Raw genomic sequence first — 103,159 nt, 5'->3', positions numbered from 1 at the left:
CCACGTGGGGAGAGTGTCAGTTGGGAGTTTCTTACCAACAGATACCTGAGTCAAGAGGGCACTCAAAAATGACAGCATCCATTCCAAACTGGACAGCAGTGAACATCCTGGCATTTGTCTTCCTTGGAAAAGAATTTTATAATTGCCAATCAAAATGGACCTGAGACCTACTGTCCAGGAAAAGTTGGTGCCTTTTGGCATAAGTACACTTGCTCTACTCTTGCTTTTGGGTTCCCTTGAGTCGACTGCCTTTTCCCATCTGGTTTTCTAGACTCACCAAGAGAACAAAAGCCCCATGCAAGCAGAATACAGTATGACCTGACTCTCACTGTGTTTTCATTTCTGCGATTGCAGGGGGACTCAAGGCCCCGTGAAAATGGTACGTGTTTTAGAATCATTTACCTATGGAGGAAAAATCCTCAAGAAAAGAAAGGTGGGGCTTTCTTGCTGGTTTCAGTCTGGAAGGTTGCCCTATTTCCAGCTTCCTGTTGGGAAAGGGGACATTTCTGGAAGGACCGATTTTCCAGATAAGAACCATGGCCAGTGCTCCAGTCCCTGGGAACAGCCACGCTCCCTTATACGGTGCGGGTCTGTGTGTATGGGCTTTAGGGGCAGGGTCTCTGTGTGCGTCTGCGTGGTGTGAACGTGTGGTGTGGGCAGTGCCTGTGGGTAAGAGCATGTGTTTCCCCAGGAGATATATGCCCCATGTACACGTCCCAATGCTGGGTCCTTTTTCTCAGAAAGAACCCCATCGCCCCACACGCTTTGCATACATTGTCTTGTTCACCCCTCGTCACAGCTGTGCTGGCGTTGGCTTTCTCTCCCCGCCCCTCAGAGAGAGGGGCAGAGGTGCAGAGATGAAGGGCCCAAGCTCTGGAGCTACCAGGTGGCCCCCAGGCACGTGGCTGCAGCTCTGAACTCTGACCTGCACTGCTCACGCGCACTCGACGTGGGGCGAGGGAGAGTTACGGCATCTGGGAACATGCCTGGAGCGCCAGAGTCCACCCAGGTCCCAGATCCTGCCAGCCTTACAAGGTGGCCTCATCGGTCACGCAGCCCCCCCGCAGCCACAAGTGCATTCAGCTGACTTTGGCACGGCCATTAGTGTGAAATGCACGTAGGAAGCCCTGTGCTCCCGGTCGGCCCACAGTTTCTGAGAAGTGTGAGGCCACCTCGGACAATGTAGGTCAACACCTGTCGGTGCTGGGGTCACTCCTCAGCCTCTGGCCTGAAGCAGATAAGACTCAGGGAGATACTTTAGGGCATTTAATAACAGGATCACCACAAGCCCTGGAAGCGTTGGGTTGTGTGAGCCTAATGGCCGGGGACAGTGACAAACAGGAACTCAATATGCGCTTTGTTATCAGCCCGGACTCTGCCTCTCTCTCCCTTCCCGCCCCTCTCCTTTGCCTCCTTCCTTCACCGAGACGGGTGGCCCAGAACAGCTCAGTTCTTGCTTGTTGACCCGTTGCTGCCAGGCAGGCTGGGCCCGTGTCATGTCAAGCAGAACCCCCAACGTCAGCACAGCAGCACCACCATTGAGTGATAGTTACCCTGTGTCCTCCTGGCTGCCCCCCGAGGGCCTGGCGGAGCAGCATCCTGGGACAGGGCCGAGGCCAAGGCCCCGTCCAGTGCCACGGTGAGCTGACCTGCCTGTGTCTGAGACACAAACCCTGCTTTCTAGGTTTCTTTCTTTCAGTTGAATTCATGTGTGAAAATGTGGGCATGCTCATCAGAGACGATATTGATCAGTTCCTTGTTGGGGATGGGTGTCGAGTCCTACCAGTGACATCTGGTTCATGCGGCTGTTTGCGAAGGGTTGCACCAGCTCGTAGACTGTGTGTGTGTGTGGGGGGGTGGGTGGGGGTAGAGGGGGGCAGGGCTTTCCTTAGCAGAAATCCCCCCTCATCGGACTAAGAATCTCATGACTGGCAACCGACATGGACTTGAGAGGACGTGATCCAGGAATTTTCAGCAGCGTTCTCTACTCTGGCCTTTGGGGCTTCTACTGGATGGTCTCCCGGCTAGGTCTCTAAAGTCACCCAGAGGACACATGGGAGCGATCTGATCCTCATGCTTGTCTGTCATTGCAGGTGGTCTCGGGAGTCAGTGAAAATAGTAAGTTCCATGGAGTCCCACACTTGCTGGGGAAAGATCTAGGTGGTGAGAGACCCGGGGCTTTCCTGCTGGCTTTCATTGGGAGCACCACCCCGATTCTGGGTGCCTGCTGGGAACGGGGGCTGGGGATGTGGGGAACGAGGCTGACACTACAGGGAAAGAACCGTGGCCATTTCTTCACAAGCACTTTTGCTCCCTTTGGGTGGTGAGGGTTTGTGTGTATGGTGGTGGGCTCTTCCCTGTGTGAATCTAGGTGGTGTGGCTCTGAGTGTGGTGTGAGTGTGTGTGTGTCTCCCTAGACTGGTGTCCCCTCCAAAAACGCAGCTGACAATGTCAGCTTCTAAGTGAAAACTCCCATCACCATTGTTTCATGCAATTGTATGTACTTCAAATTTGATCAAATTCTGCACTTTGAGTGTATACAGTTCGTTGTATGCTAATAAACTTGGGGGGAAATCCCACTGCCAGCTAGGAAGGGTTCCCAGCATTCTAAGTGGACAAAACTGTTTCAGAATCACCATTATTGGGTCAATAACCACTTCATTTAATGATAGATCTCACCTCTGAGCAGGCTGTTTCCTTAACCCCATGGCAGATGGATCAATCCTAATTTAAGAGAAGGAGCCCTAATGGTATCTAATTGGCCTCTGGGACAAGGGAGGCCAGAGAGGGTGATGGATTACGGGGAATAGCACAGCCTGTGGATGGGGAGCCAGGCACTGCGACGAGGCCCTCGGCCCTAAGCCCCATGGACTTTCTCTCACGCATCCCCTGCCTGGGGACCACTTATGAGCAGGGATGAGGCAGGAGGAGCCGGGGTGCCGGGTGAGAGCACCACATGGACATCGTCCTAAAAGCCCGGGGAGAGGGCCTTCCTTCCTGTCCCAGCCTCTTCTCCATCTACCAGACTCTTTCCTTCATTGACACTGGGGAGGGGCAGACAGTGGAGTCAGGTCTCCTGTTCTCCCACCCAGGACATATCACAGGGATGGAACCAGAGCCAGGCCAGACACAAGGAGGTTCCCAGGCCTGATCCACTGGGGGCCGGGGGGGGGGGGACCAGCTTGTACTCTTCCCCTGCTTCTGGGGGTCACCTGACAACCAGTCCTTGTCTACACACTGTTGGCCAAGAGTTATTTGGCTGGAAACACATTCATACAAAAGGGATCTCACCCCACGTGACCAGGGCAGCTGTAGAACATTCTAGTTGCAGAGGAGGTGAGAGGGGCCCAGGCTCCAGTGCACAGGGAGTTGAGCAAAGTGGTGGGGGCTGATCCCAGGGTTAAGGTAGTCCTCGCTGTACCTTTCCCTGGCTCTGAGGACATCAGTTGGAGAATTTGTCTGACAGGTATTGGAATTCTCGGTTCTAAACCCTATCCGTTCTAACCCTTCCTTCCACTCGTGGGCACAGGAGCCCTAGCCCTGGGTGGTCACTACAAGGGCACTGACAGCATCTCCCTCACTCTTGTCTCACACAGTGCTCAGCACTGGGAAGCGCCTCTTGTAAAACCTCTGGGCTGGGATCTAGTTCAGGGGTGGAAAGGTCCCTCCTCAGTTTGTCCCAGCCTGTCGGGCCCCACACTAAGTTGGGTATCTGCCCCGGCTCTGGTCCAGATCCGAGAGAGGGGGGTGGCTTCCTGAGGACAGTGAGGTGCCCCCCCCACCCTGCTGCGCTGATTACATCCAGCACAGGTGTGGGGGGTGATGCTCTTCACTCTGCTTACAAGTGGGCCCCGGCTGGGATTCCTCGAGGGCTTGGGGGGTGGCCGTCCTCTCTGAGTGTTCCCAGGGACTCATGGAGTGCCTGGCACATGTGTATGAGCCCTAAGAACCTATTAATGGAAGATCGTGTCAGGCCAGCAAATCCTCTGCAGGCACCCCCAGGGCAGGCACGTCACGTCTTCTGCATCTTTGGATCCGACAGCTGCACTCTCCAGGGGGGAAGCCACTAGCCAGACGTGCGGGCTCATGTTTAAATTAATTAAAGCAAATGAAGTTAAACATTCCATCCCTCATCACACTAGCCACAGTTCAGGTACCCAGCAGGTGCATGTTTACAACACAGAGCATTTCCATCCCGACAGACGGCTCTCCTGGGCAGCTGCTCGGAGCCTGGCCCAGGGTGTGCTCATGGAACCCACCTAACCCAACATTTGTGTCCGTCACAGTGGGTAGGGTCAGGTTGGTTCGTGCCCAGGTGAGAGCTATCACGATCCAGTGCAGCTGGGGAAGTGCCAGGTGAAGGCGGATCCTTTCTCTCATTTGCAGGTTTGCAAGGGTGGTCAATGTCTCCTTGAAGGACGCTGACTCCACCGAGCCCAGGGAAGGTCTGAGGACCCAGAGGGAAGGACAGCTGATGCCGGGTGGGCCAGCATGGCCTCAGCTGGGGCAGCAAGGAACTAGGGGAGACCCTCTCTCTAGTACGCTGCTTGCTCATGCTTGTGTCTGTAAAGGTTGGATTGTCCACTGAAGATATGATTCGAGCAGCAAGGTTGAAGAACCCCTAGGTAGGGAACAGCCCTCAAGTGTATCAGGAAATGGTTTCTGGGAGCTGTCAGGTTATACCTGCAGCTTTGGAGACTGAGGGAGGTGGGTATGAAATCAGAGAGAAAAGGAAATGTGCGTCCTTCTCATATTTTAACGCTGTAGGAATAAGAGCTGTTATGTCTGTTGGCTTAGGGTGTACTGTTCGCAATCTTTTCTTGCTTTGTTATTTAAAGTCTCTCTTTCCGCTAAGACCTGCTCTCTTCTGCTCTGCCTCTGCCAAGCATCAAAGCCTTGGTTACGGTAGTGTTCCCACGTCTTGGGACTTGAGCAGGGGCAGTTTACTGGGTCGGATTTTGGTGTGATCTGTGACAGAGGTGGTCTGATGAGGCATATTCTGGCATGCACACTTGAAACGGAGACAAAGTGCTTTCCATGTGAGGGGGTGCTGGGGACCCGGGGACCCTCTCCCTCTGCACCTTCAGGTCACGGAGCGGCACCTGTATGGGCTACCTTCAGCTTTGCCCCTGGGTGAAAGGGTGCTCCCTGGGTGGGCATCGCAGAGAACGTTTCCTCTCCAGCTCCTGCAAGTGCTCCTGGGACCGTCTGAAGAAGTGAGGTGGGAGGTGCTCCCTGGAGCAAGTTCTCTCCTCCTCTCCTCACCCAAATCCAGGGTCCCTGGAGCCGAATAAATCCTGTACTTGCCTCCACGTGGAAGGGACCTCTGTGCAGCTCCCCCCCCCCCCACACACACACACACGCTGATACCCTCCCTGGTTGGCAGGATTTCTAGAGGCCTGTGTGAATGCCACTGGGCCCTCACACACACTGGGTCTCCAGGCCCCGCTGAGCTGTCTCCTGGGAGTGAACAGCCCCAGGAAAGAGGCTCTTGGCAGTGGGGCTGGGGTTCCTGCCCCTGTCAGATCCCACTCCTCCAGCCACACAGCAATGGGCCTGCTCCCACACACCACGGTTATAGCCCTCCGTGTGATCTTTCTTGTGCCTGTCTGGGTCCTCGCCCACTCCTTCCAGTGCTCAGGGCAGAGGCTGGCAGGCACAGGGGTTTCTACGGCTGCACCTGTTGATGTTTTCCCCTCGCTTCACCTATAGACTGGGGGACTTTGGGCAAGTTATGTTACCTCTAATGTCACGGTCACTGTCCCTAAGGGGCTGGGACTAATGTGGAGGAAAGGGCTGTGGGAACGCCCAGTGTCCCCCAGGTACCTAAGGTCAGAGCAGGCACAGGCCAGCCACACGGTATGGGGAATGGATTGTCTTCTCCAATGGCCCAGCACAACCATGAAGGTGCCCCTGGATTTGGCTGGATTGATTAGTTGATGGATTGATTGGTTAGGGAAGGTGGCAGTATAGCCATGGCATGCACACTTGGGTTCCACTCTCCCCATATTGGAGGAAAATACAAAGGTGGAGGCTGACCAGGAGACGGGAAATGGACAGGAATCTGGAGGGAGGAAGGAGTCCAGGTGGTCATTGGAGAGGGAAGTTGGGAGGCGGGCAGTGTATTGCACACAAAGTCCTAGGGACAGTGACTGCCTCTTGGAGGGACGGGGTGGCTCAGGTGCTGCTTCCTGGTCCCAGGCATGGGATCTGAGGACTAGGAAGGGCCTGGAGTCCCTGGACCTGCTCCTCATCACATTGGAGAAAGGTGGGAAGAGGGCCCCAGGGGGATTGTAGTGTGAGGGCACAGTTGCCATCTGGGGTCAGGGATGTAATCCCAGAAGCAGCAGCCTGAGTTCTCACCTCCCCTGACCTCATCCTCTCTTTCCCACGGCCACCCCCATCACTGTCGCTGCCCTTGTGCACGCAGAAGAAGTCTGTTTTACAGATCCGGAGGGTTAGGATTCAGACACTAGCCATCTGCATATAATTTACTTCCTACTTCTGGCTCTTTTCTATTTATTTCTGGCGCTTAAGTCTCCTGTGTGACTCTTCCCTGCTCCCTCTTTGGATGATTCCCATCCTGAAGGACCCAGTCCCATCCAGGCCCAGGAGGGCCTAGCATCTCCAGTGTCTATATAATCTCCCCAGCATCCCGTCACCAGCTTTCCCAGCAGCACCCTGTTCCCAGGGCTGAGCAGCCCTGTGTGGTGGCTTGGGCACCAGGCTGGAATGAGGAGGGCTGGGATCGCTCTGCCGGAGGGCCCCCCGGGAGCCTGTGTCTGCCCTGGCCGAGCCCGTCTTGGTGCTCTCCTGCCCCAGAGATGGGGATGGGGGCCTCTGCAATCACATGACTGTCTTCTGCCTTACAGCTACCAAGATCACACAATTTTAAAACAAGAATGATTCCATCAGGAATCTGATTCCAGAAATCCTCCTGTCGTGGATGATGAAGAGAATGTGTCAGGAAAGAAGGGGCATGGAGTGGAACAGGAGGAGGAAATGGAGTGCAGAGAGGCAGGAGGAAGTGCAGAAGGCAAACAAGTGCCCTTCAGGGAACCGGAATGCCCAGGAGCTCGCTGGGGGGCAGCCCACAATGCACGTGACCTTGCAGGAGGACATGAAGGTTATGGCCACGTTCCACAAGTGAAGGGTGTACTGACAACATAGCCCAGGGCGCAGATAGCCATGCCCTGCCCAGCCCTAACTTTGTTGGGCCACTGACTCCTGCCTCCACTGACTCCTGCATTTGGACGACAGGGCTGGAGGCCCCTGCGGGGCCACATGGAGCAGGTCACATTGTGTTCTTTGGGAAACGTGTCCCTGGAGGGTTCAACATCTCAGTCCTGCAGGACCCTATGCTGCCCAACCCTCTCAAGGGAAACAGCGAGCACATCAGCCACTCAACAAGGTGAGATAGTGCAGGGTAGGCTGGGTTTTTCCCAGTTCAGGCTCCCAGGCAAAGAGGGAGGAGGACAGAGGCCGGGGGTCTCCCTGTGAATCAAGTAAGGTGGTTCCCAGGGCTCAGCTCCGCATCCTCATGGGCATAGAGCAGCCTGTCTTTAGATAGGGGCCACAGCAGCCTCCAGTCCGGGCTGGGAGTTTCCCAAGGCCAGTCATCCCCTCAAACCCTTCAGAGTCCTCTGGACGCCCTGGGTCACCTTGTGGCACCATTTCTCAGACTGGGATTCTACAGATTTGTCATATATGCAGAAAAACCAAAGAGAGCAGACAATTTTGAAGCAAATTCAATGCAGTGCTAGCTTGGAATATGTTAAGGAGTAAGGTTTTCCAGTTACTTACATGTCTCTTTCCAATTTTGTAAATAAATATAAGAAATAGAACTTGTATTATATTTTAAAAATCAGTGTCTTCTGTGACCTTACCTTGCTGGAATATGCTAAAGACATATAATTCATGATTTCAATAGGACGCGTACTGATTGTGGTTTAATTGAAAGCTGTAGGCAAAGTTTGATGGGGTGTTAGGAAGAAGGATTATGAGTGAGGAAAAGAGGGGAGAGTTTCACAGTCCATTGTGACTGTGCAGGGGTCATGATAGTCTGTATTGCATGTGGGGTGGGGAGCAGGGTCACCACTCTCACCACCCTGTATCATTAGACCTCTTGTTCCGCACAGGGCCCAGAGGGTGGGACTTGGGCTTTTCCTCTTGTAATTCTTTTCGTTAGCTTCCCCAATTGGAGCTTTGTGTAGAGAGGAGCTGGTCTGTTTCCCCCTGGGAGAGTAGTAAAGCTTTCCTTGCCCATGGGAAAGGATCCGGTCTATAAGGGCCACCTATGCTTGCTTGGACCTTGTGTTTCAACATCTAACTTAGCCAAGGCCAATTCCTACCTCCTGTCCCCAGACGTGAGTCAGAGGACCTGGGACAGGACAGTTGCCTCACCTTGGTGTTTCAGCATCCTTCTGTGAAAAGGATGAGAATAGGTCTCCAAGGCCACTCCAGTTCCTCGATCTCGGACACCAGCTTCCCCAGCTGACCACCTGTCTTGATCTTATCTTTCTGAATGAGCACAGACAAAATGGGCACAACAAACCATCCTCACAGGGCTCCTTCTGGCATGAATTGACACACTGGAGGCAGCGGACATCACCACATTTTAGGAACATGGGTTTTTTCTTTCTTTCTTTCTTTCCTTTTTAATTTGCATGGTATTTATTTATTTAATATTATTTTTTTGTTTTATTTATTTATTTATTTATTTATTTTTTCAATATATGAAATTTATTGTCAAAATGGTTTCCATACAACACCCAGTGCTCAGCCCAAAAGGTGCCCTCCTCAATACCCATCACCCACCCTTCCCTCCCTCCCACCCCCCATCAACCCTCAGTTTGTTCTCAGTTTTTAAGAGTCTCTTATGCTTTGGCTCTCTCTCCCACTCTAACCTCTTTTTGTTTTCTTCCTTCCCCTCCCCCATGGGTTTCTGTTAAGTCTCAGGATCCACATAAGAGTGAAAACATATGGTATCTGTCTTTCTCTGTATGGCTTATTTCACTTAGCATCACACTCTCCAGTTCCATCCACGTTGCTACAAAGGGCCATATTTCTTTCTTTCTCATTGCCCTGTAGTACTCCATTGTGTATATAAACCACAATTTCTTTACCCATTCATCAGTTGATGGACATTTAGGCTCTTTCCATAATTTGGCTATTGTTGAGAGTGCTGCTATAAACATTGGGGTACAAGTGCCCCTATGCATCAGTACTCCTGTATCCCTTGAGTAAATTCCTAGCAGTGCTATTGCTGGGTCATAGGGTAGGTCTATTTTTAATTTTCTGAGGAACCTCCACACTGTTTTCCAGAGCGGCTGCACCAATTTGCATTCCCACCAACAGTGCAAGAGGGTTCCCATTTCTCCACATCCTCTCCAGCATCTATAGTCTCCTGATTTGTTCATTTTGGCGACTCCGACTGGCGTGAGGTGATATCTGTGTATGGTTTTGATTTGTATTTCCCTGATAAGGAGCGACGTTGAGCATCTTTTCATGTGCCTCTTGGCCATCCGGATGTCCTCTTTAGACAAGTGTCTATTCATGTTTTCTGCCGATTTCTTCACTGGGTTATTTGTTTTTCGGGTGTGGAGTTTGGTGAGCTCTTTATAGATTTTGGATACTAGCCCTTTGTCCGATATGTCATTTGCAAATATCTTTTCCCATTCCGTTGGTTGCCTTTTAGTTTTGTTGGTTGTTTCTTTTGCAGTGCAGAAGCTTTTTATCTTCCTAAGGTCCCAGTAATTCATTTTTGCTTTTAATTCCCTTGCCTTTGGGGATGTGCCGAGTAAGAGATTGCTACGGCTGAGGTCAGAGAGGTCTTTTCCTGCCTTCTCCTCTAGGCTTTTGATGGTTTCCTGTCTCACATTCAGGTCCTTTATCCATTTTGAGTTTGTTTTTGTGAATGGTGTGAGAAAGTGGTCTAGTTTCAACCTTCTGCATGTTGCTGTCCAGTTCTCCCAGCACCATTTGTTAAAGAGACTGTCTTTTTTCCATTGGATGTTCTTTCCTGCTTTGTCAAAGATGAGTTGGCCATACGTTTGTGGGTCTAGTTCTGGGGTTTCTATTCTATTCCATTGGTCTATGTGTCTGTTTTTGTGCCAGGAGCATGGGTTTTTCAAGATAACTGAGGCAGATGAGACATCTCCTTCCTTATTTAAAATTTTCAGCCATACCCACTCTCTGTGGGAAAATGAGCATGATAGTAGAGTTTCCTAAGGACCTAAAGGAACAGGACTGCGTGGGGTTTTTATCCTCTTTGCTTGCATAGACATGTCACGTACCTACTATGTGTCCTCCCTCTACTAGGAAATGCCACGCACTACAAATATAAACATAAGTGACTCTTGGTGCTGCTCTTCTGATATCTTCTCATATTTGAGATGCCAGGTAGAATTAAAGTCTCAGTTGGTCATTCATCTTTGACCTGAGCTGGTAAAATAGACCAGACCTGGGGTGTCCAATATTGTAGCCACCAACCACCTGTGGAAATCGAGCCCCTGGAATTCAGCTCCTCTGAATTGAGCCGTGCTCTGAGTGTGACATGCACACTGATTCTGAGGACAGAATAAGAAAAAAAAAAAAAAAAGAAGAAGAAACTTTCTTGTTGAGGTTTTAAAAACAATGTATTTTTGAAATCAAATACACGTTGAAGTGGTACCATTTTGCCCATTACAATGATTTGATTTTTGACTTGTTTCTTTTTACCATAGAGCTACTAGACAATCTGTAGTTGACATGGGTGGGTCCCATTCTATTTCTGCCTGCGATTGCCAGTCTAGGCTGAGAGATCCTCCCAACTCGCAGAACCACTCCAACCTGGCCGTGGCTCAGACCCACAGCAGCAGCTGAGAGGTTGAACCAATCAATGGGAGAAACTCAATTCAACATCTCGTACAACAGTCCAAGTCATGATCTGTTCAGGGAAAAGAAAGAATATGTCATCTCTCAAGCCTGGGTACTGAAAATCTACTCCTACCCACAGCTCCTAGAACAGAGAGCCCAGGCGTATACAGTATCCCTAGGGGCACACACTGTGTTTGTGATGGAGGTGACCTCAATAACACTTGCTGTATTCATAGAAGGATTCGTCCCCTGCACTTTGCTGTCTCACATGTGCCTTTTGTAGAACACTGACCAGCAAAAAGGAGGTTGCAGAAGAGTGGAGTCCTCCTCTAGGAGATTCTTCTCTGGTTTCCAACTCCTTTCAAAGGGGGCTCAGTTCTGAAATGAGATTGATTCAGAAGGGGCTCCTTATGTTAAAGGGTCCTCTTGCCACCCTACCATACCAGGACTCACCTATTTCATCATCCGATTATGTTTTAATTTAATTCTGGGAGGACTGAGATATCCTGATGACAGAAATGGTGCCACGTGTGTTTTTATTCCACATGGAACCGAACTTTCAAAAGAAACAGCAGTTTCAGACATTTTGAGTGTGAGGATTGATAAATGTGAAGAATTATCTGTGGTCAATAAATACCATGTTTTCCTTGTCTTGTGGACAAAACCAGACATGAACATGAACTCTCTCTATACAATACTCCATAGTTATGTTGCTTACACAAATATGCTTCATCTGTCAAGCACATAATGTGTCATAAAATTCCCATTTCAATTTGACTCACTGTTTAAAATTAAAACCTTCTGGTTTACTACTTAATACACTTAGCTTCTATAGGATATGAATTCTCACTCACGTTAGCTCAGCGATTTGAAACATGTGGGCCCAGAACCTAGTTTTGAGGAACCGTGGGGTACCAAGCTGAGGAGGAGATGGAAATTGGCTGTGCTTGGTTCCAATCCTGGGAGATAAATTCTTCACTTTGATTTTGTTGCCGCTCAGTGACTAGAAAGTAGAAATCTCTTACTGCCATCACGTTTTCCTGCACAGTAACATATAAGATTATCGGTGTATCAAAGCCCACGAAGCATATTTTAAACAGATTTGAGCTTCAAAATATGGGAAGGTCATAACAACAATTGGTAAATTACACGCATTTTAAATATCTTTATTAGTGATCTGTCGATGAAATTTGAGGAGTTTTTGTTGTGTCTCACTTATTTGGGTCTTTATTCTTCAACTGTAGAAAAGCGGAGGGATTGTAGTTCTTGAGGGACTTTGGCAGACACCCGAAGAAGGTTGGGTGAACCGAGTGGTAGTAAACACGGCTGGCCGCTAGGTGGAGCTATGTCAAAGACGATGGCAGCACTTCCCTGTTCCCTGGCCTCATGCAGGCTTAAGGCATCCACTCTTACCTTCTGAAATGCCCACTGGAAGGCAAACACCCACCTGATCCTGCAGTTGCTCCGTTCAGTAAACATTTCTGTCTCCTGATAACCAGGGGTAGCCTCACCCCATGCTTCTTCGCAGGACGATTAAAAACTGTAGCCGTTTCAATTCGTAGGTACGTGTTCAGCCTTCCCATTTTCCGGGGAACTTTGATCCATCCTTACTGTGTGGCCAAACTCCGCTACACCCAATGTCCCCTCAATTGTTCCTACCTGTAGAAACCTTTCCTTTTGTCCCAAGACAAATGATGTTTGTACTTTGCACTCCCAGGACAACTTGCGGGGGCTTCTGATAGAGGGTGTGGTCTTAAATTTTCTTTAATGACACAAATTTAGAAGAGAGCTGGGCCTGTGGTCTTGATTTTGGATATCAAATACAAGGAGAAAAGTAGACAACAAATAATGACTCTTGGATTGATCTATGACTTAATACTTTGAAATCCATCAGATTTCCCATATATTGTCTCCTGACAATATATGTCTCCCTACACTTTCCTGGTTATCTAGGAGTAATACAAACAACAGAACATAATGGAAGGGAGAAAACTCGAGTGCACACTATGTAAAGAATAAAGCTGGGGTGCCTGGGTGGCGCAGTCGGTTAAGCGTCCGACTTCAGCCAGGTCACGATCTCGCGGTCCGGGAGTTCGAGCCCCGCGTCAGGCTCTGGGCTGATGGCTCAGAGCCTGGAGCCTGTTTCCGATTCTGTGTCTCCCTCTCTCTCTGCCCCTCCCCCGTTCATGCTCTGTCTCTCTCTGTCCCAAAAATAAATAAACGTTGAAAAAAAAAAAAAAAGAAAGAATAAAGCAAAGGAAACTTACCTGAATTGTGGCACGACATCAAGAAGGGGAAATATTAAGATTATCTAAGAATTATTTCTAATTTCCTACCTCAGAAGTCAAGTGCTTCTCAATTCTCGTGCTTCTTGTACATTTTCACACATTTCCAAACTTGAGCTGAACAAAGGAAAGCAAACATGAAACTCATACAATGCCAATATTGAGAAGCGGTGGTTGTTTTTGACTTTGAGAGACATTGTTCTAAATGGACTATAAATGCTCTGAGTTCACACCTTTGTCAGCCACCAACAGATTTAAACCTCATACACTTTACTAGGATTACCAAGGGGTGGAAATGCTGTGAGATGGCTAATCAATAATAGTTTTGATGTGAATGTTGGTTTAGATAGAAGATGCAGGATAGGATTTATTGTAACATTAGTAGTCTCGTTTCTGTTACAGTCGGTAGCAGAAGTTTCAAAACAGAAACGTTGTTGTCCAATTTCCTGTGATTTTGCACACACTCCAGTTTGCTTCACAAATCCTTGAAAATACATATTTGCAATCACAGAGAGAAATATCTGGGGAGAAATGATGGTGTCCACGGAGTGAGCTTTTAGAGTACACTTCTCGAGACAATGATTGCTACATTCCATTAAAACATTTTAGGTTTTAACAGGGCCCCTGGGTAGCTCAGTCAGTTAAGCATCCGACTTTGGCTCAGGTCATGATTTGTTGTTTTACACGTTCAAGCCCCACATCAGCTCTGTGCTGACAGCTCAGAGCCTGGAGCCTGCTTAGGATTCTGTGTTCTCCCTCTCTCTCTGCCCCTCCCCCACTCACACTCTGTCTGTCTGTCTGCCTCTCAAAAACAAGTAAACATTAAAAAAATTCGGGGCGCCTGGGTGGCGCAGTCGGTTGAGCGTCTGACTTCAGCCAGGTCACGATCTCACGGTCTGTGAGTTCGAGCCCCGCGTCAGGCTCTGGGTTGATGGCTCAGAGCCTGGAGCCTGTTTCCGATTCCGTGTCTCCCTCTCTCTCTGCCCCTCCCCCGTTCATGCTCTGTCTCTCTCTGTCCCAAAAATAAACGTTGAAAAAAAAATTAAAAAAAAAAATTTATGTTTGGGGCGCCTGGGTGGCTCAGTCAGTTGAGCATCCGACTTCGGCCCAGCTCATGATCCCGCGCCTCGTGAGTTTGAGCCGTGTGTTGGGCTCTGTGCTGACTGGCTCAGAGCCTGGAGCCTGCTTTGGATTTTGTGTCTCCCTCTCTCTCTCTGCCCCTCCCCTACTCTGTCTCTCTGTCTCCCAAAAATAAATAAACCTTAAAATTTTTTTTTAATTTTCCTTTTAAGTAATCTCTGCACCCATTTGGGGCTCAACTTCACGACTCCCAGATCAAGAGTCACACACTCCATGGATCGAGCCAGCCAGGCGAGCCCTCATTACTTTTTACAAAATCTAACTATGAGAATATATTTATTGCATTCACACCAGTGGGGTCTGTGCCTAATTCCTTATAGATAGATAGCGACCCTTTAACATTGGATTCAAAGAGATTGGGAGGAATCCTCCTTTTTCTTAGAGAGACTTAATAGACATGGCTTAAGACAGGGTTTCTTAAACTGGGCTCTGTTGACATTTTGCGCAAGGTAAGTCTTGTGAGGAGCTGCAGGATGCCTTACAAAATGTTTAGCTGCATCCCTGGCCTCAGCCTGCCAAATGCCAGCCGTGCCTTCCCCACTGTTGACACCTTAAATGTATCCAGAATTTGCCAGATGTCCCCTGGGGGCCCAATTTCTCCCTGATCGGGGACCACCAGAAGCCAATATCATGTGTCCCAGAGAACTGGGAAGGTACTCTCTCCAGGTACAATAATCTAGTATGTACCTGAATTAAGTAACAGTAATATTGGACTAATTGGGGCATTGAGAGGGTGTGAATACAGTGAGTGAGAGAGGGAAACTCCAATGTAAGTCTGGAGGCCAGGATTCAAGGGGAGGTGAGGGGAGCGCTGAATTCTTTTAGTTAGTTTCAAGGATTCCTATACGGTCATTAAATTAATTGGTTTCTCACATTTTAAAGGAGATGGCCAAGGAGATAGCAAGATGGAGAATTTAGATGATTAAACCATTACTGAGTGCCTACCATCCAATCCATGCCTGGCAACACGGATGTGGTTTTGTCACACACTGACTCTGGGTCTGGAGATTCCAGGCGGAGATGTGATTCTCAGGACTCAGTCTGACAAAGTGGATTATTTCATTATGTTCCTAAAGTATAGCCTAGGAGATCCTGAACGTACCGTCCACTCTATTGCTGTGCTGTGAATGATCTCTATCTCCACTCTCCTCTATGGTAGCAACCAGCTCTGAGTGGCTCTCGAGCCCTTGAAATGTGGTCTCGTTTCATGTGTCACAGTGGAAATCTTAACATTTTGGATGTATCGGATCAAAAATATATTACTCACATTAGCTTCACTGTTTTTGATTTTCCTTTTTCCAGTGTGTTTACTGGCAAAGCCAAAACTATGTATGTGCTTTGCATAATTTTTATCAGAGAACAGTGACCTAGAAGGTGGAGAATTGTGCCCTGTTGGAATCCTGAAAGTCACCCTTGTCCTGGGTTCATGTCTAGGCCTGGTAGTACATGCAGACAGAACGGGGGATCCTGCTAAGTCTGGGTCCTCCTTGCATCTCAGCTCAAAGCCCTGGACATTTTTTTTTCTTTTTTTTGCAATGTAAATACATATCTTTATTACTTAATTGTATACCTTTATAACATTTATATTAATTTAATACCTTTCCTATTGTTTTTCTGAGTAAAACATACATACAACGGCAGAGTAGAAAATCTTAAGATTTAGGACATATAAAATTAATAGAAGTCTGATTCCACCATTCAAAAAGAACACGATAACATTTCTGTTCACCTTTCCCATATTGACACAAGAAAATTTTACCTTAGTTTTAGTTGAAATTTTTCTTTTTATTATATTTTCTTAATGTAAATATTATTTTAATTACTATTTTTCATTTTATGACTTTTTCTATATGTACCATCCCGGATTCTAAACTTCTAGACTAATTTGGTAGAGAAAAAACATGTAATTAATGTAGCTGTTAGTTTTTTATCAAAAACACAGGCATGTGTGTTTCAGTGAAGAGCTAAAGGTAAACTCCTTGTCCCACACCTTTGCTAAGAAAATAAATATGCCTTCTATGTAATTACTCTACATCAAATTGTGTTTATAATTAATGGGTCTATAACCTGACTAAATTACTTTAAGATATAACGATTACTTCTAGTATTTCATCTGGAACAAAATTTGAACGTCATTCTAGAGGTGTCCTTGGACTGAGGTTGGTAGAAATGGGTATGGATTGTGTTTTAAATAAAAAAATAGGACCTCTCTCTATTCTCAAAATATTCTCTTTTTCCCTCTTCACCCTGAAATTTTGACTAGTGATTGTAATTGGTGTTGGAGGGGTCAGGTCATTTCCCTTCATGTAATTTATTTTCAAAACAGAGAATGACAACGTGTGAGACCAGGATTCAGCTTTTGAAACACAAGCACTTAATCTCCAATGGTGCCCCTGTCTCTGTAGAGATGCACCTGTCCACACAGCAGAAGTTGGACGGTGTGCACGTGCATTCCCCATGAAAGCTCTGTTGCCACGGCGATGAAATGATGTCAGATGCCCGTTTTTTCCAACTGCCAGTCTCTGAGCTGAGCAGTTCAACTCTGATAGTGAGTGAGTTCTCAGATCTGTACCTAGTGTCTTCGAAGATGGGCAATCTGATTTGTTGCTGCGGTGGTATGTTCATAAAGATCTTCTTAACACTGTCTGCTACCAACTGGACAGTTAGCCGTTGCTCAAAATATTTTTCCATGGTTTGAAATCTCCTCTCTCTATCTGGTCGTACGGAGTTATGAATATGTTTTATAGTTTTGTTTTATCTCTTGGGTTTAGGTTATTCTATCAAGATAGCTCCCTTGATATTTTTTCTCCATTGAGAAAAATGGACTATATCCTGCACCCCTTTCTTGTCACCACTAGGTATTCCTAGGAGAAAACATACGGCAATGTCTATTGTAATGTAGGATCTTTTAAAACTCCAAAAGTGTGTATTCAAATTATTCATTACAGAAATGTAGAGTGAATCCAGAATGGTTGATATGGAAGGTATCCATCATTGTTTTTAACATGCTTTCCCTATACTCTTTATACCAAAAAGGGGCAGTGGGTCCAGTATTTGGGGAGATGTGTTCCTTCATTCACATAAAGAGTTGTCCAAAGAGACCCTAACAATATGAGAGTTTCAACAATTTGTGGCCCCCAAACACACATTTACTTTTATCCTTTGGGTGTTATCCAGAATTACACTGTATACATTGGATCACTCTGGAGAACAATCATGAATATTTCTGGTCAAAGGCCACAGAGAGTGGGATCCAGGGGTCACCAACAGCTTTTTTTTTCTTTTTTCTTTTCTTTTGTGTTCCTTTTTTTAATGCCTCTGATTCTGTCAAAACTAAATTATGTTGAGGTAAAATGATAGTTTTTAGGCAAAGCAAAGCAGCTGTGTGTCATAGAACAATGGTCTGGGAACTCAGAGTCCCAGGTTTGAATCCACCTCTGAACTTGCAAAATTGTAAGGTCTCACTTAATATCTGTACCCTCTAATGAATCTTTCTGACCACTTGTCATACACCGCACACTTTACATGCAATAATTCATTCAATGCCATCACAGACATATGTGATGGTTTGTTACTCTTCCTACTTCTCAGGAGGAGAAACTGAGGCACAGAGATTCTTGTGTCCAGGAGCATGAACTCCTAAGAGTCAGGATGTGAACCCAGGCCTGTAGTCCCAATGCTCATGCTTTAACTTCTACTTAGCCATGGGATCACTGGCTGTGCAAAGCAATTCCAGCATGTGTGTGTATGTCAGGAATCACCTGGACCAAGGAAAATCCCACATGCTATCTACTATTATGAGGTAGTCCCTGTGGTCCCACAGCCCAGGGAAACTCTCAAGCCAGATTATGATAGAACTTGCCGTAGTCACTAATATGAAAAAGATCTAGAAATCTTACATGGTTCTGGTCAGTTCAAAGATTCTGAAAGTTTGGAGGCACAAGTTAGGAAAACCTGGTCAAACTCTGCCAGTGCTGAGCTACTCCTCAGCACTTGGCCTGAGTCCAGTAAGGACTGAGGAGATCCTTTAGAGGTGTTGGATGGCATTGTCAATAGGAGTGAGCCCTAGTAATGCTGAAGTTCTGTGAGCCTACCCGTGAGACAACGAAAAAGAAGCCTCGAAGTACCAATTCACAATGAACCTTGTGCCATCACCCTCATCGCTGCTCCCTTGTACAGCTGAGTTAGAGAGCTGGTCGGCGCCTGCTCAGTCAGTTTCCTGGTGTGGTCATTCTTCAGGACATGGCACAAATCTGATTAAGAATCGGGAACATGACGGGCTGGTGCCTTACTCAGCTGCTGGAGCATGCATCTCTTGCTCCCTGGGTGATGAGTTCAGGCCCCATTGCATGTGGTGTGTGAAGACTCATTCAGGAAAAAAGATCCAGGGACATAATGTAGTATATTCGGTAACATTATCAGCATGAGCCCTAAAAACAGCTTGATTCCCAAGAACTACACACTGTAGGGGCCGTGACCAATAAGAACTCAAACATTTGATTACTAGCCCGGTGTCCATCCTCCTTGTTTTGACACTCTCACCCATGCTCCAGTGGGGCCTTTGCTCCTTAATGAACTATCCCATTGCTTGCTAGTAAATGAAAGCCAATAGCTGACATGCTTAATGAATATATATCCGGGTAGCATCGCAAGGCAAGACTAGAAGAAAAATAGCACATAATTAATAATACTGTTTGGTTTTCAATGGTGGGCTTTCCTTATGTACAATTTGTTAATCTTTGATGAGCTTCATAACAAAGGATTTATGATTAAACAACACAGACTGCTGTGCCTAGATTTGAATCTAGTCTCTCAGTAAAGGGTTGGTTATAATCACCTGCAAAACAGTAAACAGCAGATGAAAGATCAATGCAGGTCCGGGTGATCCTTAGGGAGAGTCATGGCGGTGGAGGGGGAGGAGCCTTCTCCAGGCCGTGGGTATGGAGGGGTCCATCTAAAAGGAGATGGGACATGGGCCCCTGCCACTGCAGGGTCTCAAGAAGGATGAGGAGTCCGTACAGATCAGATTTTGGGGAAGGAGGAGGAACTGGGAAGGGGCCCACTCAGAGCCAGTACAGCCCCTGCCCTCCACCAGCCAGGCCTTAGTCCTGGCTGCTCAGATGGTTCCACAGACCAATAGTCAGTGCCACGTTAGGTGTCCCAGCCTACACTCAATACACCATCAAAGCACCAGCCCGATGGGCCAATTTCGCAGTTAATTCACAGTAGCTGCTCAGCCAGGCTTAGTCAACTGAAGGGAAGCTAATTCTGGGCAGAGCCGTCACATGACAGTTGGTTTGGAATGTCGTGGCTTCGGAGTCAGCTTGGGAGCTGAGCAGACCACTGGCCACTGGGGAAGGCTCCTTGTGAGAGCCCTGGTAGTGTGGAGGCCGGGTGAGGATGGCCACTGTTGGGCTTCCCCTGCTCCTTCAGAAGGGCTTCACTTCGTGGTAACTGCATTGTGCCTTGGGTCAGGGGTTGAAACCTAGTGTTGGGAGGCTGAGTTAGGATTTGTACTTTTCTCCTAGCTTAGGCACCTCCTCCAGGGCATCAACTGTCTTCCACAGAGACCTTGGGGAGGAAGACTTGATAAAGAGACTGGGGGAGCCCCTGGCTCAGGGGTTCAAGGCATGATCTCAGGTGCCCTGGGAAGGTCCCAGATTTTCAGGGATCTCTGTCCCCGGGCAACATCTACATTCCTATCCTGGACCTCCCACTCTTCAGAATAGCGAATCTTGGTGAGTCACTTAATCTCTCACAGAAAATATGGGTCACAGGCCCTGCCCTCTCTGCCCCACGGGGTTGATATGGGGATCCCAGGAGGTGGTAACAGGACTTCCCCATGAGCTGTAAAGCATCCTAGCCATGGACAGGATGAAAAGGAAGCTTCCATCCTCCTTTGTCCTGTAGACATCCAAGTCCCCACTCTAGATTCAACCACTACCAAGTGTTTAGGTTAATGTTCCAGACATTTAGTGACTGAACACTTACACACTGCTTCTGAACCACTGGTCATTTTTTTCCGAAGACTTTTCCTGCATTTAGTCACTTTCTTTTTTTTTTTTTTTTTCAACGTTTATTTATTTTTGGGACAGAGAGAGACAGAGCATGAACGGGGGAGGGGCAGAGAGAGAGGGAGACACAGAATCGGAAACAGGCTCCAGGCTCTGAGCCATCAGCCCAGAGCCCGACGCGGGGCTCGAACTCCCGGACCGCGAGATCGTGACCTGGCTGAAGTCGGACGGTTAACCGACTGCACCACCCAGGCGCCCCATCACTTTCAACTTCATACCATAGCACTAATAAGCAGCCCCTAAGAAAGTTTTCATTGTGCAGTACAGGGAACTTAGGCACAGCCCAACAGGCACCAACCCCATGCTCTCAATGACTGGATTGTTCTGATTTCTATACTGTCTCACCCAGAAAAAGGTATTTGCCCACACAATCTCTGTTGGAGCTTTTCTTCTTTTTCTTTCGTGGTAAGGGTACTCAACCTACAAACTCACTCTTACTGATTTTCAAGCAGTTCATCACAGGCCCGATGTGGCAAGGTAGGTTTCCAGAACTGACTTCTTTTGTATAAATGAAACTTGGTGCCCCGAACACCAACATTTCCTCCCTTTCCCCTCCCTCCAGCCCCTATTCTATTCTCTGTTCCTATGCATTTGACTATTTTAGGTTCCACATGTAAGTGTCATCCTGCAGTATTTGTCTTTCTGTGTCTGGCTTATTTCGCTTAACACCAAGTCCCCCAGGGCCATCCATGTTGTCACAAATGACAGGATTTCCTTCCTTTTTAAGGCTGAATAGTCACCCATTGTATGGACACACCACATTGTCTTTGTGCATTTGTTCATCAATGGACCCTCAGTTGTTTCGCTATATTAGCTTTTGTGAATGCAGAACACGGGAGTGTAGGTATCATTCAGAAGACCAGATTTCAATACTTTTGGATGTGTTAGCCCAAAGTGGGATTGCTGGATCAAATGGTACTTCTTTTTTAAATGTCTTGAAGCACTTTCATATTGTTTTTTCATATTGACTGCATCAGTTTACATACTCTGTTGCGCAACTTTTAAAAGGTCATTGATTGATTGATTGATTGAGGGAGCGGGGTGGAATCCCAGTCAGGGATTTGATCCCAGACACCTTGAGATCATGACCTGAGTCGAAATCAAGAGAGGGACACTTAACCAACTGATGAAATAATCAATATGGTCAGGAAGATCGGGCATTCCTGCTGGAATCAGTGTGGAAGCTACCCTGAACCCAGGTTCCTTGCAGGACAGAGGCTTGAGGGTGTGGAGAAAACACAGATTTCTGAGGGGAAAGCCTGTGTCTATGTTTACAGTGAGAGAAGACAATGGATTCACGGTGCTGTTCTGTGTGTGTGTGTGTGTGTGTGTGTGTGTGTGTGTGTGTCACAAGCAAAAACTGAGGGACAGGGAAACACACAAAGAGATTGAGACACACTCATAAGAGAGAGAGAGACAGGTGAGAAAGAGAGGAGAGATGTATGTTGACCCAGGAGACACGTACCACTGACACTACACATGACGAATGTCTACACTCTCAAAAAACTACTCATATTGCACACTTCAAGAAATACACTTGACGTGGCTCAGCAGTACCATTCAGTCCATGAAGGTAACCAAAGCAACTGTATGCTCTGGCCAACGTTCATATGAGGAACAGTCCCTGAGTTATTCTTGAGCACCACCAACAATATACTGAGGTATATTCTATGTCCTTCTAGGTGTCCGAAAGGAGGAAACACTGCGCGCCAATTATGCAAGGAGGTACGAGGTTGCTGCTGAGGTGAGCATGCCAGTCTTTCCCTGAGAAACGAAAGTGCTATGTTTCAATCAGCTTCTGTGGTAAATATGACAATGTATATTTTCGATGATACTGTTACTATCCCTGATGGGGAGAGTGGTGAGTGGTTGCTTCTTGCCAACTGTCACCATGGTCAGCAGACATTTTCCACTGGCAGTGACAAACCTGGTAATAAACAGCGTCCTAGGATCTTTCTCGGCAGCCGCACTTTTTCCTTCTGGGTGAAACATTTTGTAGTCTGCATCCTCAGTGTTCTTCAGAGACACATCTCCAGGAAAAACGACTTCTGACAGGCATATTATCTTTGCTTTTGTGGCCTTTGACTCAAACACTGTGTCCCATCCTGAATCCCAAAGTCACCAAGCGAACCGAAGAATGGTACACGTACTGTACATCATGATCTCACCCTGATGGTGTTTTCTTTTCTAACATTCAGGTGGCCGTAGGAGCACGAGAAGAAGGTATGTGTCCTGGAAACTGTTTCTTGCTGAGGAAAAGGTTTCTGATGAGGTGTAGGTGGGGCATTGTTGCTGTCTTCAGTCTGGAGAGTACCCGGATATCAGGGTCCTGGGGGGACTGGAGCTGGAGTGTGGGGGGGAAAGATCGACATCCCCGGTGAAATCTATGTCCATGTTTCTATAGTATGAGAAAGACAATGGATTCCTTCTGTGCGGTGTGATTGTGTGTGCATGAGTCTTGGGGTTGTTCTGTATCTCTGTATGTCGCATGATTGTGAGTGTGTATGCGTGCGTGCGTGCATGGGTGCGTGCGTGTGTTTTCTGGAGAGACTCAGAGACAGAGAGACAGAGCCAAACAAAGAAAGAGACAGACACAGTGAAAGAGAGGGAGAGAGAGAGACAGAGATGTGGGTTTGCCCAGAGATATGGGCCACTGACATTGGACAATGACCGATATCTACAATGCGGAGTCCTGGGAGCACTGGTGCTCGAAGTTGGGGGCCAAAGACCGACGTCCCAGGTGACAAACTAGGTGATGTTTCTACAGTATAAGAAAGATGCTGTATATCTTTTGTGCGGTGTAATTGTGTGTGTTGTGTCTGGGGGTTGTTCTGTATGTGGGTGTATGTCGCGGGATCGTGACAGTGTATGTCTGCGTGTGTGTGTGTTTTCTTGAGAGACATAGAGAAAAAGCCACACAGAGAAAGAGACAGACACATTTCAAGAGAGGGGGAGAGAGAGCGAGCGACAGAGAGAGAGACAGAGGTGGGCTTGCCCACGAGATATGTGCCACTGACACTGAAAAATGACCAAAGTCCACATTCTCAAAAATCTCTGCATACTGCACACTTCCAGGAATACTGCTGAGCGTGGCGCAGCAGTAACATTCCGTCCATGCAGGGGACAAAAGCCTCCGTACGCTCTCGCCCATGTTCATATAAGGAACAGTCCCGGAGGTGTTCTTGAGCAGCACCCAGAAGATAGTGACATGTATTCTGTGTCCTCCTAGGTGTCGCGAAGCTGAAAAAGCGGCGGCCCCTTCCTGAAACAAGGCAGCAGGCTGGTGCTGAGGTGAGCTTGCCTGTCTTTCCCTGAGGAGCACAACTGCTTTCTTAGAGGCTTTCCAATCAATCTCTGTTGTACATATGACAGTCTACATTTTCGAGGATACTGTTACTTTCCCGGATGGGGACAGTGGTGAGTGGTTGCCTCTTGCCAACGGTCACCTTGGTCAGGGGGACATTGACCACTGGCAGTGCCAAACCTGGTAACAAACAGTGTCCTAGGATCTTTACCGTCAGCAGCCATCTGTCCTGCTTGGGTGAAGAATTTTGTAGTAGGCATCCTCAGTGGTCCTGAGAGACACATCCCCAGGAGAAACAACTTCTGACAGGCATCCTATTCATTTGCTTTTGTGGCCTGTGACTCAACCGCTGTGTCCCATCTTGTATCGTAAAGACGCAAAGGGAACTGAAGAGTTGTGCCAATAGTGTATGTCATGATCTCACCCTGATGGTGTTTTCTTTCCTAACATTCAGGTGGCCGTAGGAGCACAGGACACAGGTATGTATCCTGGAAACTGTCTCTTGCTGAGAAAAATGTTTAGATGGTGATGCAGGTGGGGCATTGTTGTTGACTTCAGTCTGGAGAGCGACCCTAATTCCAGAGGCCTGGGGGGACTGGTGCTTGTGAGTGGGGGGAAGGACCTACGTCCCAGGTGAAAAAACTATGTGATACTTCCACAGTAGGAGAAAGATAATGTATTCCTCCAGTGTGGTGTGTTTTTGTGGGCATGAGAACTGGGGTGGTTCTGTGTGTGTGTGTGTGTGTGTGTGTGTGTGTGTGTGTGTCACGTGATCGTGACTCTGAATGTGTGTTGAGAGTGTTTTCTCGGGAGACACACAGACTAAGCCACACAAAATGAGACAGACTCACTGCAAGAGAGACAGAGAGAGAAAGATACATGTGGGTTTGCCCAGAGAATAGGTGTCACTGACACTGCACAATGATTCATGTCTACATTCTCACACACTCCTCCTACTGCACACCTCAAGGTATACTGCTGTGCACGGCTCAGCAGTATCATGTAGTCCATGCAGGTCACCAAATCCTCAATATCCTCTGGCCCATGTTCATATCAAGGAACAGTCCCTGAGGTATACTGGAGCAGCACCAACATGGTACTGACAGGGATTGTGGTCTTTCTAGGTGTCCCCGAGGAGGAAAGAAGGCGGCACCATCCTGTCCGGAGTCACCAGGCTGTTGCTGAGGTGAGCTTCCTGTCTTTCCTTGAGGAACACAAGTGCTTTCTTAGAGTCTTTGCAATCAACATCTGTTGTAACTGTGACAATGTACCGTTGAGATGATAATGTTATTTTCCCTGTGGGGACAAACATGTTGTCCATTTCCATGGTTGTTTCTTGCCAACTGTCCCCTTGGTCAGGGGGACATTTTCCACTGGCAGTGCAAAACCAGGTAATAAACAGCGTCCTAGGATCTTTCTCGGCAGCCGCACTTTTTCCTTCTGGGTGAACCATTTTGTAGTCTGCACCCTCAGTGTTCTTGAGAGACACATCTCCAGGAAAAACGACTTCTGACAGGCATATTATCTTTGCTTTTGTGGCCTTTGACTCAAACACTGTGTCCCATCCTGAACCCCAAAGTCACCAAGCGAACCGAAGAATGGTACACGTACTGTACATCATGATCTCACCCTGATGGTGTTTTCTTTTCTAACATTCAGGTAGCCGTAGGAGCACGAGAAGAAGGTATGTGTCCTGGAAACTGTTTCTTGTTGAGGAAAATGTTTCGGATGAGGTGTAGGTGGGGCATTCTTGCCGTCTTTAGTTTGGAGAGTACCTGGATATCAGGGTCCTGGGGGGACTGGTGCTGGAGTGTGGGTGGGAAAGACCGACATCCCCGGTGAAATCTATGTCCATGTTTCTATAGTATGAGAAAGACAATGGATTCCTTCTGTGCGGTGTGATTGTGTGTGCATGAGTCTTGGGGTTGTTCTGTATCTCTGTATGTCGCATGATTGTGAGTGTGTATGCGTGCGTGCGTGCGTGGGTGCGTGCGTGTGTTTTCTTGAGAGACTCAGAGACAGAGAGACAGAGCCACACAAAGAAAGAGACAGATACAGTGGAAGAGAGGGAGAGAGAGAGACAGAGATGTGGGTTTGCCCAGAGATATGGGCCACTGACATTGGACAATGACCGATGTCTACAATGCAGAGTCCTGGGAGGACTGGTGCTCGAGGGTGGGGACCAAAGACCGACGTCCCAGGTGACAAACTAGGTGATGTTTCTACAGTATAAGAAAGATGCTGTATATCTTTTGTGCGGTGTAATTGTGTGTGTTGTGTCTGGGGGTTGTTCTGTATGTGGGTGTATGTCGCGGGATCGTGACAGTGTATGTCTGCGTGTGTGTGTGTTTTCTTGAGAGACACAGAGAAAAAGCCTCATAGAGAAAGACACAGACACATTTCAAGAGAGGGGGAGAGAGAGAGAGCGACAGAGAGAGAGACAGAGGTGGGCTTGCCCACGAGATATGTGCCACTGACACTGAAAAATGACCAAAGTCTACATTCTCAAAAATCTCTGCATACTGCACACTTCCAGGAATACTGCTGAGCGTGGCGCAGCAGTAACATTCCGTCCATGCAGTTGACAAAAGCCTCCGTACGCTCTCGCCCATGTTCATATAAGGAACAGTCCCGGAGGTGTTCTTGAGCAGCACCCAGAAGACAGTGACTTGTATTCTGTGTCCTCCTAGGTGTCGCGAAGCTGAAAAAGCGGGGGCCCCTTCTTGAAACGAGGCAGCAGGCTGGTGCTGAGGTGAGCTTGCCTGTCTTTCCCTGAGGAGCACAACTGCTTTCTTAGAGGCTTTCCAATCAATCTCTGTTGTACATATGACAGTCTACATTTTCGAGGATACTGTTACTTTCCCGGATGGGGACAGTGGTGAGTGGTTGCCTCTTGCCAACGGTCACCTTGGTCAGGGGGACATTGACCACTGGCAGTGCCAAACCTGGTAACAAACAGTGTCCTAGGATCTTTACCGTCAGCAGCCATCTGTCCTGCTTGGGTGAAGAATTTTGTAGTAGGCATCCTCAGTGGTCCTGAGAGACACATCCCCAGGAGAAACAACTTCTGACAGGCATCCTATTCATTTGCTTTTGTGGCCTGTGACTCAACCGCTGTGTCCCATCTTGTATCGTAAAGACGCAAAGGGAACTGAAGAGTTGTGCCAATAGTGTATGTCATGATCTCACCCTGATGGTGTTTTCTTTCCTAACATTCAGGTGGCCGTAGGAGCACAGGACACAGGTATGTATCCTGGAAACTGTCTCTTGCTGAGAAAAATGTTTAGATGGTGATGCAGGTGGGGCATTGTTGTTGACTTCAGTCTGGAGAGCGACCCTAATTCCAGAGGCCTGGGGGGACTGGTGCTTGTGAGTGGGGGGAAGGACCTACGTCCCAGGTGAAAAAACTATGTGATACTTCCACAGTAGGAGAAAGATAATGTATTCCTCCAGTGTGGTGTGTTTTTGTGGGCATGAGAACTGGGGTGGTTCTGTGTGTGTGTGTGTGTGTGTGTGTGTGTGTGTGTGTGTGTGTCACGTGATCGTGACTCTGAATGTGTGTTGAGAGTGTTTTCTCGGGAGACACACAGACTAAGCCACACAAAATGAGACAGACTCACTGCAAGAGAGACAGAGAGAGAAAGATACATGTGGGTTTGCCCAGAGAATAGGTGTCACTGACACTGCACAATGATTCATGTCTACATTCTCACACACTCCTCCTACTGCACACCTCAAGGTATACTGCTGTGCACGGCTCAGCAGTATCATGTAGTCCATGCAGGTCACCAAATCCTCAATATCCTCTGGCCCATGTTCATATCAAGGAACAGTCCCTGAGGTATACTGGAGCAGCACCAACATGGTACTGACAGGGATTGTGGTCTTTCTAGGTGTCCCCGAGGAGGAAAGAAGGCGGCACCATCCTGTCCGGAGTCACCAGGCTGTTGCTGAGGTGAGCTTCCTGTCTTTCCTTGAGGAACACAAGTGCTTTCTTAGAGTCTTTGCAATCAACATCTGTTGTAACTGTGACAATGTACCGTTGAGATGATAATGTTATTTTCCCTGTGGGGAGAAACATGTTGTCCATTTCCATGGTTGTTTCTTGCCAACTGTCCCCTTGGTCAGGGGGACATTTTCCACTGGCAGTGCAAAACCAGGTAATAAACAGCGTCCTAGGATCTTTCTCGGCAGCCGCACTTTTTCCTTCTGGGTGAACCATTTTGTAGTCTGCACCCTCAGTGTTCTTGAGAGACACATCTCCAGGAAAAACGACTTCTGACAGGCATATTATCTTTGCTTTTGTGGCCTTTGACTCAAACACTGTGTCCCATCCTGAACCCCAAAGTCACCAAGCGAACCGAAGAATGGTACACGTACTGTACATCATGATCTCACCCTGATGGTGTTTTCTTTTCTAACATTCAGGTAGCCGTAGGAGCACGAGAAGAAGGTATGTGTCCTGGAAACTGTTTCTTGTTGAGGAAAATGTTTCGGATGAGGTGTAGGTGGGGCTTTCTTGCCGTCTTTAGTTTGGAGAGTACCCGGATATCAGGGTCCTGGGGGGACTGGTGCTGGAGTGTGGGGGGAAAGACCGACATCCCCGGTGAAATCTATGTCCATGTTTCTATAGTATGAGAAAGACAATGGATTCCTTCTGTGCGGTGTGATTGTGTGTGCATGAGTCTTGGGGTTGTTCTGTATCTCTGTATGTCGCATGATTGTGAGTGTGTATGCGTGCGTGCGTGCGTGGGTGCGTGCGTGTGTTTTCTTGAGAGACTCAGAGACAGAGAGACAGAGCCACACAAAGAAAGAGACAGATACAGTGAAAGAGAGGGAGAGAGAGAGACAGAGATGTGGGTTTGCCCAGAGTTATGGGCCACTGACATTGGACAATGACCGATATCTACAATGCAGAGTCCTGGGAGCACTGGTGCTCGAGGGTGGGGGCCAAAGACCGACGTCCCAGGTGACAAACTAGGTGATGTTTCTACAGTATAAGAAAGATGCTGTATATCTTTTGTGCGGTGTAATTGTGTGTGTTGTGTCTGGGGGTTGTTCTGTATGTGGGTGTATGTCGCGGGATCGTGACAGTGTATGTCTGCGTGTGTGTGTGTTTTCTTGAGAGACACAGAGAAAAAGCCTCATAGAGAAAGACACAGACACATTTCAAGAGAGGGGGAGAGAGAGAGAGCGACAGAGAGAGAGACAGAGGTGGGCTTGCCCACGAGATATGTGCCACTGACACTGAAAAATGACCAAAGTCTACATTCTCAAAAATCTCTGCATACTGCACACTTCCAGGAATACTGCTGAGCGTGGCGCAGCAGTAACATTCCGTCCATGCAGTTGACAAAAGCCTCCGTACGCTCTCGCCCATGTTCATATAAGGAACAGTCCCGGAGGTGTTCTTGAGCAGCACCCAGAAGACAGTGACTTGTATTCTGTGTCCTCCTAGGTGTCGCGAAGCTGAAAAAGCGGGGGCCCCTTCCTGAAACGAGGCAGCAGGATGGTGCTGAGGTGAGCTTGCCTGTCTTTCCCTGAGGAGCACAACTGCTTTCTTAGAGGCTTTCCAATCAATCTCTGTTGTACATATGACAGTCTATATTTTCGAGGATACTGTTACTTTCCCGGATGGGGACAGTGGTGAGTGGTTGCCTCTTGCCAACGGTCACCTTGGTCAGGGGGACATTGACCACTGGCAGTGCCAAACCTGGTAACAAACAGTGTCCTAGGATCTTTACCGTCAGCAGCCATCTGTCCTGCTTGGGTGAAGAATTTTGTAGTAGGCATCCTCAGTGGTCCTGAGAGACACATCCCCAGGAGAAACAACTTCTGACAGGCATCCTATTCATTTGCTTTTGTGGCCTGTGACTCAACCGCTGTGTCCCATCTTGTATCGTAAAGACGCAAAGGGAACTGAAGAGTTGTGCCAATAGTGTATGTCATGATCTCACCCTGATGGTGTTTTCTTTCCTAACATTCAGGTGGCCGTAGGAGCACAGGACACAGGTATGTATCCTGGAAACTGTCTCTTGCTGAGAAAAATGTTTAGATGGTGATGCAGGTGGGGCATTGTTGTTGACTTCAGTCTGGAGAGCGACCCTAATTCCAGAGGCCTGGGGGGACTGGTGCTTGTGAGTGGGGGGAAGGACCTACGTCCCAGGTGAAAAAACTATGTGATACTTCCACAGTAGGAGAAAGATAATGTATTCCTCCAGTGTGGTGTGTTTTTGTGGGCATGAGAACTGGGGTGGTTCTGTGTGTGTGTGTGTGTGTGTGTGTGTGTGTGTGTGTGTGTCACGTGATCGTGACTCTGAATGTGTGTTGAGAGTGTTTTCTCGGGAGACACACAGACTAAGCCACACAAAATGAGACAGACTCACTGCAAGAGAGACAGAGAGAGAAAGATACATGTGGGTTTGCCCAGAGAATAGGTGTCACTGACACTGCACAATGATTCATGTCTACATTCTCACACACTCCTCCTACTGCACACCTCAAGGTATACTGCTGTGCACGGCTCAGCAGTATCATGTAGTCCATGCAGGTCACCAAATCCTCAATATCCTCTGGCCCATGTTCATATCAAGGAACAGTCCCTGAGGTATACTGGAGCAGCACCAACATGGTACTGACAGGGATTGTGGTCTTTCTAGGTGTCCCCGAGGAGGAAAGACGGCGGCACCATCCTGTCCGGAGTCACCAGGCTGTTGCTGAGGTGAGCTTCCTGTCTTTCCTTGAGGAACACAAGTGCTTTCTTAGAGTCTTTGCAATCAACATCTGTTGTAACTGTGACAATGTACCGTTGAGATGATAATGTTATTTTCCCTGTGGGGACAAACATGTTGTCCATTTCCATGGTTGTTTCTTGCCAACTGTCCCCTTGGTCAGGGGGACATTTTCCACTGGCAGTGCAAAACCAGGTAATAAACAGCGTCCTAGGATCTTTCTCGGCAGCCGCACTTTTTCCTTCTGGGTGAACCATTTTGTAGTCTGCACCCTCAGTGTTCTTGAGAGACACATCTCCAGGAAAAACGACTTCTGACAGGCATATTATCTTTGCTTTTGTGGCCTTTGACTCAAACACTGTGTCCCATCCTGAACCCCAAAGTCACCAAGCGAACCGAAGAATGGTACACGTACTGTACATCATGATCTCACCCTGATGGTGTTTTCTTTTCTAACATTCAGGTAGCCGTAGGAGCACGAGAAGAAGGTATGTGTCCTGGAAACTGTTTCTTGATGAGGAAAATGTTTCGGATGAGGTGTAGTTGGGGCTTTCTTGCCGTCTTTAGTTTGGAGAGTACCCGGATATCAGGGTCCTGGGGGGACTGGTGCTGGAGTGTGGGGGGGAAAGACCGACATCCCCGGTGAAATCTATGTCCATGTTTCTATAGTATGAGAAAGACAATGGATTCCTTCTGTGCGGTGTGATTGTGTGTGCATGAGTCTTGGGGTTGTTCTGTATCTCTGTATGTCGCATGATTGTGAGTGTGTATGCGTGCGTGCGTGCGTGGGTGCGTGCGTGTGTTTTCTTGAGAGACTCAGAGACAGAGAGACAGAGCCACACAAAGAAAGAGACAGATACAGTGAAAGAGAGGGAGAGAGAGAGACAGAGATGTGGGTTTGCCCAGAGTTATGGGCCACTGACATTGGACAATGACCGATATCTACAATGCAGAGTCCTGGGAGGACTGGTGCTCGAGGGTGGGGGCCAAAGACCGACGTCCCAGGTGACAAACTAGGTGATGTTTCTACAGTATAAGAAAGATGCTGTATATCTTTTGTGCGGTGTAATTGTGTGTGTTGTGTCTGGGGGTTGTTCTGTATGTGGGTGTATGTCGCGGGATCGTGACAGTGTATGTCTGCGTGTGTGTGTGTTTTCTTGAGAGACACAGAGAAAAAGCCTCATAGAGAAAGACACAGACACATTTCAAGAGAGGGGGAGAGAGAGAGAGCGACAGAGAGAGAGACAGAGGTGGGCTTGCCCACGAGATATGTGCCACTGACACTGAAAAATGACCAAAGTCTACATTCTCAAAAATCTCTGCATACTGCACACTTCCAGGAATACTGCTGAGCGTGGCGCAGCAGTAACATTCCGTCCATGCAGTTGACAAAAGCCTCCGTACGCTCTCGCCCATGTTCATATAAGGAACAGTCCCGGAGGTGTTCTTGAGCAGCACCCAGAAGACAGTGACTTGTATTCTGTGTCCTCCTAGGTGTCGCGAAGCTGAAAAAGCGGGGGCCCCTTCTTGAAACGAGGCAGCAGGCTGGTGCTGAGGTGAGCTTGCCTGTCTTTCCCTGAGGAGCACAATTGCTTTCTTAGAGGCTTTCCAATCAATCTCTGTTGTACATATGACAGTCTATATTTTCGAGGATACTGTTACTTTCCCGGATGGGGACAGTGGTGAGTGGTTGCCTCTTGCCAACGGTCACCTTGGTCAGGGGGACATTGACCACTGGCAGTGCCAAACCTGGTAACAAACAGTGTCCTAGGATCTTTACCGTCAGCAGCCATCTGTCCTGCTTGGGTGAAGAATTTTGTAGTAGGCATCCTCAGTGGTCCTGAGAGACACATCCCCAGGAGAAACAACTTCTGACAGGCATCCTATTCATTTGCTTTTGTGGCCTGTGACTCAACCGCTGTGTCCCATCTTGTATCGTAAAGACGCAAAGGGAACTGAAGAGTTGTGCCAATAGTGTATGTCATGATCTCACCCTGATGGTGTTTTCTTTCCTAACATTCAGGTGGCCGTAGGAGCACAGGACACAGGTATGTATCCTGGAAACTGTCTCTTGCTGAGAAAAATGTTTAGATGGTGATGCAGGTGGGGCATTGTTGTTGACTTCAGTCTGGAGAGCGACCCTAATTCCAGAGGCCTGGGGGGACTGGTGCTTGTGAGTGGGGGGAAGGACCTACGTCCCAGGTGAAAAAACTATGTGATACTTCCACAGTAGGAGAAAGATAATGTATTCCTCCAGTGTGGTGTGTTTTTGTGGGCATGAGAACTGGGGTGGTTCTGTGTGTGTGTGTGTGTGTGTGTGTGTGTGTGTGTGTGTGTCACGTGATCGTGACTCTGAATGTGTGTTGAGAGTGTTTTCTCGGGAGACACACAGACTAAGCCACACAAAATGAGACAGACTCACTGCAAGAGAGACAGAGAGAGAAAGATACATGTGGGTTTGCCCAGAGAATAGGTGTCACTGACACTGCACAATGATTCATGTCTACATTCTCACACACTCCTCCTACTGCACACCTCAAGGTATACTGCTGTGCACGGCTCAGCAGTATCATGTAGTCCATGCAGGTCACCAAATCCTCAATATCCTCTGGCCCATGTTCATATCAAGGAACAGTCCCTGAGGTATACTGGAGCAGCACCAACATGGTACTGACAGGGATTGTGGTCTTTCTAGGTGTCCCCGAGGAGGAAAGAAGGCGGCACCATCCTGTCCGGAGTCACCAGGCTGTTGCTGAGGTGAGCTTCCTGTCTTTCCTTGAGGAACACAAGTGCTTTCTTAGAGTCTTTGCAATCAACATCTGTTGTAACTGTGACAATGTACCGTTGAGATGATAATGTTATTTTCCCTGTGGGGACAAACATGTTGTCCATTTCCATGGTTGCTTCTTGCCAACTGTCCCCTTGGTCAGGGGGACATTTTCCACTGGCAGTGCAAAACCAGGTAATAAACAGCGTCCTAGGATCTTTCTCGGCAGCCGCACTTTTTCCTTCTGGGTGAACCATTTTGTAGTCTGCACCCTCAGTGTTCTTGAGAGACACATCTCCAGGAAAAACGACTTCTGACAGGCATATTATCTTTGCTTTTGTGGCCTTTGACTCAAACACTGTGTCCCATCCTGAACCCCAAAGTCACCAAGCGAACCGAAGAATGGTACACGTACTGTACATCATGATCTCACCCTGATGGTGTTTTCTTTTCTAACATTCAGGTAGCCGTAGGAGCACGAGAAGAAGGTATGTGTCCTGGAAACTGTTTCTTGTTGAGGAAAATGTTTCGGATGAGGTGTAGTTGGGGCTTTCTTGCCGTCTTCAGTTTGGAGAGTACCCGGATATCAGGGTCCTGGGGGGACTGGTGCTGGAGTATGGGGGGGAAAGACCGACATCCCCGGTGAAATCTATGTCCATGTTTCTATAGTATGAGAAAGACAATGGATTCCTTCTGTGCGGTGTGATTGTGTGTGCATGAGTCTTGGGGTTGTTCTGTATCTCTGTATGTCGCATGATTGTGAGTGTGTATGCGTGCGTGCGTGCGTGGGTGCGTGCGTGTGTTTTCTTGAGAGACTCAGAGACAGAGAGACAGAGCCACACAAAGAAAGAGACAGATACAGTGAAAGAGAGGGAGAGAGAGAGACAGAGATGTGGGTTTGCCCAGAGATATGGGCCACTGACATTGGACAATGACCGATGTCTACAATGCAGAGTCCTGGGAGCACTGGTGCTCGAGGGTGGGGACCAAAGACCGACGTCCCAGGTGACAAACTAGGTGATGTTTCTACAGTATAAGAAAGATGCTGTATATCTTTTGTGCGGTGTAATTGTGTGTGTTGTGTCTGGGGGTTGTTCTGTATGTGGGTGTATGTCGCGGGATCGTGACAGTGTATGTCTGCGTGTGTGTGTGTTTTCTTGAGAGACACAGAGAAAAAGCCTCATAGAGAAAGACACAGACACATTTCAAGAGAGGGGGAGAGAGAGAGAGCGACAGAGAGAGAGACAGAGGTGGGCTTGCCCACGAGATATGTGCCACTGACACTGAAAAATGACCAAAGTCTACATTCTCAAAAATCTCTGCATACTGCACACTTCCAGGAATACTGCTGAGCGTGGCGCAGCAGTAACATTCCGTCCATGCAGTTGACAAAAGCCTCCGTACGCTCTCGCCCATGTTCATATAAGGAACAGTCCCGGAGGTGTTCTTGAGCAGCACCCAGAAGACAGTGACTTGTATTCTGTGTCCTCCTAGGTGTCGCGAAGCTGAAAAAGCGGGGGCCCCTTCTTGACACGAGGCAGCAGGCTGGTGCTGAGGTGAGCTTGCCTGTCTTTCCCTGAGGAGCACAATTGCTTTCTTAGAGGCTTTCCAATCAATCTCTGTTGTACATATGACAGTCTACATTTTCGAGGATACTGTTACTTTCCCGGATGGGGACAGTGGTGAGTGGTTGCCTCTTGCCAACGGTCACCTTGGTCAGGGGGACATTGACCACTGGCAGTGCCAAACCTGGTAACAAACAGTGTCCTAGGATCTTTACCGTCAGCAGCCATCTGTCCTGCTTGGGTGAAGAATTTTGTAGTAGGCATCCTCAGTGGTCCTGAGAGACACATCCCCAGGAGAAACAACTTCTGACAGGCATCCTATTCATTTGCTTTTGTGGCCTGTGACTCAACCGCTGTGTCCCATCTTGTATCGTAAAGACGCAAAGGGAACTGAAGAGTTGTGCCAATAGTGTATGTCATGATCTCACCCTGATGGTGTTTTCTTTCCTAACATTCAGGTGGCCGTAGGAGCACAGGACACAGGTATGTATCCTGGAAACTGTCTCTTGCTGAGAAAAATGTTTAGATGGTGATGCAGGTGGGGCATTGTTGTTGACTTCAGTCTGGAGAGCGACCCTAATTCCAGAGGCCTGGGGGGACTGGTGCTTGTGAGTGGGGGGAAGGACCTACGTCCCAGGTGAAAAAACTATGTGATACTTCCACAGTAGGAGAAAGATAATGTATTCCTCCAGTGTGGTGTGTTTTTGTGGGCATGAGAACTGGGGTGGTTCTGTGTGTGTGTGTGTGTGTGTGTGTGTGTGTGTGTGTGTCACGTGATCGTGACTCTGAATGTGTGTTGAGAGTGTTTTCTCGGGAGACACACAGACTAAGCCACACAAAATGAGACAGACTCACTGCAAGAGAGACAGAGAGAGAAAGATACATGTGGGTTTGCCCAGAGAATAGGTGTCACTGACACTGCACAATGATTCATGTCTACATTCTCACACACTCCTCCTACTGCACACCTCAAGGTATACTGCTGTGCACGGCTCAGCAGTATCATGTAGTCCATGCAGGTCACCAAATCCTCAATATCCTCTGGCCCATGTTCATATCAAGGAACAGTCCCTGAGGTATACTGGAGCAGCACCAACATGGTACTGACAGGGATTGTGGTCTTTCTAGGTGTCCCCGAGGAGGAAAGAAGGCGGCACCATCCTGTCCGGAGTCACCAGGCTGTTGCTGAGGTGAGCTTCCTGTCTTTCCTTGAGGAACACAAGTGCTTTCTTAGAGTCTTTGCAATCAACATCTGTTGTAACTGTGACAATGTACCGTTGAGATGATAATGTTATTTTCCCTGTGGGGACAAACATGTTGTCCATTTCCATGGTTGTTTCTTGCCAACTGTCCCCTTGGTCAGGGGGACATTTTCCACTGGCAGTGCAAAACCAGGTAATAAACAGCGTCCTAGGATCTTTCTCGGCAGCCGCACTTTTTCCTTCTGGGTGAACCATTTTGTAGTCTGCACCCTCAGTGTTCTTGAGAGACACATCTCCAGGAAAAACGACTTCTGACAGGCATATTATCTTTGCTTTTGTGGCCTTTGACTCAAACACTGTGTCCCATCCTGAACCCCAAAGTCACCAAGCGAACCGAAGAATGGTACACGTACTGTACATCATGATCTCACCCTGATGGTGTTTTCTTTTCTAACATTCAGGTAGCCGTAGGAGCACGAGAAGAAGGTATGTGTCCTGGAAACTGTTTCTTGATGAGGAAAATGTTTCGGATGAGGTGTAGTTGGGGCATTCTTGCCGTCTTCAGTTTGGAGAGTACCTGGATATCAGGGTCCTGGGGGGACTGGTGCTGGAGTATGGGGGGGAAAGACCGACATCCCCGGTGAAATCTATGTCCATGTTTCTATAGTATGAGAAAGACAATGGATTCCTTCTGTGCGGTGTGATTGTGTGTGCATGAGTCTTGGGGTTGTTCTGTATCTCTGTATGTCGCATGATTGTGAGTGTGTATGCGTGCGTGCGTGCGTGGGTGCGTGCGTGTGTTTTCTTGAGAGACTCAGAGACAGAGAGACAGAGCCACACAAAGAAAGAGACAGACACAGTGAAAGAGAGGGAGAGAGAGAGACAGAGATGTGGGTTTGCCCAGAGTTATGGGCCACTGACATTGGACAATGACCGATGTCTACAATGCAGAGTCCTGGGAGCACTGGTGCTCGAGGGTGGGGGCCAAAGACCGACGTCCCAGGTGACAAACTAGGTGATGTTTCTACAGTATAAGAAAGATGCTGTATATCTTTTGTGCGGTGTAATTGTGTGTGTTGTGTCTGGGGGTTGTTCTGTATGTGGGTGTATGTCGCGGGATCGTGACAGTGTATGTCTGCGTGTGTGTGTGTTTTCTTGAGAGACACAGAGAAAAAGCCTCATAGAGAAAGACACAGACACATTTCAAGAGAGGGGGAGAGAGAGAGAGCGACAGAGAGAGAGACAGAGGTGGGCTTGCCCACGAGATATGTGCCACTGACACTGAAAAATGACCAAAGTCTACATTCTCAAAAATCTCTGCATACTGCACACTTCCAGGAATACTGCTGAGCGTGGCGCAGCAGTAACATTCCGTCCATGCAGTTGACAAAAGCCTCCGTACGCTCTCGCCCATGTTCATATAAGGAACAGTCCCGGAGGTGTTCTTGAGCAGCACCCAGAAGACAGTGACTTGTATTCTGTGTCCTCCTAGGTGTCGCGAAGCTGAAAAAGCGGGGGCCCCTTCTTGAAACGAGGCAGCAGGCTGGTGCTGAGGTGAGCTTGCCTGTCTTTCCCTGAGGAGCACAATTGCTTTCTTAGAGGCTTTCCAATCAATCTCTGTTGTACATATGACAGTCTATATTTTCGAGGATACTGTTACTTTCCCGGATGGGGACAGTGGTGAGTGGTTGCCTCTTGCCAACGGTCACCTTGGTCAGGGGGACATTGACCACTGGCAGTGCCAAACCTGGTAACAAACAGTGTCCTAGGATCTTTACCGTCAGCAGCCATCTGTCCTGCTTGGGTGAAGAATTTTGTAGTAGGCATCCTCAGTGGTCCTGAGAGACACATCCCCAGGAGAAACAACTTCTGACAGGCATCCTATTCATTTGCTTTTGTGGCCTGTGACTCAACCGCTGTGTCCCATCTTGTATCGTAAAGACGCAAAGGGAACTGAAGAGTTGTGCCAATAGTGTATGTCATGATCTCACCCTGATGGTGTTTTCTTTCCTAACATTCAGGTGGCCGTAGGAGCACAGGACACAGGTATGTATCCTGGAAACTGTCTCTTGCTGAGAAAAATGTTTAGATGGTGATGCAGGTGGGGCATTGTTGTTGACTTCAGTCTGGAGAGCGACCCTAATTCCAGAGGCCTGGGGGGACTGGTGCTTGTGAGTGGGGGGAAGGACCTACGTCCCAGGTGAAAAAACTATGTGATACTTCCACAGTAGGAGAAAGATAATGTATTCCTCCAGTGTGGTGTGTTTTTGTGGGCATGAGAACTGGGGTGGTTCTGTGTGTGTGTGTGTGTGTGTGTGTGTGTGTGTGTGTGTCACGTGATCGTGACTCTGAATGTGTGTTGAGAGTGTTTTCTCGGGAGACACACAGACTAAGCCACACAAAATGAGACAGACTCACTGCAAGAGAGACAGAGAGAGAAAGATACATGTGGGTTTGCCCAGAGAATAGGTGTCACTGACACTGCACAATGATTCATGTCTACATTCTCACACACTCCTCCTACTGCACACCTCAAGGTATACTGCTGTGCACGGCTCAGCAGTATCATGTAGTCCATGCAGGTCACCAAATCCTCAATATCCTCTGGCCCATGTTCATATCAAGGAACAGTCCCTGAGGTATACTGGAGCAGCACCAACATGGTACTGACAGGGATTGTGGTCTTTCTAGGTGTCCCCGAGGAGGAAAGAAGGCGGCACCATCCTGTCCGGAGTCACCAGGCTGTTGCTGAGGTGAGCTTCCTGTCTTTCCTTGAGGAACACAAGTGCTTTCTTAGAGTCTTTGCAATCAACATCTGTTGTAACTGTGACAATGTACCGTTGAGATGATAATGTTATTTTCCCTGTGGGGACAAACATGTTGTCCATTTCCATGGTTGTTTCTTGCCAACTGTCCCCTTGGTCAGGGGGACATTTTCCACTGGCAGTGCAAAACCAGGTAATAAACAGCGTCCTAGGATCTTTCTCGGCAGCCGCACTTTTTCCTTCTGGGTGAACCATTTTGTAGTCTGCACCCTCAGTGTTCTTGAGAGACACATCTCCAGGAAAAACGACTTCTGACAGGCATATTATCTTTGCTTTTGTGGCCTTTGACTCAAACACTGTGTCCCATCCTGAACCCCAAAGTCACCAAGCGAACCGAAGAATGGTACACGTACTGTACATCATGATCTCACCCTGATGGTGTTTTCTTTTCTAACATTCAGGTGGCCGTAGGAGCACGAGAAGAAGGTATGTGTCCTGGAAACTGTTTCTTGTTGAGGAAAATGTTTCGGATGAGGTGTAGTTGGGGCATTCTTGCTGTCTTCAGTCTGGAGAGTACCTGGATATCAGGGTCCTGGGGGGACTGGTGCTGGAGTATGGGTGGGAAAGACCGACATCCCCGGTGAAATCTATGTCCATGTTTCTATAGTATGAGAAAGACAATGGATTCCTTCTGTGCGGTGTGATTGTGTGTGCATGAGTCTTGGGGTTGTTCTGTATCTCTGTATGTCGCATGATTGTGAGTGTGTATGCGTGCGTGCGTGCGTGGGTGCGTGCGTGTGTTTTCTTGAGAGACTCAGAGACAGAGAGACAGAGCCACACAAAGAAAGAGACAGACACAGTGAAAGAGAGGGAGAGAGAGAGACAGAGATGTGGGTTTGCCCAGAGTTATGGGCCACTGACATTGGACAATGACCGATATCTACAATGCAGAGTCCTGGGAGCACTGGTGCTCGAGGGTGGGGGCCAAAGACCGACGTCCCAGGTGACAAACTAGGTGATGTTTCTACAGTATAAGAAAGATGCTGTATATCTTTTGTGCGGTGTAATTGTGTGTGTTGTGTCTGGGGGTTGTTCTGTATGTGGGTGTATGTCGCGGGATCGTGACAGTGTATGTCTGCGTGTGTGTGTGTTTTCTTGAGAGACACAGAGAAAAAGCCTCATAGAGAAAGACACAGACACATTTCAAGAGAGGGGGAGAGAGAGAGAGCGACAGAGAGAGAGACAGAGGTGGGCTTGCCCACGAGATATGTGCCACTGACACTGAAAAATGACCAAAGTCTACATTCTCAAAAATCTCTGCATACTGCACACTTCCAGGAATACTGCTGAGCGTGGCGCAGCAGTAACATTCCGTCCATGCAGTTGACAAAAGCCTCCGTACGCTCTCGCCCATGTTCATATAAGGAACAGTCCCGGAGGTGTTCTTGAGCAGCACCCAGAAGACAGTGACTTGTATTCTGTGTCCTCCTAGGTGTCGCGAAGCTGAAAAAGCGGGGGCCCCTTCTTGAAACGAGGCAGCAGGCTGGTGCTGAGGTGAGCTTGCCTGTCTTTCCCTGAGGAGCACAACTGCTTTCTTAGAGGCTTTCCAATCAATCTCTGTTGTACATATGACAGTCTATATTTTCGAGGATACTGTTACTTTCCCGGATGGGGACAGTGGTGAGTGGTTTCCTCTTGCCAACGGTCACCTTGGTCAGGGGGACATTGACCACTGGCAGTGCCAAACCTGGTAACAAACAGTGTCCTAGGATCTTTACCGTCAGCAGCCATCTGTCCTGCTTGGGTGAAGAATTTTGTAGTAGGCATCCTCAGTGGTCCTGAGAGACACATCCCCAGGAGAAACAACTTCTGACAGGCATCCTATTCATTTGCTTTTGTGGCCTGTGACTCAACCGCTGTGTCCCATCTTGTATCGTAAAGACGCAAAGGGAACTGAAGAGTTGTGCCAATAGTGTATGTCATGATCTCACCCTGATGGTGTTTTCTTTCCTAACATTCAGGTGGCCGTAGGAGCACAGGACACAGGTATGTATCCTGGAAACTGTCTCTTGCTGAGAAAAATGTTTAGATGGTGATGCAGGTGGGGCATTGTTGTTGACTTCAGTCTGGAGAGCGACCCTAATTCCAGAGGCCTGGGGGGACTGGTGCTTGTGAGTGGGGGGAAGGACCTACGTCCCAGGTGAAAAAACTATGTGATACTTCCACAGTAGGAGAAAGATAATGTATTCCTCCAGTGTGGTGTGTTTTTGTGGGCATGAGAACTGGGGTGGTTCTGTGTGTGTGTGTGTGTGTGTGTGTGTGTGTGTGTGTCACGTGATCGTGACTCTGAATGTGTGTTGAGAGTGTTTTCTCGGGAGACACACAGACTAAGCCACACAAAATGAGACAGACTCACTGCAAGAGAGACAGAGAGAGAAAGATACATGTGGGTTTGCCCAGAGAATAGGTGTCACTGACACTGCACAATGATTCATGTCTACATTCTCACACACTCCTCCTACTGCACACCTCAAGGTATACTGCTGTGCACGGCTCAGCAGTATCATGTAGTCCATGCAGGTCACCAAATCCTCAATATCCTCTGGCCCATGTTCATATCAAGGAACAGTCCCTGAGGTATACTGGAGCAGCACCAACATGGTACTGACAGGGATTGTGGTCTTTCTAGGTGTCCCCGAGGAGGAAAGAAGGCGGCACCATCCTGTCCGGAGTCACCAGGCTGTTGCTGAGGTGAGCTTCCTGTCTTTCCTTGAGGAACACAAGTGCTTTCTTAGAGTCTTTGCAATCAACATCTGTTGTAACTGTGACAATGTACCGTTGAGATGATAATGTTATTTTCCCTGTGGGGACAAACATGTTGTCCATTTCCATGGTTGCTTCTTGCCAACTGTCCCCTTGGTCAGGGGGACATTTTCCACTGGCAGTGCAAAACCTGGTAATAAACAGCGTCCTAGGATCTTTCTCGGCAGCCGCACTTTTTCCTTCTGGGTGAACCATTTTGTAGTCTGCACCCTCAGTGTTCTTGAGAGACACATCTCCAGGAAAAACGACTTCTGACAGGCATATTATCTTTGCTTTTGTGGCCTTTGACTCAAACACTGTGTCCCATCCTGAACCCCAAAGTCGCCAAGCGAACCGAAGAATGGTACACGTACTGTACATCATGATCTCACCCTGATGGTGTTTTCTTTTCTAACATTCAGGTGGCCGTAGGAGCACGAGAAGAAGGTATGTGTCCTGGAAACTGTTTCTTGATGAGGAAAATGTTTCGGATGAGGTGTAGTTGGGGCATTCTTGCTGTCTTCAGTCTGGAGAGTACCTGGATATCAGGGTCCTGGGGGGACTGGTGCTGGAGTATGGGTGGGAAAGACCGACATCCCCGGTGAAACCTATGTCCATGTTTCTATAGTATGAGAAAGACAATGGATTCCTTCTGTGCGGTGTGATTGTGTGTGCATGAGTCTTGGGGTTGTTCTGTATCTCTGTATGTCGCATGATTGTGAGTGTGTATGCGTGCGTGCGTGCGTGGGTGCGTGCGTGTGTTTTCTTGAGAGACTCAGAGACAGAGAGACAGAGCCACACAAAGAAAGAGACAGACACAGTGAAAGAGAGGGAGAGAGAGAGACAGAGATGTGGGTTTGCCCAGAGTTATGGGCCACTGACATTGGACAATGACCGATATCTACAATGCAGAGTCCTGGGAGCACTGGTGCTCGAGGGTGGGGCCAAAGACCGACGTCCCAGGTGACAAACTAGGTGATGTTTCTACAGTATAAGAAAGATGCTGTATATCTTTTGTGCGGTGTAATTGTGTGTGTTGTGTCTGGGGGTTGTTCTGTATGTGGGTGTATGTCGCGGGATCGTGACAGTGTATGTCTGCGTGTGTGTGTGTTTTCTTGAGAGACACAGAGAAAAAGCCTCATAGAGAAAGACACAGACACATTTCAAGAGAGGGGGAGAGAGAGAGAGCGACAGAGAGAGAGACAGAGGTGGGCTTGCCCACGAGATATGTGCCACTGACACTGAAAAATGACCAAAGTCTACATTCTCAAAAATCTCTGCATACTGCACACTTCCAGGAATACTGCTGAGCGTGGCGCAGCAGTAACATTCCGTCCATGCAGTTGACAAAAGCCTCCGTACGCTCTCGCCCATGTTCATATAAGGAACAGTCCCGGAGGTGTTCTTGAGCAGCACCCAGAAGACAGTGACTTGTATTCTGTGTCCTCCTAGGTGTCGCGAAGCTGAAAAAGCGGGGGCCCCTTCTTGAAACGAGGCAGCAGGCTGGTGCTGAGGTGAGCTTGCCTGTCTTTCCCTGAGGAGCACAACTGCTTTCTTAGAGGCTTTCCAATCAATCTCTGTTGTACATATGACAGTCTATATTTTCGAGGATACTGTTACTTTCCCGGATGGGGACAGTGGTGAGTGGTTTCCTCTTGCCAACGGTCACCTTGGTCAGGGGGACATTGACCACTGGCAGTGCCAAACCTGGTAACAAACAGTGTCCTAGGATCTTTACCGTCAGCAGCCATCTGTCCTGCTTGGGTGAAGAATTTTGTAGTAGGCATCCTCAGTGGTCCTGAGAGACACATCCCCAGGAGAAACAACTTCTGACAGGCATCCTATTCATTTGCTTTTGTGGCCTGTGACTCAACCGCTGTGTCCCATCTTGTATCGTAAAGACGCAAAGGGAACTGAAGAGTTGTGCCAATAGTGTATGTCATGATCTCACCCTGATGGTGTTTTCTTTCCTAACATTCAGGTGGCCGTAGGAGCACAGGACACAGGTATGTATCCTGGAAACTGTCTCTTGCTGAGAAAAATGTTTAGATGGTGATGCAGGTGGGGCATTGTTGTTGACTTCAGTCTGGAGAGCGACCCTAATTCCAGAGGCCTGGGGGGACTGGTGCTTGTGAGTGGGGGGAAGGACCTACGTCCCAGGTGAAAAAACTATGTGATACTTCCACAGTAGGAGAAAGATAATGTATTCCTCCAGTGTGGTGTGTTTTTGTGGGCATGAGAACTGGGGTGGTTCTGTGTGTGTGTGTGTGTGTGTGTGTGTGTGTGTGTGTGTCACGTGATCGTGACTCTGAATGTGTGTTGAGAGTGTTTTCTCGGGAGACACACAGACTAAGCCACACAAAATGAGACAGACTCACTGCAAGAGAGACAGAGAGAGAAAGATACATGTGGGTTTGCCCAGAGAATAGGTGTCACTGACACTGCACAATGATTCATGTCTACATTCTCACACACTCCTCCTACTGCACACCTCAAGGTATACTGCTGTGCACGGCTCAGCAGTATCATGTAGTCCATGCAGGTCACCAAATCCTCAATATCCTCTGGCCCATGTTCATATCAAGGAACAGTCCCTGAGGTATACTGGAGCAGCACCAACATGGTACTGACAGGGATTGTGGTCTTTCTAGGTGTCCCCGAGGAGGAAAGAAGGCGGCACCATCCTGTCCGGAGTCACCAGGCTGTTGCTGAGGTGAGCTTCCTGTCTTTCCTTGAGGAACACAAGTGCTTTCTTAGAGTCTTTGCAATCAACATCTGTTGTAACTGTGACAATGTACCGTTGAGATGATAATGTTATTTTCCCTGTGGGGACAAACATGTTGTCCATTTCCATGGTTGCTTCTTGCCAACTGTCCCCTTGGTCAGGGGGACATTTTCCACTGGCAGTGCAAAACCTGGTAATAAACAGCGTCCTAGGATCTTTCTCGGCAGCCGCACTTTTTCCTTCTGGGTGAACCATTTTGTAGTCTGCACCCTCAGTGTTCTTGAGAGACACATCTCCAGGAAAAACGACTTCTGACAGGCATATTATCTTTGCTTTTGTGGCCTTTGACTCAAACACTGTGTCCCATCCTGAACCCCAAAGTCGCCAAGCGAACCGAAGAATGGTACACGTACTGTACATCATGATCTCACCCTGATGGTGTTTTCTTTTCTAACATTCAGGTGGCCGTAGGAGCACGAGAAGAAGGTATGTGTCCTGGAAACTGTTTCTTGATGAGGAAAATGTTTCGGATGAGGTGTAGTTGGGGCATTCTTGCTGTCTTCAGTCTGGAGAGTACCTGGATATCAGGGTCCTGGGGGGACTGGTGCTGGAGTATGGGTGGGAAAGACCGACATCCCCGGTGAAACCTATGTCCATGTTTCTATAGTATGAGAAAGACAATGGATTCCTTCTGTGCGGTGTGATTGTGTGTGCATGAGTCTTGGGGTTGTTCTGTATCTCTGTATGTCGCATGATTGTGAGTGTGTATGCGTGCGTGCGTGCGTGGGTGCGTGCGTGTGTTTTCTTGAGAGACTCAGAGACAGAGAGACAGAGCCACACAAAGAAAGAGACAGACACAGTGAAAGAGAGGGAGAGAGAGAGACAGAGATGTGGGTTTGCCCAGAGTTATGGGCCACTGACATTGGACAATGACCGATATCTACAATGCAGAGTCCTGGGAGCACTGGTGCTCGAGGGTGGGGGCCAAAGACCGACGTCCCAGGTGACAAACTAGGTGATGTTTCTACAGTATAAGAAAGATGCTGTATATCTTTTGTGCGGTGTAATTGTGTGTGTTGTGTCTGGGGGTTGTTCTGTATGTGGGTGTATGTCGCGGGATCGTGACAGTGTATGTCTGCGTGTGTGTGTGTTTTCTTGAGAGACACAGAGAAAAAGCCTCATAGAGAAAGACACAGACACATTTCAAGAGAGGGGGAGAGAGAGCGAGCGACAGAGAGAGAGACAGAGGTGGGCTTGCCCACGAGATATGTGCCACTGACACTGAAAAATGACCAAAGTCTACATTCTCAAAAATCTCTGCATACTGCACACTTCCAGGAATACTGCTGAGCGTGGCGCAGCAGTAACATTCCGTCCATGCAGTTGACAAAAGCCTCCGTACGCTCTCGCCCATGTTCATATAAGGAACAGTCCCGGAGGTGTTCTTGAGCAGCACCCAGAAGACAGTGACTTGTATTCTGTGTCCTCCTAGGTGTCGCGAAGCTGAAAAAGCGGGGGCCCCTTCTTGAAACGAGGCAGCAGGCTGGTGCTGAGGTGAGCTTGCCTGTCTTTCCCTGAGGAGCACAACTGCTTTCTTAGAGGCTTTCCAATCAATCTCTGTTGTACATATGACAGTCTATATTTTCGAGGATACTGTTACTTTCCCGGATGGGGACAGTGGTGAGTGGTTGCCTCTTGCCAACGGTCACCTTGGTCAGGGGGACATTGACCACTGGCAGTGCCAAACCTGGTAACAAACAGTGTCCTAGGATCTTTACCGTCAGCAGCCATCTGTCCTGCTTGGGTGAAGAATTTTGTAGTAGGCATCCTCAGTGGTCCTGAGAGACACATCCCCAGGAGAAACAACTTCTGACAGGCATCCTATTCATTTGCTTTTGTGGCCTGTGACTCAACCGCTGTGTCCCATCTTGTATCGTAAAGACGCAAAGGGAACTGAAGAGTTGTGCCAATAGTGTATGTCATGATCTCACCCTGATGGTGTTTTCTTTCCTAACATTCAGGTGGCCGTAGGAGCACAGGACACAGGTATGTATCCTGGAAACTGTCTCTTGCTGAGAAAAATGTTTAGATGGTGATGCAGGTGGGGCATTGTTGTTGACTTCAGTCTGGAGAGCGACCCTAATTCCAGAGGCCTGGGGGGACTGGTGCTTGTGAGTGGGGGGAAGGACCTACGTCCCAGGTGAAAAAACTATGTGATACTTCCACAGTAGGAGAAAGATAATGTATTCCTCCAGTGTGGTGTGTTTTTGTGGGCATGAGAACTGGGGTGGTTCTGTGTGTGTGTGTGTGTGTGTGTGTGTGTGTGTGTGTGTGTCACGTGATCGTGACTCTGAATGTGTGTTGAGAGTGTTTTCTCGGGAGACACACAGACTAAGCCACACAAAATGAGACAGACTCACTGCAAGAGAGACAGAGAGAGAAAGATACATGTGGGTTTGCCCAGAGAATAGGTGTCACTGACACTGCACAATGATTCATGTCTACATTCTCACACACTCCTCCTACTGCACACCTCAAGGTATACTGCTGTGCACGGCTCAGCAGTATCATGTAGTCCATGCAGGTCACCAAATCCTCAATATCCTCTGGCCCATGTTCATATCAAGGAACAGTCCCTGAGGTATACTGGAGCAGCACCAACATGGTACTGACAGGGATTGTGGTCTTTCTAGGTGTCCCCGAGGAGGAAAGAAGGCGGCACCATCCTGTCCGGAGTCACCAGGCTGTTGCTGAGGTGAGCTTCCTGTCTTTCCTTGAGGAACACAAGTGCTTTCTTAGAGTCTTTGCAATCAACATCTGTTGTAACTGTGACAATGTACCGTTGAGATGATAATGTTATTTTCCCTGTGGGGACAAACATGTTGTCCATTTCCATGGTTGCTTCTTGCCAACTGTCCCCTTGGTCAGGGGGACATTTTCCACTGGCAGTGCAAAACCTGGTAATAAACAGCGTCCTAGGATCTTTCTCGGCAGCCGCACTTTTTCCTTCTGGGTGAACCATTTTGTAGTCTGCACCCTCAGTGTTCTTGAGAGACACATCTCCAGGAAAAACGACTTCTGACAGGCATATTATCTTTGCTTTTGTGGCCTTTGACTCAAACACTGTGTCCCATCCTGAACCCCAAAGTCGCCAAGCGAACCGAAGAATGGTACACGTACTGTACATCATGATCTCACCCTGATGGTGTTTTCTTTTCTAACATTCAGGTGGCCGTAGGAGCACGAGAAGAAGGTATGTGTCCTGGAAACTGTTTCTTGATGAGGAAAATGTTTCGGATGAGGTGTAGTTGGGGCATTCTTGCTGTCTTCAGTCTGGAGAGTACCTGGATATCAGGGTCCTGGGGGGACTGGTGCTGGAGTATGGGTGGGAAAGACCGACATCCCCGGTGAAACCTATGTCCATGTTTCTATAGTATGAGAAAGACAATGGATTCCTTCTGTGCGGTGTGATTGTGTGTGCATGAGTCTTGGGGTTGTTCTGTATCTCTGTATGTCGCATGATTGTGAGTGTGTATGCGTGCGTGCGTGCGTGGGTGCGTGCGTGTGTTTTCTTGAGAGACTCAGAGACAGAGAGACAGAGCCACACAAAGAAAGAGACAGACACAGTGAAAGAGAGGGAGAGAGAGAGACAGAGATGTGGGTTTGCCCAGAGTTATGGGCCACTGACATTGGACAATGACCGATATCTACAATGCAGAGTCCTGGGAGCACTGGTGCTCGAGGGTGGGGGCCAAAGACCGACGTCCCAGGTGACAAACTAGGTGATGTTTCTACAGTATAAGAAAGATGCTGTATATCTTTTGTGCGGTGTAATTGTGTGTGTTGTGTCTGGGGGTTGTTCTGTATGTGGGTGTATGTCGCGGGATCGTGACAGTGTATGTCTGCGTGTGTGTGTGTTTTCTTGAGAGACACAGAGAAAAAGCCTCATAGAGAAAGACACAGACACATTTCAAGAGAGGGGGAGAGAGAGCGAGCGACAGAGAGAGAGACAGAGGTGGGCTTGCCCACGAGATATGTGCCACTGACACTGAAAAATGACCAAAGTCTACATTCTCAAAAATCTCTGCATACTGCACACTTCCAGGAATACTGCTGAGCGTGGCGCAGCAGTAACATTCCGTCCATGCAGTTGACAAAAGCCTCCGTACGCTCTCGCCCATGTTCATATAAGGAACAGTCCCGGAGGTGTTCTTGAGCAGCACCCAGAAGACAGTGACTTGTATTCTGTGTCCTCCTAGGTGTCGCGAAGCTGAAAAAGCGGGGGCCCCTTCTTGAAACGAGGCAGCAGGCTGGTGCTGAGGTGAGCTTGCCTGTCTTTCCCTGAGGAGCACAACTGCTTTCTTAGAGGCTTTCCAATCAATCTCTGTTGTACATATGACAGTCTATATTTTCGAGGATACTGTTACTTTCCCGGATGGGGACAGTGGTGAGTGGTTGCCTCTTGCCAACGGTCACCTTGGTCAGGGGGACATTGACCACTGGCAGTGCCAAACCTGGTAACAAACAGTGTCCTAGGATCTTTACCGTCAGCAGCCATCTGTCCTGCTTGGGTGAAGAATTTTGTAGTAGGCATCCTCAGTGGTCCTGAGAGACACATCCCCAGGAGAAACAACTTCTGGCAGGCATCCTATTCATTTGCTTTTGTGGCCTGTGACTCAACCGCTGTGTCCCATCTTGTATCGTAAAGACGCAAAGGGAACTGAAGAGTTGTGCCAATAGTGTATGTCATGATCTCACCCTGATGGTGTTTTCTTTCCTAACATTCAGGTGGCCGTAGGAGCACAGGACACAGGTATGTATCCTGGAAACTGTCTCTTGCTGAGAAAAATGTTTAGATGGTGATGCAGGTGGGGCATTGTTGTTGACTTCAGTCTGGAGAGCGACCCTAATTCCAGAGGCCTGGGGGGACTGGTGCTTGTGAGTGGGGGGAAGGACCTACGTCCCAGGTGAAAAAACTATGTGATACTTCCACAGTAGGAGAAAGATAATGTATTCCTCCAGTGTGGTGTGTTTTTGTGGGCATGAGAACTGGGGTGGTTCTGTGTGTGTGTGTGTGTGTGTGTGTGTGTGTGTGTGTGTGTCACGTGATCGTGACTCTGAATGTGTGTTGAGAGTGTTTTCTCGGGAGACACACAGACTAAGCCACACAAAATGAGACAGACTCACTGCAAGAGAGACAGAGAGAGAAAGATACATGTGGGTTTGCCCAGAGAATAGGTGTCACTGACACTGCACAATGATTCATGTCTACATTCTCACACACTCCTCCTACTGCACACCTCAAGGTATACTGCTGTGCACGGCTCAGCAGTATCATGTAGTCCATGCAGGTCACCAAATCCTCAATATCCTCTGGCCCATGTTCATATCAAGGAACAGTCCCTGAGGTATACTGGAGCAGCACCAACATGGTACTGACAGGGATTGTGGTCTTTCTAGGTGTCCCCGAGGAGGAAAGAAGGCGGCACCATCCTGTCCGGAGTCACCAGGCTGTTGCTGAGGTGAGCTTCCTGTCTTTCCTTGAGGAACACAAGTGCTTTCTTAGAGTCTTTGCAATCAACATCTGTTGTAACTGTGACAATGTACCGTTGAGATGATAATGTTATTTTCCCTGTGGGGACAAACATGTTGTCCATTTCCATGGTTGCTTCTTGCCAACTGTCCCCTTGGTCAGGGGGACATTTTCCACTGGCAGTGCAAAACCTGGTAATAAACAGCGTCCTAGGATCTTTCTCGGCAGCCGCACTTTTTCCTTCTGGGTGAACCATTTTGTAGTCTGCACCCTCAGTGTTCTTGAGAGACACATCTCCAGGAAAAACGACTTCTGACAGGCATATTATCTTTGCTTTTGTGGCCTTTGACTCAAACACTGTGTCCCATCCTGAACCCCAAAGTCGCCAAGCGAACCGAAGAATGGTACACGTACTGTACATCATGATCTCACCCTGATGGTGTTTTCTTTTCTAACATTCAGGTGGCCGTAGGAGCACGAGAAGAAGGTATGTGTCCTGGAAACTGTTTCTTGATGAGGAAAATGTTTCGGATGAGGTGTAGTTGGGGCATTCTTGCTGTCTTCAGTCTGGAGAGTACCTGGATATCAGGGTCCTGGGGGGACTGGTGCTGGAGTATGGGTGGGAAAGACCGACATCCCCGGTGAAACCTATGTCCATGTTTCTATAGTATGAGAAAGACAATGGATTCCTTCTGTGCGGTGTGATTGTGTGTGCATGAGTCTTGGGGTTGTTCTGTATCTCTGTATGTCGCATGATTGTGAGTGTGTATGCGTGCGTGCGTGCGTGGGTGCGTGCGTGTGTTTTCTTGAGAGACTCAGAGACAGAGAGACAGAGCCACACAAAGAAAGAGACAGACACAGTGAAAGAGAGGGAGAGAGAGAGACAGAGATGTGGGTTTGCCCAGAGTTATGGGCCACTGACATTGGACAATGACCGATATCTACAATGCAGAGTCCTGGGAGCACTGGTGCTCGAGGGTGGGGGCCAAAGACCGACGTCCCAGGTGACAAACTAGGTGATGTTTCTACAGTATAAGAAAGATGCTGTATATCTTTTGTGCGGTGTAATTGTGTGTGTTGTGTCTGGGGGTTGTTCTGTATGTGGGTGTATGTCGCGGGATCGTGACAGTGTATGTCTGCGTGTGTGTGTGTTTTCTTGAGAGACACAGAGAAAAAGCCTCATAGAGAAAGACACAGACACATTTCAAGAGAGGGGGAGAGAGAGCGAGCGACAGAGAGAGAGACAGAGGTGGGCTTGCCCACGAGATATGTGCCACTGACACTGAAAAATGACCAAAGTCTACATTCTCAAAAATCTCTGCATACTGCACACTTCCAGGAATACTGCTGAGCGTGGCGCAGCAGTAACATTCCGTCCATGCAGTTGACAAAAGCCTCCGTACGCTCTCGCCCATGTTCATATAAGGAACAGTCCCGGAGGTGTTCTTGAGCAGCACCCAGAAGACAGTGACTTGTATTCTGTGTCCTCCTAGGTGTCGCGAAGCTGAAAAAGCGGGGGCCCCTTCTTGAAACGAGGCAGCAGGCTGGTGCTGAGGTGAGCTTGCCTGTCTTTCCCTGAGGAGCACAACTGCTTTCTTAGAGGCTTTCCAATCAATCTCTGTTGTACATATGACAGTCTATATTTTCGAGGATACTGTTACTTTCCCGGATGGGGACAGTGGTGAGTGGTTGCCTCTTGCCAACGGTCACCTTGGTCAGGGGGACATTGACCACTGGCAGTGCCAAACCTGGTAACAAACAGTGTCCTAGGATCTTTACCGTCAGCAGCCATCTGTCCTGCTTGGGTGAAGAATTTTGTAGTAGGCATCCTCAGTGGTCCTGAGAGACACATCCCCAGGAGAAACAACTTCTGGCAGGCATCCTATTCATTTGCTTTTGTGGCCTGTGACTCAACCGCTGTGTCCCATCTTGTATCGTAAAGACGCAAAGGGAACTGAAGAGTTGTGCCAATAGTGTATGTCATGATCTCACCCTGATGGTGTTTTCTTTCCTAACATTCAGGTGGCCGTAGGAGCACAGGACACAGGTATGTATCCTGGAAACTGTCTCTTGCTGAGAAAAATGTTTAGATGGTGATGCAGGTGGGGCATTGTTGTTGACTTCAGTCTGGAGAGCGACCCTAATTCCAGAGGCCTGGGGGGACTGGTGCTTGTGAGTGGGGGGAAGGACCTACGTCCCAGGTGAAAAAACTATGTGATACTTCCACAGTAGGAGAAAGATAATGTATTCCTCCAGTGTGGTGTGTTTTTGTGGGCATGAGAACTGGGGTGGTTCTGTGTGTGTGTGTGTGTGTGTGTGTGTGTGTGTGTGTGTCACGTGATCGTGACTCTGAATGTGTGTTGAGAGTGTTTTCTCGGGAGACACACAGACTAAGCCACACAAAATGAGACAGACTCACTGCAAGAGAGACAGAGAGAGAAAGATACATGTGGGTTTGCCCAGAGAATAGGTGTCACTGACACTGCACAATGATTCATGTCTACATTCTCACACACTCCTCCTACTGCACACCTCAAGGTATACTGCTGTGCACGGCTCAGCAGTATCATGTAGTCCATGCAGGTCACCAAATCCTCAATATCCTCTGGCCCATGTTCATATCAAGGAACAGTCCCTGAGGTATACTGGAGCAGCACCAACATGGTACTGACAGGGATTGTGGTCTTTCTAGGTGTCCCCGAGGAGGAAAGAAGGCGGCACCATCCTGTCCGGAGTCACCAGGCTGTTGCTGAGGTGAGCTTCCTGTCTTTCCTTGAGGAACACAAGTGCTTTCTTAGAGTCTTTGCAATCAACATCTGTTGTAACTGTGACAATGTACCGTTGAGATGATAATGTTATTTTCCCTGTGGGGACAAACATGTTGTCCATTTCCATGGTTGCTTCTTGCCAACTGTCCCCTTGGTCAGGGGGACATTTTCCACTGGCAGTGCAAAACCTGGTAATAAACAGCGTCCTAGGATCTTTCTCGGCAGCCGCACTTTTTCCTTCTGGGTGAACCATTTTGTAGTCTGCACCCTCAGTGTTCTTGAGAGACACATCTCCAGGAAAAACGACTTCTGACAGGCATATTATCTTTGCTTTTGTGGCCTTTGACTCAAACACTGTGTCCCATCCTGAACCCCAAAGTCGCCAAGCGAACCGAAGAATGGTACACGTACTGTACATCATGATCTCACCCTGATGGTGTTTTCTTTTCTAACATTCAGGTGGCCGTAGGAGCACGAGAAGAAGGTATGTGTCCTGGAAACTGTTTCTTGATGAGGAAAATGTTTCGGATGAGGTGTAGTTGGGGCATTCTTGCTGTCTTCAGTCTGGAGAGTACCTGGATAGAAGGGTCCTGGGGGGACTGGTGCTGGAGTATGGGTGGGAAAGACCGACATCCCCGGTGAAACCTATGTCCATGTTTCTATAGTATGAGAAAGACAATGGATTCCTTCTGTGCGGTGTGATTGTGTGTGCATGAGTCTTGGGGTTGTTCTGTATCTCTGTATGTCGCATGATTGTGAGTGTGTATGCGTGCGTGCGTGCGTGGGTGCGTGCGTGTGTTTTCTTGAGAGACTCAGAGACAGAGAGACAGAGCCACACAAAGAAAGAGACAGACACAGTGAAAGAGAGGGAGAGAGAGAGACAGAGATGTGGGTTTGCCCAGAGTTATGGGCCACTGACATTGGACAATGACCGATATCTACAATGCAGAGTCCTGGGAGCACTGGTGCTCGAGGGTGGGGGCCAAAGACCGACGTCCCAGGTGACAAACTAGGTGATGTTTCTACAGTATAAGAAAGATGCTGTATATCTTTTGTGCGGTGTAATTGTGTGTGTTGTGTCTGGGGGTTGTTCTGTATGTGGGTGTATGTCGCGGGATCGTGACAGTGTATGTCTGCGTGTGTGTGTGTTTTCTTGAGAGACACAGAGAAAAAGCCTCATAGAGAAAGACACAGACACATTTCAAGAGAGGGGGAGAGAGAGCGAGCGACAGAGAGAGAGACAGAGGTGGGCTTGCCCACGAGATATGTGCCACTGACACTGAAAAATGACCAAAGTCTACATTCTCAAAAATCTCTGCATACTGCACACTTCCAGGAATACTGCTGAGCGTGGCGCAGCAGTAACATTCCGTCCATGCAGTTGACAAAAGCCTCCGTACGCTCTCGCCCATGTTCATATAAGGAACAGTCCCGGAGGTGTTCTTGAGCAGCACCCAGAAGACAGTGACTTGTATTCTGTGTCCTCCTAGGTGTCGCGAAGCTGAAAAAGCGGGGGCCCCTTCTTGAAACGAGGCAGCAGGCTGGTGCTGAGGTGAGCTTGCCTGTCTTTCCCTGAGGAGCACAACTGCTTTCTTAGAGGCTTTCCAATCAATCTCTGTTGTACATATGACAGTCTATATTTTCGAGGATACTGTTACTTTCCCGGATGGGGACAGTGGTGAGTGGTTGCCTCTTGCCAACGGTCACCTTGGTCAGGGGGACATTGACCACTGGCAGTGGCAAACCTGGTAACAAACAGTGTCCTAGGATCTTTACCGTCAGCAGCCATCTGTCCTGCTTGGGTGAAGAATTTTGTAGTAGGCATCCTCAGTGGTCCTGAGAGACACATCCCCAGGAGAAACAACTTCTGGCAGGCATCCTATTCATTTGCTTTTGTGGCCTGTGACTCAACCGCTGTGTCCCATCTTGTATCGTAAAGACGCAAAGGGAACTGAAGAGTTGTGCCAATAGTGTATGTCATGATCTCACCCTGATGGTGTTTTCTTTCCTAACATTCAGGTGGCCGTAGGAGCACAGGACACAGGTATGTATCCTGGAAACTGTCTCTTGCTGAGAAAAATGTTTAGATGGTGATGCAGGTGGGGCATTGTTGTTGACTTCAGTCTGGAGAGCGACCCTAATTCCAGAGGCCTGGGGGGACTGGTGCTTGTGAGTGGGGGGAAGGACCTACGTCCCAGGTGAAAAAACTATGTGATACTTCCACAGTAGGAGAAAGATAATGTATTCCTCCAGTGTGGTGTGTTTTTGTGGGCATGAGAACTGGGGTGGTTCTGTGTGTGTGTGTGTGTGTGTGTGTGTGTGTGTGTGTCACGTGATCGTGACTCTGAATGTGTGTTGAGAGTGTTTTCTCGGGAGACACAGAGACTAAGCCACACAAAATGAGACAGACTCACTGCAAGAGAGACAGAGAGAGAAAGATACATGTGGGTTTGCCCAGAGAATAGGTGTCACTGACACTGCACAATGATTCATGTCTACATTCTCACACACTCCTCCTACTGCACACCTCAAGGTATACTGCTGTGCACGGCTCAGCAGTATCATGTAGTCCATGCAGGTCACCAAATCCTCAATATCCTCTGGCCCATGTTCATATCAAGGAACAGTCCCTGAGGTATACTGGAGCAGCACCAACATGGTACTGACAGGGATTGTGGTCTTTCTAGGTGTCCCCGAGGAGGAAAGAAGGCGGCACCATCCTGTCCGGAGTCACCAGGCTGTTGCTGAGGTGAGCTTCCTGTCTTTCCTTGAGGAACACAAGTGCTTTCTTAGAGTCTTTGCAATCAACATCTGTTGTAACTGTGACAATGTACCGTTGAGATGATAATGTTATTTTCCCTGTGGGGACAAACATGTTGTCCATTTCCATGGTTGCTTCTTGCCAACTGTCCCCTTGGTCAGGGGGACATTTTCCACTGGCAGTGCAAAACCTGGTAATAAACAGCGTCCTAGGATCTTTCTCGGCAGCCGCACTTTTTCCTTCTGGGTGAACCATTTTGTAGTCTGCACCCTCAGTGTTCTTGAGAGACACATCTCCAGGAAAAACGACTTCTGACAGGCATATTATCTTTGCTTTTGTGGCCTTTGACTCAAACACTGTGTCCCATCCTGAACCCCAAAGTCGCCAAGCGAACCGAAGAATGGTACACGTACTGTACATCATGATCTCACCCTGATGGTGTTTTCTTTTCTAACATTCAGGTGGCCGTAGGAGCACGAGAAGAAGGTATGTGTCCTGGAAACTGTTTCTTGATGAGGAAAATGTTTCGGATGAGGTGTAGTTGGGGCATTCTTGCTGTCTTCAGTCTGGAGAGTACCTGGATATCAGGGTCCTGGGGGGACTGGTGCTGGAGTATGGGTGGGAAAGACCGACATCCCCGGTGAAACCTATGTCCATGTTTCTATAGTATGAGAAAGACAATGGATTCCTTCTGTGCGGTGTGATTGTGTGTGCATGAGTCTTGGGGTTGTTCTGTATCTCTGTATGTCGCATGATTGTGAGTGTGTATGCGTGCGTGCGTGCGTGGGTGCGTGCGTGTGTTTTCTTGAGAGACTCAGAGACAGAGAGACAGAGCCACACAAAGAAAGAGACAGACACAGTGAAAGAGAGGGAGAGAGAGAGACAGAGATGTGGGTTTGCCCAGAGTTATGGGCCACTGACATTGGACAATGACCGATATCTACAATGCAGAGTCCTGGGAGCACTGGTGCTCGAGGGTGGGGGCCAAAGACCGACGTCCCAGGTGACAAACTAGGTGATGTTTCTACAGTATAAGAAAGATGCTGTATATCTTTTGTGCGGTGTAATTGTGTGTGTTGTGTCTGGGGGTTGTTCTGTATGTGGGTGTATGTCGCGGGATCGTGACAGTGTATGTCTGCGTGTGTGTGTGTTTTCTTGAGAGACACAGAGAAAAAGCCTCATAGAGAAAGACACAGACACATTTCAAGAGAGGGGGAGAGAGAGCGAGCGACAGAGAGAGAGACAGAGGTGGGCTTGCCCACGAGATATGTGCCACTGACACTGAAAAATGACCAAAGTCTACATTCTCAAAAATCTCTGCATACTGCACACTTCCAGGAATACTGCTGAGCGTGGCGCAGCAGTAACATTCCGTCCATGCAGTTGACAAAAGCCTCCGTACGCTCTCGCCCATGTTCTTATAAGGAACAGTCCCGGAGGTGTTCTTGAGCAGCACCCAGAAGACAGTGACTTGTATTCTGTGTCCTCCTAGGTGTCGCGAAGCTGAAAAAGCGGCGGCCCCTTCTTGAAACGAGGCAGCAGGCTGGTGCTGAGGTGAGCTTGCCTGTCTTTCCCTGAGGAGCACAATTGCTTTCTTAGAGGCTTTCCAATCAATCTCTGTTGTACATATGACAGTCTACATTTTCGAGGATACTGTTACTTTCCCGGATGGGGACAGTGGTGAGTGGTTGCCCCTTGCCAACGGTCACTTTGGTCAGGGGGACATTGACCACTGGCAGTGCCAAACCTGGTAACAAGAGGGCAGGAGAGGGCTCTGTGCAGGGCGCAGCTGGGCGTCTCCATGGCTCTGGGTCGCCCGTCAGCAGCTGGGCCTGCGTCCCTCTGGACACCAGGTCTTTCCTTGGGTTTCTGGCTCTGCTGGTCTCTGCAGGAATGTTCAAGAATGCTGTCCCTTCCCCTTTCCCCACCACCCCCTGCCCTCCCTCACACCCCTGCCCACAGCCCTTCCCCTCTGCCTGCTGCCAAAAGAATCCAGAACAAAGCAGCATTCTCTCCTGGCCTTGTCTGCCTGGGAGAGTGGTGAGAAGAGACAGTTCTCTCAGGTTCATGAAATAAACATTTGGTAGCAGAGGTCGTGAGGGTCTGGGGATCCTTCGGGAAATCCTGGAGTGGGGTCACAGGCTGTGGGTAAGGAGTGGACCGTCTAAGAGGAGATGGGACTCTGTCCCCTGTCCCTGCAGGGTCTAGGGACAGATGAGGAATCCTACAGCCTGGATTTTGGGGAGAAGGGAAGGAGCAGGGAAGGTGCCCCCTCGGCCAGTACAACCCCTCCCTGCTGTCAGGCGGGCCTTAGCCCAGACTGCTTGGACGGTTACACAGACCAACAGTCAGTGAAACACTGAGAGTCCCAGACTTCATTCGATAAACCACCAAAGCACCATCCCAACAGGCCACGTTTCCTGTTGATTCACATTAGCTGCTCAGCCAGGGTTGGCCAGTTGAAGGGAACCTAATTCTTGGTAGAGCCGTCGTGTGACGGTTGGTTTGGGACGTCCTGGCTTCTGAGTCAGCTTGGGAGCCGAGCAGACGCCTGGCCACTGACGGTGCTCAGCTGGCCATTGGGGAAGGCTCCACACGAGGTGGCTTATGGTGTGAAGGTGTAGGGGCAGGATGTGCACGGCTGGGCTCCTTCCCCTGCTCCTTCAGTGGGGCTTGGTTTGGGGAAAACAGTGTCATGTTTTGGGTCAGGGATTGATAGACCCAGAGAAGAGGCTGAGCTGCGACTCAGGCCGCTGTTCTGGCTCAGACGCCTCCTCCAGGAGGAACGTTGGGGCAGGAGGAGTTGAGGATTGAAGGGAGGGAAGCCCTTGGTTCAGGAGTCAAGGGCATGATCCAATGGACTTGCTTGGGTGTTCAGGGATCTCTGTCCCCGGGAACCCGTTGCATTCCTGTCCCAGATCCATCACTCATCGGTGTTGTGAATCTCTGGAGGTCTCTAAGGTTCCATGCCGGCAACTATAAGATAGGGGTCCCCGGGCCCTGCTCTGAAGCAGGCTCCAGGCTCTGAGCTGTCAGCCCAGAGCCTGACGCGGGGCTCAAACCTAGGCATTGTGAGATCACGACCTGAGCTGAAGTCAGGACACTTGACCGACTGAGCCACCCAGGCACCCATATCTGCTGGGTTTTTTAAGTGCACACTGCAAGATCCTGGAGCGCACGATCAGCTGGTGCACAGGAGATGGAAAGTTTGAACTGTGACTAAGTCATTACTACTTTCGCTGTGATCTTCTGCCGGCCAGGTGCCCACTAGCTCTTATTGTGTGAATGCATTTCCCAGAGTGGTATGAGATGGATATGGAAAGACAATGTGTTCCTCATCTAAGAAGACACACACCTCACCCCCAGCAGCGGGTAACAAAAACAGCATCCTGCCGCACCCCAGGGTGCACCCCGCAAACAAACCAATGGAAGGTGCTGTGGAAATTCAATCATTAAGCAAATTCAATACTGATGGAAGTTTATTCAGTGTACCCGTATAATGGAAAAGGGTAAGGTGCCGCGCCATCTGCTTTTTTATTCCACCTGTGAAAAGTTCTCATTGACTGCAACAGACAGACCTTAAGGCTATGACCATGGAAGTAAACGTGGGTTAACAACTCAGCCTTGTTGACATTTCATGGGAAACAATGTCTCAAGCTAATGTTTGCACGTTCACTGGCTGCTGAACATGAGTGGAGCTAGATCTCTCCTTGAAACAGGGCTGGCAGATTATTTTCAAATTAATAAACCAGGTGTTTTCAAAGTAATTCTTAATTAATAAAAATAAATTATGTAATTAATTAAATTATTCTGTAACTACTAAAGCTCTTCAGATTAACATAAAAATGGAGCAGATAACAGAGAAAGTTCTCCTATGCCCTATCCTCTCCCCCCATCCTATTTCTTCTGTTACTCACCCCTAATCGTTTTGTGCTATACTTGTCACTATTAGTGAACCAATATTGATGTATACTTGACATTGATGTTCACTCCTTGTGTTGTAAATTTCTATGTTTTTTAAAGATTTATTTTGGAAAGAGAGCGTGCACACGTGCAAGTGGGGGAGGGGCAGAGAGAGAGGGGGAGAGAGAATCCCAAGCTGTCAGTGCAGAGCCTGCCGCAGGGCTCCAACCCACGCACTGTGAGGTCATGACCTGAGCCGAAATCAAGAGTCGGGTGCTTCATAATCAACTAAGCCACCCAGGTGCCCCAATTTCTATGTCCTTTTTTTGGAAAAAATATTGAATATCTGGTACCAACCAACCAGAAGAGTCTCACTGCTCTAATGAGCCTCTGGTTTCACCTGTTCACCCCTTCCTCTTTCCTTGAAACCCCTGGTCTTTTTAGTGTCTCTCCAGATCTGCCCTTTCCAAAATGTCATACCGTTGCAATCATGAACATTTCACGGTGACTCAGATGGCCTTTACTGGAAAGTCTAAAGGCTCTGTTTCTCATTTCTCTTCTGCTTCTTCCCATTGCCTTCCTTTTGCACCAAGGAAAACCCTGGTCGTGGTTATTAACTAACCGGCTCCTTCCGTGCCTCCTTCCGTGCCCAGGCGACCAAAGCTGCCTAAGTGCCAAGTAGCACCACTCGTGACTGGCACGTCGTTCTAGATCTCCCCCAGGGCCTACCGAGGAAATTCCTCATGACACAGCAGACGAAGAGGCTCCATCTAATGCCAGGGTAAGGTCTCCTGTCTTTGTCTGAGATTGATATGTTGCCTTGCGGTTTATTTCAGGTTTGATGGATTTCACGCAGGATGATCTGACAGTGTATATTATGGATGGCATATGCAGTTTCCACGGTGGGGAGAGTGTCAGTTGGGAGTTTCTTACCAACAGATACCTGAGTCAAGAGGGCACTCAAAAATGACAGCATCCATTCCAAACTGGACAGCAGTGAACATCCTGGCATTTGTCTTCCTTGGAAAAGAATTTTATAATTGCCAATCAAAATGGACCTGAGACCTACTGTCCAGGAAAAGTTGGTGCCTTTTGGCATAAGTACACTTGCTCTACTCTTGCTTTTGGGTTCCCTTGAGTCGACTGCCTTTTCCCATCTGGTTTTCTAGACTCACCAAGAGAACAAAAGCCCCATGCAAGCAGAATACAGTATGACCTGACTCTCACTGTGTTTTCATTTCTGCGATTGCAGGGGGACTCAAGGCCCCGTGAAAATGGTACGTGTTTTAGAATCATTTACCTATGGAGGAAAAATCCTCAAGAAAAGAAAGGTGGGGCTTTCTTGCTGGTTTCAGTCTGGAAGGTTGCCCTATTTCCAGCTTCCTGTTGGGAAAGGGGACATTTCTGGAAGGACCGATTTTCCAGATAAGAACCATGGCCAGTGCTCCAGTCCCTGGGAACAGCCACGCTCCCTTATACGGTGCGGGTCTGTGTGTATGGGCTTTAGGGGCAGGGTCTCTGTGTGCGTCTGCGTGGTGTGAACGTGTGGTGTGGGCAGTGCCTGTGGGTAAGAGCATGTGTTTCCCCAGGAGATATATGCCCCATGTACACGTCCCAATGCTGGGTCCTTTTTCTCAGAAAGAACCCCATCGCCCCACACGCTTTGCATACATTGTCTTGTTCACCCCTCGTCACAGCTGTGCTGGCGTTGGCTTTCTCTCCCCGCCCCTCAGAGAGAGGGGCAGAGGTGCAGAGATGAAGGGCCCAAGCTCTGGAGCTACCAGGTGGCCCCCAGGCACGTGGCTGCAGCTCTGAACTCTGACCTGCACTGCTCACGCGCACTCGACGTGGGGCGAGGGAGTTACGGCATCTGGGAACATGCCTGGAGCGCCAGAGTCCACCCAGGTCCCAGATCCTGCCAGCCTTACAAGGTGGCCTCATCGGTCACGCAGCCCCCCCGCAGCCACAAGTGCATTCAGCTGACTTTGGCACGGCCATTAGTGTGAAATGCACGTAGGAAGCCCTGTGCTCCCGGTCGGCCCACAGTTTCTGAGAAGTGTGAGGCCACCTCGGACAATGTAGGTCAACACCTGTCGGTGCTGGGGTCACTCCTCAGCCTCTGGCCTGAAGCAGATAAGACTCAGGGAGATACTTTAGGGCATTTAATAACAGGATCACCACAAGCCCTGGAAGCGTTGGGTTGTGTGAGCCTAATGGCCGGGGACAGTGACAAACAGGAACTCAATATGCGCTTTGTTATCAGCCCGGACTCTGCCTCTCTCTCCCTTCCCGCCCCTCTCCTTTGCCTCCTTCCTTCACCGAGACGGGTGGCCCAGAACAGCTCAGTTCTTGCTTGTTGACCCGTTGCTGCCAGGCAGGCTGGGCCCGTGTCATGTCAAGCAGAACCCCCAACGTCAGCACAGCAGCACCACCATTGAGTGATAGTTACCCTGTGTCCTCCTGGCTGCCCCCCGAGGGCCTGGCGGAGCAGCATCCTGGGACAGGGCCGAGGCCAAGGCCCCGTCCAGTGCCACGGTGAGCTGACCTGCCTGTGTCTGAGACACAAACCCTGCTTTCTAGGTTTCTTTCTTTCAGTTGAATTCATGTGTGAAAATGTGGGCATGCTCATCAGAGACGATATTGATCAGTTCCTTGTTGGGGATGGGTGTCGAGTCCTACCAGTGACATCTGGTTCATGCGGCTGTTTGCGAAGGGTTGCACCAGCTCGTAGACTGTGTGTGTGTGGGGGGGTGGGTGGGGGTAGAGGGGGGCAGGGCTTTCCTTAGCAGAAATCCCCCCTCATCGGACTAAGAATCTCATGACTGGCAACCGACATGGACTTGAGAGGACGTGATCCAGGAATTTTCAGCAGCGTTCTCTACTCTGGCCTTTGGGGCTTCTACTGGATGGTCTCCCGGCTAGGTCTCTAAAGTCACCCAGAGGACACATGGGAGCGATCTGATCCTCATGCTTGTCTGTCATTGCAGGTGGTCTCGGGAGTCAGTGAAAATAGTAAGTTCCATGGAGTCCCACACTTGCTGGGGAAAGATCTAGGTGGTGAGAGACCCGGGGCTTTCCTGCTGGCTTTCATTGGGAGCACCACCCCGATTCTGGGTGCCTGCTGGGAACGGGGGCTGGGGATGTGGGGAACGAGGCTGACACTACAGGGAAAGAACCGTGGCCATTTCTTCACAAGCACTTTTGCTCCCTTTGGGTGGTGAGGGTTTGTGTGTATGGTGGTGGGCTCTTCCCTGTGTGAATCTAGGTGGTGTGGCTCTGAGTGTGGTGTGAGTGTGTGTGTGTCTCCCTAGACTGGTGTCCCCTCCAAAAACGCAGCTGACAATGTCAGCTTCTAAGTGAAAACTCCCATCACCATTGTTTCATGCAATTGTATGTACTTCAAATTTGATCAAATTCTGCACTTTGAGTGTATACAGTTCGTTGTATGCTAATAAACTTGGGGGGAAATCCTACTGCCAGCTAGGAAGGGTTCCCAGCATTCTAAGTGGACAAAACTGTTTCAGAATCACCATTATTGGGTCAATAACCACTTCATTTAATGATAGATCTCACCTCTGAGCAGGCTGTTTCCTTAACCCCATGGCAGATGGATCAATCCTAATTTAAGAGAAGGAGCCCTAATGGTATCTAATTGGCCTCTGGGACAAGGGAGGCCAGAGAGGGTGATGGATTACGGGGAATAGCACAGCCTGTGGATGGGGAGCCAGGCACTGCGACGAGGCCCTCGGCCCTAAGCCCCATGGACTTTCTCTCACGCATCCCCTGCCTGGGGACCACTTATGAGCAGGGATGAGGCAGGAGGAGCCGGGGTGCCGGGTGAGAGCACCACATGGACATCGTCCTAAAAGCCCGGGGAGAGGGCCTTCCTTCCTGTCCCAGCCTCTTCTCCATCTACCAGACTCTTTCCTTCATTGACACTGGGGAGGGGCAGACAGTGGAGTCAGGTCTCCTGTTCTCCCACCCAGGACATATCACAGGGATGGAACCAGAGCCAGGCCAGACACAAGGAGGTTCCCAGGCCTGATCCACTGGGGGCCGGGGGGGGGGACCAGCTTGTACTCTTCCCCTGCTTCTGGGGGTCACCTGACAACCAGTCCTTGTCTACACACTGTTGGCCAAGAGTTATTTGGCTGGAAACACATTCATACAAAAGGGATCTCACCCCACGTGACCAGGGCAGCTGTAGAACATTCTAGTTGCAGAGGAGGTGAGAGGGGCCCAGGCTCCAGTGCACAGGGAGTTGAGCAAAGTGGTGGGGGCTGATCCCAGGGTTAAGGTAGTCCTCGCTGTACCTTTCCCTGGCTCTGAGGACATCAGTTGGAGAATTTGTCTGACAGGTATTGGAATTCTCGGTTCTAAACCCTATCCGTTCTAACCCTTCCTTCCACTCGTGGGCACAGGAGCCCTAGCCCTGGGTGGTCACTACAAGGGCACTGACAGCATCTCCCTCACTCTTGTCTCACACAGTGCTCAGCACTGGGAAGCGCCTCTTGTAAAACCTCTGGGCTGGGATCTAGTTCAGGGGTGGAAAGGTCCCTCCTCAGTTTGTCCCAGCCTGTCGGGCCCCACACTAAGTTGGGTATCTGCCCCGGCTCTGGTCCAGATCCGAGAGAGGGGGGTGGCTTCCTGAGGACAGTGAGGTGCCCCCCCCACCCTGCTGCGCTGATTACATCCAGCACAGGTGTGGGGGGTGATGCTCTTCACTCTGCTTACAAGTGGGCCCCGGCTGGGATTCCTCGAGGGCTTGGGGGGTGGCCGTCCTCTCTGAGTGTTCCCAGGGACTCATGGAGTGCCTGGCACATGTGTATGAGCCCTAAGAACCTATTAATGGAAGATCGTGTCAGGCCAGCAAATCCTCTGCAGGCACCCCCAGGGCAGGCACGTCACGTCTTCTGCATCTTTGGATCCGACAGCTGCACTCTCCAGGGGGGAAGCCACTAGCCAGACGTGCGGGCTCATGTTTAAATTAATTAAAGCAAATGAAGTTAAACATTCCATCCCTCATCACACTAGCCACAGTTCAGGTACCCAGCAGGTGCATGTTTACAACACAGAGCATTTCCATCCCGACAGACGGCTCTCCTGGGCAGCTGCTCGGAGCCTGGCCCAGGGTGTGCTCATGGAACCCACCTAACCCAACATGTGTCCGTCACAGTGGGAAGGTCAGGTTGGTTCGTGCCCAGGTGAGAGCTATCACGATCCAGTGCAGCTGGGGAAGTGCCAGGTGAAGGCGGATCCTTTCTCTCATTTGCAGGTTTGCAAGGGTGGTCAATGTCTCCTTGAAGGACGCTGACTCCACCGAGCCCAGGGAAGGTCTGAGGACCCAGAGGAAGGACAGCTGATGCCGGGTGGGCCAGCATGGCCTCAGCTGGGGCAGCAGGAACAGGGGAGACCCTCTCTCTAGTACGCTGCTTGCTCATGCTTGTGTCTGTAAAGGTTGGATTGTCCACTGAAGATATGATTCGAGCAGCAAGGTTGAAGAACCCCTAGGTAGGGAACAGCCCTCAAGTGTATCAGGAAATGGTTTCTGGGAGCTGTCAGGTTATACCTGCAGCTTTGGAGACTGAGGGAGGTGGGTATGAAATCAGAGAGAAAAGGAAATGTGCGTCCTTCTCATATTTTAACGCTGTAGGAATAAGAGCTGTTATGTCTGTTGGCTTAGGGTGTACTGTTCGCAATCTTTTCTTGCTTTGTTATTTAAAGTCTCTCTTTCCGCTAAGACCTGCTCTCTTCTGCTCTGCCTCTGCCAAGCATCAAAGCCTTGGTTACGGTAGGTTCCCACGTCTTGGGACTTGAGCAGGGGCAGTTTACTGGGTCGGATTTGGTGTGATCTGTGACAGAGGTGGTCTGATGAGGCATATTCTGGCATGCACACTTGAAACGGAGACAAAGTGCTTCCATGTGAGCTGGGTGCTGGGGACCCGGGGACCCTCTCCCTCTGCACCTTCAGGTCACGGAGCGGCACCTGTATGGGCTACCTTCAGCTTTGCCCCTGGGTGAAAGGGTGCTCCCTGGGTGGGCATCGCAGAGAACGTTTCCTCTCCAGCTCCTGCAAGTGCTCCTGGGACCGTCTGAAGAAGTGAGGTGGGAGGTGCTCCCTGGAGCAAGTTCTCTCCTCCTCTCCTCACCCAAATCCAGGGTCCCTGGAGCCGAATAAATCCTGTACTTGCCTCCACGTGGAAGGGACCTCTGTGCAGCTCCCCCCCCCCCCCACACACACACACACGCTGATACCCTCCCTGGTTGGCAGGATTTCTAGAGGCCTGTGTGAATGCCACTGGGCCCTCACACACACTGGGTCTCCAGGCCCCGCTGAGCTGTCTCCTGGGAGTGAACAGCCCCAGGAAAGAGGCTCTTGGCAGTGGGGCTGGGGTTCCTGCCCCTGTCAGATCCCACTCCTCCAGCCACACAGCAATGGGCCTGCTCCCCACACCACGGTTATAGCCCTCCGTGTGATCTTTCTTGTGCCTGTCTGGGTCCTCGCCCACTCCTTCCAGTGCTCAGGGCAGAGGCTGGCAGGCACAGGGGTTTCTACGGCTGCACCTGTTGATGTTTTCCCCTCGCTTCACCTATAGACTGGGGGACTTTGGGCAAGTTATGTTACCTCTAATGTCACGGTCACTGTCCCTAAGGGGCTGGGACTAATGTGGAGGAAAGGGCTGTGGGAACGCCCAGTGTCCCCCAGGTACCTAAGGTCAGAGCAGGCACAGGCCAGCCACACGGTATGGGGAATGGATTGTCTTCTCCAATGGCCCAGCACAACCATGAAGGTGCCCCTGGATTTGGCTGGATTGATTAGTTGATGGATTGATTGGTTAGGGAAGGTGGCAGTATAGCCATGGCATGCACACTTGGGTTCCACTCTCCCCATATTGGAGGAAAATACAAAGGTGGAGGCTGACCAGGAGACGGGAAATGGACAGGAATCTGGAGGGAGGAAGGAGTCCAGGTGGTCATTGGAGAGGGAAGTTGGGAGGCGGGCAGTGTATTGCACACAAAGTCCTAGGGACAGTGACTGCCTCTTGGAGGGACGGGGTGGCTCAGGTGCTGCTTCCTGGTCCCAGGCATGGGATCTGAGGACTAGGAAGGGCCTGGAGTCCCTGGACCTGCTCCTCATCACATTGGAGAAAGGTGGGAAGAGGGCCCCAGGGGGATTGTAGTGTGAGGGCACAGTTGCCATCTGGGGTCAGGGATGTAATCCCAGAAGCAGCAGCCTGAGTTCTCACCTCCCCTGACCTCATCCTCTCTTTCCCACGGCCACCCCATCACTGTCGCTGCCCTTGTGCACGCAGAAGTCTGTTTTACAGATCCGGAGGGTTAGGATTCAGACACTAGCCATCTGCATATAATTTACTTCCTACTTCTGGCTCTTTTCTATTTATTTCTGGCGCTTAAGTCTCCTGTGTGACTCTTCCCTGCTCCCTCTTTGGATGATTCCCATCCTGAAGGACCCAGTCCCATCCAGGCCCAGGAGGGCCTAGCATCTCCAGTGTCTATATAATCTCCCCAGCATCCCGTCACCAGCTTTCCCAGCAGCACCCTGTTCCCAGGGCTGAGCAGCCCTGTGTGGTGGCTTGGGCACCAGGCTGGAATGAGGAGGGCTGGGATCGCTCTGCCGGAGGGCCCCCCGGGAGCCTGTGTCTGCCCTGGCCGAGCCCGTCTTGGTGCTCTCCTGCCCCAGAGATGGGGATGGGGGCCTCTGCAATCACATGACTGTCTTCTGCCTTACAGCTACCAAGATCACACAATTTTAAAACAAGAATGATTCCATCAGGAATCTGATTCCAGAAATCCTCCTGTCGTGGATGAAAGAGAATGTGTCAGGAAAGAAGGGGCATGGAGTGGAACAGGAGGAGGAAATGGAGTGCAGAGAGGCAGGAGGAAGTGCAGAAGGCAAACAAGTGCCCTTCAGGGAACCGGAATGCCCAGGAGCTCGCTGGGGCAGCCCACAATGCACGTGACCTTGCAGGAGGACATGAAGGTTATGGCCACGTTCCACAAGTGAAGGGTGTACTGACAACATAGCCCAGGGCGCAGATAGCCATGCCCTGCCCAGCCCTAACTTTGTTGGGCCACTGACTCCTGCCTCCACTGACTCCTGCATTTGGACGACAGGGCTGGAGGCCCCTGCGGGGCCACATGGAGCAGGTCACATTGTGTTCTTTGGGAAACGTGTCCCTGGAGGGTTCAACATCTCAGTCCTGCAGGACCCTATGCTGCCCAACCCTCTCAAGGGAAACAGCGAGCACATCAGCCACTCAACAAGGTGAGATAGTGCAGGGTAGGCTGGGTTTTTCCCAGTTCAGGCTCCCAGGCAAAGAGGGAGGAGGACAGAGGCCGGGGGTCTCCCTGTGAATCAAGTAAGGTGGTTCCCAGGGCTCAGCTCCGCATCCTCATGGGCATAGAGCAGCCTGTCTTTAGATAGGGGCCACAGCAGCCTCCAGTCCGGGCTGGGAGTTTCCCAAGGCCAGTCATCCCCTCAAACCCTTCAGAGTCCTCTGGACGCCCTGGGTCACCTTGTGGCACCATTTCTCAGACTGGGATTCTACAGATTTGTCATATATGCAGAAAAACCAAAGAGAGCAGACAATTTTGAAGCAAATTCAATGCAGTGCTAGCTTGGAATATGTTAAGGAGTAAGGTTTTCCAGTTACTTACATGTCTCTTTCCAATTTTGTAAATAAATATAAGAAATAGAACTTGTATTATATTTTAAAAATCAGTGTCTTCTGTGACCTTACCTTGCTGGAATATGCTAAAGACATATAATTCATGATTTCAATAGGACGCGTACTGATTGTGGTTTAATTGAAAGCTGTAGGCAAAGTTTGATGGGGTGTTAGGAAGAAGGATTATGAGTGAGGAAAAGAGGGGAGAGTTTCACAGTCCATTGTGACTGTGCAGGGGTCATGATAGTCTGTATTGCATGTGGGGTGGGGAGCAGGGTCACCACTCTCACCACCCTGTATCATTAGACCTCTTGTTCCGCACAGGGCCCAGAGGGTGGGACTTGGGCTTTTCCTCTTGTAATTCTTTTCGTTAGCTTCCCCAATTGGAGCTTTGTGTAGAGAGGAGCTGGTCTGTTTCCCCCTGGGAGAGTAGTAAAGCTTTCCTTGCCCATGGGAAAGGATCCGGTCTATAAGGGCCACCTATGCTTGCTTGGACCTTGTGTTTCAACATCTAACTTAGCCAAGGCCAATTCCTACCTCCTGTCCCCAGACGTGAGTCAGAGGACCTGGGACAGGACAGTTGCCTCACCTTGGTGTTTCAGCATCCTTCTGTGAAAAGGATGAGAATAGGTCTCCAAGGCCACTCCAGTTCCTCGATCTCGGACACCAGCTTCCCCAGCTGACCACCTGTCTTGATCTTATCTTTTTGAATGAGCACAGACAAAATGGGCACAACAAACCATCCTCACAGGGCTCCTTCTGGCATGAATTGACACACTGGAGGCAGCGGACATCACCACATTTTAGGAACATGGGTTTTTCTTTCTTTCTTTCTTTCCTTTTTAATTTGCATGGTATTTATTTATTTAATATTATTTTTTTGTTTTATTTATTTATTTATTTATTTATTTTTTCAATATATGAAATTTATTGTCAAAATGGTTTCCATACAACACCCAGTGCTCAGCCCAAAAGGTGCCCTCCTCAATACCCATCACCCACCCTTCCCTCCCTCCCACCCCCCATCAACCCTCAGTTTGTTCTCAGTTTTTAAGAGTCTCTTATGCTTTGGCTCTCTCTCCCACTCTAACCTCTTTTTGTTTTCTTCCTTCCCCTCCCCCATGGGTTTCTGTTAAGTCTCAGGATCCACATAAGAGTGAAAACATATGGTATCTGTCTTTCTCTGTATGGCTTATTTCACTTAGCATCACACTCTCCAGTTCCATCCACGTTGCTACAAAGGGCCATATTTCTTTCTTTCTCATTGCCCTGTAGTACTCCATTGTGTATATAAACCACAATTTCTTTACCCATTCATCAGTTGATGGACATTTAGGCTCTTTCCATAATTTGGCTATTGTTGAGAGTGCTGCTATAAACATTGGGGTACAAGTGCCCCTATGCATCAGTACTCCTGTATCCCTTGAGTAAATTCCTAGCAGTGCTATTGCTGGGTCATAGGGTAGGTCTATTTTTAATTTTCTGAGGAACCTCCACACTGTTTTCCAGAGCGGCTGCACCAATTTGCATTCCCACCAACAGTGCAAGAGGGTTCCCATTTCTCCACATCCTCTCCAGCATCTATAGTCTCCTGATTTGTTCATTTTGGCGACTCCGACTGGCGTGAGGTGATATCTGTGTATGGTTTTGATTTGTATTTCCCTGATAAGGAGCGACGTTGAGCATCTTTTCATGTGCCTCTTGGCCATCCGGATGTCCTCTTTAGACAAGTGTCTATTCATGTTTTCTGCCCATTTCTTCACTGGGTTATTTGTTTTTCGGGTGTGGAGTTTGGTGAGCTCTTTATAGATTTTGGATACTAGCCCTTTGTCCGATATGTCATTTGCAAATATCTTTTCCCATTCCGTTGGTTGCCTTTTAGTTTTGTTGGTTGTTTCTTTTGCAGTGCAGAAGCTTTTTATCTTCCTAAGGTCCCAGTAATTCATTTTTGCTTTTAATTCCCTTGCCTTTGGGGATGTGCCGAGTAAGAGATTGCTACGGCTGAGGTCAGAGAGGTCTTTTCCTGCTTTCTCCTCTAGGCTTTTGATGGTTTCCTGTCTCACATTCAGGTCCTTTATCCATTTTGAGTTTGTTTTTGTGAATGGTGTGAGAAAGTGGTCTAGTTTCAACCTTCTGCATGTTGCTGTCCAGTTCTCCCAGCACCATTTGTTAAAGAGACTGTCTTTTTTCCATTGGATGTTCTTTCCTGCTTTGTCAAAGATGAGTTGGCCATACGTTTGTGGGTCTAGTTCTGGGGTTTCTATTCTATTCCATTGGTCTATGTGTCTGTTTTTGTGCCAGGAGCATGGGTTTTTCAAGATAACTGAGGCAGATGAGACATCTCCTTCCTTATTTAAAATTTTCAGCCATACCCACTCTCTGTGGGAAAATGAGCATGATAGTAGAGTTTCCTAAGGACCTAAAGGAACAGGACTGCGTGGGGTTTTTATCCTCTTTGCTTGCATAGACATGTCACGTACCTACTATGTGTCCTCCCTCTACTAGGAAATGCCACGCACTACAAATATAAACATAAGTGACTCTTGGTGCTGCTCTTCTGATATCTTCTCATATTTGAGATGCCAGGTAGAATTAAAGTCTCAGTTGGTCATTCATCTTTGACCTGAGCTGGTAAAATAGACCAGACCTGGGGTGTCCAATATTGTAGCCACCAACCACCTGTGGAAATCGAGCCCCTGGAATTCAGCTCCTCTGAATTGAGCCGTGCTCTGAGTGTGACATGCACACTGATTCTGAGGACAGAATAAGAAAAAAAAAAAAAAGAAGAAGAAACTTTCTTGTTGAGGTTTTAAAAACAATGTATTTTTGAAATCAAATACACGTTGAAGTGGTACCATTTTGCCCATTACAATGATTTGATTTTTGACTTGTTTCTTTTTACCATAGAGCTACTAGACAATCTGTAGTTGACATGGGTGGGTCCCATTCTATTTCTGCCTGCGATTGCCAGTCTAGGCTGAGAGATCCTCCCAACTCGCAGAACCACTCCAACCTGGCCGTGGCTCAGACCCACAGCAGCAGCTGAGAGGTTGAACCAATCAATGGGAGAAACTCAATTCAACATCTCGTACAACAGTCCAAGTCATGATCTGTTCAGGGAAAAGAAAGAATATGTCATCTCTCAAGCCTGGGTACTGAAAATCTACTCCTACCCACAGCTCCTAGAACAGAGAGCCCAGGCGTATACAGTATCCCTAGGGGCACACACTGTGTTTGTGATGGAGGTGACCTCAATAACACTTGCTGTATTCATAGAAGGATTCGTCCCCTGCACTTTGCTGTCTCACATGTGCCTTTTGTAGAACACTGACCAGCAAAAAGGAGGTTGCAGAAGAGTGGAGTCCTCCTCTAGGAGATTCTTCTCTGGTTTCCAACTCCTTTCAAAGGGGGCTCAGTTCTGAAATGAGATTGATTCAGAAGGGGCTCCTTATGTTAAAGGGTCCTCTTGCCACCCTACCATACCAGGACTCACCTATTTCATCATCCGATTATGTTTTAATTTAATTCTGGGAGGACTGAGATATCCTGATGACAGAAATGGTGCCACGTGTGTTTTTATTCCACATGGAACCGAACTTTCAAAAGAAACAGCAGTTTCAGACATTTTGAGTGTGAGGATTGATAAATGTGAAGAATTATCTGTGGTCAATAAATACCATGTTTTCCTTGTCTTGTGGACAAAACCAGACATGAACATGAACTCTCTCTATACAATACTCCATAGTTATGTTGCTTACACAAATATGCTTCATCTGTCAAGCACATAATGTGTCATAAAATTCCCATTTCAATTTGACTCACTGTTTAAAATTAAAACCTTCTGGTTTACTACTTAATACACTTAGCTTCTATAGGATATGAATTCTCACTCACGTTAGCTCAGCGATTTGAAACATGTGGGCCCAGAACCTAGTTTTGAGGAACCGTGGGGTACCAAGCTGAGGAGGAGATGGAAATTGGCTGTGCTTGGTTCCAATCCTGGGAGATAAATTCTTCACTTTGATTTTGTTGCCGCTCAGTGACTAGAAAGTAGAAATCTCTTACTGCCATCACGTTTTCCTGCACAGTAACATATAAGATTATCGGTGTATCAAAGCCCACGAAGCATATTTTAAACAGATTTGAGCTTCAAAATATGGGAAGGTCATAACAACAATTGGTAAATTACACGCATTTTAAATATCTTTATTAGTGATCTGTCGATGAAATTTGAGGAGTTTTTGTTGTGTCTCACTTATTTGGGTCTTTATTCTTCAACTGTAGAAAAGCGGAGGGATTGTAGTTCTTGAGGGACTTTGGCAGACACCCGAAGAAGGTTGGGTGAACCGAGTGGTAGTAAACACGGCTGGCCGCTAGGTGGAGCTATGTCAAAGACGATGGCAGCACTTCCCTGTTCCCTGGCCTCATGCAGGCTTAAGGCATCCACTCTTACCTTCTGAAATGCCCACTGGAAGGCAAACACCCACCTGATCCTGCAGTTGCTCCGTTCAGTAAACATTTCTGTCTCCTGATAACCAGGGGTAGCCTCACCCCATGCTTCTTCGCAGGACGATTAAAAACTGTAGCCGTTTCAATTCGTAGGTACGTGTTCAGCCTTCCCATTTTCCGGGGAACTTTGATCCATCCTTACTGTGTGGCCAAACTCCGCTACACCCAATGTCCCCTCAATTGTTCCTACCTGTAGAAACCTTTCCTTTTGTCCCAAGACAAATGATGTTTGTACTTTGCACTCCCAGGACAACTTGCGGGGGCTTCTGATAGAGGGTGTGGTCTTAAATTTTCTTTAATGACACAAATTTAGAAGAGAGCTGGGCCTGTGGTCTTGATTTTGGATATCAAATACAAGGAGAAAAGTAGACAACAAATAATGACTCTTGGATTGATCTATGACTTAATACTTTGAAATCCATCAGATTTCCCATATATTGTCTCCTGACAATATATGTCTCCCTACACTTTCCTGGTTATCTAGGAGTAATACAAACAACAGAACATAATGGAAGGGAGAAAACTCGAGTGCACACTATGTAAAGAATAAAGCTGGGGTGCCTGGGTGGCGCAGTCGGTTAAGCGTCCGACTTCAGCCAGGTCACGATCTCGCGGTCCGGGAGTTCGAGCCCCGCGTCAGGCTCTGGGCTGATGGCTCAGAGCCTGGAGCCTGTTTCCGATTCTGTGTCTCCCTCTCTCTCTGCCCCTCCCCCGTTCATGCTCTGTCTCTCTCTGTCCCAAAAATAAATAAACGTTGAAAAAAAAAAAAAAAAAGAAAGAATAAAGCAAAGGAAACTTACCTGAATTGTGGCACGACATCAAGAAGGGGAAATATTAAGATTATCTAAGAATTATTTCTAATTTCCTACCTCAGAAGTCAAGTGCTTCTCAATTCTCGTGCTTCTTGTACATTTTCACACATTTCCAAACTTGAGCTGAACAAAGGAAAGCAAACATGAAACTCATACAATGCCAATATTGAGAAGCGGTGGTTGTTTTTGACTTTGAGAGACATTGTTCTAAATGGACTATAAATGCTCTGAGTTCACACCTTTGTCAGCCACCAACAGATTTAAACCTCATACACTTTACTAGGATTACCAAGGGGTGGAAATGCTGTGAGATGGCTAATCAATAATAGTTTTGATGTGAATGTTGGTTTAGATAGAAGATGCAGGATAGGATTTATTGTAACATTAGTAGTCTCGTTTCTGTTACAGTCGGTAGCAGAAGTTTCAAAACAGAAACGTTGTTGTCCAATTTCCTGTGATTTTGCACACACTCCAGTTTGCTTCACAAATCCTTGAAAATACATATTTGCAATCACAGAGAGAAATATCTGGGGAGAAATGATGGTGTCCACGGAGTGAGCTTTTAGAGTACACTTCTCGAGACAATGATTGCTACATTCCATTAAAACATTTTAGGTTTTAACAGGGCCCCTGGGTAGCTCAGTCAGTTAAGCATCCGACTTTGGCTCAGGTCATGATTTGTTGTTTTACACGTTCAAGCCCCACATCAGCTCTGTGCTGACAGCTCAGAGCCTGGAGCCTGCTTAGGATTCTGTGTTCTCCCTCTCTCTCTGCCCCTCCCCCACTCACACTCTGTCTGTCTGTCTGCCTCTCAAAAACAAGTAAACATTAAAAAAATTCGGGGCGCCTGGGTGGCGCAGTCGGTTGAGCGTCTGACTTCAGCCAGGTCACGATCTCACGGTCTGTGAGTTCGAGCCCCGCGTCAGGCTCTGGGTTGATGGCTCAGAGCCTGGAGCCTGTTTCCGATTCCGTGTCTCCCTCTCTCTCTGCCCCTCCCCCGTTCATGCTCTGTCTCTCTCTGTCCCAAAAATAAACGTTGAAAAAAAAAATTAAAAAAAAAAATTTATGTTTGGGGCGCCTGGGTGGCTCAGTCAGTTGAGCATCCGACTTCGGCCCAGCTCATGATCCCGCGCCTCGTGAGTTTGAGCCGTGTGTTGGGCTCTGTGCTGACTGGCTCAGAGCCTGGAGCCTGCTTTGGATTTTGTGTCTCCCTCTCTCTCTCTGCCCCTCCCCTACTCTGTCTCTCTGTCTCCCAAAAATAAATAAACCTTAAAATTTTTTTTTAATTTTCCTTTTAAGTAATCTCTGCACCCATTTGGGGCTCAACTTCACGACTCCCAGATCAAGAGTCACACACTCCATGGATCGAGCCAGCCAGGCGAGCCCTCATTACTTTTTACAAAATCTAACTATGAGAATATATTTATTGCATTCACACCAGTGGGGTCTGTGCCTAATTCCTTATAGATAGATAGCGACCCTTTAACATTGGATTCAAAGAGATTGGGAGGAATCCTCCTTTTTCTTAGAGAGACTTAATAGACATGGCTTAAGACAGGGTTTCTTAAACTGGGCTCTGTTGACATTTTGCGCAAGGTAAGTCTTGTGAGGAGCTGCAGGATGCCTTACAAAATGTTTAGCTGCATCCCTGGCCTCAGCCTGCCAAATGCCAGCCGTGCCTTCCCCACTGTTGACACCTTAAATGTATCCAGAATTTGCCAGATGTCCCCTGGGGGCCCAATTTCTCCCTGATCGGGGACCACCAGAAGCCAATATCATGTGTCCCAGAGAACTGGGAAGGTACTCTCTCCAGGTACAATAATCTAGTATGTACCTGAATTAAGTAACAGTAATATTGGACTAATGGGGCATTGAGAGGGTGTGAATACAGTGAGTGAGAGAGGGAAACTCCAATGTAAGTCTGGAGGCCAGGATTCAAGGGGAGGTGAGGGGAGCGCTGAATTCTTTTAGTTAGTTTCAAGGATTCCTATACGGTCATTAAATTAATTGGTTTCTCACATTTTAAAGGAGATGGCCAAGGAGATAGCAAGATGGAGAATTTAGATGATTAAACCATTACTGAGTGCCTACCATCCAATCCATGCCTGGCAACACGGATGTGGTTTTGTCACACACTGACTCTGGGTCTGGAGATTCCAGGCGGAGATGTGATTCTCAGGACTCAGTCTGACAAAGTGGATTATTTCATTATGTTCCTAAAGTATAGCCTAGGAGATCCTGAACGTACCGTCCACTCTATTGCTGTGCTGTGAATGATCTCTATCTCCACTCTCCTCTATGGTAGCAACCAGCTCTGAGTGGCTCTCGAGCCCTTGAAATGTGGTCTCGTTTCATGTGTCACAGTGGAAATCTTAACATTTTGGATGTATCGGATCAAAAATATATTACTCACATTAGCTTCACTGTTTTTGATTTTCCTTTTTCCAGTGTGTTTACTGGCAAAGCCAAAACTATGTATGTGCTTTGCATAATTTTTATCAGAGAACAGTGACCTAGAAGGTGGAGAATTGTGCCCTGTTGGAATCCTGAAAGTCACCCTTGTCCTGGGTTCATGTCTAGGCCTGGTAGTACATGCAGACAGAACGGGGGATCCTGCTAAGTCTGGGTCCTCCTTGCATCTCAGCTCAAAGCCCTGGACATTTTTTTTTCTTTTTTTTTGCAATGTAAATACATATCTTTATTACTTAATTGTATACCTTTATAACATTTATATTAATTTAATACCTTTCCTATTGTTTTTCTGAGTAAAACATACATACAACGGCAGAGTAGAAAATCTTAAGATTTAGGACATATAAAATTAATAGAAGTCTGATTCCACCATTCAAAAAGAACACGATAACATTTCTGTTCACCTTTCCCATATTGACACAAGAAAATTTTACCTTAGTTTTAGTTGAAATTTTTCTTTTTATTATATTTTCTTAATGTAAATATTATTTTAATTACTATTTTTCATTTTATGACTTTTTCTATATGTACCATCCCGGATTCTAAACTTCTAGACTAATTTGGTAGAGAAAAAACATGTAATTAATGTAGCTGTTAGTTTTTTATCAAAAACACAGGCATGTGTGTTTCAGTGAAGAGCTAAAGGTAAACTCCTTGTCCCACACCTTTGCTAAGAAAATAAATATGCCTTCTATGTAATTACTCTACATCAAATTGTGTTTATAATTAATGGGTCTATAACCTGACTAAATTACTTTAAGATATAACGATTACTTCTAGTATTTCATCTGGAACAAAATTTGAACGTCATTCTAGAGGTGTCCTTGGACTGAGGTTGGTAGAAATGGGTATGGATTGTGTTTTAAATAAAAAAATAGGACCTCTCTCTATTCTCAAAATATTCTCTTTTTCCCTCTTCACCCTGAAATTTTGACTAGTGATTGTAATTGGTGTTGGAGGGGTCAGGTCATTTCCCTTCATGTAATTTATTTTCAAAACAGAGAATGACAACGTGTGAGACCAGGATTCAGCTTTTGAAACACAAGCACTTAATCTCCAATGGTGCCCCTGTCTCTGTAGAGATGCACCTGTCCACACAGCAGAAGTTGGACGGTGTGCACGTGCATTCCCCATGAAAGCTCTGTTGCCACGGCGATGAAATGATGTCAGATGCCCGTTTTTTCCAACTGCCAGTCTCTGAGCTGAGCAGTTCAACTCTGATAGTGAGTGAGTTCTCAGATCTGTACCTAGTGTCTTCGAAGATGGGCAATCTGATTTGTTGCTGCGGTGGTATGTTCATAAAGATCTTCTTAACACTGTCTGCTACTAACTGGACAGTTAGCCGTTGCTCAAAATATTTTTCCATGGTTTGAAATCTCCTCTCTCTATCTGGTCGTACGGAGTTATGAATATGTTTTATAGTTTTGTTTTATCTCTTGGGTTTAGGTTATTCTATCAAGATAGCTCCCTTGATATTTTTTCTCCATTGAGAAAAATGGACTATATCCTGCACCCCTTTCTTGTCACCACTAGGTATTCCTAGGAGAAAACATACGGCAATGTCTATTGTAATGTAGGATCTTTTAAAACTCCAAAAGTGTGTATTCAAATTATTCATTACAGAAATGTAGAGTGAATCCAGAATGGTTGATATGGAAGGTATCCATCATTGTTTTTAACATGCTTTCCCTATACTCTTTATACCAAAAAGGGGCAGTGGGTCCAGTATTTGGGGAGATGTGTTCCTTCATTCACATAAAGAGTTGTCCAAAGAGACCCTAACAATATGAGAGTTTCAACAATTTGTGGCCCCCAAACACACATTTACTTTTATCCTTTGGGTGTTATCCAGAATTACACTGTATACATTGGATCACTCTGGAGAACAATCATGAATATTTCTGGTCAAAGGCCACAGAGAGTGGGATCCAGGGGTCACCAACAGCTTTTTTTTTCTTTTTTCTTTTCTTTTGTGTTCCTTTTTTTTAATGCCTCTGATTCTGTCAAAACTAAATTATGTTGAGGTAAAATGATAGTTTTTAGGCAAAGCAAAGCAGCTGTGTGTCATAGAACAATGGTCTGGGAACTCAGAGTCCCAGGTTTGAATCCACCTCTGAACTTGCAAAATTGTAAGGTCTCACTTAATATCTGTACCCTCTAATGAATCTTTCTGACCACTTGTCATACACCGCACACTTTACATGCAATAATTCATTCAATGCCATCACAGACATATGTGATGGTTTGTTACTCTTCCTACTTCTCAGGAGGAGAAACTGAGGCACAGAGATTCTTGTGTCCAGGAGCATGAACTCCTAAGAGTCAGGATGTGAACCCAGGCCTGTAGTCCCAATGCTCATGCTTTAACTTCTACTTAGCCATGGGATCACTGGCTGTGCAAAGCAATTCCAGCATGTGTGTGTATGTCAGGAATCACCTGGACCAAGGAAAATCCCACATGCTATCTACTATTATGAGGTAGTCCCTGTGGTCCCACAGCCCAGGGAAACTCTCAAGCCAGATTATGATAGAACTTGCCGTAGTCACTAATATGAAAAAGATCTAGAAATCTTACATGGTTCTGGTCAGTTCAAAGATTCTGAAAGTTTGGAGGCACAAGTTAGGAAAACCTGGTCAAACTCTGCCAGTGCTGAGCTACTCCTCAGCACTTGGCCTGAGTCCAGTAAGGACTGAGGAGATCCTTTAGAGGTGTTGGATGGCATTGTCAATAGGAGTGAGCCCTAGTAATGCTGAAGTTCTGTGAGCCTACCCGTGAGACAACGAAAAAGAAGCCTCGAAGTACCAATTCACAATGAACCTTGTGCCATCACCCTCATCGCTGCTCCCTTGTACAGCTGAGTTAGAGAGCTGGTCGGCGCCTGCTCAGTCAGTTTCCTGGTGTGGTCATTCTTCAGGACATGGCACAAATCTGATTAAGAATCGGGAACATGACGGGCTGGTGCCTTACTCAGCTGCTGGAGCATGCATCTCTTGCTCCCTGGGTGATGAGTTCAGGCCCCATTGCATGTGGTGTGTGAAGACTCATTCAGGAAAAAAGATCCAGGGACATAATGTAGTATATTCGGTAACATTATCAGCATGAGCCCTAAAAACAGCTTGATTCCCAAGAACTACACACTGTAGGGGCCGTGACCAATAAGAACTCAAACATTTGATTACTAGCCCGGTGTCCATCCTCCTTGTTTTGACACTCTCACCCATGCTCCAGTGGGGCCTTTGCTCCTTAATGAACTATCCCATTGCTTGCTAGTAAATGAAAGCCAATAGCTGACATGCTTAATGAATATATATCCGGGTAGCATCGCAAGGCAAGACTAGAAGAAAAATAGCACATAATTAATAATACTGTTTGGTTTTCAATGGTGGGCTTTCCTTATGTACAATTTGTTAATCTTTGATGAGCTTCATAACAAAGGATTTATGATTAAACAACACAGACTGCTGTGCCTAGATTTGAATCTAGTCTCTCAGTAAAGGGTTGGTTATAATCACCTGCAAAACAGTAAACAGCAGATGAAAGATCAATGCAGGTCCGGGTGATCCTTAGGGAGAGTCATGGCGGTGGAGGGGGAGGAGCCTTCTCCAGGCCGTGGGTATGGAGGGGTCCATCTAAAAGGAGATGGGACATGGGCCCCTGCCACTGCAGGGTCTCAAGAAGGATGAGGAGTCCGTACAGATCAGATTTTGGGGAAGGAGGAGGAACTGGGAAGGGGCCCACTCAGAGCCAGTACAGCCCCTGCCCTCCACCAGCCAGGCCTTAGTCCTGGCTGCTCAGATGGTTCCACAGACCAATAGTCAGTGCCACGTTAGGTGTCCCAGCCTACACTCAATACACCATCAAAGCACCAGCCCGATGGGCCAATTTCGCAGTTAATTCACAGTAGCTGCTCAGCCAGGCTTAGTCAACTGAAGGGAAGCTAATTCTGGGCAGAGCCGTCACATGACAGTTGGTTTGGAATGTCGTGGCTTCGGAGTCAGCTTGGGAGCTGAGCAGACCACTGGCCACTGGGGAAGGCTCCTTGTGAGAGCCCTGGTAGTGTGGAGGCCGGGTGAGGATGGCCACTGTTGGGCTTCCCCTGCTCCTTCAGAAGGGCTTCACTTCGTGGTAACTGCATTGTGCCTTGGGTCAGGGGTTGAAACCTAGTGTTGGGAGGCTGAGTTAGGATTTGTACTTTTCTCCTAGCTTAGGCACCTCCTCCAGGGCATCAACTGTCTTCCACAGAGACCTTGGGGAGGAAGACTTGATAAAGAGACTGGGGGAGCCCCTGGCTCAGGGGTTCAAGGCATGATCTCAGGTGCCCTGGGAAGGTCCCAGATTTTCAGGGATCTCTGTCCCCGGGCAACATCTACATTCCTATCCTGGACCTCCCACTCTTCAGAATAGCGAATCTTGGTGAGTCACTTAATCTCTCACAGAAAATATGGGTCACAGGCCCTGCCCTCTCTGCCCCACGGGGTTGATATGGGGATCCCAGGAGGTGGTAACAGGACTTCCCCATGAGCTGTAAAGCATCCTAGCCATGGACAGGATGAAAAGGAAGCTTCCATCCTCCTTTGTCCTGTAGACATCCAAGTCCCCACTCTAGATTCAACCACTACCAAGTGTTTAGGTTAATGTTCCAGACATTTAGTGACTGAACACTTACACACTGCTTCTGAACCACTGGTCATTTTTTTCCGAAGACTTTTCCTGCATTTAGTCACTTTCTTTTTTTTTTTTTTTTCAACGTTTATTTATTTTTGGGACAGAGAGAGACAGAGCATGAACGGGGGAGGGGCAGAGAGAGAGGGAGACACAGAATCGGAAACAGGCTCCAGGCTCTGAGCCATCAGCCCAGAGCCCGACGCGGGGCTCGAACTCCCGGACCGCGAGATCGTGACCTGGCTGAAGTCGGACGGTTAACCGACTGCACCACCCAGGCGCCCCATCACTTTCAACTTCATACCATAGCACTAATAAGCAGCCCCTAAGAAAGTTTTCATTGTGCAGTACAGGGAACTTAGGCACAGCCCAACAGGCACCAACCCCATGCTCTCAATGACTGGATTGTTCTGATTTCTATACTGTCTCACCCAGAAAAAGGTATTTGCCCACACAATCTCTGTTGGAGCTTTTCTTCTTTTTCTTTCGTGGTAAGGGTACTCAACCTACAAACTCACTCTTACTGATTTTCAAGCAGTTCATCACAGGCCCGATGTGGCAAGGTAGGTTTCCAGAACTGACTTCTTTTGTATAAATGAAACTTGGTGCCCCGAACACCAACATTTCCTCCCTTTCCCCTCCCTCCAGCCCCTATTCTATTCTCTGTTCCTATGCATTTGACTATTTTAGGTTCCACATGTAAGTGTCATCCTGCAGTATTTGTCTTTCTGTGTCTGGCTTATTTCGCTTAACACCAAGTCCCCCAGGGCCATCCATGTTGTCACAAATGACAGGATTTCCTTCCTTTTTAAGGCTGAATAGTCACCCATTGTATGGACACACCACATTGTCTTTGTGCATTTGTTCATCAATGGACCCTCAGTTGTTTCGCTATATTAGCTTTTGTGAATGCAGAACACGGGAGTGTAGGTATCATTCAGAAGACCAGATTTCAATACTTTTGGATGTGTTAGCCCAAAGTGGGATTGCTGGATCAAATGGTACTTCTTTTTTAAATGTCTTGAAGCACTTTCATATTGTTTTTTCATATTGACTGCATCAGTTTACATACTCTGTTGCGCAACTTTTAAAAGGTCATTGATTGATTGATTGATTGAGGGAGCGGGGTGGAATCCCAGTCAGGGATTTGATCCCAGACACCTTGAGATCATGACCTGAGTCGAAATCAAGAGAGGGACACTTAACCAACTGATGAAATAATCAATATGGTCAGGAAGATCGGGCATTCCTGCTGGAATCAGTGTGGAAGCTACCCTGAACCCAGGTTCCTTGCAGGACAGAGGCTTGAGGGTGTGGAGAAAACACAGATTTCTGAGGGGAAAGCCTGTGTCTATGTTTACAGTGAGAGAAGACAATGGATTCACGGTGCTGTTCTGTGTGTGTGTGTGTGTGTGTGTGTGTGTGTGTGTGTGTCACAAGCAAAAACTGAGGGACAGGGAAACACACAAAGAGATTGAGACACACTCATAAGAGAGAGAGAGACAGGTGAGAAAGAGAGGAGAGATGTATGTTGACCCAGGAGACACGTACCACTGACACTACACATGACGAATGTCTACACTCTCAAAAAACTACTCATATTGCACACTTCAAGAAATACACTTGACGTGGCTCAGCAGTACCATTCAGTCCATGAAGGTAACCAAAGCAACTGTATGCTCTGGCCAACGTTCATATGAGGAACAGTCCCTGAGTTATTCTTGAGCACCACCAACAATATACTGAGGTATATTCTATGTCCTTCTAGGTGTCCGAAAGGAGGAAACACTGCGCGCCAATTATGCAAGGAGGTACGAGGTTGCTGCTGAGGTGAGCATGCCAGTCTTTCCCTGAGAAACGAAAGTGCTATGTTTCAATCAGCTTCTGTGGTAAATATGACAATGTATATTTTCGATGATACTGTTACTATCCCTGATGGGGAGAGTGGTGAGTGGTTGCTTCTTGCCAACTGTCACCATGGTCAGCAGACATTTTCCACTGGCAGTGACAAACCTGGTAATAAACAGCGTCCTAGGATCTTTCTCGGCAGCCGCACTTTTTCCTTCTGGGTGAAACATTTTGTAGTCTGCATCCTCAGTGTTCTTCAGAGACACATCTCCAGGAAAAACGACTTCTGACAGGCATATTATCTTTGCTTTTGTGGCCTTTGACTCAAACACTGTGTCCCATCCTGAATCCCAAAGTCACCAAGCGAACCGAAGAATGGTACACGTACTGTACATCATGATCTCACCCTGATGGTGTTTTCTTTTCTAACATTCAGGTGGCCGTAGGAGCACGAGAAGAAGGTATGTGTCCTGGAAACTGTTTCTTGCTGAGGAAAAGGTTTCTGATGAGGTGTAGGTGGGGCATTGTTGCTGTCTTCAGTCTGGAGAGTACCCGGATATCAGGGTCCTGGGGGGACTGGAGCTGGAGTGTGGGGGGGAAAGATCGACATCCCCGGTGAAATCTATGTCCATGTTTCTATAGTATGAGAAAGACAATGGATTCCTTCTGTGCGGTGTGATTGTGTGTGCATGAGTCTTGGGGTTGTTCTGTATCTCTGTATGTCGCATGATTGTGAGTGTGTATGCGTGCGTGCGTGCATGGGTGCGTGCGTGTGTTTTCTGGAGAGACTCAGAGACAGAGAGACAGAGCCAAACAAAGAAAGAGACAGACACAGTGAAAGAGAGGGAGAGAGAGAGACAGAGATGTGGGTTTGCCCAGAGATATGGGCCACTGACATTGGACAATGACCGATATCTACAATGCGGAGTCCTGGGAGCACTGGTGCTCGAAGTTGGGGGCCAAAGACCGACGTCCCAGGTGACAAACTAGGTGATGTTTCTACAGTATAAGAAAGATGCTGTATATCTTTTGTGCGGTGTAATTGTGTGTGTTGTGTCTGGGGGTTGTTCTGTATGTGGGTGTATGTCGCGGGATCGTGACAGTGTATGTCTGCGTGTGTGTGTGTTTTCTTGAGAGACATAGAGAAAAAGCCACACAGAGAAAGAGACAGACACATTTCAAGAGAGGGGGAGAGAGAGCGAGCGACAGAGAGAGAGACAGAGGTGGGCTTGCCCACGAGATATGTGCCACTGACACTGAAAAATGACCAAAGTCCACATTCTCAAAAATCTCTGCATACTGCACACTTCCAGGAATACTGCTGAGCGTGGCGCAGCAGTAACATTCCGTCCATGCAGGGGACAAAAGCCTCCGTACGCTCTCGCCCATGTTCATATAAGGAACAGTCCCGGAGGTGTTCTTGAGCAGCACCCAGAAGATAGTGACATGTATTCTGTGTCCTCCTAGGTGTCGCGAAGCTGAAAAAGCGGCGGCCCCTTCCTGAAACGAGGCAGCAGGCTGGTGCTGAGGTGAGCTTGCCTGTCTTTCCCTGAGGAGCACAACTGCTTTCTTAGAGGCTTTCCAATCAATCTCTGTTGTACATATGACAGTCTACATTTTCGAGGATACTGTTACTTTCCCGGATGGGGACAGTGGTGAGTGGTTGCCTCTTGCCAACGGTCACCTTGGTCAGGGGGACATTGACCACTGGCAGTGCCAAACCTGGTAACAAACAGTGTCCTAGGATCTTTACCGTCAGCAGCCATCTGTCCTGCTTGGGTGAAGAATTTTGTAGTAGGCATCCTCAGTGGTCCTGAGAGACACATCCCCAGGAGAAACAACTTCTGACAGGCATCCTATTCATTTGCTTTTGTGGCCTGTGACTCAACCGCTGTGTCCCATCTTGTATCGTAAAGACGCAAAGGGAACTGAAGAGTTGTGCCAATAGTGTATGTCATGATCTCACCCTGATGGTGTTTTCTTTCCTAACATTCAGGTGGCCGTAGGAGCACAGGACACAGGTATGTATCCTGGAAACTGTCTCTTGCTGAGAAAAATGTTTAGATGGTGATGCAGGTGGGGCATTGTTGTTGACTTCAGTCTGGAGAGCGACCCTAATTCCAGAGGCCTGGGGGGACTGGTGCTTGTGAGTGGGGGGAAGGACCTACGTCCCAGGTGAAAAAACTATGTGATACTTCCACAGTAGGAGAAAGATAATGTATTCCTCCAGTGTGGTGTGTTTTTGTGGGCATGAGAACTGGGGTGGTTCTGTGTGTGTGTGTGTGTGTGTGTGTGTGTGTGTGTGTGTCACGTGATCGTGACTCTGAATGTGTGTTGAGAGTGTTTTCTCGGGAGACACACAGACTAAGCCACACAAAATGAGACAGACTCACTGCAAGAGAGACAGAGAGAGAAAGATACATGTGGGTTTGCCCAGAGAATAGGTGTCACTGACACTGCACAATGATTCATGTCTACATTCTCACACACTCCTCCTACTGCACACCTCAAGGTATACTGCTGTGCACGGCTCAGCAGTATCACGTAGTCCATGCAGGTCACCAAATCCTCAATATCCTCTGGCCCATGTTCATATCAAGGAACAGTCCCTGAGGTATACTGGAGCAGCACCAACATGGTACTGACAGGGATTGTGGTCTTTCTAGGTGTCCCCGAGGAGGAAAGACGGCGGCACCATCCTGTCCGGAGTCACCAGGCTGTTGCTGAGGTGAGCTTCCTGTCTTTCCTTGAGGAACACAAGTGCTTTCTTAGAGTCTTTGCAATCAACATCTGTTGTAACTGTGACAATGTACCGTTGAGATGATAATGTTATTTTCCCTGTGGGGAGAAACATGTTGTCCATTTCCATGGTTGTTTCTTGCCAACTGTCCCCTTGGTCAGGGGGACATTTTCCACTGGCAGTGCCAAACCAGGTAATAAACAGCGTCCTAGGATCTTTCTCGGCAGCCGCACTTTTTCCTTCTGGGTGAACCATTTTGTAGTCTGCACCCTCAGTGTTCTTGAGAGACACATCTCCAGGAAAAACGACTTCTGACAGGCATATTATCTTTGCTTTTGTGGCCTTTGACTCAAACACTGTGTCCCATCCTGAACCCCAAAGTCACCAAGCGAACCGAAGAATGGTACACGTACTGTACATCATGATCTCACCCTGATGGTGTTTTCTTTTCTAACATTCAGGTAGCCGTAGGAGCACGAGAAGAAGGTATGTGTCCTGGAAACTGTTTCTTGTTGAGGAAAATGTTTCGGATGAGGTGTAGGTGGGGCTTTCTTGCCGTCTTTAGTTTGGAGAGTACCCGGATATCAGGGTCCTGGGGGGACTGGTGCTGGAGTGTGGGGGGGAAAGACCGACATCCCCGGTGAAATCTATGTCCATGTTTCTATAGTATGAGAAAGACAATGGATTCCTTCTGTGCGGTGTGATTGTGTGTGCATGAGTCTTGGGGTTGTTCTGTATCTCTGTATGTCGCATGATTGTGAGTGTGTATGCGTGCGTGCGTGGGTGCGTGCGTGTGTTTTCTTGAGAGACTCAGAGACAGAGAGACAGAGCCACACACAGAAAGAGACAGATACAGTGGAAGAGAGGGAGAGAGAGAGACAGAGATGTGGGTTTGCCCAGAGATATGGGCCACTGACATTGGACAATGACCGATGTCTACAATGCAGAGTCCTGGGAGGACTGGTGCTCGAGGGTGGGGACCAAAGACCGACGTCCCAGGTGACAAACTAGGTGATGTTTCTACAGTATAAGAAAGATGCTGTATATCTTTTGTGCGGTGTAATTGTGTGTGTTGTGTCTGGGGGTTGTTCTGTATGTGGGTGTATGTCGCGGGATCGTGACAGTGTATGTCTGCGTGTGTGTGTGTTTTCTTGAGAGACACAGAGAAAAAGCCTCATAGAGAAAGACACAGACACATTTCAAGAGAGGGGGAGAGAGAGCGAGCGACAGAGAGAGAGACAGAGGTGGGCTTGCCCACGAGATATGTGCCACTGACACTGAAAAATGACCAAAGTCTACATTCTCAAAAATCTCTGCATACTGCACACTTCCAGGAATACTGCTGAGCGTGGCGCAGCAGTAACATTCCGTCCATGCAGTTGACAAAAGCCTCCGTACGCTCTCGCCCATGTTCATATAAGGAACAGTCCCGAAGGTGTTCTTGAGCAGCACCCAGAAGACAGTGACTTGTATTCTGTGTCCTCCTAGGTGTCGCGAAGCTGAAAAAGCGGCGGCCCCTTCCTGACACGAGGCAGCAGGATGGTGCTGAGGTGAGCTTGCCTGTCTTTCCCTGAGGAGCACAATTGCTTTCTTAGAGGCTTTCCAATCAATCTCTGTTGTACATATGACAGTCTACATTTTCGAGGATACTGTTACTTTCCCGGATGGGGACAGTGGTGAGTGGTTGCCTCTTGCCAACGGTCACCTTGGTCAGGGGGACATTGACCACTGGCAGTGCCAAACCTGGTAACAAACAGTGTCCTAGGATCTTTACCGTCAGCAGCCATCTGTCCTGCTTGGGTGAAGAATTTTGTAGTAGGCATCCTCAGTGGTCCTGAGAGACACATCCCCAGGAGAAACAACTTCTGACAGGCATCCTATTCATTTGCTTTTGTGGCCTGTGACTCAACCGCTGTGTCCCATCTTGTATCGTAAAGACGCAAAGGGAACTGAAGAGTTGTGCCAATAGTGTATGTCATGATCTCACCCTGATGGTGTTTTCTTTCCTAACATTCAGGTGGCCGTAGGAGCACAGGACACAGGTATGTATCCTGGAAACTGTCTCTTGCTGAGAAAAATGTTTAGATGGTGATGCAGGTGGGGCATTGTTGTTGACTTCAGTCTGGAGAGCGACCCTAATTCCAGAGGCCTGGGGGGACTGGTGCTTGTGAGTGGGGGGAAGGACCTACGTCCCAGGTGAAAAAACTATGTGATACTTCCACAGTAGGAGAAAGATAATGTATTCCTCCAGTGTGGTGTGTTTTTGTGGGCATGAGAACTGGGGTGGTTCTGTGTGTGTGTGTGTGTGTGTGTGTGTGTGTGTGTGTGTGTGTCACGTGATCGTGACTCTGAATGTGTGTTGAGAGTGTTTTCTCGGGAGACACACAGACTAAGCCACACAAAATGAGACAGACTCACTGCAAGAGAGACAGAGAGAGAAAGATACATGTGGGTTTGCCCAGAGAATAGGTGTCACTGACACTGCACAATGATTCATGTCTACATTCTCACACACTCCTCCTACTGCACACCTCAAGGTATACTGCTGTGCACGGCTCAGCAGTATCATGTAGTCCATGCAGGTCACCAAATCCTCAATATCCTCTGGCCCATGTTCATATCAAGGAACAGTCCCTGAGGTATACTGGAGCAGCACCAACATGGTACTGACAGGGATTGTGGTCTTTCTAGGTGTCCCCGAGGAGGAAAGACGGCGGCACCATCCTGTCCGGAGTCACCAGGCTGTTGCTGAGGTGAGCTTCCTGTCTTTCCTTGACGAACACAAGTGCTTTCTTAGAGTCTTTGCAATCAACATCTGTTGTAACTGTGACAATGTACCGTTGAGATGATAATGTTATTTTCCCTGTGGGGAGAAACATGTTGTCCATTTCCATGGTTGTTTCTTGCCAACTGTCCCCTTGGTCAGGGGGACATTTTCCACTGGCAGTGCCAAACCAGGTAATAAACAGCGTCCTAGGATCTTTCTCGGCAGCCGCACTTTTTCCTTCTGGGTGAACCATTTTGTAGTCTGCACCCTCAGTGTTCTTGAGAGACACATCTCCAGGAAAAACGACTTCTGACAGGCATATTATCTTTGCTTTTGTGGCCTTTGACTCAAACACTGTGTCCCATCCTGAACCCCAAAGTCACCAAGCGAACCGAAGAATGGTACACGTACTGTACATCATGATCTCACCCTGATGGTGTTTTCTTTTCTAACATTCAGGTAGCCGTAGGAGCACGAGAAGAAGGTATGTGTCCTGGAAACTGTTTCTTGTTGAGGAAAATGTTTCGGATGAGGTGTAGGTGGGGCTTTCTTGCCGTCTTTAGTTTGGAGAGTACCCGGATATCAGGGTCCTGGGGGGACTGGTGCTGGAGTGTGGGGGGGAAAGACCGACATCCCCGGTGAAATCTATGTCCATGTTTCTATAGTATGAGAAAGACAATGGATTCCTTCTGTGCGGTGTGATTGTGTGTGCATGAGTCTTGGGGTTGTTCTGTATCTCTGTATGTCGCATGATTGTGAGTGTGTATGCGTGCGTGCGTGGGTGCGTGCGTGTGTTTTCTTGAGAGACTCAGAGACAGAGAGACAGAGCCACACACAGAAAGAGACAGATACAGTGGAAGAGAGGGAGAGAGAGAGACAGAGATGTGGGTTTGCCCAGAGATATGGGCCACTGACATTGGACAATGACCGATGTCTACAATGCAGAGTCCTGGGAGGACTGGTGCTCGAGGGTGGGGACCAAAGACCGACGTCCCAGGTGACAAACTAGGTGATGTTTCTACAGTATAAGAAAGATGCTGTATATCTTTTGTGCGGTGTAATTGTGTGTGTTGTGTCTGGGGGTTGTTCTGTATGTGGGTGTATGTCGCGGGATCGTGACAGTGTATGTCTGCGTGTGTGTGTGTTTTCTTGAGAGACACAGAGAAAAAGCCTCATAGAGAAAGACACAGACACATTTCAAGAGAGGGGGAGAGAGAGCGAGCGACAGAGAGAGAGACAGAGGTGGGCTTGCCCACGAGATATGTGCCACTGACACTGAAAAATGACCAAAGTCTACATTCTCAAAAATCTCTGCATACTGCACACTTCCAGGAATACTGCTGAGCGTGGCGCAGCAGTAACATTCCGTCCATGCGGTTGACAAAAGCCTCCGTACGCTCTCGCCCATGTTCATATAAGGAACAGTCCCGAAGGTGTTCTTGAGCAGCACCCAGAAGACAGTGACTTGTATTCTGTGTCCTCCTAGGTGTCGCGAAGCTGAAAAAGCGGCGGCCCCTTCCTGAAACGAGGCAGCAGGATGGTGCTGAGGTGAGCTTGCCTGTCTTTCCCTGAGGAGCACAATTGCTTTCTTAGAGGCTTTCCAATCAATCTCTGTTGTACATATGACAGTCTACATTTTCGAGGATACTGTTACTTTCCCGGATGGGGACAGTGGTGAGTGGTTGCCTCTTGCCAACGGTCACCTTGGTCAGGGGGACATTGACCACTGGCAGTGCCAAACCTGGTAACAAACAGTGTCCTAGGATCTTTACCGTCAGCAGCCATCTGTCCTGCTTGGGTGAAGAATTTTGTAGTAGGCATCCTCAGTGGTCCTGAGAGACACATCCCCAGGAGAAACAACTTCTGACAGGCATCCTATTCATTTGCTTTTGTGGCCTGTGACTCAACCGCTGTGTCCCATCTTGTATCGTAAAGACGCAAAGGGAACTGAAGAGTTGTGCCAATAGTGTATGTCATGATCTCACCCTGATGGTGTTTTCTTTCCTAACATTCAGGTGGCCGTAGGAGCACAGGACACAGGTATGTATCCTGGAAACTGTCTCTTGCTGAGAAAAATGTTTAGATGGTGATGCAGGTGGGACATTGTTGTTGACTTCAGTCTGGAGAGCGACCCTAATTCCAGAGGCCTGGGGGGACTGGTGCTTGTGAGTGGGGGGAAGGACCTACGTCCCAGGTGAAAAAACTATGTGATACTTCCACAGTAGGAGAAAGATAATGTATTCCTCCAGTGTGGTGTGTTTTTGTGGGCATGAGAACTGGGGTGGTTCTGTGTGTGTGTGTGTGTGTGTGTGTGTGTGTGTGTGTGTGTCACGTGATCGTGACTCTGAATGTGTGTTGAGAGTGTTTTCTCGGGAGACACACAGACTAAGCCACACAAAATGAGACAGACTCACTGCAAGAGAGACAGAGAGAGAAAGATACATGTGGGTTTGCCCAGAGAATAGGTGTCACTGACACTGCACAATGATTCATGTCTACATTCTCACACACTCCTCCTACTGCACACCTCAAGGTATACTGCTGTGCACGGCTCAGCAGTATCATGTAGTCCATGCAGGTCACCAAATCCTCAATATCCTCTGGCCCATGTTCATATCAAGGAACAGTCCCTGAGGTATACTGGAGCAGCACCAACATGGTACTGACAGGGATTGTGGTCTTTCTAGGTGTCCCCGAGGAGGAAAGACGGCGGCACCATCCTGTCCGGAGTCACCAGGCTGTTGCTGAGGTGAGCTTCCTGTCTTTCCTTGACGAACACAAGTGCTTTCTTAGAGTCTTTGCAATCAACATCTGTTGTAACTGTGACAATGTACCGTTGAGATGATAATGTTATTTTCCCTGTGGGGAGAAACATGTTGTCCATTTCCATGGTTGTTTCTTGCCAACTGTCCCCTTGGTCAGGGGGACATTTTCCACTGGCAGTGCCAAACCAGGTAATAAACAGCGTCCTAGGATCTTTCTCGGCAGCCGCACTTTTTCCTTCTGGGTGAACCATTTTGTAGTCTGCACCCTCAGTGTTCTTGAGAGACACATCTCCAGGAAAAACGACTTCTGACAGGCATATTATCTTTGCTTTTGTGGCCTTTGACTCAAACACTGTGTCCCATCCTGAACCCCAAAGTCACCAAGCGAACCGAAGAATGGTACACGTACTGTACATCATGATCTCACCCTGATGGTGTTTTCTTTTCTAACATTCAGGTAGCCGTAGGAGCACGAGAAGAAGGTATGTGTCCTGGAAACTGTTTCTTGTTGAGGAAAATGTTTCGGATGAGGTGTAGGTGGGGCTTTCTTGCCGTCTTTAGTTTGGAGAGTACCCGGATATCAGGGTCCTGGGGGGACTGGTGCTGGAGTGTGGGGGGGAAAGACCGACATCCCCGGTGAAATCTATGTCCATGTTTCTATAGTATGAGAAAGACAATGGATTCCTTCTGTGCGGTGTGATTGTGTGTGCATGAGTCTTGGGGTTGTTCTGTATCTCTGTATGTCGCATGATTGTGAGTGTGTATGCGTGCGTGCGTGGGTGCGTGCGTGTGTTTTCTTGAGAGACTCAGAGACAGAGAGACAGAGCCACACACAGAAAGAGACAGATACAGTGGAAGAGAGGGAGAGAGAGAGACAGAGATGTGGGTTTGCCCAGAGATATGGGCCACTGACATTGGACAATGACCGATGTCTACAATGCAGAGTCCTGGGAGGACTGGTGCTCGAGGGTGGGGACCAAAGACCGACGTCCCAGGTGACAAACTAGGTGATGTTTCTACAGTATAAGAAAGATGCTGTATATCTTTTGTGCGGTGTAATTGTGTGTGTTGTGTCTGGGGGTTGTTCTGTATGTGGGTGTATGTCGCGGGATCGTGACAGTGTATGTCTGCGTGTGTGTGTGTTTTCTTGAGAGACACAGAGAAAAAGCCTCATAGAGAAAGACACAGACACATTTCAAGAGAGGGGGAGAGAGAGCGAGCGACAGAGAGAGAGACAGAGGTGGGCGTGCCCACGAGATATGTGCCACTGACACTGAAAAATGACCAAAGTCTACATTCTCAAAAATCTCTGCATACTGCACACTTCCAGGAATACTGCTGAGCGTGGCGCAGCAGTAACATTCCGTCCATGCGGTTGACAAAAACCTCCGTACGCTCTCGCCCATGTTCATATAAGGAACAGTCCCGAAGGTGTTCTTGAGCAGCACCCAGAAGACAGTGACTTGTATTCTGTGTCCTCCTAGGTGTCGCGAAGCTGAAAAAGCGGCGGCCCCTTCCTGACACGAGGCAGCAGGCTGGTGCTGAGGTGAGCTTGCCTGTCTTTCCCTGAGGAGCACAATTGCTTTCTTAGAGGCTTTCCAATCAATCTCTGTTGTACATATGACAGTCTACATTTTCGAGGATACTGTTACTTTCCCGGATGGGGACAGTGGTGAGTGGTTGCCTCTTGCCAACGGTCACCTTGGTCAGGGGGACACTGACCACTGGCAGTGCCAAACCTGGTAACAAACAGTGTCCTAGGATCTTTACCGTCAGCAGCCATCTGTCCTGCTTGGGTGAAGAATTTTGTAGTAGGCATCCTCAGTGGTCCTGAGAGACACATCCCCAGGAGAAACAACTTCTGACAGGCATCCTATTCATTTGCTTTTGTGGCCTGTGACTCAACCGCTGTGTCCCATCTTGTATCGTAAAGACGCAAAGGGAACTGAAGAGTTGTGCCAATAGTGTATGTCATGATCTCACCCTGATGGTGTTTTCTTTCCTAACATTCAGGTGGCCGTAGGAGCACAGGACACAGGTATGTATCCTGGAAACTGTCTCTTGCTGAGAAAAATGTTTAGATGGTGATGCAGGTGGGACATTGTTGTTGACTTCAGTCTGGAGAGCGACCCTAATTCCAGAGGCCTGGGGGGACTGGTGCTTGTGAGTGGGGGGAAGGACCTACGTCCCAGGTGAAAAAACTATGTGATACTTCCACAGTAGGAGAAAGATAATGTATTCCTCCAGTGTGGTGTGTTTTTGTGGGCATGAGAACTGGGGTGGTTCTGTGTGTGTGTGTGTGTGTGTGTGTGTGTGTGTGTGTGTGTCACGTGATCGTGACTCTGAATGTGTGTTGAGAGTGTTTTCTCGGGAGACACACAGACTAAGCCACACAAAATGAGACAGACTCACTGCAAGAGAGACAGAGAGAGAAAGATACATGTGGGTTTGCCCAGAGAATAGGTGTCACTGACACTGCACAATGATTCATGTCTACATTCTCACACACTCCTCCTACTGCACACCTCAAGGTATACTGCTGTGCACGGCTCAGCAGTATCATGTAGTCCATGCAGGTCACCAAATCCTCAATATCCTCTGGCCCATGTTCATATCAAGGAACAGTCCCTGAGGTATACTGGAGCAGCACCAACATGGTACTGACAGGGATTGTGGTCTTTCTAGGTGTCCCCGAGGAGGAAAGACGGCGGCACCATCCTGTCCGGAGTCACCAGGCTGTTGCTGAGGTGAGCTTCCTGTCTTTCCTTGACGAACACAAGTGCTTTCTTAGAGTCTTTGCAATCAACATCTGTTGTAACTGTGACAATGTACCGTTGAGATGATAATGTTATTTTCCCTGTGGGGACAAACATGTTGTCCATTTCCATGGTTGTTTCTTGCCAACTGTCCCCTTGGTCAGGGGGACATTTTCCACTGGCAGTGCCAAACCAGGTAATAAACAGCGTCCTAGGATCTTTCTCGGCAGCCGCACTTTTTCCTTCTGGGTGAACCATTTTGTAGTCTGCACCCTCAGTGTTCTTGAGAGACACATCTCCAGGAAAAACGACTTCTGACAGGCATATTATCTTTGCTTTTGTGGCCTTTGACTCAAACACTGTGTCCCATCCTGAACCCCAAAGTCACCAAGCGAACCGAAGAATGGTACACGTACTGTACATCATGATCTCACCCTGATGGTGTTTTCTTTTCTAACATTCAGGTAGCCGTAGGAGCACGAGAAGAAGGTATGTGTCCTGGAAACTGTTTCTTGTTGAGGAAAATGTTTCGGATGAGGTGTAGGTGGGGCTTTCTTGCCGTCTTTAGTTTGGAGAGTACCCGGATATCAGGGTCCTGGGGGGACTGGTGCTGGAGTGTGGGGGGGAAAGACCGACATCCCCGGTGAAATCTATGTCCATGTTTCTATAGTATGAGAAAGACAATGGATCCCTTCTGTGCGGTGTGATTGTGTGTGCATGAGTCTTGGGGTTGTTCTGTATCTCTGTATGTCGCATGATTGTGAGTGTGTATGCGTGCGTGCGTGGGTGCGTGCGTGTGTTTTCTTGAGAGACTCAGAGACAGAGAGACAGAGCCACACACAGAAAGAGACAGATACAGTGGAAGAGAGGGAGAGAGAGAGACAGAGATGTGGGTTTGCCCAGAGATATGGGCCACTGACATTGGACAATGACCGATGTCTACAATGCAGAGTCCTGGGAGGACTGGTGCTCGAGGGTGGGGACCAAAGACCGACGTCCCAGGTGACAAACTAGGTGATGTTTCTACAGTATAAGAAAGATGCTGTATATCTTTTGTGCGGTGTAATTGTGTGTGTTGTGTCTGGGGGTTGTTCTGTATGTGGGTGTATGTCGCGGGATCGTGACAGTGTATGTCTGCGTGTGTGTGTGTTTTCTTGAGAGACACAGAGAAAAAGCCTCATAGAGAAAGACACAGACACATTTCAAGAGAGGGGGAGAGAGAGCGAGCGACAGAGAGAGAGACAGAGGTGGGCGTGCCCACGAGATATGTGCCACTGACACTGAAAAATGACCAAAGTCTACATTCTCAAAAATCTCTGCATACTGCACACTTCCAGGAATACTGCTGAGCGTGGCGCAGCAGTAACATTCCGTCCATGCGGTTGACAAAAACCTCCGTACGCTCTCGCCCATGTTCATATAAGGAACAGTCCCGAAGGTGTTCTTGAGCAGCACCCAGAAGACAGTGACTTGTATTCTGTGTCCTCCTAGGTGTCGCGAAGCTGAAAAAGCGGCGGCCCCTTCCTGACACGAGGCAGCAGGATGGTGCTGAGGTGAGCTTGCCTGTCTTTCCCTGAGGAGCACAATTGCTTTCTTAGAGGCTTTCCAATCAATCTCTGTTGTACATATGACAGTCTACATTTTCGAGGATACTGTTACTTTCCCGGATGGGGACAGTGGTGAGTGGTTGCCTCTTGCCAACGGTCACCTTGGTCAGGGGGACACTGACCACTGGCAGTGCCAAACCTGGTAACAAACAGTGTCCTAGGATCTTTACCGTCAGCAGCCATCTGTCCTGCTTGGGTGAAGAATTTTGTAGTAGGCATCCTCAGTGGTCCTGAGAGACACATCCCCAGGAGAAACAACTTCTGACAGGCATCCTATTCATTTGCTTTTGTGGCCTGTGACTCAACCGCTGTGTCCCATCTTGTATCGTAAAGACGCAAAGGGAACTGAAGAGTTGTGCCAATAGTGTATGTCATGATCTCACCCTGATGGTGTTTTCTTTCCTAACATTCAGGTGGCCGTAGGAGCACAGGACACAGGTATGTATCCTGGAAACTGTCTCTTGCTGAGAAAAATGTTTAGATGGTGATGCAGGTGGGACATTGTTGTTGACTTCAGTCTGGAGAGCGACCCTAATTCCAGAGGCCTGGGGGGACTGGTGCTTGTGAGTGGGGGGAAGGACCTACGTCCCAGGTGAAAAAACTATGTGATACTTCCACAGTAGGAGAAAGATAATGTATTCCTCCAGTGTGGTGTGTTTTTGTGGGCATGAGAACTGGGGTGGTTCTGTGTGTGTGTGTGTGTGTGTGTGTGTGTGTGTGTGTGTGTGTCACGTGATCGTGACTCTGAATGTGTGTTGAGAGTGTTTTCTCGGGAGACACACAGACTAAGCCACACAAAATGAGACAGACTCACTGCAAGAGAGACAGAGAGAGAAAGATACATGTGGGTTTGCCCAGAGAATAGGTGTCACTGACACTGCACAATGATTCATGTCTACATTCTCACACACTCCTCCTACTGCACACCTCAAGGTATACTGCTGTGCACGGCTCAGCAGTATCATGTAGTCCATGCAGGTCACCAAATCCTCAATATCCTCTGGCCCATGTTCATATCAAGGAACAGTCCCTGAGGTATACTGGAGCAGCACCAACATGGTACTGACAGGGATTGTGGTCTTTCTAGGTGTCCCCGAGGAGGAAAGACGGCGGCACCATCCTGTCCGGAGTCACCAGGCTGTTGCTGAGGTGAGCTTCCTGTCTTTCCTTGACGAACACAAGTGCTTTCTTAGAGTCTTTGCAATCAACATCTGTTGTAACTGTGACAATGTACCGTTGAGATGATAATGTTATTTTCCCTGTGGGGAGAAACATGTTGTCCATTTCCATGGTTGTTTCTTGCCAACTGTCCCCTTGGTCAGGGGGACATTTTCCACTGGCAGTGCCAAACCAGGTAATAAACAGCGTCCTAGGATCTTTCTCGGCAGCCGCACTTTTTCCTTCTGGGTGAACCATTTTGTAGTCTGCACCCTCAGTGTTCTTGAGAGACACATCTCCAGGAAAAACGACTTCTGACAGGCATATTATCTTTGCTTTTGTGGCCTTTGACTCAAACACTGTGTCCCATCCTGAACCCCAAAGTCACCAAGCGAACCGAAGAATGGTACACGTACTGTACATCATGATCTCACCCTGATGGTGTTTTCTTTTCTAACATTCAGGTAGCCGTAGGAGCACGAGAAGAAGGTATGTGTCCTGGAAACTGTTTCTTGTTGAGGAAAATGTTTCGGATGAGGTGTAGGTGGGGCTTTCTTGCCGTCTTTAGTTTGGAGAGTACCCGGATATCAGGGTCCTGGGGGACTGGTGCTGGAGTGTGGGGGGGAAAGACCGACATCCCCGGTGAAATCTATGTCCATGTTTCTATAGTATGAGAAAGACAATGGATCCCTTCTGTGCGGTGTGATTGTGTGTGCATGAGTCTTGGGGTTGTTCTGTATCTCTGTATGTCGCATGATTGTGAGTGTGTATGCGTGCGTGCGTGGGTGCGTGCGTGTGTTTTCTTGAGAGACTCAGAGACAGAGAGACAGAGCCACACACAGAAAGAGACAGATACAGTGGAAGAGAGGGAGAGAGAGAGACAGAGATGTGGGTTTGCCCAGAGATATGGGCCACTGACATTGGACAATGACCGATGTCTACAATGCAGAGTCCTGGGAGGACTGGTGCTCGAGGGTGGGGACCAAAGACCGACGTCCCAGGTGACAAACTAGGTGATGTTTCTACAGTATAAGAAAGATGCTGTATATCTTTTGTGCGGTGTAATTGTGTGTGTTGTGTCTGGGGGTTGTTCTGTATGTGGGTGTATGTCGCGGGATCGTGACAGTGTATGTCTGCGTGTGTGTGTGTTTTCTTGAGAGACACAGAGAAAAAGCCTCATAGAGAAAGACACAGACACATTTCAAGAGAGGGGGAGAGAGAGCGAGCGACAGAGAGAGAGACAGAGGTGGGCGTGCCCACGAGATATGTGCCACTGACACTGAAAAATGACCAAAGTCTACATTCTCAAAAATCTCTGCATACTGCACACTTCCAGGAATACTGCTGAGCGTGGCGCAGCAGTAACATTCCGTCCATGCGGTTGACAAAACCTCCGTACGCTCTCGCCCATGTTCATATAAGGAACAGTCCCGAAGGTGTTCTTGAGCAGCACCCAGAAGACAGTGACTTGTATTCTGTGTCCTCCTAGGTGTCGCGAAGCTGAAAAAGCGGCGGCCCCTTCCTGACACGAGGCAGCAGGATGGTGCTGAGGTGAGCTTGCCTGTCTTTCCCTGAGGAGCACAATTGCTTTCTTAGAGGCTTTCCAATCAATCTCTGTTGTACATATGACAGTCTACATTTTCGAGGATACTGTTACTTTCCCGGATGGGGACAGTGGTGAGTGGTTGCCTCTTGCCAACGGTCACCTTGGTCAGGGGGACACTGACCACTGGCAGTGCCAAACCTGGTAACAAACAGTGTCCTAGGATCTTTACCGTCAGCAGCCATCTGTCCTGCTTGGGTGAAGAATTTTGTAGTAGGCATCCTCAGTGGTCCTGAGAGACACATCCCCAGGAGAAACAACTTCTGACAGGCATCCTATTCATTTGCTTTTGTGGCCTGTGACTCAACCGCTGTGTCCCATCTTGTATCGTAAAGACGCAAAGGGAACTGAAGAGTTGTGCCAATAGTGTATGTCATGATCTCACCCTGATGGTGTTTTCTTTCCTAACATTCAGGTGGCCGTAGGAGCACAGGACACAGGTATGTATCCTGGAAACTGTCTCTTGCTGAGAAAAATGTTTAGATGGTGATGCAGGTGGGACATTGTTGTTGACTTCAGTCTGGAGAGCGACCCTAATTCCAGAGGCCTGGGGGGACTGGTGCTTGTGAGTGGGGGGAAGGACTACGTCCCAGGTGAAAAAACTATGTGATACTTCCACAGTAGGAGAAAGATAATGTATTCCTCCAGTGTGGTGTGTTTTTGTGGGCATGAGAACTGGGGTGGTTCTGTGTGTGTGTGTGTGTGTGTGTGTGTGTGGTTGTGTGTGTCACGTGATCGTGACTCTGAATGTGTGTTGAGAGTGTGTTTTCTCGGGAGACACACAGACTAAGCCACACAAAAATGAGACAGACTCACTGCAAGAGAGACAGAGAGAGAAAGATACATGTGGGGTTTGCCCAGAGAATAGGTGTCACTGACACTGCACAATGATTCATGTCTACATTCTCACACACTCCTCCTACTGCACACCTCAAGGTATACTGCTGTGCACGGCTCAGCAGTATCATGTAGTCCATGCAGGTCACCAAATCCTCAATATCCTCTGGCCCATGTTCATATCAAGGAACAGTCCCTGAGGTATACTGGAAGCAGCACCAACATGGTACTGACAGGGATTGTGGTCTTTCTAGGTGTCCCCGAGGAGGAAAGACGGCGGCACCATCCTGTCCGGAGTCACCAGGCTGTTGCTGAGGTGAGCTTCCTGTCTTTCCTTGACGAACACAAGTGCTTTCTTAGAGTCTTTGCAATCAACATCTGTTGTAACTGTGACAATGTACCGTTGAGATGATAATGTTATTTTCCCTGTGGGGAGAAACATGTTGTCCATTTCCATGGTTGTTTCTTGCCAACTGTCCCCTTGGTCAGGGGGACATTTTCCACTGGCAGTGCCAAACCAGGTAATAAACAGCGTCCTAGGATCTTTCTCGGCAGCCGCACTTTTTCCTTCTGGGTGAACCATTTTGTAGTCTGCACCCTCAGTGTTCTTGAGAGACACATCTCCAGGAAAAACGACTTCTGACAGGCATATTATCTTTGCTTTTGTGGCCTTTGACTCAAACACTGTGTCCCATCCTGAACCCCAAAGTCACCAAGCGAACCGAAGAATGGTACACGTACTGTACATCATGATCTCACCCTGATGGTGTTTTCTTTTCTAACATTCAGGTAGCCGTAGGAGCACGAGAAGAAGGTATGTGTCCTGGAAACTGTTTCTTGTTGAGGAAAATGTTTCGGATGAGGTGTAGGTGGGGCTTTCTTGCCGTCTTTAGTTTGGAGAGTACCCGGATATCAGGGTCCTGGGGGGACTGGTGCTGGAGTGTGGGGGGGAAAGACCGACATCCCCGGTGAAATCTATGTCCATGTTTCTATAGTATGAGAAAGACAATGGATTCCTTCTGTGCGGTGTGATTGTGTGTGCATGAGTCTTGGGGTTGTTCTGTATCTCTGTATGTCGCATGATTGTGAGTGTGTATGCGTGCGTGCGTGCGTGGGTGCGTGCGTGTGTTTTCTTGAGAGACTCAGAGACAGAGAGACAGAGCCACACACAGAAAGAGACAGATACAGTGGAAGAGAGGGAGAGAGAGAGACAGAGATGTGGGTTTGCCCAGAGATATGGGCCACTGACATTGGACAATGACCGATGTCTACAATGCAGAGTCCTGGGAGGACTGGTGCTCGAGGGTGGGGACCAAAGACCGACGTCCCAGGTGACAAACTAGGTGATGTTTCTACAGTATAAGAAAGATGCTGTATATCTTTTGTGCGGTGTAATTGTGTGTGTTGTGTCTGGGGGTTGTTCTGTATGTGGGTGTATGTCGCGGGATCGTGACAGTGTATGTCTGCGTGTGTGTGTGTTTTCTTGAGAGACACAGAGAAAAAGCCTCATAGAGAAAGACACAGACACATTTCAAGAGAGGGGGAGAGAGAGCGAGCGACAGAGAGAGAGACAGAGGTGGGCTTGCCCACGAGATATGTGCCACTGACACTGAAAAATGACCAAAGTCTACATTCTCAAAAATCTCTGCATACTGCACACTTCCAGGAATACTGCTGAGCGTGGCGCAGCAGTAACATTCCGTCCATGCAGTTGACAAAAGCCTCCGTACGCTCTCGCCCATGTTCATATAAGGAACAGTCCCGAAGGTGTTCTTGAGCAGCACCCAGAAGACAGTGACTTGTATTCTGTGTCCTCCTAGGTGTCGCGAAGCTGAAAAAGCGGCGGCCCCTTCCTGACACGAGGCAGCAGGATGGTGCTGAGGTGAGCTTGCCTGTCTTTCCCTGAGGAGCACAATTGCTTTCTTAGAGGCTTTCCAATCAATCTCTGTTGTACATATGACAGTCTACATTTTCGAGGATACTGTTACTTTCCCGGATGGGGACAGTGGTGAGTGGTTGCCTCTTGCCAACGGTCACCTTGGTCAGGGGGACACTGACCACTGGCAGTGCCAAACCTGGTAACAAACAGTGTCCTAGGATCTTTACCGTCAGCAGCCATCTGTCCTGCTTGGGTGAAGAATTTTGTAGTAGGCATCCTCAGTGGTCCTGAGAGACACATCCCCAGGAGAAACAACTTCTGACAGGCATCCTATTCATTTGCTTTTGTGGCCTGTGACTCAACCGCTGTGTCCCATCTTGTATCGTAAAGACGCAAAGGGAACTGAAGAGTTGTGCCAATAGTGTATGTCATGATCTCACCCTGATGGTGTTTTCTTTCCTAACATTCAGGTGGCCGTAGGAGCACAGGACACAGGTATGTATCCTGGAAACTGTCTCTTGCTGAGAAAAATGTTTAGATGGTGATGCAGGTGGGACATTGTTGTTGACTTCAGTCTGGAGAGCGGGTAATTCCAGAGGCCTGGGGGGGGGGGGGGGGGGGGGGGGGTGGGGAGGGGGGTGTTTTTTGTGGGTGTGTGGGGTGGGGGGTGTGTGTGTGGGGTGTGGGGGTGTGTGTGGGTGTGGGGAGGGGGGAGGGGGGGGGGGGGGGGGGGGGGGGGGTGGTGGGGGGGGGGGGGGGGGGGGGGGGGGGGGGGGGGGGGGGGGGGGGGGGGGAGGGGGGGGGGGGTGGGGGGGGGGGGGGGGGGGGGGGGGGGGGGGGGGGGGGGGGGGGGGGGGGGGGGGGGGGGGGGGGGGGGGGGGGGGGGGGGGGGGGGGGGGTTGGGGGGGAGGGGGGGGGGGGGGGGGGTGGGGGGGGGGGGGGGGGGGGGGGGGGGGGGGGGGGGGGGGGGGGGGAGTGTTGTGTGTTGTTCGTGGTGAGGGGTGTGTGTGTTGCTGTTTGTGTGTTTTGTGTTTTGTGTGTTTGTTGTGTCGATTGTTGTTGGTGATTTTTGTTATGTTTTTTGTTTGGCTTCTGTTGTGTGGATTGAGGTTTTGTTGTGTTTTGTGTTTTATTTCTGGTTGTATGTTTTGAGAAAGTGCATGTGTCTTTGTGAGGAAGTGGGGTGAGAGATTGTGTTGTGAAATGAGTGGAACTATGTGGAGGGGTAACTTTTTTTTATGGTTTTGATGTTGTTTTTGTAAGGATTAATTATAAAGTTTTTTAAAGGTTAGTGTTTTGAATTTTTACTTTCCCTTAAACTGTCATGGTCATGGGGGTTTCTTGCCATACTGTCCCCTTGGTCAGGGGGACACCATGGCAGTGCCAAACCAGGTAATAAACAGCGTCCTAGGATCTTTCTCGGCAGCCGCACTTTTTCCTTCTTGGTGGAACCATTTTGTAGTCTGCACCCTCAGTGTTCTTGAGACACATCTCCAGGAAAAACGACTTCTGACAGGCATATTATCTTTGCTTTTGTGGCCTTTGACTCAAACACTGTGTCCCATCCTGAACCCCAAAGTCACCAAGCGAACCGAAGAATGGTACACGTACTGTACATCATGATCTCACCCTGATGGTGTTTTCTTTTCTAACATTCAGGTAGCCGTAGGAGCACGAGAAGAAGGTATGTGTCCTGGAAACTGTTTCTTGTTGAGGAAAATGTTTCGGATGAGGTGTAGGTGGGGCTTTCTTGCCGTCTTTAGTTTGGAGAGTACCCGGATATCAGGGTCCTGGGGGGACTGGTGCTGGAGTGTGGGGGGGAAAGACCGACATCCCCGGTGAAATCTATGTCCATGTTTCTATAGTATGAGAAAGACAATGGATCCCTTCTGTGCGGTGTGATTGTGTGTGCATGAGTCTTGGGGTTGTTCTGTATCTCTGTATGTCGCATGATTGTGAGTGTGTATGCGTGCGTGCGTGGGTGCGTGCGTGTGTTTTCTTGAGAGACTCAGAGACAGAGAGACAGAGCCACACACAGAAAGAGACAGATACAGTGGAAGAGGGAGAGAGAGAGACAGAGATGTGGGTTTGCCCAGAGATATGGGCCACTGACATTGGACAATGACCGACGTCTACAATGCAGAGTCCTGGGAGGACTGGTGCTCGAGGGTGGGGACCAAAGACCGACGTCCCAGGTGACAAACTAGGTGATGTTTCTACAGTATAAGAAAGATGCTGTATATCTTTTGTGCGGTGTAATTGTGTGTGTTGTGTCTGGGGTTGTTCTGTATGTGGGTGTATGTCGCGGGATCGTGACAGTGTATGTCTGCGTGTGTGTGTGTTTTCTTGAGAGACACAGAGAAAAAGCCTCATAGAGAAAGACACAGACACATTTCAAGAGAGGGGGAGAGAGAGCGAGCGACAGAGAGAGAGACAGAGGTGGGCTTGCCCACGAGATATGTGCCACTGACACTGAAAAATGACCAAAGTCTACATTCTCAAAAATCTCTGCATACTGCACACTTCCAGGAATACTGCTGAGCGTGGCGCAGCAGTAACATTCCGTCCATGCAGTTGACAAAAGCCTCCGTACGCTCTCGCCCATGTTCATATAAGGAACAGTCCCGAAGGTGTTCTTGAGCAGCACCCAGAAGACAGTGACTTGTATTCTGTGTCCTCCTAGGTGTCGCGAAGCTGAAAAAGCGGCGGCCCCTTCCTGACACGAGGCAGCAGGATGGTGCTGAGGTGAGCTTGCCTGTTCTTTCCCTGAGGAGCACAATTGCTTTCTTAGAGGCTTTCCAATCAATCTCTGTTGTACATATGACAGTCTACATTTTCGAGGATACTGTTTACTATTCCCGGATGGGGACA

At 48.5% G+C, this 103,159-nt stretch overlaps 14 long non-coding RNA genes across 21 annotated transcripts; 12 read left to right on the top strand and 2 right to left on the bottom strand.

The window, feature by feature from the left end:
• Positions 1 to 9,997: 9,997 nt before the first annotated feature.
• LOC123383671 lies at positions 9,998 to 13,179 on the bottom strand. 4 transcript variants are annotated; one of them, XR_006593617.1, is made up of 4 exons: positions 11,712 to 13,020; positions 11,311 to 11,413; positions 11,150 to 11,235; positions 10,619 to 10,927 (listed from the first exon to the last, which is right to left on the bottom strand). It is a non-coding gene; the product is annotated as an uncharacterized LOC123383671 (long non-coding RNA). The 4 variants fall into 4 exon arrangements; XR_006593616.1 differs by adding an exon at positions 9,998 to 10,568 and having other exon boundaries at positions 10,720 to 10,927; positions 11,150 to 13,021; XR_006593615.1 differs by having other exon boundaries at positions 11,150 to 11,413.
• A 13,048-nt stretch (positions 13,180 to 26,227) lies between these two features.
• LOC123383663 lies at positions 26,228 to 27,587 on the top strand. Its single transcript, XR_006593603.1, has 3 exons — positions 26,228 to 26,412; positions 26,880 to 26,904; positions 27,554 to 27,587. It is a non-coding gene; the product is annotated as an uncharacterized LOC123383663 (long non-coding RNA).
• A 4,175-nt stretch (positions 27,588 to 31,762) lies between these two features.
• On the top strand, positions 31,763 to 33,120 carry LOC123383670. Its single transcript, XR_006593611.1, has 3 exons — positions 31,763 to 31,947; positions 32,415 to 32,439; positions 33,087 to 33,120. It is a non-coding gene; the product is annotated as an uncharacterized LOC123383670 (long non-coding RNA).
• A 4,174-nt stretch (positions 33,121 to 37,294) lies between these two features.
• Positions 37,295 to 38,650, top strand: LOC123383669. Its single transcript, XR_006593610.1, has 3 exons — positions 37,295 to 37,479; positions 37,947 to 37,971; positions 38,617 to 38,650. It is a non-coding gene; the product is annotated as an uncharacterized LOC123383669 (long non-coding RNA).
• Positions 38,651 to 40,059: 1,409 nt separating this feature from the next.
• Positions 40,060 to 41,413, top strand: LOC123383668. The gene is made up of 3 exons (XR_006593609.1): positions 40,060 to 40,244; positions 40,712 to 40,736; positions 41,380 to 41,413. It is a non-coding gene; the product is annotated as an uncharacterized LOC123383668 (long non-coding RNA).
• Positions 41,414 to 42,821: 1,408 nt separating this feature from the next.
• LOC111559292 lies at positions 42,822 to 44,991 on the top strand. Its single transcript, XR_006593605.1, has 4 exons — positions 42,822 to 43,006; positions 43,474 to 43,498; positions 44,144 to 44,205; positions 44,679 to 44,991. It is a non-coding gene; the product is annotated as an uncharacterized LOC111559292 (long non-coding RNA).
• A 595-nt stretch (positions 44,992 to 45,586) lies between these two features.
• On the top strand, positions 45,587 to 46,944 carry LOC123383667. Its single transcript, XR_006593608.1, has 3 exons — positions 45,587 to 45,771; positions 46,239 to 46,263; positions 46,911 to 46,944. It is a non-coding gene; the product is annotated as an uncharacterized LOC123383667 (long non-coding RNA).
• Positions 46,945 to 48,353: 1,409 nt separating this feature from the next.
• Positions 48,354 to 50,525, top strand: LOC123383664. Its single transcript, XR_006593604.1, has 4 exons — positions 48,354 to 48,538; positions 49,006 to 49,030; positions 49,678 to 49,739; positions 50,213 to 50,525. It is a non-coding gene; the product is annotated as an uncharacterized LOC123383664 (long non-coding RNA).
• Positions 50,526 to 51,120: 595 nt separating this feature from the next.
• Positions 51,121 to 52,476, top strand: LOC123383666. Its single transcript, XR_006593607.1, has 3 exons — positions 51,121 to 51,305; positions 51,773 to 51,797; positions 52,443 to 52,476. It is a non-coding gene; the product is annotated as an uncharacterized LOC123383666 (long non-coding RNA).
• A 1,409-nt stretch (positions 52,477 to 53,885) lies between these two features.
• Positions 53,886 to 55,239, top strand: LOC123383665. The gene is made up of 3 exons (XR_006593606.1): positions 53,886 to 54,070; positions 54,538 to 54,562; positions 55,206 to 55,239. It is a non-coding gene; the product is annotated as an uncharacterized LOC123383665 (long non-coding RNA).
• An 8-nt stretch (positions 55,240 to 55,247) lies between these two features.
• Positions 55,248 to 67,913, top strand: LOC123383662. 2 transcript variants are annotated; one of them, XR_006593602.1, is made up of 5 exons: positions 55,248 to 55,267; positions 55,741 to 55,765; positions 56,772 to 56,833; positions 60,019 to 60,459; positions 62,170 to 67,913. It is a non-coding gene; the product is annotated as an uncharacterized LOC123383662 (long non-coding RNA). The 2 variants fall into 2 exon arrangements; XR_006593601.1 differs by lacking the exons at positions 55,248 to 55,267; positions 55,741 to 55,765 and having other exon boundaries at positions 56,652 to 58,788.
• A 2,141-nt stretch (positions 67,914 to 70,054) lies between these two features.
• On the bottom strand, positions 70,055 to 73,056 carry LOC109495954. 4 transcript variants are annotated; one of them, XR_002151678.3, is made up of 4 exons: positions 71,767 to 73,056; positions 71,366 to 71,468; positions 71,205 to 71,290; positions 70,674 to 70,982 (listed from the first exon to the last, which is right to left on the bottom strand). It is a non-coding gene; the product is annotated as an uncharacterized LOC109495954 (long non-coding RNA). The 4 variants fall into 4 exon arrangements; XR_006593613.1 differs by adding an exon at positions 70,055 to 70,625 and having other exon boundaries at positions 70,775 to 70,982; positions 71,205 to 73,056; XR_002151677.3 differs by having other exon boundaries at positions 71,205 to 71,468.
• Positions 73,057 to 90,396: 17,340 nt separating this feature from the next.
• On the top strand, positions 90,397 to 91,972 carry LOC123383672. The gene is made up of 3 exons (XR_006593618.1): positions 90,397 to 90,432; positions 90,906 to 90,930; positions 91,779 to 91,972. It is a non-coding gene; the product is annotated as an uncharacterized LOC123383672 (long non-coding RNA).
• A 1,187-nt stretch (positions 91,973 to 93,159) lies between these two features.
• Positions 93,160 to 94,739, top strand: LOC123383673. The gene is made up of 3 exons (XR_006593619.1): positions 93,160 to 93,195; positions 93,669 to 93,693; positions 94,542 to 94,739. It is a non-coding gene; the product is annotated as an uncharacterized LOC123383673 (long non-coding RNA).
• Positions 94,740 to 103,159: the final 8,420 nt, after the last annotated feature.

Source organism: Felis catus, assembly GCF_018350175.1.
Source record: "Felis catus isolate Fca126 chromosome F1 unlocalized genomic scaffold, F.catus_Fca126_mat1.0 chrF1_random_Un_scaffold_77, whole genome shotgun sequence".
NCBI lineage: Eukaryota > Metazoa > Chordata > Mammalia > Carnivora > Felidae > Felis > Felis catus.
The sequence above is the reverse complement of the archived record's forward strand: the minus strand, read 5'-3'. Positions and strand labels throughout refer to the sequence as shown.